Here is a 144,087-nt window from a genome sequence, read left to right on the forward strand (position 1 = left end):
GCTGTCTGAGCCCAAGGCTTTGCACAAGGAGGTGCAACCTTCTTTTTCATTATTACAAGAAAAGGCCACTACCTGACAGAAATCTTAAGCCTCAGAATGTCACTTTTCACAATTGTAATCTCTATATTTTCAGTAAAGATATTTTTACTGTTTCTGTTTTTCTCTTTTACCAAGAAAGTGAGATCTAAAAGTAAAGAAGGTGAGATTTGGCAGTATAAATCCTGAATTTGTTCAGCAGTGAATATTTTAAGACACCAGTCTCCAAAGCCTGTGTGATAGCAGACACTCAGGGATGCCACTCCTCCTATCAGACACAGCATCACCGACTTTCTGTAGTTGTTATCCCTTTTGTACAGAAAATCTGATTTGATATGTGTTGTTTTTCTGGCATTTTGCTTAGTGTTCACTAACACTGATCCAAAAGCTCTGTATTTCCAGGCCAAATTTGGTATTTCCTTTAGACAGTTTACATAATCTTAAGACCTATTTTGGTGTGTCATTATTTCCTATGATTGCAATATTCAAAGTCTATTTTCAGCAGCAAAATAACTGTGAGGAAATCTTCCTGCCATTTGTGTGGGACCACATTGGGACACAAATATGGTTTCACATAGGCTGAGTGGAGCAGGAATGGCTACATGGGAATGGATCCAGGGTGCTGAGGTCTGTGAAAGCCTTACAGCTAGCCCTGCCAAGGGAATGTTATGTCCATTCTGTATAATCACTGCAAATGGTTTTCAATTCTTCCTCCAAAAAACAGGAAGTAATGGAAGTAAAAGGCCATAAAGAATGTTTTCTTCATGCAGAAGGAGGCAGCCCATTGTCTCTATTTGAGAAAGAAGATGAAACAGAAAAACAAAATGCTAACTCATACGAATTCTGCAATGTAAGGATATACAAGAGCATAGTTTTCAATACAGTATTCAAAATCTGTTTTTCATGTCTGCATTTGAGCTGTAAGTCTGGTTTACTTTAATCTTTTTCACTTTACATAAAGCTGAAGAAGAAATCTCATAGTTAGGCCATGTTTCTGTTGAGAGTAAGCTACTTGGATCTTTCAGCATTGGGAAGGATCACTTTCCAGAGATGGATTTGCAGTGGATGCAAATGCACTCTGGGAGTGATAGCTGATAACAGTTCCTGTGTGCTAGCAGGAGAATGTTTTTTCACTCTCAACTTGCCATGCTATGACATACTTATGGGCAAGCTAAGGATATTTGATCTACTTCTAGAAATTGCTCCTCAGTATTTTTCAGTGGTATGCTTTACAGTGCAGTTGGGTACTGAATAGGATTACTCTTTTTAGTACTAAATATATTAAATAATGATCTGGATGGTAGTATGAATAGTATCCTTACTATATTCAGTAAGGATGCCAAGCCATAGGCAGGAGAGTGATGGGAACAGGATTAGACCTGAAAAACAAAAGCCCATCTGAAAAAAAAAAAAATCAGAACATTCAGAAAGAATGACCAGAAGTCTTGAAAACTGTTGTTAAAGCAAACATGAGAAAAAGGGGTAAATGCAGTTTTGTCTGAGAGGATTGAAATTTATCACAGCTTCTTAGATTAATTATCTTTGGATAAGTCAAAAAAATGCCCTATGGTGGGAATCCCAGAGCACTGAAGCAGTTTTCTGAGATCAAATATGAGGTTCCCTCAGTGATGCTTTCTATAGCTGATAGGTAAGTGCTCTGTATAAGGTAAATAATGGGCTGAAATTAAACTGAGAATTGTTCACTTACGCTTTTAAACAAAAAAGGGCAGTCTCATACATATATTTTTATCTGAAAGAACTAATGGAAATTAATTAATTTAATAGGGGCAATGAAAGCTTTTGTTGCCACAAAAATAAAGGTATGCAATATTCATGATTTAGATGAGAAAAAAAAGTATATTGCTTGCAAGATCAAAAGAAAATGGAAGGAAAAAAAGTGATTTCCAAGGATGTTATATAAAGTTCATTGTCCCTTTCCATCTCTTTCTCTTAAGTTCAGTTTTGTGACATGAAAATTCACCACTAAGCAATGACTCCCAGGAAAATATTCCTAAGAAGAACTTAGGAATAACTTGAACCCTGTTACTCCTCCTGGAATTAGATCATGTATAACTAACACAGTCAGAACTGCATTGCAAATCTCCTCAAACTGCTCGGACTACAAGAGACATGTCTTTTATTCTTCTTTCCTGTTTGCATATATAGTGGATTTTTTTGCATCTCTGAGTGACGTGGCCCATATACTCATGCCAACAAAAAATGGATCTGAATCATCCCTTCTCCTCTGAAATGTAGATTATGTGATTATCTCAGTTGCAGACCAGATCCTAGCTTTTACCTATGTTAACAGATTTCTGCTGCAATGTTTCTCTATGGTTTTAAGCTTTCAAGAATCCTATTGCCCCAAAATATAAATTTCCTAATATAAGCAGTGACACATCAAGGGAAAAGTGCCGAAGTGATGTAGTTCCATATATTCCACTTAATAAGTCAAGCTCATATTGAAAGAAACTGTGAAGGCTTACACTCACTTCTCTGCCCCTAACTGGCTACCACAGTTTATTTTTTCAGATGAAATAAGGCTTCGGAGCTGCTCTGAGACCATACAGTGACAGGAAGTATAGAAATTGTAGGAATTTAGTATTTGACTCTTTTCAGTACTATGAAGCTCTCAGAACTGGGACAGAGAACACAAAATCTCTCTAAAAGCCTGTCATAGAAAAATGTAACATCACCGGGCTGAAGCCTGAGGTCTGGGTACGTTGTTGGGATGTACACAGGGAGTCAGACAGGCAGGAAGGGACAGCATGATATCTCTCATCCAGCTCCTATTCAAAGAGCTGTCAGTGCTGATTGAATTTAAACCAGACCTTGCTGCTTAGGTCTAGAAAAGCATCAAGGTTAGAGATTTCACAGCCTCTCTGAGCAATTCATTGTAATCTTTAATTGTGCTGACAGTGACTCATTGTTCTCCCCCTTTGATAACGACCCTTATCTCTGGCACTGCCTTCCGACCCCCTTCTGACCCCAGGGAGCTGCTCCCTGTGCAGCCACTTCCACGGTTCTCTGGGGGCTCACTCGTGTTTGTCAGTTGAATAACTGTACAATTTCTTGTCTTGAAGCCCCCAAACGACACAATGGTCCAGATGTGGTCTGATGAAAGCCAGGTAAAGATGAGTAATGACTTCCTCAGGTTTGTCTTCATCCCTGCCATGATTCCTGTTTCCCTGCCAGTCAGTCCCCAGCACTATTTGGGGAGGGATTAGTCCATCCCATTGCAGTACTTTATAGCTATTCTTACTGAATTTCATTTTATTCCTTCAGCCAAATGCAGCCCCTCTGAATGGCAGCCCTACTCACAAGCACACTGTCACCATGCCCCAGCTGCTGGCATCCACAAACTTGATGGGGCTGCATCCAGTTTCTTTTAGTGCCCAATTTTATAGACAACAAAATGCACAATCTAAAGGCTCTAGCTAAACTAGAGGGATAACATATATTAATTTTCCTTTTACACTAAAAAATTAAAATTAAAAAAATTACTGCACAGTACCATCACTGTGAGCTTCCCAGAAGTATATTTTAGTTTATTTACTTGTGCCTCCTTTGAATGCTACCTGTTTGTGCATCTTCTCACGGAAAAATTATTTTAAATAATTAATCTTAAATGCCTCTATTTTCAAAGGATGCTTATTTAGTTTCCTGGTTCTTTTACACTAAAGGCTTTATTATCAGAGGGGCTGTTGCAACTAATGAGACCATACAGTACCATGCTCATTTTTCAACACAATCCCATTAGCACTTCAGTAAATTAAACTGCATTTTGAAGCAAAAATAACTGCAAAAAAGTTCAAAGAAGTTTAAACACAGAACATTGTAATGCATAATCAGGTAAAGTTACATATTATTATTGCCATGATAATTCTTAAACAATTGTGCTATTATTAAAGTTGATCATGTGATAATCATGATGAGGCAGCATTGTCTAGTTTGAAATAATGTGTGTGCTATCATTCCAGGGGCTTGGACTAAACTAAATATGAATGTGTATATTAATAACAAACCAAATTAAGAAAAATTAATTAAATCAAATACTATGAGAAAGCTTCATTTTGAATATTCCTCTACTTATTGTCAATGTCAGATACATAGAACCAGGTAGAAATTAATTAGGAGAAAATGAAGTGTCCTCTCTGACATAGCAGTGAATCCATAAGTGAATTGATACAGCAAGAGACCATTCAAAGGAGGCTTTCAAGTGCTTTTTCATTATTGGTTAGATGCTAACATATTCCTCTTTATTTAGAATAGTGTCTCAGGAGCTGTAAACCAAGATTTATTTTACTGAAACTTTTGATCTTTTTCCATTCAGCAAATATTGATTTAATCTTTCATGCTTCTCCCAAAGAACAAGCCAAGAAACTAATGGACTGCACACTTTGATCTTTGTCAGATGATGTCAACAGCAGTGAATGTCAGGGTGAATCCAGAAATAGAGGTTAACCTGCTGCTTTTCTGCCTGAAGGTTAGCAGTGGGCACCTACACCGTCATTTAAGCCAGAAGTCAAATAGAGATTAAATTGGTTGGGTTTTTAAGAGATACCACTTAACTAAGTTTTGTATTGTATCATAGCAATCCTGAGAAAAAAAATGAATCAGCTTTTTATGCCTCTGAGTTAGTAAGTTTGCATAATTACAAGAAGAACATTTCTTTATCGATGTGTTATTCACCGGGGCCTATGTTACAGGTTACAGGAATACAGAGAGCTGTGCTGAATAGTACACATTTAGAATCAAAACTGAAATTTCACAGACGTCCTCAGAGGAGATATAGGAAATCAAAAATGCAGAAATTTTAACTTGTTTTAAAGCTGATTATCCTACTGGCCATCTTGAAAGAAATGAGCTTACTCCACTGCACAGAGTTTGGCTTTGAAATACCCAGGAAGGGAAAGATGCACCTACCCCAGTGTTGTGCACTGTTGGGGTGTGCAAGGATTGCAGGCACAGGGTTCAGTGCACTCTTTGGCTTTGTGAGCATCATGTTCTACAATGTAAGAGCACTCTAACCTTCAGTTAACAAATGCTGCTCTTTGAACCTGCTCCACTCAGTTGCACTTCCCAGGTGCTCATCCCAGGCTGCTGCTGCTGCTGAACAGCAGGAATGGAATACATGGACAGGTTTTTCCCAGGGAGGTAAAATACTACTTAACAGCATTTAAAAGAGCCAACAGATGGGGAGACTGTTTCTCAAAATAATCCTCCCTAATGGACATTGCAGCGACAATCCTGCAGAAAGAAGGAGGAGAAAAAAATCTCTGCAGCATCTGTGAAAGGAAACCCTGGGAAAACAAATAAATTAGGCTCTTTTAAACAGGCAAATGACTGCCCGAAGTTATTTATGCACAACAGCATTTGCTTAGTTACTTCCTTCCATTTTGTTTATGGATGGTTTATCTGAAATTTCTGATGGGTTCTGTCAGATCACATTCCCAGCCCTGGTTCTTTTGCACTGTTTCAAAATATGGGCAGAAATTTGCTTAATCAGCTGAGGGATTCCTGGCATCAGGATCCCAAAGGTAATGCCAGCCAAGGTGATGCAATTTTTTTTCCACTTTTCCTTGTCCTTATCTCCAACATGGAAAGCAAAATGTTGAGAGAATTTTCCCTTTTCTTGCTTTCAATGCCATCCACATATGCAAATATATCTCCTCACTTCTGTTCTCCTTTTGGCAGTGAAAAAACTATTAATATGTAAAACTTCACAGAGTTCTAGTGCTTTTCTCAAACTTTTTTTAGTGTAACTAAAAAATATTTTCTCTATTTTATTTATTGATCTGGGCAGTGATTCTTATAGTCCTTTGTATGGTCTAGAGCCGATTCATACTCCTTTTGTTCTATGTTGTAACATCCATTAAAACTGCTTGCTAACATTTTGGTTCTGTTTTTATAACTCGATATTTTTCTCTTTTTTCACAAGTATTTTTCAAAAATCTTGCTATTTTTGGAATTTGCATATTCATTGTTTGATTGGTCTATTAAATTGTATGGAAATAAACATGGATTTTCCCTGTAGCAAAATGTCACAGAATGAGCTCCAGTGCTGCTAAAATCAGTTTAACTAGGGAAAAAAAAAAAAAAAAAAAAAGAGTGGGCTGGAAATAGGAATAAGAACAGATGGCCTATGTTAGCATTTTTAGATATTATATTACATAAAGTGGTAGGAGGGAAACTAAAAAGGTAAATACCAACCTTTTTAATAGTAGAAGTGTGCTGTTGATACTCTCTCTGTATTGTATGGATATGAAAACTGAAAACCACACTGCTAAATAGTACAAGTTTCAACATTAAACTGGTTAATTGGTTAAATTGGTATTGTAAGGATACCTACAAAAATTATGAGTATCCCTATGGTTTTTTTAAGACTTTTGCATTTCTTTGAAAGGAAACATTTATTGTTTTATGTGATCAGATCTGCACAGCTGATTTGCAAATTAAGTGCACAATAATATTCTTCAGAGACAGTGCCACAATGAGTCTTCAAAGGAGTGTCTGCAGTTTCTGGCTTGAAGCTGTCTACCACACTTCATGTGTGACTTCTCCAATGCCTGACTCTATTTAGGAGCTCAGTTACTACCCAAATTTTTGTAACATTGCCAAGAAACTTTCAGGTGAATGCTGGCAGCACTTCTTACTTGATTGTGTGAAAAGTGAAACAGAGTAGACTCATTTGCATATTTTATTTTTTTGCAGAGAAATGTTGTTCAACATACTGGCTGGGACAAGACAAAAGCTTTTTTTGTTATGTGTGTGAGTATGTGGAACCTGGATACCTCCTCAGGGGATTGTTAAACTGTCATATTAGAACACATGTTAGAACACAACAATATATATGTAAGATTAAAGAATATAGGTCATGTCTAAAAATGTAAAGGAGAGTCACAGAGATGCAATGTTTCTGAAAATGATCTGGAAGAGATTAATCATTCTATCATTGCTGAGATTTTGAAGCATTTAAACAACATGTTAGGATATGATCTTTGGAAGTGTGCAATGTAGATTTTAATTTATTTAGGTGTAAGAGGTCTTGAACCTGTAACAGAAATGAATTTTTAAAGCTGGAGTATTTTAATGTTAGGGAAGAAATCAGCCATATCTGAGATTTGTCAAAACACCCTTCCAAACTCACGTAGCAGTGTGATTACCCAGGATGAGACTGGAAGGAAGAGCAGGTCCAGCCTGGTCAGCATGGTCCAAACAGGCACTGGGAGCAAAAGCAGAACCAGAAGCATCAGGAATCTCCTGCTGACAGCATCTGAGCCCTATCCCAGTCACACAGGAGCAGAATGACTGCTGTCAAGAGTCAAAAACATAGGTGCCTCCACCCAAAATCAAAGCTCCTTCAAGGTCCTTGAATCCTTTTATGAGTCTGGCGAAATACACAGACAATATAATTAAGAACAAAAGACAAGGAAAGGGTAAAATTTAAAAATACTAGTTCTATGAGCATATACCTACCAGTGGTTGAACATTTTGTAAATCCTTTAAGGCTCAAAACACATTATAAGTTACATCTTTGCATGGTAAACTTAGTAGTGAAGTCAGATGTTCTTCACTCATTTATTATCTAAGAAACCTTATCTACTTATTAATTTAAGACATCCTGTTTCTCTATTCCTGTCTAAAGCAATTTTTAATACAAGTATTAAACACATTTCACTGAACCATTGAGTTTGGCCAAAATGCATGTTTCCAGTTAGATAACACCTGAATAGCTGGTCAGAATTTAGCCATAAACCTCTTTGTGACTGTACCTATTTCATATCAAAAATCAGATAGTGTCATTATATTCATGGCTTTGAACAAAGTAATGCTCTCCTACATTATAAAAAGTCATTTTCCTTTACCTTTTGATGTCTTTGCCTTTCCAAGAATTTGTCATTTGCAATGATAGTCAGAATATCATGGGAATCAAAGTTCTTCTGTGAGCAGCTCTGTTCATCTGTGCAATGAGAATGAATGCATAAATGACTTATTTATGTCATTTTACATTTTGTTTTTGAATTATGCTAATATCATGCTCTTATTACATATCTTCCAAGAAGTATTTTCAAACAGGTAATGGGTAATAAAATTACAGATTTTCTTAAGATAACTTTATTTTAATGAGTGCTGTGAAAGAGGCCCATCATTAACATTTCTTGCTGCCTGAAGAAATCATCTCTTCTTTTAGAAGCTTTGTCTATACCAGGAAAAAAAAAATTAGAATAATTTCTGTGTTTGCTTCCATTTATGCCACTTTTGTAAAGCATAGGCAAACATTGATAACAGCATATTTCCGATAAATCACAGACATAAAGGGGTTTATCTAGATTAAGTACATATATTCATATATATACTTAATATATATTATATATAACCAACATATATATTATAAGTATATATATTATATATAAACAATGTATATTCATTGGTTTATTTAGTAGATACATTAAGAACTAAAATTAAATAGATCATAAAATAAAGCTTTACTGTAGCAGGCTAAAGCCAGGGCCTTGCTTCAGCTGAACCTTGTGTTTCTAAGCCTTAGCACAATAAGACCAGGATATTTCAGATTTTCAAGCATTTTTTAGCTGTCTTTGACAGTATCCATAATCTTTCTTGTAGACTTTTCATTGGACTACTTCCCTACTCACTGAAAGAGTTCTTCTGGTAAATTCAGTGCAAGAGTGACACTTTCACCTGTGATTTTCTGGCCTTATACTGAATTATAGTTCTGCAATAAATTCTGATTTTCTCCCTAAAGCTTTTTCAGAATATTTTACTGTCTCAAGACCAGGCAAGAATCTGTAAAAATAGCCATCCAAATAAAATCCAACACACCATTAATGTTTGGGGGGATTTACATTGCATCAGAGGCATCATATGACGAAAGAAACACCTTAGGAAATTAACCTTTCAAAGCACGCCACTCACTACCTAAATTCAACCAAAGGTTTTTTATTCTTTACAGATTTTTGGAGAGCTTCTTTTTCTACACTCAGTCTCACTTTGTTAGACAATACTGTACTGTAGCATTTAAATATCTCTTATCAGTGATGTCTCAGAGTGATCAAATTTAATCAAATGCTAGAAAAATCCATGTACAAACCTGACTATAATAAATTGTTGTCGGAATTAAATGTATTTTCACACCTGGCCTGATTTATTAGTCGTGTGCCATATTTATTTTATTGTTGATATTGTTTTATAACACTAAGAGAAGTATATAATAATTAATATATATATTTTCCACTATTCTTTTATCTACATATGCTCCCCTCCTAGAAGGCCATAATAATGATAATGGCTTATTTACAAGGAGGTCAACTGTAATTTGTTGCAAAAGAATTCTTATTTAAGCTAGTAGTAGAGGAGAAAAACTGAAGTCAAGGGAAAATCAATATTTTTCCCATAGCAATTGAATAAAATAACACTATCTGTTAAATATAACTGGTTTTGATTTAAATGTCCCCATAAACATTTTCAGGCTCTGCTGAGCCTGCAGTGTATGTTAATCCTGTCAGAGGGAGGAAAACACTTGTGGAAATACAATAAACAAGCCTTAAGGCAAGGTGAGGAATCCACCATTATACTGTTGATCCAGCAGTGGGTCTGAGAAGAAAAAGAGCTTTAACTGGTCAGTTATCACCCACCATCGGAATTCTGTTAGTTATTGTAGGTGTATTTTTCTTTTCAAGAAGAGTGCTTCACTGCCATAGACCATTCATATCATGTTATTAAAATAATATTCAAAGTTCTTTTAGAAACTCTCTTATAGTTTAGGAACCATACACTCTATTCTTTAATTTTAGTTAAGTTTATTCCCTTTGATTGGATAGGCGTTGCAAGAAAACTGGTGAAATAAAGCTGGGCAAAAAGCATGCTATGAGGGCTTTCAGTACTGAGCATATTTGGTTCCTGTGGTTCTAGAAACTTTTAAAACTTTCTGCTGTGTGCAAATCCTTCACACAGCTGCTGTAGTCAGGAATCTCTCTTGTGCCAAATGAACTCCTTTCTTCTTTTCAGTCATGGTTAAAGGGTTTGTAACACGGTGACAACAAATATGCACAGATCTAGAGCTATTATTTCATGATCAGGCCAAATCAGCAAGAAAAGTGAGACTGATTTATTGAGTCTTGGCATATTGTTGGATATCAATGGGACAACACTGGTTACATTTTTCTTCTCTAGTTGCTTTGGACTTCCAACATGAATTTTAGTTTTATTTTCACGCTTGTATTTTTTATTTCTCTTGTAATAATTCAGGTTTGTTAGAAATAGCTTCTATTCCACTAATTTGAATAGTTATTTTCAATAATGAAAACAAGAGAGACATGAATTAACTACAAGGATTTTTCATTTTGGACAACTATAATGGAGCTTTGCAATAACACAATTTTTTTCCTATGATTACTTATCATTCTCACATGAACTCCATTAGCAATTACAATGCCAATGACTGATTCTTTGCAGGAGGGTAAGAATGGAAAGTTTCAAAACATTTCAAAGTACACTAAATCACAATTTAAAAACAATTAGTAATGTGAATAAATCTCTAATGTGAATAAACTTGTAATAAATAAGCTTTTTTGAGAATGGGAAATTTGCTACAGAAATTTTCATGACAAGTCATACTCTTCAAGAAAAAATATTCCTACCTATTGCTAGGATTTTAGGTATCAGAATACTTTATGAGCCAAATTTAAATCAATATTAACATGAAATATTCACATTGAGTACAAGGGAACATGTGTGTTGATATAAAGCATTCATCTGTTAAATAATTTACAGTACTTTTTTTTCCTGTTCATCTATCCTACTTTCACATTATGCTTACGGTTTTTTTAAACATCACTTTTTCACCAGCAATGAATGGAGAACTCCTTTGTATACAGGTTTTTTTATTAAAACTGCATAAAAAATGATTGTTTCAGTTCAGCTATCTAACAGAAAAGGAAATGTGAGTTAGTGCAAACCTTCATATAACCCAAAGGTTTCCTTTTTTTTTTTTTTTTTTAAATTACCCAACACTTGAAGCAATAGCAAGGCAACAATTCACAAATTGCCAAAAGCACAGGGAAGACCCTTCTTCTCTTTTCTTGGGGCAAAAAAAAAGTGGAAATAAAAATCTAAAAAAAAAAAAAAAAGAAGAGGATTTCAAGAATTTCAACCTATGACACCTCCAAAATCTTTCTGTCCAGCACATTGTGGGGTTATGTTACTGATTGTGGAATATTCTTTCAAATAAGGAAGAACAGATCTGCAGTGTTGCCATCAGGTTCTTTGTTTCTAATCCCCATTCTAAACTACATAAAACTAGAAAAATTAATATAACTTTATCTACCTCCTATGAAAGAATCTGGTAAATACCAGTTCATTAGTCAATAGAAACAAAGATACTGTACTTTTACATCAAAAGATGAAGGAGGTAATACACAAGTAGGGAGATAATTTGGGTTACCTCTTCTGCCACCAACTTTCTATGTCTCATTTCCCTTTCTGTAAAGGCAGTTAAAGATCACATGTGCTTCTTTAAACAAAGTATATTGTAAGATCTCAGAAAGAATATTCAGTTTGTGATATGCATGTGAACTACATGTGCCAGTTCTGTTTTCAATTGTGAGTCCTATTGCAATAGAGATAAATTAAACAGCAGGAAATTAAATCAGATTAGGCTCATAAATGCCACAGAAATCTTTGTTAACCATTTGAGTTTTCCTCCTGTGTGTAGGATCACACTGGCTCTCCCTTAAGCTCAAAACCAAGCTGGATCCTGTTAATAACACTATGACATCATGACAGGAGTTACTGTATGCAGGTTTGCCACTTATAATCAAATCACCATCTCCTCTGTCTGTTTGGTTGCATTATTAAGTGACACTTAAAAGTAATTTTGATGATTAAATGAGCTGCTCTTCACAACAAGCACATCATTTTCTTTTTTCCATGTAGATTTCAAATCAAGACATAATATTCTGCACTTGGCACATCCATGCCAGGTGTAAGAAAATTGGTCTGGAGTTTTACTTCCTTCTTTGCCTGCTAAAAGGATGTTTCCATCACTTGTAGTATGTGTTTCTCTGTGGTTTTATTTTGTAGGGAGGAATTATTCTGCTCAAATAGGCAATTCTGACAATAACTGTGAATAATTATTTTTACAATTCAGACCAGAAGAAAATGAAGGTGAATATGCTGAGAAAGTTGGTGATATTAGCTCCTTTTGGAGTTGTCAACCATCATTGTGATATCAGGTGGGTATCCATCATTGTGATATCAGGTGGGTATCCAAATTTTAAAAATTTTATTCTAAAAGCCTCATGTGAGCAAACAGTAGCATTATTCTTTTCACTCAGGTCTCAGACTCAGATGTTTCCCACACTAAATTAAATGCCATTCAGTGTAAGAAAAATCTATCTTGTTACTCCTCTTGTTCAATCTGATTGAAGATCTTAAGGAATCATCAGAGGCAATTGATATTATGTCACTTCTAATAAATCTTTATATTACTAATTTTAATTAAACACAAAATAGATGGTCTCTTAACCCTCTTAAAAACAGGCACATGTGAGAAATAGCAGCAACTCAGACTATGAAGGACATTTCAAGCACAAATTTATTTGTTTTCTTCTGATGCAAGAGAGTTGAATTTTACTCACTGCAAATAAACAGCTGCAGCTGCTACAATGATAAATTCTCTTTATTAATTTGACAGGTAAGATTTAATCATAGAAGGAAGGAAACCAGACATGTATTTTATTAGCAGAGAACAGCTTCATCTGTGACCACTTTATATTATTTGAGCACTATATTCTATGTTTTGTATGGCTTTATTTTGTTTTTTGCTGGAAAGCCTGGAGTTTCTGGTTTTATAAAAAGAAGTTATTTCAAGTTCTCAATTCAAATTCCTACTACAGAACCTCATACTGGAACACATGGAGGAAAATTCTGGTGTTGTTTGCTCTAGCAGGAGTTTGATGACATTTGTTGCCCCTTTCCTAGGAACATTTACAAAGGCAGTTGTGATCATGACAACAGAACTCCCAGCACCTGCAGCAGGAGGCCACAGAGTTTCCAACCCATCAGCTCCTGCATCCTCCAGGGAAGATGAGTGAGATGCTTTGCCGAAGCCCACCAGAACCTGGGCTAGCTCTTAACACTCTGGTAGCCACAGCAGGAGTGAGGAACAGCCGGGGACTGGGCTTTGCCCACAGCTGAACCTGAAGAGCTGCAAGCTCTACAGTGCACACTCTTACAGCCGCGGCAGGGACCAGGCAAAGGAGGAAGGAGGGGACTCTTTGTCTTGAGGTTCCGTGAGGACATTTACTCCAGGTGAAGGGGGTAAGGCAGAAGAGCCCTCAGCGCAAGGGGTTAAATACAGCTACAAACAGGGGGTGGAGACAGAAAATCAACCAACAGGGGGATGTCAAGGGTGGAGCAAGGGGATGACATCAACACTGTGGGACCTATCAGGATAGGGGGAGGAGAGGGAAAGGAAAAGACCTTTCACTTGGGCCAATGGCGTGTTGTGGATTAGGGGATTTCTAAGTGGGTGTTTCAATCAGGGATTGGCTCAGGGGGTGAGTGGCAGGGAACATTCTGGAAAAATGGGCAGGGTCACCTTGACAGGCAGGGAAGGGAGTAGAAGAAAGGGAGGATACAATTTAGGGAAAAACCAACTCAGGGAAAACATGGGGGGATAACAGAATGAACCATTTAACAACTTAGTGAAAAAAGACACGAGCCACAAGGATGCTCCCCTGTTGGTCTGTGCTCATACTGGAGGGTGGGTAAGCAAAGGGACCAGCAGGCTGTGAGTGGAGCAGTCCTAGCCCAGTGCGGCCAAGAGGAATTCCAGCTTTACCAAATCAAAGGCTTACACAAATTGCAGCGCTGCAGCCAGCCTGAGTATGAAGTGAAAAAATGTATGTCACGCTGTAAATACATAAAATTTGATGAATTTAAGAAAACAAGTGATGTATTGAATTTAGCAATGAGATTTTGCTTTTACATCACATAATCCTGAATTATGCATGTCTGCATATCTTCATTCCTGTTTATACATTTCAATTACAATATGTTTGTATTTCTGTTGCTTACTCAGCCTTTGTTGCTTTTTGCCTTAAAGTCTATTAAATTTTATTTTTATTCAACACAAGCTTTTGGAAAACTCCAAAAATTATGAAAGGAATTTCTAAAATGACAAGTACTGTCATACTCATCAAAGAAAATTTCTATCAATTCTAAGTGCTTTATTATGTCTGTGTCTTCAGAACTGACTAGTCAATATCTAATTTCATCAGTTCTTTTAAAAATTAGAGAAACATATACATATTAAAAATTCTGTTCTGTTGGCTGAAAACATAGTATTATTGTTCAAATGTCTGCAGCAGTCTGTTACTTGATTGTTCTTTTTGTAGCTCAATTTTAATTTTAGATTATGTTTAAAATTATCTGCTGTATTCTTGGTATCAACTGCCAAGCACATGATATTCTGGAAAGCTGAAACTGCTAAACTGCTTATGCATATTTTTTTTTTCTAAATGTTATACCTAATTTTAGCACTGTTAACATTGTCATCTTGCAATTATATAGGGGCATATACATCATGACCTGCAAATAATGTATCAGCAAAGGGTTTTCCCTCCTACAGGCTTCTATTCCAAATGCTTCATGAAATCAGAAGGTATGTAAAAGTTATTCTGAGCCACTAGCCCACCTACAGCATGTCACTGTGGATTGCTGAGAAGTACTATTTAAAAAATGAATTTAAGATGGTGGAGAAGATAGGAGCTGTTACATTTGTTGTGACGGAATTTGTATGATGTTCAGTTTTATATGTCAGTTAAAAGCAAAAGAAATCAGGAATGTCATATTTCAATCCACATCTTCCCCAAAGTAGTTTCATGAGTTATTACGTTGCCAGCTGCCAGATGGTCAGTGTCTTATCTTAGGGCTCAGATAATTTATCGATAATGACATTCATTCATTTCTATCAAATTTGTTTTTAGGAACAACTTATGGCTTTTCTGTCTTACTCATTTTCTTCCTATGGAGTGAGTGAGGAAATGAAGAAATTAAAGATGTCCTTCTTGCTTTGCCCTGTTTTCAGGCAGGAATTCACAGGGGTACTTTGACTCTGGACTGTGCAACTTGGAGACACAAATCTTACTGCGGAGTCCAGAAAGGACCCTATGGATCCAGAGAAAGAAATTAAGAGTGATAGCAAAACCGTGGGCAGAAAGGAGTAGAAAAGGAAAACAGGTGCAGTTCTGCAGATTTTGAAGACAGCCATGGTTAGCACTATATGGGAACCAAGTTTTCAATAACTATGGTTTCCAAATCCACATCACTTACAAAATTAAAAAATTACCTACTCATCAGAAGATAAATTTTCTAAGTTTGCTTTTCTTTCTCAGATTTTCTTTAAAATGATGGTTAGTTTGTGCTGTACACAAAATTATTTAAGTTTTCTAAGTATATCAGTTATGATAGAGAAAATCTCATACATGTCCTTCAAGCATCCAACTTCAGAGTCTGTGGCAGCGAAAAGGCTGGACTCTAAGCATGTCTTAGTGATACCTACACTCAAATAAGATATACTTGAAAGCGAGTGCAATTATAGGAACAGGAGCAGGAAGGGTGTTGGTTTAGGAGGAAATCTCGCCCATGGTGTTTACATTAAGAGTGACAGCAAAATTACAGAGTAACTTCAACATTCATAAATTTGGGTGGCTTCAGGGTAGTCAGCATAACAGACACAGTACCAGTGCTAGACTGTTTCCAGACATTAGAGTTCAAGGGATTCTTAAAACTACAGCAAACTTATTTTCTTCTGTAATTTTTTTAAGTAGGAAAAAAAAGGATTTACAATATAATGCATTTCATCAAATCTGCAAAGGTTAATAAAACTAGAAATCACTAATCTTATAGCAGAACAAGAGATATTTCAAGCCATCCATGGAAAGCCAATCACTTGTAAATGTCAGATGGGGCTGCAGCCCCAGCCCAATTACCACAAACTGTGTGCCTACAAAATTGTGCTGCTAAATCCCTGAAGTAACCTCATAAGTCTAATTTGCATTGGTTTCTATGATATTTTTCTTTTTTTTCCTTCTCTTTAGCAAAACTGTTTGGCTATTCTGTTTTCAACCACCATAAGGAATTCTCCAATGTGATTTTCCTTCCTAAGCATTATTTGATTTACTATCACGATGCTAAAGCTTAGCTGTTTTGCTCTTAAGCTTTTAATCACAAATTTAAAGAGAAAAGAATTTTAAAGAATTTCAGAGGAAGTTCTTATCCATTATTGCCCAACTGGACATTCATTCCTAAACAAAGACTTGCTATAAAACAGCATCCTGACCTGAACAGCCTCCATCTCTCAAGGCTGAGGGCCACTAGGCATTTGGATATACTCTGAGTGCCTCCATATGAAGTTGGAGGAGCAAAAGTCACAGTAGATTACAAACAGCAGAGAAAACAGAAAGAAGAGACATTTGAAAGAGTATTTAAAACATTTTTTCATGTGTCTTCAACCCCTTTGCTCCGGTACCAGTCTTTTATAGACTTTGGTCGTTCACCAGAGTGCCCACAGCTGAGCCCACTTTCACTGAGGACACAATAAACCATCTGCAGATGTGACCTCCTGAATGCAAGCTACTCCTTAGGAGAGAGTCTCTGCCTTTCCCACAAGTATTCCTATAAACCAAACCTCTACAATAATTAATTTTGAAATCCAGAGGCTGGATTTCAAAGGTATTTAGGAGTCTGAACATAAATATACATATAGTGCACTTTCCAAAGCACTTCCCCTCACCTGTGCATGGTTACTGGAGCCATCAGCAAATTCAAGGGCTGATGTGCAGCTGAATGCAGACAAGTGATACTAATGACCTTAGAAACAAAACTAGCTCATATTTATCTTATATTGACATTATTCAATGAGAAGGAGGGGGTAATACATTTGTGGTATTGTTATTATAGGCATTTCAAAGGACTCAGATGTAGAAGAGAGTACACTCAAAGAAGAAAGTTATGCCCAATGTATTTGTGTCCAGAATAAGATTTCTCTCTTCCATGTGATTGTCTCAGCAATCATAACTAAACTTAACTTGTCCCATACAATTCATGACTGGAACTAACCCTGCATTGAAATTGTAGAACACTGAAGAATAAATTTTCAAGACAAATTATTTTCTTCTAATAATACTTAATCATTTACCCCCCCCCAAAGTTCTGTATTGTTAAATGTTATTTATTAAATCAAATCCTTATCCATAAAAATATATTTCTTGTTTCCCATTCTTGTTGAACTTTTCCCTACCTTTGGATCATTTCCATGTTAAGTGGCAGATAAAAATATATTTCCCTGAAGTCTTTTCATTAAGTTCTGTGAATAATTACATCCAAAATATCCTAGAGGAGCACTTATGCAACTTGTCTTATAAATATGTAGTATTAAATTAATACTTTTAAATTTATGGTTATATATTATGATAATTATCTGGAAAATACAAGAAAAATTCCAAAGCATAAGCCAGTCACTGGAAAAAAAAAGATTCATCAGCAAGTGACCTTTAATATCTAGTGGTGATGGCCCCCAAAGGAAGTAAAACTTCAATTTAAAAGTTAAGGAAAAATGAATTAAAATTTAAAGAATTGTCTCATTCCATGCATGGCTTTATTCTACCAAGAACAACTTTTGCCAAAGGAATGAATGAATCAGGCAGATACAGGAATCAAAATAATCTTTTGGATGTCTATTATTTAATAGCATGGAATGTTCTCTCATCAAGGTCACCTCACTGTTGTGTATCGTTGCTAAAGGGGAGCATTAATCAAAATCACTGATGATGAATACTGCATCTTTAGATATTAATAAATGAACCTAAATGGTTGTTAGATTTTCCAGAATTCAATCACAGCTTTAAATTAAATATTACACTAAATACCCCAAACTGGCAGAGTTCTTTTCTAAGACCAGTATTAGAATACAAATTAAACAGAATGGTACATTAATACATCATTCCAAGCTGATTTTTTTAAAAACTCATTGTTCTTAATTCATTTGAATAACTTTATTTTAATATTTTCCCCTTCTATATGATAGACAGATCAGCATTATCAGTGTGCCCCATGAATCACATATCTAAACAATGGTATGTGCCTGTTGACCTTGAGCACAGTACTGTCACACAGGATGCGATATTGCTATGGAATACCCTACAATTTCCACTTATGCCCCCTGCCCTCAGAAAAATAATTTTAGAGACAGTGCATTTTTTCCCTCTTATCTTTTTCTATTAAATTCAGTGTTTCAGGATTCTTATTCTGGTTACTTGTAGTTTTCTACCAAAATATGAAACATTCCATGGAGCTCATCAAATTCAACCATTCCACTTTTCATTAGTTCTTGATTGTGCCAAGTAAGGATTTAATTTTCTAGAGCATAAGGAAGTTTCTTACCCTTGCTGCCACATGTGCAAGCCCAGCAAGAGTCCCAGGGAATGACAGCCCCACTGAAGCCAGTAACAGGCTCTAAGATAAATACACCACCACACTCGAATATTTAGAGGTTGTGTCTGTTCTAACAGTGTGTAGCATCTCTCTTTCATGCTGCTTCCCTCCAGTGTCACTGTGTAAATTCAGAGGAAGGGGCTGGCAGTCAGTTTGTTGCTTGAGGAGCCTGATCTCAACTACATTCTCTGCTATTGACTTACTGGTGACTGAAGGCAACACATCGACACCAAAACCCAATCTGTTGTCTAGCTCCTATTGATTTCAACAGATTAATAGACTACCTGATGATGATATCTCCATTAATATGGATTTACATTTTAAAAATCCCATTTTTCCTGTGACAGACAGTACATCCCATCCAAACACACAATTTATTCGAATTCTGGAGCCCCAGTGAATGTTGCAGGTAGTTACTTTCTCAGTTCTTTATTTTTTTTCCTCGTAACGTTACTACTTGGGACCTGGAGCCAAATCTTAATCTCAAATCCAAAGTAGTGCATAACAAAAGACAGGTTCTGCCTTAACAGGTGGATAACATGCTCTGAAATGCCTTTACTAGGCTTTAAGAGCTTGAAGTGCCTCCAATTTTTAGATTTCCTAAGTAACTTCTAGTGCATCACTTTGTTCATTGAGGTTATTATGCAATGATATAAAAATAGGATCTATTTCTTATTTCCCTTCCTCCCCTCTAAATAATGGCTCTAAATCAATCAGGTTCACCTTCCTCATTAATGTGGCTTATCTCTTATCCCTTGACTACTCAGCCTTCCTTTTTATTTTGTTAGCTGCTTTTTTTTTTTTTAATCCTGATAATACCATTTTAGTATTTTCCTTTTTCCCCCTCTTCCTCTTAATGAGAAAAAGAATTATTATTTACCCAGTGGAATCCTAAAGCAAGCAGTTAATAGAAACTGTCTGCAATTTAAAGACCATTACCAAAAGCTACATTTGCCTTCCTTGTACATCACCTCCCAAGTTCCAGCAAGAAGATCATGTGAGTGCAGTACAGCTGGGCAAGTTATTCAGGCAACAAGGACATTGCAGAGAGGCAGAAAAACTATGTAGGGTATGATGAAATTACATGTTCTGCAGGCTGGACTTGTCGCAGAGCATTGTGCAAATAATTCTTATTTCTGTTTCAAACCCTCCAGTTAAAGGAATACAATACCTCAAGATATTCAGGTAGAATATTTCACTCGTTTATTACTGTAGAGTGGGATTTTTAAAAAAGAACTCATGAGTAAACGCTGAAGCAATTAAAGTTAAGGAGATTTGCCAGTTCTGTCACAGCTGTACACAAGTCTTCAGAGCTTATCCATAGTCCAGGATTTCAAGTCTCAGCTATGTAAAATTTCCAAACTGTCACCCTTTACTACACCATTGTGTCGGACCTCTGGTATCTGTAGAATAGTGCTGGACCCATACTTAGGAATTAAAAAAAAAACATTTTCAACAACAAGGGCTGTGAAATTAGGGAAACAAAGGGGGGACTTGGCAGGAGGAAAAAGCAAGGTCAGTTGTCAGATAGAGCCTCGTTGTCCCCTCCATCCTTCCCCTGGTCACCTGGGCACTGTAACTGTCCTTGCAAATAAGAACATTTTCCTTATTGAACTGCAAATGTGGGATCTTGTCAATACACACTGAATGATGTGCTGTTGAATTCTGTACCAGCTGGCCCAGCTCAAGTCTTTTCCATACTCTCAGCTAGACGTCTCCTAGTGACTCAAAACTGGAAAGCCATTGTGCATTTCAAGGAATCCTGCAATGTCATCCAGAAGAAGGATGGACTCTGCAGTAAGATTTGTGTCTCCAAGTTGCACAGTGTCATGGAATTACACTTCCTAAAGCTTTGTGTTGCTGTCAGAGTCAAGCTTAGGATGAGGGAGATTCAAAATAATACAGGCAGGGTCAGCAAATTCCTACTGATCCATCACTGGTGTCTAAGGATAGTAGTGCAACTCAGCTGCATCTGATCTGATCCCATTTGTCTCCTTTAGGTTTATAAAGGACTATGTTTTGCCATCAGAACACTTAACAATCCTTTTGCAAAAGTATCTTAATGTCTGAAGAAGTCTATATTCATGTTCAAGAGTGAGATCAGCATTTTGCAACCTAATTCAAATAGACTTGCTCTAAGATTGTAACAAAAGGGATTGCTGGGAGATTTCAAGTTTTTGTCTGGTTTTAAGTGCTCTTTATTTATCTTTTCATATTTTTTTATAATGGGATTCAATTGGTCATAACAATTTCTTGAAAGATTAGTGGTTTCTCTTTTATTTTAGCTTAACTGGGCAATTGAATTTACCAACATTGTTTTTAAAGGAAAAAAAAAAAAAAGAGCTCTTAGGGTGTAAAAATATTTTTCAAGGGATTAGAGCTCTAACAGACTCACGAAAATTCGTTCTTGAGTTCTCATCTAATTGGACTAATGAAACCTTTCTACCAGATGCTGAGGTTGTCATATGGGATTTTTTCTTTTTAAGGAATGTGAAATCACTGAATATATGTTAATATTCTCTGTGAATATCCCTTTGGGTGAACAGATTTGGACGTTTTTTTTGAAAGCCTGGCCTGCCACTGCCGTTCCCATTTCATTTGCAATGTATGTCCCTTGGGCAATGTCCCTTCACTTCTACTTGAAGACAAACACTTCATAGAATAATCAGACAATTACTTCTTATAAATGTTTAGTATTAGTGAAATGTTTTGAAATAATTAGTTTGAAGGTTTCTATGTATTTCTCATGTACATGTCTGCTTATATAGGTGTTAAGTAGCTTATATAGGTGTTAAGTAGCTCGTACACACATTTACAAGAATAAATATTGATACTGTGAATGTTCACACAGGGACTGATGATGTATTTTACATCACTGTTTACTGTAAAAGAACAGCATAAAATGTTTAATGTCACAAAAGAAGGTCAAGTGAAAGCCTTTAATTAGATTTTTGCAGAAATTGGATGATCTGGCTTGGAATCAGTGTCATTCAGTAATAATTAAAGAGTGTGGAAAAATTAAGTCACTCGGTAAGGAGCAATTTGTCTTATAGTCAGCATTAGTAAGCATCCTACTAGTTTAGTAAAGGAATGTTGGAGAAAAATTTATATTTATTTCTAGCTTTTTGTATACTAAAAATGTATATGCTATTTGTCATTGTCCTATTTTCTTAACCTTTGATCTGCTGCCACTCATTTCCTTAATGTCTTTTTCACATTTCCCAGAACTTTTGCTATTTTATTTTCTAGCTTCATGCCAGATTTATGAAGGTTCTTATTTACAAGCACAGATGTTTCAACCCACCTCTAGAATGACAGTGTGACATGATTCCACCTGTTCAATGGAAAATCATGACATGTTTTTCTGACTTGTCCTCACACACAACTCTATCTCTTCTTTAGACAAAAACATACATGTTTTCCTTTGGCTGTCTCCTTTCTCAGAGACAGCAGCTCTTTGATTTGTCTCCTGTGCTTCACTGTTTTGCTCAGGCTTTTATCAAGGCATTTGCATCTGGGTTATGGTTATCTGTTTGATAGGCTTTCTTATCTATGCAATCAGTAAGGCTTTTCTCCAGTCTCTTCTTCTGGCCTCTAGCTGCTGTATTTTACAATACTGTTGGCCTAAACACTTTATGGAGTTATCCAGAATACCACTGAAAAGTAATTTGCCTCACAAATGTTCTTCTTTACCCTGTAATTTTATTGATGTGCCTTTCCTTCCCTCTTACATCAAACACAACCTATTTATCTCTGTTTTAATTTTACAGTCAACTTTTCCATAAGTAGTCAGTCAGAACCAAGAGATCAGTCATCAATTGTGATGCTAGCCTCTAATCTACATGTTCAAGCAAAAAGATGCCCCATTGGTTGTTGGGTGTGATCATATTTGCACAAGGTCTACTTCAGGCAGACCTTTCTGGGGATATCATGCCTCTAAGCTCAGATTTTTGTTTGCACGATGTTTCAAATTTTTTTATTGAATGGTCATGAAAGACTCATCTGTCATATATCCATTTTTAAATTTTACCAGAACAGCTCTGAGGTATGAAAACTTTTGTAAAGTAAACTGTCATGGCTAAATATTCTGAAGTTTTTTCAGAAAATGGTTTACAGGTATGGTTTTCTAAAAGACTGTGGCTACTGATGAGCTTGCAGGGTAATATTATCTCACTGTTAGTTTGCCTTCATTTCACACTCAGACCCCCTGAAATATAATGCATAATTATGTTAACTTTTTTTTATTTTATTACGTTTCAGAAGATTGTCTGTAAGCATCTCCACTTTGCTCTTTGAGACAGGAATTGTCCTAATATTTCCAATTAGTTGCTAAATTGTTTTACACTAAACCACTGTGGAGGTTCTCAGGATGCCATATTTTATCATTCTCTTTCGAAAACTTTTAATTGTTGAGCGGCAGCAGTGGATCACTGTCCTCTTCTTCTGGAGGGTTTTTGGTAAATCAAAGCACTGCTATACAAATGCCCCTCTGACTGGGGCTTTTATTCCATAGTACTTGACAATGGCACTCCATGAGCTATTTACCAGCAGAATCCCAGCCCTGATAGCAGAAATGACTGGGCTGTTCTTTAAGCTTGACTCACAGGATACAATCTCTCATTAGATTTCCCTTTGTGAAGAGTTTATTCAATTAATGAAAACAGTGTCTCTGAAAAATATCAAGCATAAAATTACTCTGGTTTTCAGAAGTCAAGGAGAAAAATAGCACCTAAGTAATTCCTTTTCCTCATAAATTGTCATATAAGAAATGATTTTCAGATAATTGAATTACATTAATATGTATGTCTAGCCAATATATTTGGAGTTTTTAAAGTGAATGGGACATTGGAAAGATAAAATTAACATTGTTTTTATTTACTTATATTAGGTAACAAAAACTTAGGGGGCAACTTCATAAAAATTTTGCTTTGAACCAACTGGAGCAAATTAATTCACTAGGAGAGTTAGAGTTTAAAACATTCTTTGTCTTGTTAGCCTAATATCTGTTGCCCTTTGGAAAGGATTTTGTTTTATTGTTTTTCAAACTTTGGTATGTATTCTGCAGGGTTGTTTATAGGTATTTGAGATAAACTATGAAAGCTCTAGCCTTTTAAATTAGACCTTCAGTATTGCAGACTTTGTTTTATACAAATTCCTTGAGGTAAATGTCACTTTCTCTTTAGTCTGCAGAAGATGAAGAAACATGTTTAAAATGTCTTTTTAAATGGTGTAAATATGGTGAAGGAAAAAAAAATCCCACAACTTTCTTACTATATACCCATATGTCCATCAGAAAAAAGAACAATGTAGTCAGAGACTGGGAGAAGCTGGTGACACAGATTTTGCCCTCCATCACATTCCTTTTTGAATTAAAGCATTGAAGTTTGTGAGATCTGTGGAGGTTTTGTATAATACAGCAGATGGCAGGAGCTGAAGAGGGTGAAAACTGCTGAGAGACACTTGATCTAATTTTTCCTTCCCTAGCTTAGCCTGTAGATCTTTCCCAGTAACTGTGTAAGACATCAGTTTGAGGTGGTGTGGAAGGGCTGCTGGCAAGAATAAAGGACAGTAGACCTTTCTGCATTGTACAGAGAGAAGGATTTTATGTATCCCAAGGTGATATGTTATGATGTCTAAGCCAATAACTTCTGAGAAGAAAATGTCTAGAGCATGTAGCTTTAGGTATTTGTCCATTCATCAGGTGGCAGTTCTTTCTTTATCACATTATACTTTTGTAATTTGGGAGAAATAAGAATAATATTAGAAGTCTTTTCTGTAGAATTATAACAAAGAAAGGTTGTGCAAATAAATCAGATATTACCAATGGGAACCCCTCACATTAAGGCTCCTGAAATGCTAAATCAAATTTAACTCTCAATTTTCCCCACTTATGTAGCATTCTACTAATTTAGCTGAAGTCAATATTTCAGTATTTATTATGTGGAAAGAGAATCCTGATCCTGAAACTGAAATGAAACTGTCTATTGCCTTAAAAATTTTATATGGTCTTGGATACAGTATCAGGGTTGATTAAAAAAGAAAAAAAAAGGGAGAGAAAAAGAAAAAGCTTGAGTAGTTAGAATTATATAATGCCTTGCAGAACTGACAAGTATTTATTTCACACTATTCTTCCTTACTCTTCATCCTTATTTTGGCAGACTTAGAATGTAAGCTTCTTCAAATGAGATACTTTGAAAAAACAAGCACTAGCTAAAACATCACCTTATTAAATATTTTCATCAGACAGAAAGGTTTATGACACACTGGATCTTACCTTTCTCCAAAAAGTACAATAAATGTTATTTTGCTGAAAAAGCTAATGGTTCATCTCTGTCAAGTGGAGTTACATAAAAAGAATCACCATGTCATTGAATGTAAGCACAACCAAAGCTGAAATTTTTATGAAAATTGCTGTTAAAATATTAAATCAAATTTACCTTTATGTTCCCTTGCATCTAGAGATTGTCTAGATTGGACTAAGGCAGAGGTTTACACTGCTCTGGTAATATATTTAATAGCATCTAAGCATGTGATTTGACATTTACATATCTCCTATCTCCCATCTTTTCTCCTTAGATTTACACACAGTTCTGCATCTGAAGCAACTTGCAGTAGGTGCTCAGCTGCTGAATATTTTGTAGGGGAAGGAGTGTTTCCTTCTTCAAGTGTCAGATTCTGTGTTATCAAATAAGTAGAAGCACACACCCAGGGTAGCAGTACACATTACTTAACAATTTAAGTCTGCTGAAGTCAGTAGTGCTGAAATCATCAGTTTTGGAACTGAATGTTGTCTCATCAACCCATCAATATGTAGAGATCCTGTGTTCTGCGGTTACTGTGTGCAGAAATCAGTTTGCACATTAGTTCCTTGTCTTTGTGTGGTAGGAGCTGGATGAATTCCATTTCATCTCCCAGAACACCTTCAGAATGTGGTCCATTGAGCTTTGCCAATTCAGTGCCATCAAGGAGTACGACAGAGTTAGCAAATATACCAGAAATTGGACCACACAGTGCTGTAGTGTTTGTTGCAGTACCAGAATGTCTTGCTACTTTCCTGTGAAGATATATTTTCACTGTTGTCATGCAAAGGGTGTTCTTTATGAGTGACTGTTTCTGTTCTTCGTGATTTAGCATTTATCTATGTTTCCAGAATATATATAAATGGATGCTATTATATATGTGATGCTGCTTGAAGGCTGATATGTTGTGGGAATGTCTAAAGGTGTGCATGTGCCCTGAAGCACAAAAATGTTAGTGCTGGGTTTTTGCTTTTTACTGGCCAGTCTGCTGTCTTCAGGTAATGTTAGTGAAAGTTGTATGGTTGAAGTCATAGTTCTTGCAGTGTATTTTGTATTTTAAACCTCAGTGTGTCCCTTCCTACTGGCTGATGATCAGTTTGGATGATACTAGATAAACCACAATCCCATCCAGGCCAGATACTGCAAGAGCTCCTCCTAATGGAGCTAACAGAAAGAGAACACAAAAATAAAAACAACAAAGCCGGGGCGGGGGGAGGAGTGTATGGAGTGGGGGGACAGGGGGGAGAAAAAAGAAAAAAGAGGAAAAAGAAATGTTGGAAAAAGAATACGGGAAAAATTTCCTGCATTTGCTGCTCTGTGTCTCCTAATTTGAATGGTCTCACCATGTCACTGAAAGGCTTTGGTACACCTTCGTCTGAGACAATGACATCTGGAATGTTTCAGAGCCAAGTACACATTTCTTCTAAAGATTGTTTTACAGTGAAATTCATACGTAGATACTGGGAAAAAAAATGTTCTAATACTCTTCAGTTGTGTTCCAAAGCTGGTGCATTTTTCTTTTGAGGGAGTGTCTCTGGAAACAGAGTGCCATACTAAGCCGATCACAAATGCATCCTCTCTCTGTCTGCATTAGCATGCAGGAACTTGTGTGCAAAGCTTCTCTTTTTGCAAAGTCGAATCTGTATGCAGGGAGCATTTACACAATGAAAAGACGGCTGGACTAAATCGAATATTTGGCTTATAATAAAGACTTCTAGATTCCAGTCATATAGATCCCAGTGCTTTTTCACTTCAGCTAAATGTGTGCCTCTACTCACTGGTCTGGGTAAGGAGGACAAAACAGAATCTTAATTTAAGATGACAAAATGTTCTCCACAAACATGGAGAAAGTGTTTTAATTCAAGCTGTCGCCAGTAAAAGAATGGGCTGGCTGGGTACAACAGCCTGGAGCTGGTTGATAGGGAGAGACTGTTGGGCTTCTATTCTATTTCTTTGTTTTATTTCTTTTTAACATAGAGCAGAGTCACCTTGAAACAAATTTAAAATAATCACATCTCGTTAAAATAAATAGTTATTGTAATCTAATGAATTATGATTAAGTGATTTTTACAAGCTGTTACTAAAGACTCATATTTGTACAAAAGTGTGGTAAGTTTTAGGGCCATTTGAATCAGTGGGACTACATTTGGCAAAGAAACAGATGGCAGTTATGGCAAAAGCAGTTTTCTATCACAATGTTACTGCTGGGCACTTCAATCACAGGTGTAAAATAAGAGCTCCCTGGTGACTGCTGTTTCACATCCAGCTGTGATAATCTCTGAGGGGCTATTTAACAGATGGACACCATCACAAGCCTGCTCATACCTGATGTCTTTCTGCTGAAAGCTGTCAAAAGAACCATGTATGGCTTTATATTGAGTTTCTCCACCCTTCAGAATCCTGTGATGTATATCATTATTTAGATAATCATTATCTAATTTGCATAGTGAGAAGAGTGCAAGGTAAAATGCAGGTTTAACACAAGCCAAATCTGTTCACTAACTTCTTCCATGAGTGTTTTTAGTTTCCTGGCCAAAATGGGTACATATGTTTGGTTCTTACATATTCCAGAAGGGTGGCTGTGATAAATAAAAATGGCATATGTTCCTAACGTCAGAGTTGAAGACAGCTGGTGATTTTGAGCTAAATCACAGTAGGCCCAATTCTATTTTCAGTGTTCTTTGAAATCCAAAGCACTGACTTGGCTAGAGCAGTGTATGAGGATCTCTAATGGTCTAATACTTAAATAAATAAAATAGAGGACAAGGTGAGAAGAGGACTAAATCCAGACCAGGCAGACTACAGCATTGCATCTGAACATGGCTGCTCAGCAGCTGTGTCTCTGAGAAGTGGTGGTAAAACATTCTTCACAATCTGAATCAGAAATTACTTAAAGGGTAGTCATGAAGCATCATTTTTCTGGCATTGAACAGGGTTGTATTACAACTAATATGCATTTCCTGGATGTTAATTCATACAAAATTTTAGGTCTTACAACTTGTTAGATCTCATACCTGCTGTCTATAAAGAGAAAGGCTCTTCATTCTTCAATCTCCATTCATGAAGAGAGGATCTTAGAGTAGAATTCATTTATTAATTATCTCAGTTTGAGAAATATATAATCTTCCTCTTTAGTAATTTTAGGAGAAGGCCACTTCCATCAGCCAGGGTACATTTGTGTCATTCTGTTTATACAGTCAATATGTTCAAGGTATCTAGATGATGAACTTAAATATTTACCTTTATTCAGGATAATTATGGTGCATAAATCATTCATTAAATAATTTTAAATGAGCAAATTTGCATAGCTTAAAAGTCAGTTCAACTAATTAGTCTGTTAAAATAATTTAAAAGAATGAATTAAACTAATGTTTGCTACAATTAACTTGTCCAATTCTAGTACTGAAAAGGGTCACTTCAATTCTAGAATGATGAAGTAGATGACTTATTTTGATTTCTAAACTAATCATATATAGTAGGACCTACTAATTACATACTTCCATCAATACTTAATTACTATGTGCTTCTCACTTGCCAGTTTATCATATGAACTTGGTATCTTCTACTGAGCAGCATGAAAATTTAGGGGGATTTTTTTTTTTTTTTTGTGATTTCCTGTTAGGATAGTTTACTTTATGCTATTCTGTTCTCTATTTGGGCAAAGGACCTTTTTCTAGTCTGCTCTTTTCACTTGTTTGTGTCTTTGTTCTCCCTTTGTCATGTTCCTCTTCATCAAACATTAATTATATCTCCCCATTTTCAAAACACTTGTGCAACTGATTCTTAGACCCTTGTAGCATAATTTTGGGGGAAAGTGTTTGATTTTCTGCAAATGTCACTCCAGAGTTTGCATTAAGAACCGCATAATCAAGAGAAAGCAGGTGATGACTGTTCCAACAACAGCTAACATTCTGGAAGTAAAATAAGATCCTTTCCAGTGCAACCTGTAGGTGATGGTGTCTTTTCTCAACTGGTGTCCTAATTGCAGAGGAGCTGACTTTAGGCTTTTCTGTTCTTTAAAGAATAGAATTCCACTGGAAAGGAGCTGAGACAAGCAAAATCTTTCAATTCCCACAAGCAGTGTCAAGACAAGGTGTGCTGCATAATAACTTCCTGCATGACAATAAACAACATTTAATGTATAAAAGTCACTGCTGTGCCATTTTATAAATAGTGGCTTGAATCAGGCTGGTCGTTGTCTCAGTTTTCAATACAGTAGAAATAAAGCTGCACATTTTGACTCAGAAGATCTTTGCCAAAGGATTCTGTGCAGTGTGGTTTCTACCAAATGCCTTCTTTTCCACATTTAATTTAGTAGAAATGTCTGCAATAATTAATAGAGGTGGGCTTGGTTTATAAAGGGCAGTGCAATTATACTGGTTTAGAAATATGAACAAAGATCAAATTATCTGATTGATTCTCAAAAAAATATAAGCTGATTAATGCAATTGCAAATTTCATTGCTATAAAAACACTTCTATTTAGTATGTGTGCTATTAGATTAACTAAACCAGTGAGCCTTTTAAAGACTCCAGGTCTGTGTTTACAACTCCTTTCATGAGTCTGCAGTTTATTATACACTCATATCATGTACATTAATTTGCACTATTTCATATAATTTTTGTTGTATTTCTTTCACTTTTGAAGATGACCCCTCCTGACACCCTGGCCCTGTTTAAAGAAGCCCTACTTCACCCAAAATTATCTAAAAGTGTGGTGCACAGGACAGAGATTTTACAGAACTGTCAGCTGAATATTTTTTTTCCTATCCCTAGCAGAACGTGCCAAAAATAGAGAAATGAAAGAATACGAGGAAGCTGCTGAAGTTGTTGCTTGAGACAGCCTGTCAGACTTCATGGTTTTGCTGCTGTTTTTTGTCCATAGTGTAAAAGGCAGCATAGTTTAAAGAGCAGTGAATGGTGATAAAGACACCACACACTGAATTGTCACTTGTCACTTGACAAGTGAGACCTGGACCTGAGACCTGTCCAAATATCTCAGTTTTTTGTTCATCTGTTGAGACACACCCGTTGCTCCTACTTATTTAGACAGTCTCAAGCTGGAACTCTTTAACCATGTGATTAGCTAGCAAGTAGTGTGTTATTTTAGTTTGCTTCAGTTTTTAGGAGTTAATTTATTCTCTAGATGTTTGTGATGTGCTTTCATAAGCATGACATGTCCCCATATTTCCATAGATATATCTCAGTTATCCCACAGCAGAAAGTCTCATGAACATTAAGATTTAAAAGATTGCCTTGTTTTTGTGATGGAAGTGTCTGTGCTGAGATTCAGTTTGGGCAGAGCTTGAGTGGGAGTCCCTAGACTTTCTTTTGCAGTGAGAAACTTGGAATGTCCAAAAAGGTGTGTAGGCTTCAAAAGAGAGATTTATGAATACTGAATAGCTCTTCTGGAAACTGAGAGTTTGGAGTAAGGCATGGCACCCACCTTTTTTGCACACACCCTCCCTTGTATATCCTTTAAATGTCTTCATAAGACTCACACTGCTAAATCAGTGGTTTTCTTGGTCAAAGCAATTCTGTCAGTCTCCTCTTAGGTCCCCAGGGAAATTCTAACCCCTTAATGGTAGGCCACGTGTCTGTTCTTTTCTTTCCATGGCACACTTTGAGCTTTTGAGGTCACAGAGCCTTTTTTTCTGAGTCTCGAGAGCTCAAACCAGCACCAAGCTGACTTAAAGCCAGTCCCACACCCATCCCACCATTTGGCTGGGAAGGAGATCATGTGTGCCAGTTTTCTCTAAACACAGCAGCAATTTGTAACTGAAGAACAAGTATGGCCGGCAAGATGCAGTGCCATGCATGATGATTAGGGCTACTCCATAGAAAAATTCAGTTTCATTGTTGTACTTAGACGTTGGGAAGAATTTTCTCAAAATATCTATGCACACTATTTTAAATAAAAGTGTTTTGTAGCAATGAAACTTGAAGAAAAACTATGAATTGAAAAGCAAGGTTATACATTAAGTACAACTTATATTAAAATATGAAATATAATTTTGAAATTAATTTTAATCATTTGTGACTTGACCTTGTTCTTGGGCTTTCCCAACACTTCTGTTCAGCACCACTGCCAGGGCAAACCTGTTTCCGAGCCCAGTTAGCAGCTCACATGTGATTTAGCAGATACTTCTGCTTGTAAAATAAATGCAGATATGATCAAATTTATTGATTTGATGATCAATATGATGATCAATATACCCCCCAATTTATATGATCAATATACCCCTTCTCAGACCAGCTTCCTTAGTTTTAGAAACAACATGTTTGCAAAAGAGCCAGGCATGCATACAGAAAAGTATATCTTGGAAATCTTTGGCAAGCTATAGCAATAGTTATTTCTGGAGTGCCACACTGTAAGATTCCTGGTTTAATCTAGGGAGTTTGGAGTATGTGATCAAAAAAGAATGGTATTTTAGAAGCTCATCTATTCTTTTGAAAAAGCAAAAACTTCCCCTTTTTGCCAAATTCTGCATTTTCATCAGGTTCTGCTTCCATTTCACTAAGCTAAGGAAAGTAAGCCAGTCTTATTTTAAAAATTAACTTCAAGACTGCATTCAGCAAAAGAAACTGCTGTCTTTTCAGCCAGTTTCAGATACTTCAAAGGGACAAAGTAGTGCAGCGGTGACTTTACTGTATGTCTGAAGGGGGTGATAGCTCCCAGCCCGTTAGTACAGGGGAGATGAGCTGTTGAGGGCCAGCTCTGCAGCAGCCGTGCTGAAGCCGTGGGCAGGCGCCCCACAGTCACACTGAGCGTGGGAGCAGGTGCTGTGTCTGTGCAGAGCACTGAAACAGTCATATGGAGGTGACTGTCACATCAGCTGAAACCCACAAAATCAGGATTAGTCACTGCTGTTTTTTTAGCACAGCTCACTCTTTTCTCAGTCCGTGAGACAACAGGTGTTTGTTGTTCGAGGCAAGCTATGCTCCTGCTGGATGCCAGAGAACAGAAAGTCCTGAGAATAATAATTTTTCACCGTGAGCAACTTGTCAACACTTCTCTAAATGGAGGAGCTCTAGTTCAGGTGTGTTCTGGCCTTTACCATTGCTCCCCTGAAGTATAGAAAGAGCACAGGCACTCAAATGTGGAAATATCAGTGAACTGATCTAAAGGGATCCTAAAGGTTTGTTCAGTCTCATGAGCAGGCAGAAGCATTTGGCATTTGATTTGGCACTTCAGTGGGGTTAGACACGTAATACTGAGATGGCAAAAATGCAGTCACTGTACCAAGATTTATATTTGGAAGAAGGTTTTGCCAAACAGAACAGGGAGACTTCTAAGAGAAACCATGTTGTTGCTTAGTTCTCACGAAGGCAAGTCCTTTTATCACACACGTCTATCATGTCTAAAATTTAGGATGAGAATATTAAAGTATATACCTGTCCCCAGAAAGTCTGATTTGTGATATAATTTAGGATGGTGCCAAATAGGGTTGTTGCTGGTTGCTTTTTCCTTTCAAATGGCAATAATTTCCCATTACAAGCTTGGGAAAGTATACATAAAAAGTAAAGGCTGGGTTTCTTTTTTTAACACTAGCAGCTGGCTGCCATTTGTTTGAGTGCTTGACTTGTTTCTTTAAAAATGTGATTTATTTGGAGGAGATTTTTCTGTGGCACATTGTTTCCCCTCAGGCTATCTCTGAGTCCATAGCACTGGAGATGGTGGTTAATGAAGACAGATGACGTTCCCAGCCCCCAGGCTACTGTTTTCATTTTTCAATACCAGCTTTTGCATCAAGGAATGAGCAGCAGTAGAGACATTCTCTGCCAACAGCAGGGTCTTTGTTTTGTTTCCCAAGGTTCTTTCTTAATGGGAATATAAAAATTGTGTTTCTATAATTATATGTTGTAGAAACTTTAAGGAACAGTATTAGTTGTAAATGCAATGTCGAAAACAACCAAAAGCAGCCAAACTAATGGGTGTTACTGTACCATTTGCTCCTCTCCTGTTCCATTCCTATCATTATTTGATACAGAGTGATGGAGTAGAGACAGGAGCGAGTCAATGAGTTTTGCTTCTTTGAAATCAGTAAAACTATACAAATGCAATTTTTTTCCTCTTGTGTTAATATTGGTAAAGTATTTTGTAATTTTTTTGAGGGAGGTTGACAATATTTGTGTTTGCACAGCAAACACCATGAGGCTTTGGGTGTTAAGTGAATGGCTGGAAGGTGGCTTGTGGATTAATACCCTTATGTGATTTTCATTATTTCAGTATTGGCCACTTAACTAGGTCATTTGGGTCCCTCACACAGTATCTATACCATTATTTAGTATCTCAGCTGAGCTCAGATGAAACTGTGGTAGAATTTATTTTAAAAGTACAGGAATTGTGGTTTTCTAAAAAATTACACAAACATGCTGAAGTGACTTGAGTTCTGCTTACTTTCTAACCTAACTGATTTAACCTCAGATACTTAAATATAGATGTTTCCCTTTAAATGGGGAAAATACAAAGAATTTATTTTAATAGCTGTTCATATATATGACTTTGTTTTCATGAGCGCATTTTTGTTAATATTTTGTAACTTTGATATTAACATTGCAGATTCTGCATTTTTTTTCTCCTATTAGGCTATTTAGTAAAATATTCATGAAAAGCAAACACAAAGTTGTCAGTTAATTAACTTAGAATATACATCTATATTCATTTATTTTCATTTGGCAAAGTTAAATTATGTAATTGTTTTATACAATGCAGGGTTTAAAAGATCAAGACTGAAAGATGGAACTCTGTATTCAAAAATAGTTATGCTTTCATTTTATTATGATTTTGTAGCTTTCTATCAGCTTCTCATTTTCTGAGACTTTCGCCGTGTTCTAATTGCATATAATTAGTTTACTGCTATAAGTAGAACACTTCAAGAAAAAAAATCTTAAGATGGTTAAAGTCTCCCAGAGAATAATCATATTTGCTGCCTTGAATCTAAGCACTTCAAAGTTAAAAATTCAAAGATATAAGAATCTTTGAAGAAAGACCATCTGAGAAATGTGGAGATCAGTCTACCTGTTTATACTTTCTTCCTAGTCCTATAGAGATACAGGAAATTCAGGGATAACATTACATATATGCATGTAATCATCTTTGAAGCTTGAAATCCTCTCAAAGTCAATGATAATTTGTAGCAGACTTCAATAGAATCACAATTTGATCTCGTTTATGAACTTTTTGTTGAAAAAAGGTCCATGAAATGGGGAGAGTAAGGGAAAGCCCACTCAATTTCCTGTGGGGGAATAAAAGCACCTAGCAGTATTTTATACTAAAGAAGATGAATTATTTAAATAATAATTTAAGCATTAGATAAAACCCAACATGGTTTGGAATCTTGGTTGCATTGGTCTTTCTGCAATGATGAATATCTACATTTGCTCAAAATGACTAAAACTGAAAAGGCATTTTGCTGGTGATGTCTATAAGCTGCTGAATTCCACAGGACTGCCATGCTGGATCTCTTCTCTAGTATGCAGTTCTTTAAAGGAACTGGTTAGGAACAAGAAGCTTCGTTCTGCTCTGTGTTTGCATTATCACAAGACAAAATCAGTTAAAAGAAAAGTTGCATTTTGGAAAAGGTCACATCTGGTTGGAGAATGGTAAAAGTAGCAAAAGCCAAAGTTGTCTTACAGGATTTTTCTCCACTCCTGAGAAGTTTCAATTTAGCAAGGTTACCTACTCAAGTGATTTATTAACCTTAGGCAAACACATTTTTTAAATAATTCTTTTCTTCTCTTCTTTTAGACCCCAACATCCCCCTCTCACATTTGGGGGATGGGGATGACACTTCACAGCTAAAATCAGGAAACCAGCGAGGCTTTTGTCATGTTGTCTGAAATCACTGGTATTAGGGATGGTTGTTTTAAATTTAGAAAATTATTTGCAAATGAAATAATTGGAAAATTAAAGCATTTATGAATCAAAATGTTAGGTAAATTGTCCTTAAGTGGTGTGCATGAATAAGCTTCCCATTTATAAGATGTAATGTTGTGCTTTTTGGAAGTTCCTTATCCTTCTCTCAGACTGTTTCCCACCATTTTCCAGTTCATCTATCCCCATCATGTGTTAACTCTTCTCTCATTCTCTTCTGTCCTTCAGAGAGTGTGGAGACAGTAATTGTGAGGTTCAACATGACCTTGCAAGCTGGTGTTCTTGAGCAAGCTGGAAAGGAGACAATGAGGTCCCTTCATCCTGAGTGGAGCTGACAGTAAATCATGTTTTGAAAAGTTCCTTTCATGGAAAAATGAGAGTCCAGATATATTAATTCAAGAGATAAGGCAGAATAAGGTCTTTAAGTCAATGAAACTTCTGCATTGGAATTTGCAGGGAACAGACAAGTATCAGCAGAGAGTAAAAAGCAGTTTGAAAAGGGTCTCTGGTTGCTCAGTTTTTTCTGATGGATTCTACTTCGGATTATTCTACTTTCCACATTAAACTCTTGAAAATACAAGCCAGGGGGTGGAGTTTGTTGCGGTAAGGGAGGGCCAGGAGGAGGAGACACCATGATGGACAAGAAAGGGTTGGTCAAGGGGTGAAAGGGATTCTGGGAAGGGAGCAAGGAATTAGGGGACGAAGAAGGACAAGTGGCAGGAACGACCATGTGGCGTCCACCATCTTGTATGCTTTGGGGTACATTTGGAGGGGTACTGGGATCAGGGAAATTAAACTGAATGGAGGGTTTCTGGGACAGGGCTGTACATCACAGGGACTTAGGGGGGATAGGAAAGGTCCTAAGCCGTCTGGCCAGGACTGCTCGGGTGGGGGTCCTGGAGATTCTGTGGGGAGCCAGGGAGACGTTGGCAACCCTGCGCCGAATGGCAGATTGCTCCCTTAAGAATCCCCGGTTGAGGATAGGAGGGGGAGGTAAAAGGACTAGGACAGGGAGAACTGGGGTGCGGTTTGCTCATGGATGGTTGTCCCTGCATTTCAAAGTCAGATTTCAAGACTTCTTTAATTTGCATGGCCAAATAAATAAATTTAGAAAGAGACAAGTCTACTGATTTCAACAACTCATTGCCAACTAACTCCCAGAAGGGCACTTCATGAATTTGCTTGTCCAAAATGTCAGGGAAATGCAGTGACAGTCACCTGACAAACCGCTTAACATCCTTTTTACAAAACTGCTTCCCCCCAACCACAAGGACACCCACAACTTGATGATAAAGCCTGTTTTGTGAAACCGACAGTCTAGCACCCATAGCGACTGAGATGTTAAAGTGGTTTCACTAAAACCACACTGCCCCAGGAAAAAGAGAAAAAGAAAGCAAACACCTGCAACTGGAAGCCTGCCAAACAAGGGTCCGAGCAGAAAAAGGCTATAAGAGTAGCAACAGGAGAAGTCTTGGCTCTCTTCCCAGAACCAAGTTATCAGAAAGGCAGGCAAAGCAAAATCCCCCACCCACAGGGAGAGAAAAGAGCAGAGGAGAGAAGACTCACTCACCAAATCCAGTGGCAGAAAACCAAAAGCTGGGACAGTGACTTCCACGAGGGACTGACCTCCGTGGTGCTGCAGAGGCTGCCAATCCCGTCCCTGGGAGCGCCACCCACCAGAACTGGGTCTGCTCCACACTGGGGTAGCTTGACGGCCAAAATACAGAGTCTGGACAGCTCCAAAGGAAAAATCCACAAAGGCAAATCTGACAGGATGTTCAGCCATCTCCTCCGCAAGGTCCAGCGATGGCCACGGGCCCCACGTTGGGCGCCAAGCTGCCACCGTGTCCACCCAAAGTCCACTTGGGTCAGCCCAGCCAGCGATGACACGGCTGGCAGCAGGGGACACTCCTATGTTCCAGCGGAATTTGGAGAGCGGCTCAGGGCCAAGCGCTCACACAGTTAGCCCTGGTTGGAGGAGAAGCTGGCCACGACCATGGAAGGAAAACAGGCTGACTCTATTCTGGGGCAAAGTCCAAGGTTTATTGAATCCTCTGAGGAGCTGAACCTTTAGCGGAGCAACCATATGAGAGCCTCAAGGGGCAGGGTGCAACAGTTTATAAACTGGGGAGGAGATAAGGGAGGGGATCACCCCATGACCAATGAGGGATTTTAGGGGAGTGGAATTTGGGGAGACAGATGGATACAATCCTCAGTGGGGAAGGTGGGGAGGAGGGATCCCTGGCCCTCACCCAATCACTAGACGCCCTTAGTGGAAGGTTCCAGATAGATGGGATGGGGAGTCGAGTGATGGACAAGGTACCAGGGAGGGGATATCGGAATGATTCAGCAGTTTTCTGCTGATTGACTCCAGGTGAGGAGGAGGGGATTGACATATAAGGAAAAGGGCAGTCAAGGGTAAAACCGTCGGGGAAAGTGGGGGGTACAGGAGCAAACCATTACGGAAATAACATAGGGTACAGAAACACAATACAACACTGCATGTCTATTTGATACTCAAATAAGTTTCATGTATTGGTTGAGGTTTCTTCCTTTTGGTCATTGACCTCCACCCACTCAGCCTCAGACCTTTCAGTCTCCCACTTCTGAGCCCGCCATGGTTTTGTGAGCCTTTCGTGAAACTTAATGTTCAGTGGGCACAATGCTGGCTCCCAGGTACATGAGCCTTAGTGAATTGCAAACTGAAGCATTGCATTTATTTCAATTCACTTATCAATGATAGCTTTGTTGCATGACATGCAGCTAAGTAAAAGTGGAAGGAAAGCAATTTCTTCTGAAGAGAAAAAATAGTGGCTAGAACAAAAATTGGTAAAAAAAGGGAAAAGGCCAAAAAAATACATCTAAGAGCATCTCCCAGAGAAGAGCAGGCCTTTCATTATGATAAAAGGGAAACTGAGGGTATTTCTTGATAACACTTCCAACTCCTCACCTTTTCACAAAAATACGGTGGCCTTGGAGGGGAGGCTGATGCTTTGTGTCCTCTTCCATCAAGCTGAGTTTCTTATTTTTCCTTATGGGTCCTGGCTTTTTAAATCATTCAAGGGGGTGTAATTCCTTTTGTTAAAGAAAAGTCTCACTGAAAATTTCTGTGTGTATTAGCAAAAAATTTTCTAAAACCAGCAGCAGCAAAAAAAATCTATGCATGCTTTCTGAACTATTTTCTGTGAATAAAACCTTGTTTTGGCAAAAGCTCTTTGAGCACCCTTGTTTTAGTTCAGTGAGTGAGATGTGGGAAGCTTTGCCTCAGCTGCACTTTCTTTTGAAATCTATAAACATTCTCAAAGTTTTGCCTTTTTGGCCTTGGGTTGACTTTGAGCTGAGTGCTGTAGCAGTTGCTCATGTTTCAAATGATGTACAAGTGCAAGTGTGCCCAAGCACAGAGTTCATGCTCTGAGGGCTTTCAGGTGAACACTCGTGACTTTGGGAGCAGCCTCTCACAGCTTCCTCTCATCTGCCACTGCAGTTCAGCAATTTCCTCACTCCCAGAAAGAAACATAAGCAATTAATCAAAGTTTACACTGAGATGCTTGATGAAGAGATCAATAATTTGTCTGGTTGCCTTAAGTAACAAGTTCAAAATAAACAGGGACATGGTGACATTGTTTAGGCTTGAGCAGAATATATGATGACAGATTATTTATGAATTGGATTGAAACAGCTCCTTTCTGTCGTCCCATTTTCCAATGGGGCAAAAGATAATTTTTTAAGTAGTTCTTATGACCATTAATGCAATGCAGCTTGTACTGAATTTTATCTCAGGGGAAACTGCACATTTTTGCAGGGAATCATGGATTGTTACCCACGAGGATCATTGAAATCCAGCTACTGGCCCTTCACAGGAAACCCCCAAGAATCCCACCATGAGACTGAGAGCAATGCCAAGCATGGAGGCTGTATAAATTTTATAAAGTTGTGTTATAACTGCACTGGCACTGTTACACCATTTGTTACCCTAGAGGAAGTTCTGTTTTTAGTGAAACCATAAATGCACGTGGCAAATGGAGAAAAAGGAAAGCTCACCAACACAGAATCACCTGAATTCTTTAGGTGAATGTTACAAAAGAGCAATAAGCATTTCATTAGATTTAGATAGCTAATAACACAATGTGTTAAATTTTAAAAGAATAGGGGAATGTCTCTGAGAAGTCCCTCTGGCTCAAGGGTTGTGGTAGATTATAAACTGAATAGGGTAACATGGTAGCCAGAAAAAAAGTAATGTATCATAATGTATTTTTCTCATGGTTACCAGATTGTACTCTCTTTATTTGTTGTTCCTGTTGGCAAGTATGGAGCAATAGAAACAAAACAAGGTGTCTGGGTATAAACATTGGGGTGTTTTGGGTGTCTGAAGTTAACTCTGAGGAAAGAGTATTGAAGCTTTAGGGCAAAGAAGCAGCAGACATCTGTAAAGTAACAGCTGTTGAAATGAAATTTTGTGGTAGGGGAGCTGTATTTCACCAAAAGATAAATATTTGTCTAGCAGGAAAGGAAAAAAAAAAAAAAAATTGCAGGTGGACACATCCAAATATGATTAGAATATTCTCATTGATTTAAGCTACATAACTAACAACATGTAAGATTTCTTTGTCTGTGGAAGGGAAGGTAGCAGTGTGAAGCCAGGTTGGCTTTTTTGCCTCCCTCTCTGCCCCTGTGCTATTAATAAATTGCCCAGTAGTTTGTCTAATATGAACACAAGATGTCTGGCAGCTGGTTTTTTGCCATCTCCTAGAAGAATCAAACAGACTGGAAACCTGAGTACCTGTTTTTAGGATGCCACATCCTCTTGTAGGGAGCAAAACAAACAAGTTTGATTAAACCCAGAAAAGCATTAGAGACAAAGAAGAAAAATATCGGAGAAGCAGCATTTATGTTTTGTGGTCATTTTGATACTGAGGCTTTGGTGAAAAAGGTGGAAGTCAAATATGTCTTCTGTCTCTAAACCATTTGTAGCTAATGTTCTTTGTCCATTTGTGTGTGTTAATCATTGCACCCAGTTGGTTAGTTGTTAGCAATGTTGAGTTTATTGAGAAAAATACCAGAAAGGAAGGAATCTGAAGCTAAAATACCCGAGAATTCAAGAAAACACTTGGAGTAAATTCTGTGGTCTTCCTGAATGTCAAAAGGCAGTGGGTGTTCTCTTTGACATGGCCCTTGTTGGGCACTAAAGGAGTTCATGCATACTGTTGCAGATCCTCAAACTCTAATGGCTCAAGGCACTGGGAAAGGTATGACCTTCCCCACCTTCCTGCCATGGGTACACTGAACCCTATGATATTTTTAGAGAGTACATGCACACTCTAAATGAGAGTTCTATGAGACATTCTAATTGATGACTTAATTTACATATCAGTCATTATTTATGCATTTGTTTTCAGAAATTGCAGCTAACAGCTTGATTGCAAATGCTAATACACAAGAACAAAGTGAGTTTCAAGAGGTTATGAACTTGTATTATAGACTGGTATCTCTCTGGTTCTCTACCAAGAGCACAGTGATGCTTTGGATGCTGATGCCCTGTTTGCTTTAAGTCCTGAATGAACAAGGGTTAGAGCATTGCTCAACAGACCCAGGTGTATCACTTCTCTTGATGATATGGAACAGAAGGCTTTAAATTATGGACCTGTTTCAATTCAAATGAAACCAAACTGAAAAATTTGCCAGCTTTTCTTAATTTATTATCTTGGTTTGAATGACAGGTGTCTGCTAAGGAAGGCAGGAGCCTCCCTTGGAATGGAAAATGTAACCTCCTCTTAAGAGAGAGAAAAAGAAAATCCAAAAGGAGAACTCCCAAAACCCCAACAGTGGTTTGGCATTTGTCCTGTGATTCTATGGGTTTTGTATTCCAGACACAGATGTGCAGCTTAAACATGCCGAATATGGGTAGTTTATCTAAAACAAGAGCTTTCACTGATCTGAAGCATTTTATGAAACTTCAGACTCGAAAATCACAGAAAGAAAACCATGGAAAAATCTCCAGATTTTTGTCTGTGGCTTCTATCCTCGTGATGGAGTACAGAATAAGCATGTATTATGCTACTGGAGCATTAAGTGTCTGAATAACTACACAATCTGTATTAACAATCTTTCTGTGATTATATAGATATAGCTAATTCATAAAAAGCCTCACATAAACAATGAACAGACATAAAATACTCCATTTGTTGTCTTGTGATTCTGAAAATAGTTGGACTCTATAGTTTAAATGCTTCTGAAATCTGAATGCAAAATGTGCTTCACATGTAAATATTTATCATGAAAGCTTATATTCTCACTCACTTATTTTCTCACTGTATCTTCTTTTTTTTTTTAAATGTCCTTCAATTCTGGATAATAAACTAACGTGATGAAACTCAGGAATGCTGGGAAAATGTAGCATACAGTCTCTTGATAACATGACCCATCTTACTTGGTGCTTGAACTTGGGTCTTAATTATAGAAAAATAAATTACTTATTTGCTAATCCACACAGTATACCCTAATTTGTTACTTTATCTCACAAAGAATAATTAAGTTCCATCTAAACATCTTATCAGTTAATCCTCTCCAGAAAATGAGCTCATTAAATTAGTGTAGAAGGGTATTTTGTGTCACAAATCCTTCTCCTGGTTGAATAAACAGAGCTTTATTTATGTTGCAAAGTAGGAACATTTTTAATGTCTTGGTGACATTTTAATTATGACCACTGATGCTACAATTAGGAGCACAATGAAATCAGCACAGTAAGACAAGGCCATTCCCAGACTGTATCTAGTTGTTACATTCCAGAATACTTCGTTTCTTTTCTTGGTCCACATGAGCATACATGCAAGAGGGGAAAAACAGAAGTAATTTTTAAGCAAAGAGAGTGGTAATTAGGACCATTGTTCTCAGTCTAAAATGATGTGATCTTATCTGTAATTATCACTTCATGGCTGCTTTTGTTTACTGTGAATACCAAGCTGGTTCTCTGGACTAGTCACTGATGGTTAAATTCAGTGCACAAAATTCCTAGAATATATCAATTTAAGCATTACTGTTCTAGTGAGACCCTTGCTGAAGGCAGGGAATGAGAGAAGGCGTGAAAATGGATTTGGTGATTTCCAGCTACGCTGATCCTTAAACAGAAGAGTGACTTTTTTTTTGTGTCAAGACCTGGTGAGAAAAACTAGTTTTCAAGTTAAGCTTTAAAAAGTCAGTAAGGCCACACTAGTATCTTTAGCCCACATGTGTATAGTACCTGGAACAACATAGTATTGCCCCTGCTTATGCTGTGGATAATGATAAAGGCAGGGAGAATGAATAATCTCAGGCATTAACTATGAGGCATTCAGGAGGAACAGGTGGCCATTCCTGCTAACTTCCCTTTGTTTAAATGAACAAAATATTATCAGAAGTCTGGCAGAGGAAGGCATTCTTAATTTTAGAAATGTTCATTTCCAGTAGTAAGTTCCCTTTCTATAGTTTGTAAAATTATACTAAATGTATGCTTGCTGCTTATTTGCATATACTAGTTTTCTTTGCATATGTTTGTTCATTAGTTTAAGCTATTGCGCAGATATTCATGAAGTGAGTTATTCTGTGTAGGTGAACTAATTTAATTTTTCATTCCTGGATGACTTCATTCATCTATAAACCTCACTAGATGTCTCTGCTATGGAAAAGCTGACTATGTCTTTAAATGGCTTTCTTTGAAATTAATAAAGAAACGTGCAGCAACAAAATCTCAATGAGCTAGCACTAGTCAGATTACTAACAAAATTCAATTTTCTATGACTTTTTCCTTTAGTCTCTTTGAATATCTACTATAAAGAATCCTGATAATGAACCAGTCTGACAGCTGTCAATCACAGGTTAATTGGAGTGTATCTGTGCAAGGAGCTTGGATTCGGTTATATGTTGAAGAAAATGCCTTAGAACTAACCTTGACTTCTTGTATCTTAAAGCCAAAATAAGGAAAGATGTGTTTCAGTTTTTGTGGTTTTGTTCTTTTGGGGTTTTGGAGTTTTTTAGGACCATGTCTGTTGTTTTCAGGATGTTTTTCTGTAAGGTAAGTAAGATCTGGAGGAAGAAAATTAGATAAAAGAGTGCTCCCAAGTACAGGTTTTTCTGTTATGAATAACAGTTAAGGGCAGAAATAACTGCTTTAAGGTGTCCTGCATTATAACTGTTCTGGAGCCATTGTGGGTTAACAAAATTTTCCAGGTCATTTATGATAATCCTTTTGTGATAGCAAGATTGTCTGGCAGAGTGATGGAACAAGTGAACTAAGATCACTTAAATCTATTTATAACAAGGCCTATAGCACTTTGATTATCATGGGGATTCAGGAGAGACTGATTTTGTATTTGAGTGGCGAGGTCTGTCGGGGATGGAGATTAATTTTATAAAGAGGTTATATGCAATCTCTCTCAAATCTTTGGATGATGGTTCCAGCAGAGCTGGAAAGCAAGCCTCCGATCTGTTGTCTCAGCATCTTTCAGTGTCTGAAAGGACATGGAAATAATCAGTGATTGGGATGGGGTGGATGAGGCAGAGGGGTGAGGGGGAAGAGTCTAAAATATAATTTTTATATCCTGATGGAGATATAGCATAGTGTGGAAGTGACACTGGGCAAAACTTGGAAGAACTGCTTCTGTTTCTGATACTGATCTGCTCTTATCTGTGTGTCTGGGTCCCTTATCAACCTTTCCTTCTCTTCCTTTGCTAATGGTCATTTCCTAGAGAGCTCTCATTTATATAAAAGTGCCTTTTTCAAGGAAGCCACAGTATTGTCTGGTACTCTGAGCTGTCTGTTGTGCTGACTGAAACTCATGGGGGGCCAAATAAGCATTTACAAATATCTATTTGAACTGGTCATCAATCAAGATGACACAGGGAGGACTCCCAGACTGGTCTGCCCATGTGCTCCTCATCAGTGTGTGCTGTGATGGAGAATTAGCCCTAGAGGCTTACACTTGACATGTCAGTAGGATTTGGAGATGAAGCAGATTAATTTCCTTACTTCAGACTGGGAATTTGGCTTTTCTGACAAATAATAATTCTACCTTTACAGAGGCTATCCCAGTAGGGCAATTAATTTGACTTTGCTGCATAATATTAATTGGTTTAGTCAACTTGCTTGATTACTGCTTCCTAATGAAACAGGTAGCATGTCATTTTATGTATAGTTGCTCAAACTACAGCACAGATTCCTTGTTCATACCACATATTTTAATCTCTCCTCTTCTACCAGAGACAGTTTTTAATTTTTAATTTATTAGAGTTTAAGAAATCTTTCAGATCTATATTAAGTCATATGATGTACATTAGTTGTGTTGCTCAGGCACTTCATCAGTTTTTTGTCTCAGTTTTCTCATCCAGAATAGAACAGGATTTCTGTATTTAACATCCTATTACTGTAGATGAAAAAAAAAAGTAAATACCAACACTAATTCTTTTTATTTATTTTCTATTTCAGTCTCTTTGGAGTTCTGATTCTAATTTGCATTTTCCTACTTCATGACTGCATTGTATTGGGTTGAAATTTGTAAATTTTCAACAGCAGCTCTCAAATCCCTGCCCTGGTTAGTTTTCAGCAGCAGAAACCTAGACCTCATGTCAGTAATTTTACTGACATTTGTTTTACTGACAATTTGTTTTTCTGTTTTATTTTCCCAGTTTGGGCTTGTAGGTTTTTATTTTATTGCTATGTAATAGGATCCTGCACTCATCTGCTATTTCTATCTGCTAAGCCCAGGAAGTAAAATGATACTATAATCCACTTCAAATCACATTATAACAATCCTTATTAATTGAGTCTTTGTCTTTAATCACCTCATAAGATTATGATGATGGAGTTTTGCTTAAAAACTGCCACCCACTGTCAATAGGGCCACTGGATCTCCCTGGAATCTTCTATTTCTACATAATTGAGCACATTACTTGATTAAAAACCTTTTTCATTTATCACAGCCTGATTCTGGCACTCACTTTTTTCCACACATGACTCAGCACCATACAACCTGCAAATTGTATCAATTTTTTCAAATATCTGTTTAATGTTAAGGTACAAAAAGCTCACAGATAAAACCCTCCTAATTGTCAACTCTGAATGCGTGTCTAGAGCTGGGTGATTCAAACTGATATCTCTAATTAGGGCTGAAATTTCTCATTGGATATTTTGGTCAGGTGGGAAATGATCATGGCAGTTATATGATTAAGGTGCAGGAATGTTTTTTGTCACCCTGATTTTTTAAGATTTTCTAAAACCTTCTGAGTTTACATTCTTGTAGAAAACTTTCTCACACAACTTTCTGTAAATAAACTGTTGGTTTGCATTCCTTCGTAGAGGCAGAGAAATTTGATGGACTGGTAGTTTGTCCAGTGTCGTTGGAGAGGTGGCACGTTCACCCTCCAATCCACTGGCACCTTTTGAGAACTATAAATGATTGGAGTTAGAAGAAATAAATTAGTCTCTTCCTCGTGACCATAGCTGTGGTGCATCATTTTTCCTTGTGTCTTTTGATGACAGTTTTTCTTGTTCTTTTCCTTTTGGATAGCTTTTCTCCAAATTAATCAGGAATTAAATCCCATTTTAATCATATTTATATTGGCTCAGTTACTACACTAGCAAAATTTTGTGATGTAGCTGGAGAGGATCCTAAGTCAATTCACTACTTAGGTCTTGCTTCCTTAACATGAATCAAAAATGTAGAAACACAAATTCAACTAAAGTACTGGGATGTGCATTGATATTCTCAAGCCTCATTACTGGTGGATGGAAGCTTATTCCCTCTTTTTTTTTTCTACTCTAGCTTCTTTGAATCTTCCTGTGTTGCACATAGGGCTGTTTTACTTCTTAATCCTTTCCAGCTGAATCTCTGAAATCCATCATCTGTAGTGCTTTTTTCTTCCTCTTTCTTTTTGTCTTTTGTACAGAATGCATTTTTTATATTATTCAGTATAAAATACAAGACAGACTGCAGATATGAGAATGTTTTATACAGCAGAATATACCTAACATTTATAATATCCTATATTAACTCATGGAAGTTGAGCAGGATTTTATTGGTCCACTAGCTATTTCATGTGAATCATTTGATAACACAATAATAGCATTGCTACATTTTCAACCTTGCATTTTAGTCATGGTATATAAACCTACATTTTTTTTCATAGCATCTTATATTGCCTATTAACTTAGAAATAAAATACCAACATCATTTCATCAAAATCTTTTTTAGAGCAAAAATATATTGCTCAAAAGAAAGTATACATGTTTCTTTTAGAGAAAAAAGCCTTATGGAGCACAGGCAGTAAAATTTTATGTTTTTTGTATTTACCAGGCTATTTTTTGTACTGATAGCTCAGACTTGCATGGATTGTACACAGTTTAGATGGAACAATTGGTCTTCCTAATTCAGGTTTCTCAAAGGGTACATTACTGATTCATTAAGAATAGACTATACGAAGGTTGATATTTTACCTGCTCATCAAGTATCATCTAATAAAAGTAAATTTTAGTATTTGTTTAACACTCACTAGGGTCAAACTAATCTCTCCATTCTTTGAGTCCAAATACATTTATCATACGGGGGAAAATTATATTAAAAAAAAAAAAAAACCCCAAAAGGGGGTTTGTATTCATGGAAAAAGATCAAGTTTGGTGATTCAGCATCTTACAGAGAGCAACAATACACTTTTGCTCCAGAAGCTAATTTTTTATCGCATACTAAGGCTGTGTTAGTTCAGGATAAGGTCTCAGAATGGACTGGAATGCAGCAACTACTTAGTTATTCCTTTCTGTCTTACTGTCTCCTTTGACTAGATTGGAAATGACTAAATGGGGATTTGTTTTAGTATTTAGGCCATATACAGTTGTTACAAGTCACAGCTCTGGGGCACTGCTGTCCCAGGACTACTGCTCTCTAGTTCTGACATAGGTTGCCTGCAGCCACAAAATCTTTCCACAAGCTTGTTGTGTTTCTTAATCCCACAGTCCCTTGTGGCATGAAACAATCTGTCATCTCACCTTTTTTTCTGAGTCTCTTTCCTATATCTTGCCCTAACAAGTCTTGGCAAAAGCAAGAGTGAAACAAAAGCATGTAATTGAAGGTTTAGCAAAATTGAGGGAATCTGCAAGGGAAGTCTAGCTCAAATGTTCCGTTGATACCACTGAGAACACAATATCTATTTATTATTTTAACAAGATCTGTTGAGAGTGACATTCAACACATTTCAGCCTGCAAGGGCCAAGACCTCAAATTGGTTTAGGCACACACATTTCAGCAGTTAACTGTGGTTAAGATATATCACGTGCTCAGTCATCACATTTGGCCACCTTAACTTTCCTAGCTCATGAGAACTCTGTCTAGGTACACACAGCTTGAAAAACAGCTTTGTAGAAAACTTCAAGAGTGTAAAGCAAATTATGCCCACACAATAAGAATTTGTGGAGAAAGGAGGAGAAAAAGCTGACAATTGAGTGAAGAGTTCTGCCTCTGTGTAGATACTGAAATATCCATTTAGAATCAGATTTCCAAATTATGTGCATCAATGTCATTCACACATTTGAGTAGCTCACCATCTATCTCCATGGGAAATTGGAACTAAATTTTGGGGGCTACTAAGATGGACATCACTCGTGAGGATTGCTCTGGCTCATTTGAAACCATGGGATATTTTATATATGGCTTTAAGTAAAAAAGAAAGCTTGAAGCGAGTGTCAAACCCCAAATTTTCCATTTGTTTTCACAAAGTTTAGGAGGAACTGTGGTTCTGAGTTTCTGTTCATCCTTCTCAGGAAATTATGCAGTGTGGTATTCTGTGCATGAATTCTGTTGTGTTGCAGATGTCTAGACATCAAACTTGAAGTGCAAGTTAACACTAAAGCTATGGCAGATAGGAGAACCAATTGAATTTGGGGAGAAAATTCATATTTATGTGTATAAATTAAAAATAATTTAATAACATTTTAATAATTTTATTAGAGGTTTAGAACTGTTTCATTAGGTTTGAGAGTTCATCCTCATAATACCACAATTTAAGCTCTAAATACACATATTTAAGACACAGTTATTTTTCCTCAATGACTTTGTGCCTTTGGCAGAGTCCCAGAGCTGATGCAAATTTCTCTAAGGTTCAGCAGGTTTTGCACTCTTTCTGTTATGTTAGCCATAGAAATTATTTTAAATTATTTTATAGAGATAAACACTCTACCATCCTCCCCTCCCTCCCCCTCAAGCAAACAGTAATTAGGAGCCACAAAAAAAGAATCTGATTTTTTTCTGACTTGCCCTAAGACTGTTTCATATTTATTGAACAGCAGTCTCACAGTGTTGTCCTTGGAAGATTCAAGAGCCATAAGGCAACTGGTTGTATTTAGTAATCTTCTGCATGAGTAGTTTTGCCTTTTGGGCTCCAGAATTGATTTTCCTCATCTTGGCATATTTTTACAGCTCTGCCCCTTGACCTCTGTTGCTCTGCACTGGCCAGCAGTGACACGAGTGGCAAAGGAAATGTAAGTCAGACTGTTGATTTCTGGAACATCAGATGTGACAACTGTAGAGTAGAACTGATGGGTAGAGTGAGTTAAGACAGTTCTTTTGAAGTGTATTACAGCTGGGAATCCGTCACCACAGAGAGACCATTCAAACTTAGGAAACTTTATGAGGAAACTCACTGCAAGAAAAGGAACATGCCTACCCTGCAACCACAAAACCCAAAAGATGTTGTTAAGACATTTTAGGCTTCTGCTAAGAATTCCATAAATTATGTGAAAACCATCTATCTCAAAAATCTTAATGTCTTTGATTTTTCAGTAGAAGCAGGCTGGGATGAAAAAGATCTCCACTAAATTTATTTCTGTTTAATTTAGAATTCTCTTTTAAGGCTGACTTAGCCACAAGGTGCTTGTATGCTATTACCTAGTATGAGCTAGAATTTTGGGTATTAGTAGCACATTCTAGTGCTGAGACTTCTAATGTATATGAACATTATTGCCATAACTGTGGTGAGGTTTTCAGATTTTCTTGCCTTTACCTAATTACCTGCCTCTTAGCTCTTTGTACTGTGGAAGGATGGATTGTAAGAGAATAGAGACAATACTAAAGGCAATCTCACCTCTGAGGAGTTGCAGCTGTGCTAATTAATAAGCGTAGGACCAGCCTTGCCCTTAATAGGTCACAGCTGTGTCCAATAAGATGGGTGTTATAAAAGAGTGGGTGAGCTGGTTGAGGGGAGAGTTGGAGTCAGTTGGTTGTGATGTGGGGAGTAAGGGGCAGGTGAGTGTACAAGGGACAGTGAGGGTTAGCATGTGCTGCTAGGGACAGGAAGGGTCAGGCAGTTGTGCAAGGGACAGGAAGAAGTCAGCCGGCTGTGCAGAAGAAAGAGAAAAGGAGTCAGTGCTGTGAGGAGCTGCCTGTGAGAACTCACAGAGAAGGTATGAAAGTTTTAGAGTAAGATAACAAACTGGTGATGACAGTTCCCATCCCCCCTCGACTGGTGCCAAGCACCAACTGACATTGTACAGCATCCACTGCTGAGAAGTCCCAGTTGCACACCACAGATCCTAGCTGCTGTTAGAGCTAATAGCAGTAATGCCAGCTGATACCTGACATTTTTTCTCAGCAGAATATAAAGGTTATTGAAGAATCTTGGGAGACCAAAGAGAGTAGATCTTTGCATGATTTTTTTTTTTTAATCTGGTGAGCTGGTGAGCTGCAAACAATTCTCTCTCTTAAACATTATCCTTGTTTAAAGAAGGAAACATGAGCATCTATAAACAGCTCAGCATTATTATTATCATTTCACATTACTGAAAAAGACTTGGTTACTTGAGTCCTTGGATGGTTAAACCATAGCTAAGCCTTTGGATTATATCACCCAAAATATAGTATTGTGACCATGGTGAATATTTTTCTCTTGACTGTGCAGAAGTGGACTGAAAGTTATGTTCAGATGAACAGCTTGCGAAATCTCAGACATCCTGAGTTATCAGTTATCACAGCTAACAGGTTGTGGTCTGGTCTGCCTGTTTTTTTGCCTGCAGAAGTCTGAGTTTCTTGGACAGAAAACTGTTGGCATACATCCACTGTTAATGGTTTCTTGGCCTTTCTGAAGCACTTTGGTTTAACTGTAGAAATAATTAAATAAATACATTTAAATAATTATTCAGAGATAAGGTATGGTGTTTCCTGTGAGAACCATGTGTCCCTCTTTGGAGCAAGGAGTGCCCAAGGATGACTTTTGTGTCTTTTTCAACCTTATTCAGTGGTGCCACAGTGTTCCCCCAGAGGGCACCTCAGAGACAGCCCCACCCCAAGGCTGAGGCTTTTCCCCAGAAATCTGTGGCAGGCACAATCTTGCTCTGTGTCAGGTCACTCCTGCAGGGAGACTCTTTGGGTCAGGGGCTGTCAGTGCGGTGGGCAGGGGAACGTGGTCCAGGTGGCTTGGGCATGCAGGCAGTGGCTCCTGCTGAAGCCCAGGAGTCATGGGTCATCAGCTGTGACATCATCTCCTCCTCCCTTCAAATAGATGCACATTTGCTGCTTGTCAGCCTCCTTTAGTCTATGTTAAACTGCTTCAAGTCTGACTTTACACCTTCCTTGCTTTCAGTTATTCTCTCTGGTATGGTTTCTGTGTGTTGTTTTCCTCTGTGTGCACTGATGAAAACAGAATGTCCATTCAAGCTATGCAAAATACACTCTGTAACAGGTCAAGTACCAGAGCTGACATCTCAGGCAAGTTCTTCTCTGTTCCTATATAGAAACTTATACTACTTATGGTAGTAGAAACAAGTTATAGTTTCCATCTGAGACTTGAATGTGATTTGTTGCAATTTTGTTTGCTCCGTGCTGATTTCTGTTCAAGATCCCTCACTGCACTGACCTTGATGTAAGCTTGTTTTCCTTTATTCTTGCATGCCGTCCAGCCACAGTTATGGTGTGAAAAGAAATTGGTTATTTGCTTTGCACTGACTGTGCTTTTAGATATTATCAGTTGTTTCATCTTTTAAATATATATTCCCAGCTATTAAGTGCTAGATATAATAAAACAAAATAATAGCTAATAATCTGTGAAGCTTGCTTGCAATACAGAGATATAATAGCTTGTCTGACATTTTTTAGAGACAATATTTACCTTTATCACTGGTAAGTGCCTCCTGAGACTCATTATTCATGTAATTCCCATTAAGAGGCAGTAGTAAAACAGCCTGTTGTCTTACAGCTCTTGTTGTTAAGTACATTATGTTTAGTAATAAATACGTCAGCTTTTGTTACATCAGAGAATTATTATTATTATTTCTTATCTCTAGACATTTATAAATATATGAATCATGTTTATTTATAACATGATTTCTTGCAGTAGCCAGATAAAACTGCTTTTCTCTAGGTTATATCTCTTGAAGCTTACTTATTCCTTTTGAACCTAAGGCCATAACAAAATTAATATTCTTGCTTTTTGTATTTTTCACTTTTCAGTCAACCAATGATGGTATTCAGGAAAAATGAAAATATGTGTTTGTATTAAAAGATAAATTCTGTCAGTTTGGTATAATGTAAAAATATCACAGAATTGACTTACTTGGATATCTAATTGTTATTCCTACTGCCACTATTAAGGCCCAGTATAGGAATATAACAAGTAACTTGTGTCTTAGATTTGTCTGATCAATGGCTCCATGCAGATCTATGAAAACCCTCAATATAAATTTCAAGCTCTGTTATATAATTAAGAAAATGTTTTGCAGCAATGTGACTACAACCTAGAATTCTTTGTCTCCTTAAAAGTCTTAAAACCCACGTTTCCCTTGCTTGCCACCTAAGTACTTATGGCATTGTTCGTGTAGCTGCAAGAGGAAGATTTTTAGCTGTGTGCTCTGGTAGAATTTAGACTCAGAAAAATTTGTTAGCAGAACTTGCTGCACAATCTAATGATGTTTTTTTGTGTTATAATTGCTTTTTAACCTCACCAGTATGACTTTAAAAGTCATTCTGTACATGGACAGAAATAATGAGGTTTTCAAACACATCAGGCACCTGTTTAAATCTGCTCATATCCACTTGAAAGCATTTTTGTTGTTTTATTAACTCATTTGCTAGGAGCAGACCAGGGGACTGAATGATGGATGGTTAGTTATCAACTACAGCTATGATAAGGACTTTCTGCTTTACCAGTTCTTTGTATTGTCCATAATGACCTTTCTCTTCTGTCTCAGTAGTCTTAAAATTATTCTTCTCTATACTGTTTGGGAGTTGCAAGCCAAAAATCTGTCTGTCCAAAACCTGTTAAATGGATACAGAGCTTTTGGCCCTGAAAACTTTGTTGGAAAAAAAAAAAGCCTGGGTTAGGATCAGAGATGAACATAAACATTGATATTCAGGAATTCAGTGACCAGAACACAGCTCCAATTTTAAGACAGCTGCTAGTGAAGTCATGGCTGGCATCCTCTGAACTGGAAAATACTTACCTTTTCTGCAAATCTGGCTATCTTTTGAGGGATAGATGACATGGTTGTAAAAGTTCTTGCAGGTGTGAACATTCTGACTTTGCAGCCATTAAACATTGTATCAGAGCATTCATTACTCTGATTTCACACTGTCCTTTAACTGTGGAACAGAAACATTGTTCCAGTTGCTTCATTAAAGTTTTCTTTGCCTTCCACAGAGAATGAGGGGTTGATCAGGAACAAGCTGGTAAAGGCCCTAATAGCTCAAAGCCACATTTTACTTGGTCTAAATTAGCAGAGTTCCTACAAATCAGGGCCGGTGAGGCAAGGTAGGGATGCGTGCACCAATGAAAACCAAACCTACCAAGCCCACATTTTTACATTAATCTGTGTATTATTTTGTCATGTCCATAAAGTGTAGCTGAGCATTGTGTGTAGCTACAAAAATACTTTATGTGCTCATGTTAAAGCTAATGTTTGTTGTAAAATTTCTATTTCTTGTCATATACATCACTACCTTGAAGAATGGTGTCCCTCACCTTTTCATGCCTGCCACAGGCAGGAGAAAGATTAGGCCAGAAGCTGAGGTTTGTGAGGTTTTGTACCAAAAAAAACCAAAGCAAAACCCTGTCTGAAATGCCTCCTGAATTATTAAAATTAACAATTCTATCAAGAAAAAGATATGAACTCTTATGTGATTGTTTAATTGAGGAATAGTAGTTTTCTTTCTTAAATTTATGTGCCTACAGCAGGTCCTAATAATTGGGAGTGGTTTTTAGTATTACCTCCACTATCTTTTTCTCAGATTCAAAAGGTGCATTCATTTGAAAGATTCTTGGCTAAAGTCCATTTTAGTGCTTTTATAACGTATTTCATAAAAAGATAATTTCATTTAGGAAAACGATCTTTCTATTGTAGTTTCACTATGTTTTATTTTTGGTTTTAGATAACTATAAAAGTCTTTCTTCTCTTAAATTTTCTGGAATTTTTCATGTCCTTGCAGTAAATTTGTTACATTAATAAATATTGCTACAATGGAGAGCCACCCTAGAAGCTTACAAACCACCTCTTTGAAGTGTAGTGAAGCTGCTATGGGCAGTAATGGAACAGGATCTCAAAGTATGAGAGGTCTTTAAGTAACTTTCATTAATTCTATGGCAGCTGAATAATTTTTTTTCCTGTGAGGCATTGCAGGGATCTGGTGCTAATCAGATGACACATGTAAAATCAGAGTGTAGCAAAGGTAGTGTGCTGGGGAGCCAACAGCAAATCACTGCTAAGCAAATGCAACATCTTGGGACTGGTTTAGATGCTTAGGCTTGTACCACTTGAGGCTGATCAAATACTGCATTATAAGGGCACTTGAAAAGAAATTCATAGTATCTGTTTGCATTCAAATGTCCTTGGCTGAAGGAGGAGTTCAGCAAACACATCTTTGCTCCCTTGACAGCACATTGAGAAAAGCTGTGCCCTGTGTTGGCTGATCTGCAGGTTTTTGAGGGGAGATACCTCTAGTCTTTGGGAGAGATGCCCATAACAGCTGTGCTGCAAGTGCAAAACCCTCTCAGACCATCTTCAAATGCCCTAAAGCAATTTAGTTAAATAAATTTATCAGTTATCAGCATCTGTGAAGTCATCCTGCCAGTTTGGATGAGCCTATGGTCAGAGAGAATGAGCCTATAGAAACCTGTCGTTTCAAGGCTTTTACCTCTCTTGTTGTGCTTGAAGTAGTTTGTAATCAGATGGAACCTGACAGCAACAGCTTGACAAGCTGATAATACACTTCACTTGCAAAATTCATGTGTTAGGACTGTAAACACATTTTTATTTAAGCTATGTCATGTTTATGCATAGCACAAGGATTTTTTCTTCAGTTGATCTGCTCTAGAAAGTCTGAGGAGATCTAGCATTTTTAGATTTTAAAGTATGACTGATATTTTTACAGCCCATAAGAAAAAGTTTGTTTTTGTCCAGTCACACTAATTTATTTGGACAGTCATTCAGATACAAAGCACAAGCTGAAAGAAGTTATCTTATTACTTGCTCCTTGAAGCATGTGTGCCCCATTTTCCAGACATTAGGGTGTTTCATAAGCTGTTATTATTTATCATATTGATGACAAATAGAAGAGGATAGAAAGAAAATCAGGTTTCTCAGATCTTAGAGTCCAAGAGAATTTAATTAGAAAAGTCATTGGTGGTGTAAAAAAGGTTCTTGATCACTAAGAAAGTCCTGCAGTAGCTTCTAGGGATGATTCAAAGAAAAATGAAGCGGCTTCTGTTAATGTAACATCAGAACAAACACAGAACTCTCATGTCAGGGTACCATGCTGGACTGACTGGTGGCTGTGAATCTGTCACCTGATGAGGCTGTTCTTCCACACTGAAACTGAATAGTATTATATTTTTTTTTCCTCTGAGTCAAATCTTGTTGCCTCTAGACATTTTGACTCATTTTTACTTGAGTAAAATTCTGCCTAAAAATGTCTGAGCAGTGACAAAGACGTGAGAATCCCCATGTATGCTCTGCATCTGGCATGTGAACATAGGAGGTGGGTGTTCAAACACTTACTTTACCATCCTCTTGCAGAAAAGCCAGTGTGGGTTTTCATAGGGATTCATCTCCGTGGACTCAATGGTAGGAGGCAAGGAGCAGGGATTCAGACTGCATTATCCTCATTCCAAATAGAGGAAAGCATAATAAATTAGTAGAATCTGTGTCCTTCCAGTCTTTCCTTCCATTTTGAAGATTCCTTCTGTAGGACTCATGTTTGAGACCTCTGTGACTATTGTTATATACAAATATACACTTGTATCGGCCTTTTGGATCCTCTACAGCTGTAGGTCTGTACATGTGTCTCCCTACAGAGGACCACAAACCTTGCTTTCCAGGATCATTTCCAAGAAAGTCTGAGGGCTGAATGCACTGGAATGACTTTTCCTCTCTCCTTTTTTCTGTTTGGGAAAGAAAGAGGAGTTGAAAACTAAAATTTCCAAGCTATACGTATGCTTGTTTGAAAGCTATCCCTACAAGTATTTTAATAAGTGAAAGATTTTATACAGCCTGAGGTTCTTTTCTAACAGTCTTCCTTAGATCTGTTTGTTTAGTTAACCAGTTAAATCTCTAGCTTAAATAGTCATACTTTTACTCTCAATCTCTGGTTTGTCTGCCATTTTATCTGGGAGGAAATGTGCTTTATTTTGTTGCTACCTTGTAGGAGTCAATGCTGTGGTACAAACCCTTAACAACTGTTCATCTGATGCAGTTAATTGCCTTTCTGGATATACATGGGACAGAGTGAACTATCTTTTCTGAATGTCAAATCAGATTTGCGAAACATTCCTGTTATATTTGTCCCTGGAAAACACTGGACGGAAAATCACATCTATTAAAACTGCAATCATTACCAAATCCAAGGAAACGAAGGTTTTGAATGAATAGCAGCTAATCAAGCAATGTGTCATAAAAGGCAGTAACTAAAGAAAACCAAAGTAAAACATTCACTTGCATTATTGAACATTTTTAGCTTTATTATTATAATAGAATTACAGTCTGACATAAAATAAAGAGCTTTTGCTAAACTCTGTAAAGCAATACATGCTTCTGCCATAAACAACCTCTATTAGATTTAGGTTTTATTGCCACATCACTGCACTGAGGTGCAATAAACATTCAATGTCATCTTTTTAAAATTATCTCAGGAGTAAACAGAAACTGTCCTCTATAAGAGTGTATCATTATTTTCAAGGAAGACTTACTATTATTACATGGTTTAGCAAAGCATTGTAAAAAAGCTACATAGAGAATACCTTGTCTTTGATAAACTGTGCAGTCAAGTTTATACAGTATAATACTATTGGCATAGACTAACTAAGAGGTGATATAATGCAATCATTGCATAGCAAAAAGCAGACTAGGTAAGTAATATTCACATCTAATGTGCAAAATGCAGACCAAAAGGTAGCTATGAATTGCTAGAAAGATAAAATGCCCTAAATGAACACACTAGTTTAACGCCAAAAATAACAAGATAAACAAGTACACAGAAGTTAAAGAGCCATAGTTTATTTTTTTCTATACATATATCTACACATGATACCAGAGATGAAACATCCCCTTTTAAATAAGATCCAATCAGATAACTTATCAAATTCAGACAGGACTAAATGTTAGACAATGAAGAATTATTTAAAAAAAATAAATCTCTAAATAAAACATTAAGTATTTCCTTTTTTAGATAGAGAATGTCAACTTTTTGATTTATTAAGAGTTTAGAAATCACTGCCTATTAAACTTGACTCTCAGTAGCTGTTTCTCTAGAGGCTCATGTAGCACTGTTTCAAAATCCATACAATAGCATAAATTACATTTTTTAATTGATTCTTGCAAATATCCACCATTCTTCCAGTCTCTTTGAAAAAACTTTATCTGAAAGTTTATTTCTAAGAGTTAGCAGTAATGATACTGACTGGAATTTTTTAAAGGGAGCACAATACCTGCAAAATGGACATCTTGTATTTAAAGCCCTTACATATTGTTCCTACAAATATATTGCTACAGTAAAAATGAAATGTAGTAAGTTTACTCAATAAAATCTATTTTCCTGTACATTCTTTTATGTATGACTTCTTTGTATTTAATGCTACATATATTACATCGCTTATTGTAACAGTTATGTTTCAGCAAATATAGCAGTAATATACAGATGAACTTCTGTCTTAACAAATATTTCATCATTTTTACCTACCAAATATAATCCCATACTTTAGTGTTTATGCATGACCTGAGCAGACCAGTCATTAATCTAATAGTATACATTGGATGACATTGTCAAATTGCAAGCTGCTGTACACTTAACCACTTTACAAATGGAATAAATTCCAAGCACTTTCTGCTTATTTATTTTTGTAAGCTTTCCAGTACCACTGATTTATTTTTTCCTTTAATTCAGGCTCTAAATATGTTTTGCTGAGCATTTAATAACATATTAAGAGCTAAGAGGTGAATCCTACACAATGTTTTAAGAACACAACTTTAAAAAAGTAAAAAAATGTACAATCTCATGCTGCATATTTACAGATATTCTTTAAATACTATATTTTATCTTTCTGCTATTCATAAATCTCCATCTAAAGCTTCTTTAATGTATCATTTTATAAAAGAATACATTCAACATATCTAGAGCTTGCAAAAATTGTGTGTTTGTTTTTTTGTTTTAACTCTCTAAAACATAGTGATGAGTAAAAGCTATCTTTAAAGCATCCAGGAATTGTTTGGATTACACAGGTGATAGTAGAAATTTGGGATCTGCACTTGGTTGTGCAACTGGTTTTAAATCTAGTCTAGTGACAACTTAATGCTTAGAACAAGCTTGCAGTAAGAGAGCAGATTAAAGCATTTGTTACCATTAGATCTTATGTGCTATACAGTGACAAACTGTACCTAGAGTGAGTAGATTTCCTTTCTCATTAAAGACTATTTAATAGTATAAGTCAGGTAGTTTGGAACATATAGAAGAGAAAAGGGATTAGGAAAATAACATATCTTATGGGATTCAGCAAATGGAAAGCTTTACATCCTTGAAAAGATTATAAACAGTGGCTGAAAAAATGATACAGTCGAGGGTGTGCATCAGGAATGTCATAAAGAATATCTCCCCCATCCCTACAATGTTCTGAATAAAAATATCTTTTTCATGTACATATATACTACCTTTTGGGGATATAAGTACTAAGCTTGCTACAAATGGTTTCTTTTTATTTTTTCCACCCTCCCATTACTCTACAACTCTTTTCCATTTCCAAAATCATATTCCAAATTATATAGTTTATAATGTTCTCTCGCTCACACTTTTTTTAAAATATACAGATATATTTTACCTTTTCCTAACTAAAGAAACCTTTATTTTCTTTAAGACAGAGGCAATGAAGCAAATGGGAATTACTGTATGTGAAAAAGGGAAGCAATTCCCAGAGCAAAAGACAAAACAGAACTATATGAATAAATGAGGTTATTGATGAGGAGTTTGAACCTTTAGCTGGGGCTCCCGGTTTAAGTAGGTAGCCCAGTAGACTAAGTTAAAGATTCCAAAAAGCAGTGGGAAGGCTATTCTCGATAGCCGATCAATTTTACTGACGCTGTTAAAAGTTTTCTTGGGCTCTGCAGGTTTTGTTTCTGGCTTCACTTCTTTGGGCTCAATTGTTGCACTTTTAGCAATGGTTGCCAGCCCAGGGTCCCTTGCAATATTAGGGGTGTAGCTCGTAGCTGCAGCTGTGTATGTGTTGTTTTTCTTGATGAGAGGATCCTTCACTTTCTTTGGCTGAAGAAAGAAGAAAATATTTCATTCTCAATACCTTCTCAACAGATGAAATTATGAAAAAATGCTGTAACATTTTGCAATTAATCGAATTCATAGCACAAAATGTAATAAGCTGTACGAGAGAAGTTACTTCTGGGTTTATAATGCATGCAAAATATTTAGGTGACAATAAAGACAAAATCATACATTTGTATTACTTGTATTAGATAAACCAAATTAGGTGATGGATAAAAATGAGACCTGATAGCTAGGCTCACTGGCAAAATCACCTTTAATGATAATCAGCAGTGACAAACCACTCATAGTTCAATATTCCCACAAACAACTGTTTCCCTTCATCAGGATAAAAACTTACGAGATGCCAAATTCTTAATGTAGCCTTTTCAACATTGTGACAAATATTGTGATATGAAGAGTTTATACATAATTTATACACAAAATTACACACTAAATTGTCATGTAACCATGCACTAACGGAGTGGTTTGTTCAATAAGATGCAAAGCTGTCAGTATTCTGCTCACTAATGGTTTACACCAGAGTCACATGACTTATGGATTAGGAACTTATGTTCTTGTTTGAATCTTAAAATTGGATCATAATGGCTGAAATGACATTCCATATGCAAAGGCTTCAATGTATGACTTTTTCATCCACCTACTTATATTGCTAAAGCAAGAATATATTGAATATCTTTCAGAGGAGGAGGACTTATTAAGCTTATTTAAACTTATTTTATCCCTAGGTCCTTATATTTTCTAGTATTCTCTTTTTGGTATCTAATTGTAGGACAAAAATTAAATTTTGATGTCTGGGCATACCAGTTAGAATTCAGCTGTCCAGTTTCTGGCAGACCAAACCTGTTCTTCAGCCACTGCCCAAGGATAAACACAGAAGGGAGATACAGTGGGTCATTAAGAAGGTGTAAGGATTCCTCCACTTGTGAGGGAAAAAACCCCAACAACAAAACATATAGTGAAAACCTAATGCAATCCCCTCTGACTGCCCCCCTGAACTGTTATGCTAGCTCAGTCTTGGGGAACGGCCGAGGAGCAGAGCTTCAGAAGCCAGGAGAGAGAGGCTCAGTTTCCATGTGTTTATTTTCAGGGGAGAAGGAGGAAAAAGAGACTGAACAATGGCGGAGTGGGTTTTTATCTAGGTTCTGGGGGGTTGGGGCCATCTGGCCTCTGGCCAATAGGTTCCCTCTAGGGTTTAAGGGTCATTCTGTGGGGGTCTGCTGCAGGGTGATACCATTCCTTGAAGAACTGCAACAAAAACCAATTCCAACAGCTTAGCAAAATCATCAGGCAGTATTTGCCACAAAAAGAAAAGGCAAATGTTCTCCATTTTATCCTCTTGGGACAGGGGGAAGGTAGAGTTGAAGAGAAAATATCAGTGGAATTTGATCTCTTATGTCATTTCCCAAGACGCCAAATACAATTCTCTGCTTTCAAGAAGCAGCTGTCCCAGGGAGGCAATACTTTTTATGTGGTCACAGTACTTTTAATGACACATCAGCTAGAGGTTAATGGCTACTTTGACCCCCTAATAATGGGGTTTTGATTAAAAACTTCTTGTTCGAGAGGTGAATATTTCAGGGAGTGGACAGACTCGTGCTGGACACATGGGAACAGGAAATGAAGCTGCAAAAGCCTGAGGGCAAGTGGGGAGAGGCTTGTGGAGGAACAGCTTTGGAGCCCCATGCTGGAAGGAAATGTAGGCTCAAATGTTAAAAGTATGCTGTTTAGTAAGGAAAAGGATTCACCTAATGACTCTGATGTAGAGGTTCTTTCATTCATGGCAATAAAATTCTTAGCTTCAGGCCAAGAAAAAGCTTCAAATTTTCGTAACAAACAGGTTAAAAAAAATATTCCAACAAAAAAAGGCATGTCAGGTTTTATTTTGTTTGTTTTGTTGTTTGTTTTTTTCTTTTTTGTTTTTTTGGTGTTTGTTTGTTTGGGGTTTTTTTGTTTTTGGCTGTCCATTTTTTTCCCCTCCCAGGAAGGGAGGCTGCTAACATGGTTGCTGAGTGTAAAGGCAATTCTCTTTGCTGCTCATTCAGATACTCTGGTGAGCAGCAATAAATCCAGCAGACAAAAAGCAGCTTCACTAAAGTCTCAGGGGAAACCCTTTCAATAGATTTAAATGTCACTAGAAATCTGATCCACAGAAAACCCTGACACCAGCCTGGGTCTTAATATTTCATGTCAAATTCAACTTCATGAACGAGCAATATGACAGCTAATTAGAGCTCTAAATTTGATTAAGCTGTGACGCTCTGATCATTGTGAGCTTGCCTTGCTCGCTTTTCCTCACTGCAGGAAACTCACAGGTACCAGCAAATGACACATAAAGCCCCTTACCTGCTAACGAGCACAAAGCCATAAATCTTCCAATGTCCTAAACAATGTTTGTGGTGGGTATTGTGTAGGGTTTTTTTTTTAATGTAATTTTCTTGGTAACAAATGAAACAGCTCGTTATAGTAACTACATTACAAGGGAGGATAAATTAGCAAGGCAATATTTAATATTTAAGGATACAGTTCTATAAATGCAGTTCATTTTTATAACAAATGTCATGAAAACACAAAAAGAATCAAAAAAATTATTTTCAGTGAAAATATCATCAATAACTGAAAACTCAACATTCAGTAGCAGTTGTGTAGCTCATTATTGTAAATTTCTTTTGATACTTCACTCATTTGTTCTACAATACTTTTGTAGTAGTTGCCATTGTATAAATGCCCTAATTTAGTTTGTAGGTTTTTTCACTGACTTACACAACTAATATACATAAATAATATATATGCATATAATCCTGAATTAAAAACATATCTTTGCATAACAGTGATTACATCTGCTCCTCCAATACCTGTTCTGTTGGATCTCTAGTCTGTGAATGTTCAGGATTACCAGCTGGGAAATTAAGCCAACTGAGTGAGTTTGCTCACAGGAGCAGCTGACATGGTAACTCATATGAAACAGGAAACTTCTCTTTCATCTCCTAAATGTCCTCAACAATTTCTTGATGCAGCTGTGGTTTATGGACCAGGTCTGATCCCAGACCAAAAGGAATCAGTGAGCGTTTTCTCTAGTGCATTCATGGAGGGACAGATCAGGACTGCACACTCCCAGAACAGCTCTCAATTCCTCCTTCTAAACAAACACATTTTTCCTATAGCTAAGAAAGGAAAAAAGAACTCCTGTGATGATTTATTTGGTCATGATGACAGAGCAGCCCTCCTGAGTTTCATGCTGGGAAGCACTATACCTTGGGAACTGTCAACTACTGCAGCCACAATTTTTTTTTCCTACATTTACACTGAGGCATCTGCACCTTCTCTTGTTCAAACAGAAAAAAAATGCCTTCTCTTATAATAATACGAATTAATCTTTGTTTCTGCTCAATTCCCAAAGTCAAAATCTCAGTAGAATATTTCATTATTAATAGCATTAAGTGTCACCCAGTATGTCAGAGGTAGTATTTAGGTATTAAATGTCTAAGTAATCATGGCATAGAAATGATGTACGTGGACACAGGAGTAAACTCTTCTGGAGTAATAACTGTTGTACATAACAAGAATTTTGAATATGCTAGACCTCCTCCCATAGAGTGAGCAGGCAGGGCAGAGTGTGATGTTTTGGGGTGGATATGGGGTGGTGTTACCTTTTCTGGAACGACGCTCTTGCCGTCCCACGCGTAGCCTCTCTTGGTGAAGTAGTTGACGGTGGCGAACTCGATGAGCGCCGAGAAGACGAAGGCGTAGCACACGGCTATGAACCAGTCCATGGCCGTGGCGTAGGCCACCTTGGGTAGCGAGTTCCTCGCGCTGATGCTCAGGGTGGTCATGGTCAGCACAGTCGTCACTCCTGCAAAGCAGAGTTTGTGTCTTCAGGCTATTTTTTGCGCTTCATGTCCCAGCTGCTATAGGTGGTAAAGTCTTTTCTACACCTCTGGTTCTTAAAAACCTCCCCACCTGAGTTCAGTTGCTAAATGAGAATATCAGGTTTCCACTTCTGTGGAATTTGCAGGATTTCCAAAACATTTTTTATGCTTTCATTCTTTGATGTTGTTATAATAGGATACTATTTTTAAAGTTGGAATGAACATATTATTTGTGAGCTACTTTACTCTTCCTGGTATTTGAAGGATTTTGTTGCTGTTCTGTATTCATGCCCTGCAAATTGTACTACAGAGGTAACAATTTAACATCTTTAGTTTTTTCTTGCAACAGTTGAGATACTTAGAAAACTAAAAAAACTTGTTTCAGCTTGTTTGGGATATTATACTTCAAAGATATATTCAAGGGCACCAAGCTTTATGTGTTACTTCATTGTTTTTGAATCGATGGTTTTACCGATTTCTGTCCCTTTATTCATTGACACCGTGAACATAGCAAAGATTTTATGTAAGAATGACAATGTAATTTGCATCTCTGATATCAGAGCTTCTCACTGCTGAACCTTTCCTCTCAGCTGGTCCCACAGAGCAAGCAGGATGGTATTGAATTCACTCTGCTTGCAGCTGCTTGGAAAAATGAATCTCCGAGTGCACGCAAAGCATTTGCATCAAATCACATGTCCACAAGTTACCTTGACAACTGCACTGTCATGTCTTGAATGTGTCTGGCGAGTTCATCTTCGCTGCACTGAGTGTTAGTAGAAATGAACAGTGCTCTAAAATAGGTCAATTAATGAACAACATATTTATGTGGTAGTGTGAAGAGCTTGAATTATTAGTGCCTAATGAGGAAGCAATTACTCTTTTTAGAGATGCAACCAAATGTGTTCTTTGACTTATTGCTAGTGACCTTATGTTTCTCTTTCATTGTAGCAAAAGAAAAATTTAAGAAATTTTATTTTCTGTGGCACTAAGTGGGCTAAAAGATCAATGTTGTGTTTCTGTGTGTATATGCATTCATACAAGATGTTCTGAAACTTTGTTCCACTGCCATTTTGAAATGAAAAAACTATCTTGATACTTAATGATGGAGCTCACCCAAGCATATTTACTAAATAACTGTCTTCTAAAAGGAAAACTGAGAAATTTGTGGGTTCTTGAGCCTGTGAAGATAGCATTTTGAAAATTGTGCAGTATTATATAATATCCATTGAGACTAGGAAATTCTGCTCTCCATCTAATGACAGTGAAGTACAGCACTTCAAACTGATGATCAGACATTTCTTTTTAAATGGTATGTGCAAAAAGAGGTAAAATTGTTACAATTTCAATGGATTTGACTATAAAACCTCCTAGTAAAGTAGTTCTCAGCAAAGCTGATGTTAAAAATTCAGAATTAATTTTAGTTGCTAATCTAAACAATATTGTGTAAATCAAATTTAATTATACTGTAGTCTAAACCACTGTTCTGTAAATGCACATCTGTATATCAACAGAAAGCCACTGCTTGGTTCATGAGGTCTAAGGCTATGCAAGTTGTGATTGATTTCCAGAGAAACTGAGAAACTAAAGCACAGCTGTGAAGGGTGCAAGAAAAGATCCATAAAAATAGCTCTTGTTCAACACGAGCTTCAGAGTCTGCATTTCTCAATAGTGACTCTCTGTCTTTGCCATGTTCAGAACAAATGAGTTAATTCTCTTTGGCAAAGCCAAAGGGCCCAAAGCATCCTGTCCTTGCAGTGCCCTGAGGCAGCAAATCGAGTGTCAAAGCCAGCTTGGCTGGGGATGCTTCCACCTCCTGCCAAAGGTGTTCAGCAGTCCCATCTGGATATCACCGAGGACTAGGTCACATAACAGAAATCTCAGGTTCTAGCTTTCCTAAATGAAAATTCATTGCATTTTTTTTCAAATATGTACTTGGGTTAATATCTCCAAAGAGTATGAAAGAATATAAGAGTTTTAAGATAAGCATTTGCAAGCACTGGTTAAACTCTAAGGACCAGCTGTATAAACTGGAGGGTCTTTTAGATTGCCTTCTCACTGCATTCTTTGAGTGCATGTATTCACTGCTGTAAGCACAATAAATTATTGCTGAGCTAACAGTAGCCTGTAATAGGGATTACGGGAAAAAATTAAAATAAGAATTTTTTAAGGGCCTAAAGATGTCAAATGACAGATTTAAAGCCACTGATTAAAGCCTTTTTGATAATCCCATGACCAATAATATTGCCATTGTTAGAGATGTTTTATTCATAATCTGATTGTTTTGGAATATTCAAATGGTAATGGGTGGCTTGAGGTATTTTCAGGTCTCTTTTTACAGTGAGTTCCAAATCAGTTTAAAAGCTTTGGACCTATATCTTCACAAGGAAATTTGTTAGCTCTTGTGTGCTGCTGCATGTCCAGGCTCACACTATTCTCCAATACCATGTTAGAATAAATACATTTACCGTAACATTTCTGAAACCCAATTGCCTGAAGATTGCCAGGAGGTTTATAGGTCTTGCTTACCAAATACAGTTCTTGCTGGAACAGATTCTCTGTTAAGCCAGAAGGACACCTGTGACAGTATCACTGTCATGATGCATGGCAGATAAGTCTGGATGACAAAGTAACCAATCTTCCTCTTCAAATGAAAATGCGTAGTCATAACAACATATTCCCCTAAAACCAAGAAAAAAAGAACATTAAAGCTTTTATAAATATACACATCAGAGGTCTTTGTAGGAAGTATTTTTCATTACATTCACCTGTATTATAACATAGAAGTCCTCAAATCAAAATGGGTCAGCTCTGAAGAAAACACTTAATAATCCTGGTGGGTTTTTCTAATTTTTCCTTAATAATACAAAACTAGACATTTCTGGGAAATGCTAATTAAATTTACATATTTTCTCTTCTGAGTAGTGAATGAAAGTCTGCATTAACTGGTGGCTGTTTAAAGCTCTTGTAGAAGGTCTTATTCCATTAGAAAATGCTAAGCCACCACAGCATAACCATGTAAACATAATCTAAAGACTAAATCAAGACAGCCTCCCAAAAATGTTTCTGTTGGGCCAAGCTTAAGATGTAATTGCTGATGTGACAGTGTTTGCATTACCACTGTCAGTGCTTTATGTACTCTGAAGTATCCCTCTTCTGCTAATTTAGGACCTTAGTAAATTATTATTCTCTCCTGAAATAAATGATTACTACAAGAATACCACACAATATTTTCATTAGCTTTTGGAGCAACAAAGTTGTATGAGCTGGGTACTCCAAATGCAATGAAAAGTAATTGTTTTTTTATATATAACTAAATATCTAATATTCTAATATATTTACATCATTCCATAAAACTTTCTCGCCAGCAGAGTAAATATTGCTCATTTTCACATCATTATATAAATAATTTTAAATAGATTTTGGCAAACAGTATATTCTCCAAAGACTGAAAACCTATTGTTTTTATTTTTAATATTTTTTTAGTAGACTGATTCTTCTTATTATGCAATGAACATCTTAGGAATGAAACAAGTAGACATATAACTGAGTGGAAACTTCTGTCTAGATTAGAGATGACATGTGAAATTACTGTACTTCTATTTTAAAATGTAGGCAGATGGAAGGAGAAAACTGCTCTTGTACAGGAAAAGCTTAAACTTGATTGAAAAACTGTGTCTAGACATTGACTGCTTATGCATAGAGCATGTCAAATGCCCATTTCTGTAATGCAGAGTCCAGAAGAACATTCATTTGAGCAATCTTGCTCAATTTCTAACCCCAAGGAAAGCTTGTTTAGAAGATATGACAATATTCTTTCAGTATAAAAGACAGCCGCAAAGGGGGAAAAGAGAATAAATTTTAAATTTAATGGTAAAGCAAAGGATATACAAGGAAATTTTTTATTTCAAAAATAGGAATGGCTGTAGTATAGTGGGAATTATTACTTAAATTTTGCTCACCTTTCTTTAACTTTCACTGAAACAAACTCTTTCTCCTCTGTAGCAGAGATTATGATCTTACAAAAGGTGCCAGTCTTGGCTAGGAGAGCCAATAATTTAATTTTATCTACTTAAAATATGACGTGGGAAACTATTTTAATGCAATCAGATATAGAATGAGCACAACGGTATGTCAGAATTAATTCACTGATTGTAGATGGCAAGCTAAGAATACAGAGTGAACACACCACTGTACTCTGAAGCTTTATTTAGCTGCCTAAATTATCAAAGTATTTTTAACCTCTGGAAAATGAGAACAAGATCCAAAGCATAAAGGCAATTAAAAAGACAGGGATTACTCTCATCTGTTAAGCACTGCAGCGGGTCTGAGCTGGGAGTCAGATAAAGGTAACGCTGGGAGGAGTGAATTGGGCAAAGCAGAGGCCTGCAATAATGCTCTGCACTTCAGTTATAAGGCACAGCCAGGTTCTGAAGTTTCCACAGTACCAATGGACTGCACTTATTGGGCAGTCACTCGCTAAAAGATAGTAGATGTTGGATAAGATTGATTGAACTGACTGCAGGACATGAAAGCACTCCAGTCCTTCACTGCATCTTTAGCTTTCCATATTTTCTGCCTTTCTTTAATTGAATAGCGTTGTCACATTTGTGACAGCTGCTGATCACTCCCATATGACTTCCCAATTCCTGTGATTCTATTTTGGAAGCATTGCAAAGTCGTAAAATTCCCTACAATCTAAAATTTCAAATAGCTCTTGAGTAAAATATTGCCTATTTTCACAGTGTCTGATTGCTAGGCTTTCACAAGTTGTAGCTTATAAATCTTATGTTCTCTTATCTTTTCTTATCCAAGGAAATTAGAAAGAAAGGTATTTCCTCTTAGCTAAATTGTAATTCCCAAACTCTTCTCCATATAACTGAGTTGTGCAGATAAATCTGGTTTTCCTTTTATTTATTCCAATGTTTAAATTAGTTTATATGTAATACACAATATGAAGTATTTAAAAGTCATAAAAAAAATTCTGCATATGTAGTAATTCTATTTTTGAATAACTGTCCATTCTGGAATATTACCAGAGGTCTGGAAGAGTTTGTACTTGTGTTCAGTGCTTCTGTAGGTGCAGTTTTTAATCAGCCCTTAATTCTACAATATTTTGCAATAAGTGAGTAAAATGAGCAGGTGGTATAAACTAACCAGTGCCCATAGAAAAAAAAATAGTTGATAATTCAGTAAAGTTACAGTAAAGCTATGTCTCAGTGTTCTGTAAATTATTTGTAAAAAAACAGATTTATCAGCACCTGAAATTAATGTGCACATCAAAGTTTGAGGTGGGGACTGAGTTTCTTCTTCATTTCTTCTTCTAGTAATGTAGGTAAAGAAGTAAGGCTTTCCTTGCCATTAATTTAAAACAAAGTATTTATCATTTACTAATAATGTCATGTAACTCAGTTAAAAAAATGCTTAAGAACAACATAATCTCTGCATATTTACAGAGATAAGGAAAAAAATAAGTATTTTGAATATAAATCCTGATGATTCTCAGTGTAAAGCAATGTTTTCAAGGTGGCAAAGTAATTCTATATAAATAGAAACCTGCACAAGCCCTTTAAGCATTTGTTAAGGTGCTTACAAAAAGGATAATTTTTAAATCTTTCTGAGTCAATATGAATCAGTGGCTGGAGAAAAGGTATTATTAACCACCACTGATCCTCACCTTTAGTATGGGAAAAGCAAAGCATTTTTCTTTCCAAAGCAAATAATGAAGACTTTTCCTTTGAGACATTGAATTTGCAAGCAGTAAATATGTTTCTTCCTCAACTCTGTATTCTTATCTATTGCAGCCTGAATTACTGCAACACTTATCAGGCAGTAATTAAAGAGGATTGTAAAGTTGCAAATACCAGAAGGATTCTGAAATTGAATTGTTTTTAGTTTTGGTAACTATTCCAGTTAGTTCTTTGTACTATTTTTCAGCATCTAGACGACAATATCTTCATCTCAGCATATTTCAGGTATTAACCATTCTGTATTTAACTTTATAGATACAATGGTAAAGAGTTTTCCTCAGGTAGAAAAAGGAGGCAGAATTCATATCTTTAAAATAGCGTGGGCAAAACAAATTGTTTGTTTATTCATGGAAATGCATGGAGAAATCTTAAACTTATGTTTCAGTTCTGTTTGAAAATGTCTTGTCTGCCCTTCTTAGCAATTTATAGCATGCTCCTCACATTGCTATCTAATTACCCTGAACCATGTTTAGCATTTCTATTTGGTTTAGTTATGCTCCCTCATGAGTCTTTTCTGATTATCCTGCTGCCCTTAGAGCACATGCAGCAGGCAGGGAGCAAAGGCAGCCCCACGGGCTGGCAAGGTCTCCCTGAGAGCACCAGGAGCTGAGATCCCTGCAGTTCCCCTCAAATCCTATTGACTTTCCAGCAAAGGGCAGCTGGGGTGAATTACTGGCTGCAGAAAAGCCAGTGGCATCATTTCCATCTGTGGGAAGGTCAAGAGTTCTCACCTTTTTACCTGCTTGTTGCACACCTCTGTGCTCAGCAATGGGAGGAGTTGTGTTGATGCTGTTCTCATGCAAAGTTCCTGTTATTGCCATCCCACTTACTTTTATATCAACTGAACAGAAGCTTCCAAGCAGTAACCTAGAAACTTGTCTGTGAGACCTTTTCATGGCTTAATAGACCAGATGAATAAATTTTAACAAGCTAAATAAAAAATTCAGACACAAATTCCAGTTCACCTTAAAGTGACTCACTTTCCCTTAAATGTTCATTGACTTATACAGCAACACATTAGGAAATTTATTTTATGCAGTTAGAAGTGTATTTCTCTGTAAATCACAATGTTGGGTGTACCCAGAGCAATACAACCACTTCCCCTAAAGCAGTGCTGCTTTTGGTCCTTTGACCAATCTGGTCAACAGAGCTCTTGTTCATGCCCAGTGCTCAGTTTCTTACTGCATTTAGATCATCCAAATTATTAGAAAATAAACTTTAAAACATTTGCATCTTGAAACAAGCACTGCAAAGTTAAAAAAACAAGGGGCTGTAGCGAGCTTCAAGGTTACATGTATGTCATACTAAAAATGTCAGATGTATTTCTGTATCTCATTAAATTTTTGGAGTTAAAGCTAGTGGCAGCAGTAAAAGAAATCATATTTGGATGTTACAGACGGTTTTGAGTTTGACAGTTTTTTTTTTTTTTTCATTCTCTAAATACTTCCTTGAGAAACTATGTACTTGCTTTTAGAGGCTTCACTGCCTCCAGAAATATGATCTTTGAGGATTCATATTGTTATGCTATTTTCATCAGCCTATATAGTAGCAAATAATATGAGAAGAACATGAGGAGTGCTTCTTTATTACATAAATTATTGCTTTTTCTGGCTAGATTTGATACTGTAGGAAACTTTTAGATTGTTCACATATCTTTACCACCAGTTGAAGTAGGAAAATAATCCTAGGATATATTATCTTTTCAGAGTAATGATACAGAGTCATGTTTTCCTAATCTGAAGTACATATATTATAATTTGCCCTTACTCTTATGTCTTTGTATTTTTTTAATCCTCCTCTGAATTACATCTTGACAGTTAAATATCATCCTTCCAAAATATTTATCACAGACCTGTACTGGACTGCACAATTCCAGAGTCCACAGTTTGTCCAAGCAGATCATACTGGTTCAGTCGAGAGCCATCTTCAGCCACAACCACTGACCTCGCTGGTTCCCGTGTCCACTCATACACAACCTCTGCTCTGGTATAAGCATCTGATTTAAAAGAAATACATTGCATTTAAGCTTTGCACTTTCTGTTGCCTTATGGCTTTGTCAGAACAATATTTTGAGCAGTAGTTTGAATATTTAGTTATCTTTAATTATCTGTGGAAACCCACAACTATCTTACTGGAATTTATCTATAGGAAGTACAATTGATTTTTACAAAATAGCTAAATATCTGCTGTAGGATTGGATTAAGGTTGGCTCTCTATGGCATTAATATATTTCTCTCTTATATATTTTCTGCCTGAGTAAAGAAGTGAGAGTGAGAAGTGGAATTTCACGAGCATGCAAGAACCCAAATGCTTTTTCTAACTTCCAACTATTATAAAGAAAGATGAGCCCCAAACTTTTCAATTTTCATAGTGTGATGTTGTCTGGGCCTCTGTAAGTCCTTCTCAGAGTGGCTTCAATGATCTTCTCATCCTCAGCCTGGCTACAGCTCCCATTTGGTCATGCCCCATCACACTGTCTTGCTTAAAATGGGGCTAGCAGACATTTCTGAGGCTGCCTAGGAGAAAGTGAGTTTAAGTCGCAGTCTATTTTTTGGTTTTTGCTTTGGTTATTTCTGAATAGTCCTCACACTCAAGACTTGAGTTTGGAACAAGGCAAAAGAAAAGTACTGTGGGCTCTCCCAGCCCAAGCAGTCTGGTGTGTTACAGAGAGAATTCAGCAGCATCTACACATGCCATTGATGGGCTTTGTGCTGTTATTTATGTTCTTTCCAGAATATTTTTAATCCTAATTCGGTAGTAAAATTCTGCTGTCATTTTGTGCTGTTTGGAATCTGGCAGCTCTCACTTGGAGCAGTTGGGTGGGAGTTAATTGACTACACAGAGGCAGCTCATGTAATTCTTTACACCTAAAAAGTACCCAAAGGCATGAATGGGCATGAATGTGTGGCCAGAATCTGCATCAAGCTTGCACCCAGCAAAGGCAGCTGGAGCTGGATGGGACATATTAGGGCATCCAAAATGACAGAAGGATTCTACCTGATGAATTTCCCTTTTTTCAGACTGGCAAGCAGGAAGGGAAAGGGAGGAATCTGATTCACTTAACCTTGTTTGTGAGTTAGCAATTTTACCTTATCAGTGTAAGAGATAACAGCTAGTAATTGAAGAGTTGGTTGGGTAGAATGTGCTGGTAAATTAATTGCATGGCATTTGATTCTGCATTATTGAAACTGAAGGGTGCTTTTATCTTTGGGCTTCATATTCCCTAAGCATTGTAACATATCAACATAGCTTGGAATTTGTTTTTGGAATCAATGGCAAAAGCAAATCTACATCTTAATAATTCTGACTTTAAAAATAATGTCCCCAGTAAACACAGAAATTGACTTGCTAATCTAGTCACATAAAGACAGTAATAAAATTAATTTTCAAGCATTTGTTCTGGAGTATGAGAATAGCTTGGAAGAGAGAGGAGTGCTTTACTGAGCTACTGAGAATGACTGGATTGGTTTAGAGGGAAGGGGGTGCACTGGGCAGTGCTAGAAATGAGCTGCCAGATTTGGTTCTCAATTCTGCTGCCCCCCTCAGCTTCCAACTCATGTTGCATAAGCAGCAATGCAGCCATCTGCTCCCATCACTGCTGGTTTCCAGAGTGGCCTCAGTTTTAAACTGACAATCAGATGTTTGTGGTAAGAGTTGAGGAGAGCATCTGCCTTTCTGATTTTGTTTTGCCATCATATGGCATTTTGTCGTTCCAGAATTTCTTTAGCATTTGTTACACTGAATTTACACTGGAATAACCTCTAGCTTAAGCTGCTCTTTGGCAAATCATTTTAGCCTTGGAGCTGGGTCAAACATTTATTGGTCCCTACAGTATGGGCAGAGTCCACAGGAGATATGCAGCTCCTTCATTGTGAAGCTTTTAGGAATCCAGCTCTAAGAAGTGATGAGTAACAGTGGAGGACATAAAAAACCTCTTATCCAATTTAATCTAAAACAAATGGAGCTAGGCAAACACTACCTTGGGGAGCTAAGTGTTAGATTGTAGTCTGCACTTTAAGCATGGATTTTGTGACAATTAAATTCATTTCCAGTAAATTTTCCAGTCCATTAAGATGATTATAATTAATTGCTTTAGTTTGACAAAAATGTCCCAAATGTATTTAAATATGATTCTCACTTAAAAAGTGGAAATTAATTATAAGATCTGTTCTTTTTTCATGTGTAACAGTGAGTCCCACTTTCCTAACTTGTTTGGGTCCAGCCATTTGTCCTGTTGGATATATTTCTATTTATATCAAGAAAGAAATATTGAGAGAAATATTCTATAACTTGATAATTATGGCATATGATCTGATGAGAAGGAAGGGAGAGATCCAGCTTTAAGGTCTGTTCTCAACAGTGAATTCTTCATGCAGTGCTTGCAGTAGAACCATGCTACAGAAGGAACTCCTCCACATGAGGATCTCAGATTAGGAGCTCACCTAAATTTAGTGAGGGAATGAAAATTTTCCTTGAAAACTCCTTGATTTAGTCTAATGATCTTTCCAAGCATTTATAGTTACTTGTTTTTTAGGACAGCTTTCATAGAACATTAGTGTTTAAACCAAAAAAAAAAAAAAAAGATAAAAACCTGTACAACATGACAGTCCACAGCTGTACTTTGAGCTTAGAATGTCAATTATTGCCTTTGAGTGGTGTAACAAATAGCCTTTCTATCAGAAATATCAGTGCTTTTTTGGTTCAATTAAGAAAATTAAGTATATTATGAAACTATTTTTTAAGGATAAAAAGATCCAATTTTGATACAAAAGATGCAGATACACTTGTATGTTTTTCTGCTGTCTTGTTCTTGCCTTCTGGTGTGGTTCTGGACTTTTATGCAAATCCACATTATCTATCCCTTTTATTTAATAATTTCTGCAAATCTTAGTCATTTAACTGAGGCAAAGTCCTCAGTAATCTGCAAAGCCGTGCACTGCGTGAACGAATACATTAACCTGGGACAGAGTGAGCCAGAAAGAACTTAGTGTAGGAAAAGAATGGGAAATATTGTTCATAGTAGGGAAGGTCTGGTGTTTGGGCCATGGTTCAGTGATGCACAGATGTGGTGATAGGTGTCTTGTCTTGTCTATAAAATTCAGTCTAGTAAATCAAATTTGTTCGGAAACTGTTCCTGGTTTAAATTGTCATTAGCAGGTTTTTTGCAGGATTAGCCATTTCCCTGCCTCGCAGTGCCAGCACCATGCCTGCAGGGACACTTTAGTGAGCACATCAAAAGAACTCCATCCTGCAGCCACTCCTGATCTCACTGGGATCTTGGGTGCACAGATCTCTTATTAATCAAGAACCCACTGCAGTATCTGTCCTGTTATAAACTGGAGTAAATCTTCCCCCCACTCCACTCTCTTTCACGAGATATTTGGAAAGATTTATTGTAAGTGCTCTCTAAGAAAACTGAACATTCAAGGAGCAAACTATTCTTGTCAGTTATACTCTAAGGTTGTATGAGCTTTTTGTGCTCTAAGCCTTATCTAGGAGATTAGCAGCTCTTTAAAGACAAAACATCAGCGCTGTCTCATGGCAAACATAGAAGCCCAAACACATTCAGCCCAAAGTAAATTATCACCCTGTCGGGTACCGTGTGAGGAATGAATTGGGTTTTCTGTTTGTTGACTTCTAAAATTGATCAAGCCACTAAGTAACCACTATCAGTGAAACGACCAATTTCTGTTAGGAAAAAAGTAGCCATTGAGGAAACAATTTGTACACTATTACATCTTCCATATATTTTAACTTCCTTGTTTGTGTTAAACAAACCTAGACTAAATTAGAGCGGCACTTTTTTTTTTTTTCTTTATGTTTTATTTCCAAAAATACTATGTTTAGTTAAGTGTCAGGCTGGTTGCTATTCACATTGAAGTTCTGGGGAAAATTCTCAACTTACCAAAAGCTTTCTCAGTGATTGCACTAATTTCAATTATCCTGATTTCAATTATATTTCCATTACTTTGTTCTGTATGTTCTCTCATCTAGGGCTGTGTATGCTGCAAGAGTAGGACTCTATTTGGAGATTTCTGAGATTTTTCACTTCCAAAAATGTTCCATGAGTGTATATGAGTATCTTCTAATCCTAGGAAAAATGTTGATCTAAACATACCAAGACTACAGTAGCAAAACCGTTTTCACCTAAACCAATTCAGTTATCCATACTGTGTATTGCTTTTCTTTAAGACTGATTTTGGGTTTTAACAAAACAAAGCAATTATACGATTAACAACATTTTCTATGTGACAAACTACTTTTTTAGATATTTAGAGCACTGTCATTTTCATCTTTGGTGAATGTCCAGACATCACATTGTAGGACATTTAAGAGACGTAAGCGAGGTCCATTATATTTGATATATTTATAAAGAATAAAGATACAACCCTGACAAAAACGTGACAAATACACAAGTTTAAAACCTTGAGGTTTTCTCAGTTGCAAAATACTCTTTTTAAGTGGCCTAAAAATGGGAGAAACCTCCATTTAAAATAAACTTACAGCTTCCAAATTTCAAGGGGCAAGCATGTGCATCCATAGGAAAGTCTTCTAAATGCATTGGACATTCTGCTCTCACAGTCAATCTATAATGGATTAATGAGCAAAAGGACACATTTATTCTAGTTTCATAGAAATAGCAAATAGACTTCTATTAAGACACATAGCATAAGTACAGCACAGCATCTCTTATGTGATTAATTAGTGGTTAAAACTGCATTGTCTGGCTGAGGGTGCAACTGCTCTGCCCCTCTGCCCTTCCTCACAGTCCATTGGAGGCAGGATCAGGCTTCTCATTTGGTGTGAGGATTAAAATCTATTAACAACTGCAATTGCTTCCTTGCTGCCATCATTAAATTGGCCCACTCTGGATGCTCAGACATTTGCTGAAATCATTTCATTGCTATCAGCCTGAGTGCAAACATGTTTCTCAATAAAAGAGGTTAAAAGAGCTAGAAACAGTCACATACCACACATCTGCAGAGAATGAAGTGTAATATTGAAGAGTAGGCTAAAAATTGCATTAAGGCACTTGCAAAGGTGAGGAAATAGGAATGGTTATGGTCAAAAGAAGAGACACATGTGAACAATGTGCTGCCAAGACAGTGTTCCTGTGGATTAAATCCCTAACAGCTGAGCATTTAGAAAGACAAGAAAAATTGACCTGGACTTGTGTAGCTACCAGCCAAGATGATTCTACTTCAGTCTAGCCAGTCTTGAAAGATGTTGCACAATAAATTGAAAATTCCAAATGCCTGGAAAACTTGTTTTCTCCAAACACTTGTACCAATTGTAAAAATATCTTTAATTTTTTTTAAAGAAAACACAGTGTTCACCTATGTACTAAGTTATCCATCTTGGCTTGGAGTCAACAGAGTCCCTTTATACCTTGTTTTGATTCCATGGGAGACATAAAGGGGGATGTACAGCTCTATAGAAACAACATACCTTTTTTTTCATATTTTAATTTGTAGGTTTTTAATCCAGAATGTTTGCATGACTGTATATCATCATTATTTCAAAAGGATTTATTTAACTCCTCTAACAACTGGACAGCTAAAGTTCAGTTATCCATGAAGAGAATAATATATTTCCAATGAATGCTGTCAGCACAGAAAAAAAAATTTCTCCTAAATTTCCGAATGCTTTAATCAATGGAAAAAGAAATGTCTGTTTTTATGCCGTCATGCTTTATAATCCCAAGCACAAGAAATATTAAGAATGGTTAATGAATTCTGTGTGCATCTGTTTGTTCTTAGAATCTGCTTTCTGTACGACCCAAAGATTAAAGACCCTTGAACACAATTTAGGAGTACAGATTATACTAAACTTTCAGGCTTTATTATACTTGCTGATGGAATCCTTGAAAGCAATGCCAAATTAAGATTCTCTTCAAACTGATGGATTCCTAATACTGTAAGAGCCTTTTTAAAATCAAGCATTAAGATGCATCCAGGGACCATAGAGGTAGCACAGCAGGAGAGGAAAAATAAACACTGCAAACAGTTCAGTTTGCCCATCATCCCAAGGCCCATTGTGAAAATAATAATTAAGCAGGAATCAAATTGTGCTCAAAAAAGTACCAGTTTCCTATCTGGAAAATATGCTTTCACAAGTTAAATTGTAAAACTAAATGAAGGATGTAATGTTTTAGGGCTCACCTCATTGTGTATAGCAACGTCCCATCCTCTGTGATTCGTAATAGTTTATTTGGCATTGTCATGTTATGAGCCACTGACTTCTTTCCATTGTGGAAAAAGGTATCAGGTGTCCAAATTTTGCTGGCCATTAAATTATTTAACCGAAGAACAGTCATAGGTCCTTTGAATTTTAATCTCTCATCTTTCCAGCTTTGGCGGAAAAATACATCTATAGTGTATTCCTACATCAATTCAGAAAAAAAGGGAAACACTTATGATGTCATATGTTGCAATATGGGAACTTGAAAAGTATGTTCTTACCATTCCCCAGAAGAAAGATGACTATTAATGAAATTTGTCATTATCAGAATGTTTATTTGCTGTATTACTTACAATGTACCTTAAGCTGGTTATTAAACAGTTACAGTACCATTACTGTGTTCAACACAATAAACATCAGGAAGTATTTCAAAAGTTGCCCATGAGTTAGATATAATACAATGGAAACAAAATAATTCACCCTTTTCCTGCTTGAACTGTAATTTGAAGCTGCAGATAGGTGGCCAGTATGTGTGGCACAGGAAATGTGCGTCAGAGTAAAATAAGCCTTGTGAGGCAGGGTCTTAATACAGCCTTCTGTTCTAAATGTCTCGTTAGCATAAACTTGTGATCAACCTGCAGAAAGTTCACAGTCCACTCAAATTCTGTGGTCTGATTGGTGAGATGTGGAATGGTTCATTGGGTGAAATGGTTGGGCTACAAAGAGGCCAAGCTGAGGGCGCCTTTGGGCCAAGAGTGACAGCCTGATTGCACAGGGACTGGGCCAGGGAGGGAGAGAACCAGTGCCTGACTCAGTGGGCATGGGGACAACCAAAATAACCAACATTCACTATAAAATGAAAGAAATATTTGTGATAAAGCAACAGGAACCAAGAGGGAAAGAGTGGAAAAAAAAGAAAGATATGCTGGAATACTATACATAAAGTATAGATGGACTGAAAATATGAAAAACTGTGACTGCAGCATAGTGCAGTGTTTTCCCAGGGAAAAATTCCATCCTCATGTGGATGTTCAGTTTGGGATCATCCTGCCCCTTCCATCTTTGATATTTTGATAAACATCAAAAGCAGTTATCCAAAAATGGTTCTGAGTTACTCTGAATGAGACTCTTTTGGCTGAGAAATGGAACCTGAGAAATGGATCTCTGCTGAGATTTCCTGCAAATGGAGATACGAAATCCTGGAACAGAGAGAACTCCTGTGTGTGAAGGCACACAGAGCTATAAGGAGTAGAGCCATCCTGACAAACTTGATAATAAAGAGAAACATTCTGGAAGGAGCATGCAAAATGTCTCCACAGCAAATTCCTTTAGATTTGTGTCTTTTCATTTTAACAACCAGCAACACTCCATACAACATAAGCACTTTTGAGCTGTTTATTCCTTGTGCAACTATTAGCAAGAAAGAATGGTGATTCTTACTGATGTACTGATGTGTGTTTTTCCCACTTTTAGGGTATGAAATGCCTGAATATTTTTTTTTTAACATGGAAATGTAATTACATGGATTGTTCTAATTTTGGGTTTGTTTGGTGGATTTTTAAATTTAATTTTAATTTATTTATATCTTAGACCTGTGAATAATTTGGGTGCATACTTAGTTGTATTTCCATTTCTTTAATCACTTGCTCAGTGAACTGTTGAAGGCTGAGTTTATTCAGCTTCAGTGAAAGCAGTTTGCACTTATAACCAATTATTTGCTTCAGAATTTTGCTGGGTCATGGCCTTAGGTTGAATTGTGACCAAATCCCGTCCCAGCTGTGCAACAGAGTAGGCAAGAAGGAGGTGTAGGAGACAGTATCCATCATTAAAATTTTGGATTTTCTCCATGTTTTACTAGCATCAAAGAAAATTTCCTCCTACACACATGGGAAAGGTAAAAGACATGCCCAGAAGGTGAGATCCTTTCAGTGTGCATGTAAGCCATTCCCTTTTTCTCCTTCAGCTGCAAAGGGGGTGAGTGGGAGGTGGTACAGGTTGAGGAAAGAGAGTCTGGCTTTTCACTTCATACAAACACAAGGTTCATTTGTTGGAAAAGGACAAGGAGTCAGAAAGATTTGATAAGGGTCCTGACAGCATAAGATAAAATTCAATTAAAAAGTAGCTGGCAGGTCATGCCTGGCACAGGCTCTTTCCCTATCCCAGGTCATCACACCATATAGAGTGAATTAATTTTGGCTGAGATATCTCAGCTTTTCAGCTTTCACTACCCACTTAAGCATGTACATTAATTCTCCTCAAATGAATCCTGACAGACAGCTGATCTTTTGGGCCGAGCCATCAGATACTCTGATTAGGGCTTTTTTCTACAGCAGAGGGGCATACAGAACCAGGGAGCAGAAGGATTTTCTCTAGACCATGTACAATAGCAGTGGCCTATGTACAGATAAATGAGTGAGGTGGAATTTGGAATAAATTGTCCACAGCAGAGACTCTTCATTCATTCCACAGTGTGCAGGTTAAAAACAGAAGATTCCTATCTGCACTTTGAATAAATTATATAGTGTTGAATATTTATAACACTTTGACTTAAATGTTCTCTAATTTACTCTTCTGATACTTCTCCCTGGAGATTGTTTATTCACAGGATAGACCACTCTATGGTCTACACGAGGTTCTGTACAGGAAGATAGTAAGATAGAAAAGATCATTCCAGAATAGCTAACTGTACAGAAAAACTAGGAATGAAGGTTTACTAGAAAAAAAAATCTGTCTTTATGAAAAAGTTAATTTTGAAATGCTTCTTATTCCAAAAAATATACATCAAAAATTTTCACAAAAATGACTGTATGAGAATAGCCAAATATGTTGTTCAGCTCCATCCACCATGTAAGCATGCCTAAAAACCTGCAAAGTTCTTCCAAAAAAGATGATATTATTTTAAAAAATGCTTTTCTCCCATTTAACTTTATTTACAAGCATAAGAACAAGCCAAGACAATCTCTTTATAGAATAACAGGTTATGTCTATGCTGCTCTTAGAAGAGAGTGGGTAGGAGCACCCTGACTTATCCATGGAAGTGCCTCCCTGGATCCTGCAAACAGATGGCTGAGGTGTGCTGGCAGCTCAGGGTGGCTGTGTTTTCCTAACACTCAGTGTGAGCTGGAGGAGCCCCTGGCCAGGCTCAGGCACAGACACAGCTCATCCTCCCCTTGCCTCGCACGGCCCCAGCCCAGGCTGCACATGGTGGGGCAGGGGAGCCCCAGCTGAGGGTGGCTGCTGCCAACCTGCCAGTGCACGGAGCACACTGCACTCAGTGTGCAGTGGAATTCATATCAACTCTGGGTTCTGGAAAACTCTTCCATTTTTCTTTCTGTCTCTGGTTTCACACCTAGTTCCTCAAGCAAAGGTTTAACATGAGTGGGCTGCACACACATTACTTTTTATGGGAGGTGAGTAGGAGTTTTACACTAAATACTTTTCTGTGAATTCTTTGGTTTTCAAAATATATGAACACCTGCCTCTGTGTTTCTTGGTCACACATTTTATTAAGAGGATGATGAATTCTTTCTCCTGTTTAACTGACTGAAAAACGGGAGCCAACATGGTATGGGTATCGGTGGCATTTGTAAATTTAACTGTACTTTTATAAGTACTGTTTTCCAAGAAATCAAAAAATGGTGTCTTTTCATAGAGTTCACTTAGAAAAACAAACTGTCTTGTAAAAGTTACTTTTTCTGGTTTTCCATTCCTTAACATTGTTTTGAGTAGTCAGAAACTTGTAATAACCTGGTGTTTAAGGCTTAGCTGCATTTTTAGTTCAAATTAAGCAGCTGACAATTTTGTAATCAGAAATGGAACTTGTTCCCTTTCCTCTACTTATTTTTTCAGTTTTTTTTTAATCTTTCTTTTGCTAAGTGTATTTAGCACAATGTAGCCAGCTACAAGTTTGAACTGCTTTCATTTCTTCATTTAGATCAACAAGGATGTTTCTAGCATTCGTCCTAACACAGCATCCAGCAGATACACGTGGCTGCAGACCAGGCTTTACCCTATTCAATAGCCATCTATTTGTGCAAACCTCATTTATATGGAAAATTTTAAGTACCTTATCCAAATTTCTACACAACTCTTGGTATCTCTTAAGACCAGGGCTCACAACATCTTCATTCAGTTTTCTGAACATCTCCATTCCCTGCAGTTATCTGGAAATTTGATTTTAATATTCATTCCATAAAGCAATGACAGTAATTCTCTCATTAATCTTCTCTTTTTAGCAGCCAAGATCTAGGAAAGTCACTTTCCATTGATCAGTAGCTTTTAATATAAAAATACAGGTTAGACTGTACAGATGTCACACCATAGGCACAAGTGTTAATTGCATTTTAAGATGATGATCTTTCTTGGCAAATGGGATCAGTGATGTGCCAGCAAGGACCTAAGCAATCACTCTCAGAAGAATATGGATCCAAACCCTAATGAATTTCATAATATATTATGTAGCAAATATAAAGTCTGTTAAAACACGTTATTAAAGTCACTGAGGCTTCTAATTTCCGGGCACTTTAAATGCAGTCACAGCAGCAGGAACAGTAGCACATAAAAGCTGATGGCATTTTCAAATCAAGGGCTTTAAGAAAGCCCAGCCTTAAAAGGGGTAAATAAGTTATTGCATAGATCTTTCATCCTCAAAATTAAAAAGACAAGAGAAAATGAGTACTGTAGAAATATAGGCCATCACTTACCATATCATGGTCTGAAACAGGCCCAAAACTGGTGACGAAGATGTCAGTCTTCACTTCAGTTACACGCTCTGATGAAGCAGGAAATTAGGACAGTGAGTGTCTATAAACAGCCTTCATTAGATCTTACCACTACCAATTCTCACAATAAATAGAGAAATTATTGGCTTTGATTAGCCATTCTGAAATTGTTCTGCAATACAATCCTGAGAATTTACTGTAGAAGTAATTTCACAGTCAATATTGTCAGCAATTTTTTTTTTTTTTTTTTACAGTTTTTCCACAGAACTTTTTGAGTGGAAACAGTTCCGCTGTTGTGGAAATCTTTTCATACTTTAACTGATAAATCTTCTTTTCTGACACTGTAACCAGTGCTGAATATTGTACACAGTATTCTAATATCTCATTGGGTACACAGTTTCTGGGCAAGCTAGAATAAGGTCTCTAATAATTAACCCTGGGCATGCAAGTTATGTATTTTGTATGGAGACCAAGAACACAGAAGAGAGAGAATTCATTATGGGGTATACAAACATGAATATACTTTATTGGTATGAGTTAGAAATGGCTGTATTACCCTTCACTTCAATAAACAAAAAGGAGGTAAAACTTTTCCAAATAAACATCAGCTAAGCTTCCCTTCTGGAATCATCTGTGTAAATGTTTTCAGAAAGTAAACCCTTCAGTCCTATAAGCCTAAATGATAGATTAGTACCAATAATACTTCAGAAATCTGTAACAAGTACATAACACAGATTATATACATGTGCTGCATCATAAAGCTGGACTCCTCCATGATTTCCAGGATGTCCATTTGCTCCATGGCACAATGACATTGGATATGTCAGAAAAAAACAGTGATTTTAGTGGTCACAAGTGCTGAGATGCCTCAACTGATGTTGATCTCGAGAAAGAGGTCAAACATCCGACTTTAGATGGACTGGCAAAAGACATTTGGAGAAACAGCCAAGCTGAACTTCTCCCCTTCCTCTCCTCTCCCTCTACAGACACACACAGGATCAGTCACTTCTGAGCACACTGGTATTTTCTAGGGCACACGTAGCAAAATATTCACCCAGGATGCCATATATCACAGTAACCCAGTTGAATTAAATATAGCTGCAGGGAGTAACACCACCTGGAGGCAGGAACCCCAGCAGTGTTGAATGCAGCTAACCCCATCAGCTTCCCAAAGTTATGGTGATGTAAGCCTGGACACATTTACTATTGTGCTCCACAAGCCAGCATAAGGGTTTTGGTAGAGGTTTCAAACATGGAACAAGTGATAACATTTCTGAAATAACTTTCAAAAATAAATAAATCGAGTAATCTGGAATATTAAAAGTAATCATAAAGAAAACACTGTAGTATATGTGTAGTAAGCAGACATGTAGCAGACAAAAATTTTCCTAAAACTAAGAAATGTTTATGTATTTAAATGTTATTTAAATATTGCAAAATAAGAAATGAAACCTCCCTAATTTAATACAACCATCTGACTTCAAAAGATTTTGGACTGTTTATATACAATTTGTTCCATCTGACATGAAAATTCAGACTGAAGGGAAGTAAAAAAGGACTCAGGATTAAGCAGCCAGTTACAATATACATTTCTGTACCTGTGCAAAAGTTCTAATGAAAATCAGTGCTCCACAATGCTCATAGAGGTCTTTCACTTTCATTCAAAAACAGTGTGCAACTTCTAAATATATAAAAATGGAAACAGTTTCCTATAAATATCTAGTATAGGTATGATAAAATATGTCCTTTTGTCAGACAGCAAAAATCAAAATGTAGTATTAGACTTGATTCTAATGTTGGTCTAGGAATGCAGTTGATGAAATATATTCTGTTAATAAATTAATGCAAAAATTAGGTGGTATCAAAAGTAATCTTCAGGACTCTTTAAAATTATCACATTTCCAATGTATTATTCAAAATCAAGGAAAGTAAAATACTATGATTTGGCTGAATTGCTTAATATTATTGTTATTCTTTATATTTGTGACTAAGAGGTGTACAAAATACAGTGACTATTGAGAAAAGCACTGGATGAGTGACATTTCCTCCTTAGGTGTTCAGTTGAATTAATATGTGACCTCAGAGTTATTTGCAAACTTTTCAATTGACTTAAAGAAATTTCAGTATTTTCTTGACATCTAATTGTCTCTGGACTTAAAGAAGTTCATGGTGAGAATTTGACTTTCTGGAACTGAAAGAGGCATATTATACTTCAGAAATTACTTGGCTTGGGAGGAAAGGATTCTGTCCTTCAGCCCATCACTGTCACAAAAGCTCAAGAGGCTGGGGTCATGTAGGAAACAGTGGGCAGAAAAAGGACGGTAAAACATTGCTGAATGGACTCCAGCTACCCAATCACCTTTCCTTAAGACTGAGAAACTGATACCATCCTGAAATCTATTAGCCTTTTACATACTGAAAAGTGAATCTCAAATGGCTTTTAAAGATCTTTCATCCTTGTTCCTCACCCCTCTTGTCCTCTTTCCTCTGAGGCACTTTGGGAGAGAGAAGATTCTAGAAGTTCTTCAAACACAAAAGGATGGTGAGTCCCTTAAGAGTCCCAGCTCTGAGCAAGGTTCTGTTTAATATAATTCAGCTGGCTTGCCTGCACAAACACAGAATATGCTCTTTGAATCATGTTTTGCTATTCTCAGTTCTGGCTTTGGGAGACATGTAGTCATGGAAGAGAGGCTGAGGCTTAAGGAAACCACTTGAGGACACAAAATGGAAACTTAAGACTTTTGCACTAAGAAGAAAGCTTTCCAAGGGAGTGAAAAAATAAACGATGCTTTTTATTTCTGTATAATGTTGAAAATAATTTAAGTGACACATAAATCACATGAAAATTATAAAATTCAGATTATGAACTCAGATGAGATTGTGTCATCTTCACACAGATTACACTTTTTCAGTGTACCTAATCCTCTCAAATGCAGATAAACCAATGTACAGACCACCAATTTTTTTTTTCTTTGGTGTGTACCTCACTTTCAAGACCAATGAAAAAGGGTGTATCAAAACAGAAAGATTACTTGCTCCAAAGCAGTAAGGAGGTTTTGAAATTTTTGTTTACTGTTTCACTAATTAGATGATTCAACTGTGCTTAGTTAAGTGCTTCAGAAGTTCTGAGTCACTCTTGAACAGGACATGTGTTTACTAATACAGTTGAGATATATATATTTAGAATCAAGGTTACCCATGTTCAATTTGCATCTTGATTACCATGGGAAGGCTTAAATTGTGCTTCAAATGCTCAGAATGCTTTTTTCAGGAACCACAAATCCTGAGCCGTATTCAAAACCTTCACAATATCCCTGAGAACTGGATAAAAGTCCTAGTCATTGACCAAAACAGGCTCAGGTCAGGAGCTAATTGGATTGCTGAAGAGAAATCCAGCAGCTCCAAAGATGCATAACTATGTCTCTTGACTATGACATCTATCTCATGAACCAGGAGTAAGTAATGTAGGGATATCTGTAGAACATGTAACAATTTCAGTAAAAAACCCTAAGGAAATTAATAATGACTTACTGGTTTGACTATAAGGCAATCACAGGGTCCAAGCAATTACTGAGCAGCAAAAAAAGCAGCTGAGCACCACACCCAGACACTGTGGAACACAGCTTTGGGAATTGATCCAGGTACAGCGATGAAAGCATAAGTCAACCTCAACTACTGTAATTTTACTGTTTACAAATACTGTGTTTTGCTAATGATGCTAGACTAGCATAAACTCAAAATTAGTAACAATAAATATTTTGATTTAAACTCCCAGGGATCTCATTATTGCTAGAATTGTGACTGGATTATAAATTGAGAACAAAATAAGAAATACAGAATTATTTTAACAGCAGGAAATAAGCCTATTTATCAGGAGAGACCATACATGAAAATATTTCCCTTTATGATCTGCCAGTATTTGAGCACAAGGTTTATTTGAATTGCACATTTTGGTGGATTAAGTTAATTCTATTTTTTGGTAATGCACTTGTTCTTCCCATATGTCTCATGTCTGTCTGTGCTATAATTATTAATATGGAGGAGACATTTCCCCTGGCTTTGAATGAAAGGAATTGTGATACCTGTACAGTGTATACTTAGAGTAATCAGCCCAGCTGTGTCCTGTGAGGAATTTTGATTGAAGAACCACAACAAATGCACTCATAGGAAATTTTTGCTGCTGCATTAGTAAGAGTAGAGACCAAAAGGGAGAAGAGTGAGCTGTCCTGTGATCAGCCACTGCAGTCTGTGCTGAGGTTACTGGGACCTGCACATGCCAATTAACTGCTCAAAGCTGCTCACATCCTACCTACCTCCCTATTCTTTTATTAAATCTATTTTCCCAGGATTTTCTAAGGCTTTTTACAATTGTCTTTACATTAATCTGGTGCCTACAGAGTGGAAAAAAAGACCAAAATCAGCCCCTTCAGTTTTACAAAGTTAAGTGCAACATCTGGTCCTTCTTTACTTAGAGAATAATGTGTAGGGGTGAGGTCTTTTCATTTAGAGTAGAATCATTTAAGTTTTTATTATGCATACAAACAAAACCCTTATTTTCCCTAAACTTTATATATATGTTAAAACTATATATGTTAACTATATATGTTAAAATCCATCAATTTCCATTGGGACCTCAATAACCAAGTGGAAATTTATATGTTTATTTATAAAAATCATGTTATATATAAACATATTTTATATGTTCTCATAAAACTGAAACTTAAAATCTAATTCACATAATATTGTGAGGTTCATTTCCCCATCCCTTCCAGTCTGTGGAAGTAATGAATTGCCTGAGATTGACTGATGTTCCACTTAAGGACCATCTCACTCAATTTTGATAAACATCACACAGGAGACATCAACAAATACCTTTTACTGACAGCATAAAATAAGTATAAATCTGTTCAATACTCAAGTTGATAATCTACTTGGGGTGATCTACTGGGCATTCAACCCAACAGTAAAACCAAATTTAATTCAGGAAGATTCTGGTCTGTCAAATCAAACCCATTGTTTGTTCTGTATTAATCTTTCTATTAATAAATCCCTCTCAAGGGGATAAGCCACTTTTACCTTTATTCTTATTTAAAAGGTCTCAGAGCTTGTGATATCCTCTAGTTTTAGGGAGATGAGATGAAAATGGTGAAAGTCTTAGAAAATCTGTAGTTGTCCCTGATTTCATGTTAATGAATCTCATCACTAAATACAACCTGGCCTAAGCAAGTCTTCCCTGTCTCCACTGTGGCACTTCAAACCTGCTGTGGTGGCAACCCAGGGATCATCTCTATGCTCCACATGAAGACAAAAGGAAATGGCATATCCATTTACCTGAGGAACTTATTTTTTCCACCCTTTTTCATTGCTTTTCATTTTTTTAAATCACACAGTAGATACAGTACATTACTAGGAAACATCACTAGACACTGAAGTGAATTTTGCTTCTTATTTCTGTTTGATCCTTTGGTTTTTTCAGGACTGTGTATTTGAATAGAGATCAGCATTTTTATTATTTAGGCCATTTTTGATCACCTCTAGTTCTAGGTAGTTTCCACAGAAAATTATGCCATTACCTCAATGACTTCCCTTGGGTTTTTTCCCTAATGTCTGACATGACTTTTTCAGCTTCAATATGTTACTCTCTGCAAATCCTCCTCCTTGCTTTTTGTAAATGATTATCCTCTCATAGAGTCAATAGGTGTCCTCTAGTATCATTCATAACATTTTTACATTCATTTTGTAAGTTCTATTTTCCATGCATAAATTACTAAATGTAACTATTTGTTCATGTTTATGGATGGGTACAACAGATGCTATTTCCAGCAGTGTCTGCCTAAGTGACTAAGCCCACATATGAAGGAGGCAAAACAAGTAAATAACATAATTTGTATCAATAATTATTGATAAGAAGTGCAAATGTGCTAATGCATAACATGGTGTTGCATGCTCTTTTAAAAAATAATCAGATTAATTTTATCAATGATGCCAGTTTTTGAATAACAAGCATACACAATCACTATAATTTTTCCCTGTGGGTTACCAGCTCCACTGTATAATATTCTGGTTAATGAGAAATAATTCTTTCTTTCCCCTTTGTGTAATGGCAAACTGCTCAGAGGTTCTCATTTAACTTCAGATATGGCCTTCTTGGTTTATCTGATGATAATTTCCATTCCCATACTCTTTATGGAGCATATATGACTTTTAGTTTTCCTTTTGAAGTAATACCTCAAAAGAAGATGCAAAAAAAGGCAAGGGCAGAGTTAATTGTAATCTAGTACTTATTCTGTGCATGCTCAAAGGGTGATTCAAAATTCAACACCTCTAAATTTTTCATTATCTTAATGCTCCACCTTTCCCATGAATACAAAGAATAGCTGCTACAGTGAATCTTTGTAATGAGATTTCTCCAGAAGGTTGTTCTTGGCTTCATGGTGCCTCATTGGCTGCACCAGGACACTTCTACCAAACAGTAAAACCGTTCACCACACTAACAGGGTGTTTTCAAACTTGGGATTGAAAAATATCATGGTGTTTATTTCAAAAAGGATGAATTTACTTCTATAAATAAGTAGAACCAAGATCAAGATCAAACCCCTTCTACAATTCATTACAATTTTTTAGTAACTAAAGATAGCTTTTCATTGCTGAATTCTTCATGCATACACATAATGGCAAGGAAGGAAAAACAAATAACCTTACTGAAGAAATTATCATCTACCTTTTATTCCATAGGTGAGAAAGAGAGAAATTGGTCTCTTTTCTGCTTCTGTTCATGCACACACCTCTGTTTCTGTGGGTGTAGAGATTTGAAAACCTGCACTACAGGAGGAGAGGTCGTACTGGATAACCAGAGTTTTCTGCAATGTGCCCTTTTCTGTAACACAAAGTAACTGCACCAGGCATTGTTTTACCTCAGCTGCTGCTACTCAGAAGGCATAGAAAGAGAATAGACAGTTCTGGATGATTGGAAGAGTGCTATAGTGCACTCTGTGATACACAGATGTACACTGTGCCTAACTGCATGAAATTTATCAATGTAACATATAAGGAGGGTTTCTGGCCTCTTAAATTTTCCAATAGCTAAATCACAGCTAAATGGAAGGAGTTATAGAGACAATTCTATATATCTAAAAATATTGTTACATTGGTAGATTTCTTAACTTTTGCTTCAGAGTGGATAAAAATTGTGTTCTGATCAAAATATTTAACAAGAAGCCATCACTGATATTGGGAAGAAAAATGAAACCACTGCTTTTCCATGCACTTTAAAATTTGCAGTATCAAGTCATGCTATGAGAGAAGGCTGGTGAACTTCCAACTCCAAAACTCATGCTATATTTTTTACATTGATTTAGATTTCTCACTGGATATTTTTATGCATGGAACACTTCAGAATACATTTCCCCATTATACTGAGAATCTAACTTAGCTGTCAAAATTGAGTCATCCTGAGGTTCTTCACTCAGATTTAGATACCTTAGGAAGAAGGTTTTGAAGATGTGAATTTCCAAATTCCTGAGCACACCCTTTCATATAAGTTGCTACCAGGACTGAAAACATCAGCCTAGGTATTTGTCCCTAGTTTTTGAAATCTATAACTTATATCTTTTCAATAATGCCTTATTCAATGGTAAAAAGACTATATCTCCTTCTTACTATAGTCGATTTCAAACATTAATTTACTGCTTACAATTTACTCAGATGTGGAATTTTTTTAAAAGCCATAGTACTCTTATTTCTAGTGTTCAAAGCTGACAAACACAAAAGAGAAATTTGCTGAACTGACACCATGAAAATACAGTATACTCTGCAGAAGGAAAATTATTAATTCAAGGTTCTTGGTTACAGGCAGGAACAGGTAACACAATTCAAAAAAAGGAAGGATGCAGAGATTATTTAAATTTCTCTAACCCTTAGTTAGAGAAACTACTCCAATCCTTCCTTCCCTCCACCCCATACTCCCCATCACTCGTTGCTTTCAAAAGCCATACTCATTGCCATTTAACTTTGTGAAGAGGTTAATTTCCTTTCTGTCAGGAGTAAGTTTGAACTGGACCACTGGACCAGATGATTCTTTCATGAGTACGCCTTTGAAGTCTGCATTCAGAAACATATATGTAAAGACACAGACATAAGAGTTGATACTGATATGCTTAGTTCTCTAAACTGCAATCCAGTGAGTGAGAGAAAATCTTTTCTCTGCATCTCCCTCTATTTTCCCTTCTAGTATCTGTTTAAATAAACCATTATATCCATAAAACTCATATAAGAAATCATCGTATGCTCAGATTTTTCTTGTAGACATGTACCAGACTCAGTTTACAGAGTTTCATTTATTTATTGCCTTCTGTGCTTTATTTACTGTGATAGAGTAGATGACTGAACTTTACAGTTCCATTAAACAAAGAATAAAGGAACATTTATCTACCCTAGGTCAAGGGTTCACAAGAAAGCAGGCAATAATACGGGTAGATAAAAGTAAAAAATGACTCTTATTTTGTTGTCTATTACTTGAAATTGCAGTCAAAGATTTATAGACCAAGACATTTTTAAATGTGTTAATTAATACATTTTAATCAGAATTTTATCTTTAGCCATTCCTCAAAATCAGTGAAGTCAATTTATTGAAGAGCTTGGCTCAATTCAAGAACAGTTGCAGGATGGTAGCTTCAAACCACAGAATAACCTTACACTTAATTACCTTCCATTTCATCCACAGGGGATGATACAAGAATTCTTAATGTAATACCCCCTTATACTGCAGTTCCTCTGAGAGTGAGTGTAGGAAAACAGTCTGAACTATATTTTGTGGGGTGGGTTGCTCAGTTTTATTTTATCTGAAGAGCCCAAAAGGAAAAAAGAGAAAGGATGTTTGAAAGAAGTAAAGCCAACCTTTCCATGCAGTGAAAAGAGCAGATTTGTGCTTGTCCATTTAGAATTTCCATGAGTGTGAACAGTAAGCTGTTAAGACCCAATTTTGGGACCATGTCACGGTAGAACAAATCAAAGAGTGAACACAGAGATGTTGATGAAGACCAAGTTTTTGTAACAATGTTTTTATAAAGACATAATTGCTATGTGGTTTTATGCCTTTCTCTGGATTCAGCACCAAGAGCAGAAGAAGACATTTTTATCAAACTGTGAAGAAAAACTGTTACAGAAACAAATCCTTACATATCTCAATAGGAAAAAAAAAATCTTAAAAACTTCTCTGAGACAATCTACTAGGATAGATTGATACTTTCACTTTTAAAAACACAAATCCTCATGAAAATAGTCATAGATATATGAGGCCTATTTAGGTCTCATTCATCAACTTGTCATTTGTCAGGCCACAGGTTGTATTTTTTTCTCTTCTATTCTTTATACATTCAAAGTTTTATTGTCCATTCAGAGGTCTTCTTGAATTGTGAACCATTTTCTTCTTCTTTTGGGTGTAAGTGTGAGAAAACCTAGTATGCAAAAGACAGGGAAGGCATGGCTTTTGGGAGAAAAAAAGAAGCTACATATCAGCATAACTTTATGTCTATACAAACAATTAAAACAAGTATATTATGGAAAAAATGATAATGTTTTAACTGACTTTTTATCTAGCATGTAACATTGAAAATCATAATACAACACACCTCCCAGTCCTGGTCTCAAGCGGTTGTCGTAGCCATCCAGAAGACGATCCAATATTCTGGTGAACACTGTGGTGTTGTCTTTGAGTTCATCTTGTGATGAGGTTTGTCCATAGCTGAAATACACAACAGTTAACACTGAAACACAGTAATCCACCAATAACCTTAGAAAACAGTAATTCCAAAATCCGTTCAATCTCGCTCGTACTGGTTTATGGTCACATAACCTCCTCTGAATAACAAGATTTTAGTGCTTTGTAGAGTTCTTGTACGTTTATATTTTCTCCTTCAATTGTAAGATTTAAAAATCATAAAAAATCAGTGCCCCTCCATAAATAGTGAGCAAATAGAATGCCAGTTCCTTAATGTTTCTCTCATTACTCCTTAATGTTTATAATGTGCTAATATGTGTTTTCCTCAGGAAAACGCTCATTTGTCAGCAAAAAGTAATGTGTTTAATTCATGATAGCTATAAATGGTTTGCATACAAAGAAAGATACAAATTTACAAAGTAATTTAGAACACTGAAAAGTACTGACAAAAATAGATATATCTTCTTTCTAAATACAGAAGTAGATTGAGTGCACATTTTTGTAGATTGAGATGTAATTTTGCTTTTATTTCTCATTTTCCTGTAGCGGTAAGATTTGGAGGAATATCTCCATCTCTGCCTTTCAAATATGTAGCAAAACCATCTGTTGATATGAAAATCTCTTGTGTCTGTAAACCTTCCCTTATAGATCCCTATATATATATCTCTAGCTCAGTCAAAGTTCCTGAAATTTTACTTGAAGAAGGATAAAATTAAAGCTCTTTGAACTCAGGTACCAAAATCTTACTTCCATCAATACAAATCAGAATGAAATCCTTAGGCTTAATGGTTTCTGTCTGCTGTAGATGACACCAGAATCAACCTTTTTCTTAAATCTGAGACCTTTACCTAATACCCTGTCACAGATGATTCCCTTAATCATAGATTACACTTGTTTTAAATCCTAACCCAGCAGCAGTTTTTCATTCATTGCTGGGAAGACTTCCATTACAAACACATGGAGTCATCAGTGATAAAAGCAAAAGTGCTGCTTTTCAAAACATCATTTTGTTGCACACATTACTACTGAACTGGAAAAACAGTGCAGCACCAAAAGCTTTCCTTCAGATCAGGTCTAGTGACAGAAGTGATTCTTCCACTGGCCAGCCTGTTTTCTGCCTGGGGTACGTGGCTCTAGGTGCCCTGCCAGCCCTTCCTGCCCTAACCACTAAAGACCCTCTCAGGAGGAATATGAGATACAAAATGATCAGGTTCTGTTAAAATACCTATGAAATGTTTTTTCTGTGAGCTGCATCAGACATCCTTTGTGTATCCCAGCCTTACATTCCAATTGGATCAAATACAAACAGAAGGAGGAAGGATATCCTGTACACAGGTACCCTGGAAATGCTTCCAAGTTTATTTTGCAGCACAGGTTTGAGTATTTAACACTATAAATTTAAATCAGTTTCAGGACTGACATCCACAGAAGTTTGAATAATTTTTGGTTTATTTCCATAGAGTAGGATGTTTTAATGCATAAAAATAATTATTTCTAATGAAAAGGCAAAATACCTAACAGTTTTTTTAAAAATAGTATTAATTTCTTCTAACTATATTGTACAACTTCATTTAATAAAAAAATAGGTTGATTTATATTTATTGATCATGCCTACAATTGAATTTTAAGTCACAGACAATATTTTTTATGCTTCCTCTATGTTGCCAAATAACAAGTTCTCCTGCTGTCTCTAGCAAGCATTTTATCTTTTAAAGGATCTTTCCTCGAACACCTTCTCCAGAATTTCAACACAGGACCTTTAGTGGATTAAATTTTATAACACTTATTGTCAGAAAAACAGCTGCTCTTCATACATATCTCAAGGATAGCAGAAGGTCATCAGTATTAAGGTGGGAAAAGGATATATAACTGCTTCAGAATTGTTAATGGTAAATAAATGAGCATGTTTGTGAGGAGGCATCAGGAAGATGGGCTGGAGGCAGTGCAGTTGTGCCCCGCTCCCATGTGGAAGTCCCATTTGTCAGTGCCCTCGCCTGTTCTTCCCACCATCTTAGCAAAGGTAGAAAGCACCGTGAGGTTTAACTGACAGAGGGGCACAACAGGAAGATTCTGAACATTTGTGCACATTTGGAGTGGACTGTAACTCCAGAGGGATGGTGACTTTTCTTTCAAAACACACATATTGAAATAGTCCTATTGCTGGCCTTTTTTGTGATTACAAGAGTGACGTGGAAAGACTGTCTGTATCACAGACACTTTATCTAATTTATCAGTTGGTTTTTTGTCATAAAGCACTAACAGCACTCCAGAGGGAAAGCGAGGCAACTGACAATGACAGAATGGCTTTAAACCCAGATCTACTTCATGTAAGGTGTGTACGATTTAAAGAAAAAATTACTGCATGCAATTGTGTTTTCACATTAAACCCCAGTCTCATAAAAAACTGTGCACGGACTCCATCTACAGGTCATTATATTCCTGACACATCATTGGATTTTTAAACTCTGGTCCAATGTGTTTTAATTCTCACATTAGGAATGCACATGCCCCCATTACAGCTGCAATAAATATATGTTCATAGATATATGTGCAAATACCTATAGAATAAATATGTTTTCACAAAATTCTCTAGCTAGGTCAGATGAAGCACTTCAGGAATGCTTCAAATCTTAATAAAAATAAAAGGCTTTTTCCTAAAAGATTTTTTGATAAAGCAGGTGTTATATGCATCATACACTCTTATATTATTTTTTTTAAGGAAATGCTTGTGCAGATGAACCTTTCCCATTACCACTCCACACAAATTTAAAATCAAGGCAGTCAGAAAATAAGTTCCTCTAGAACTGTGAATGCATAAGAAGACACTGTGGAGATCAAGGCACAAATAGATCTTTTAGAGATCACTATAGACAATAAAAATATTTTACTGCTTTCTGGTCATTAGGTAACACCATTGACAAGCACATTCATGTTTTTTATAATACAAAAATACATCTGAGAGTCTTCTTAAATGTCATCACTGACTTTTGAATTGCAGGCAGCACTTCAAGCATATTCCAAACTGCTTTATAGTCTTTAGTTAAGCTACTAGTTTTTTGATGAGGTGTTGTATGCTTACATATTTTTCTTAATACTAACATCATTTTAAGATTAAGATTTCAACAAATATTCTACAAATAGTGCAGAATGGTCTTTCAGACATAACTGTCATGGGCTTTGAGCTTACAAATGCTTCAAGCAAGCAGTCTCCCTTCAGCAGAAGAGTCTCCTTCAGATTTTCAATACAACTACTAAGTTAGCACACAGTCCTGACTGACAAAGAAGTTAAATTATGCTTCTGCTTCCAGGCACAATAAAGTTACTAAAAGCACTTAGATTAAAAATAGCCCTTTATTATACTTATTTCCCCTCTGAAGTAACTTGTATTTCTGAGTAGTCATTATATAAGAATAGAAAAAAATTGCACAGGTGTTTAAGAGGTAGATTATTTTCAATTTGTTTCAGAAAGCTTTTGCTTATTCTCTTCACCATATTGAACAAAAAAGTTTCGTGCAAACAAATTGTAGCTCTCTTTTAAACTTCACTTAGATTTAGGTGGGACTTGAACAGGGATTAACTTCCCCCAACACACTTAGTAGTAGTGCAGCCCATGCAGTATTTGTCTTATGCTGCTACATTAAATTAAATGTTCCTAAAATAAAAAATATCTCCCCACCTTCTTTCAGTCAGTGCATTGAGGAGGAGGCTCCAGGCCCAGAGGCAGTCACAAAGCACCAGGAGTCTCTTCATGGTGGACTCTGGAACTAGGAGGAAAATAACCATTAGCATCCCCCACATTAGAACAAGTATTAGGGAAAACAAACTGACACTGGAAGCTTCTGCAGAATAATTTGATGTCGGGCAATGACCTCACAGCAGTAGAGCTGATGCCATTCTAAATAAGGGTGCATGGCCTTGGCTGTTCTCCTGGTTACCTTTTACTTTTAGACCCACAGACCGAGGATGGGGTTTATTTTGTGGTAAGAGTGTATTCTTTATGCATTACTCTTGAACTTTAGCAAAAACAATTACAAGTAAAAGCTGCTGCCCCCAAACTCTGGGGCAATTCTTACTCAGTTTCCCCCTGGGCTGAAAATGTGTTAAGGAATCTCCAGTGCATTTCCAGATAACCAAGTGTGATTGCCTTTTTGTTTGACTTGAACCAGCCTGAGCCCTTCCAAACCTCTGGGAAGGTGTCAGTGTGTGGTAGTGTGACTGAGGAGAGTGGTGCTTTCCTCACAACCACTGCTTTGCTTTGATGTGATGGAAGCAACTTTCTTCTAGAGATACAACTATCCTCCTCTTCCCTGAAATACAGCATCAGAAAAGGACTAAAATGAGCAGATTCTAACTCTATGATCTGCTGCTACATAGGCACATTTTAGGGCTAAAGAGCACAATTCATAATGAAACCATGTGCTGACAACCTACACACTATCTCCTAAATCTCTACCAGTCTCTGAATGCTGCTAGGAAATGTTTTTGCATTAGCAGCCTTCTCCTCCTCTCCAAACATTTCCTGTACTCTCTCCAGACTTCACTGAGTTACTCTCAGTTTACCTTTGAGTAAGAAGTAACACAACTCACAAAGTTTCTTCTGCTTTCTAATAAACGATATAATAAAAAGTTAGCTGATATTTGTGGCATCAGTGCTGCAGATTCAACTAATTGCCCAGGAGAGGTTGCAGGTCCCTTTACACATCAATTCAAAGTGTGCTGGAATACAGTCGATTTTTAGGATTCATTACATAAATAAGGTTAACAAATACGAAGCCTGTGTTTTCCCCCAGCAGTGAATTGGAGGGGTTTTTACGTGCCTGAGAAAATGAAGCACTGTACATAGAAATGTTGATGTAGCTTTAAATAAAGCTCCCCCAATTCACTGCACACTCCCAGGGACAATTTAAATCAATAAAATACCGTTTCAAAGCGGTATGTAAGCAATGAGATATAATTAATGCGTTTATAGCCAAATGATCGGCAGATATGCATTGAATGGGGCTGAGCTAATCTCACTGGATAGGAAGGAACTGGCTGTGGCAGGAAAGTGTGGATAAAGATCTTCAGGGACGACCCTGCATCTTAACTTGCCCTGTAATCAGCCCCTTTACAAAGGGAAAGACAACATCTGTGGCTCCAAAAATCACCTTCTCTCGGTCCTGCCAACTTCTGCCTTTGCAAAAGGCTCCTTGCGATGAAGAACGGAAAGTGAATTATTCTGAACTATTTTGATCTGTTGAGCTCCACGCTCGCTCCCCTTCACAACACCACCCCCTGCTTCAATAAACCCATCCAGACACAATAAATCCCGAAGAAGGAAAGTTTCTTGCAGCTGGAGAAAGCAAATGTTAATTAAGGCTTTGAATGAACGTGCAAGCCCAGCAGCCCCCCGCCTCCCCTACCCGCACCGCCTGAGAAACCAGCGCCGGTTCTCCCATTCAAAATGGGAGCAAGAGCCACGCTTCTGGGAGCGTTTCAGCAGCGCCCACTGGAAAAAAAAAAATAAAAAAAAAAAGGGGGGGGGGCACGACTGAAAACAAATTCGGGGGTAAAAGGGGGGAATTTTGATGCATTTTGACTCACTGTGAGAGATTTGCTCCTCTCGGAGGCTTAAATCGAGACTTGTTTTCCTCCCGGCATTTCAACTTTGCATCCCCCGGCCCGGAGCATCCACCCCTCCCACCGCGCCCGCGGGAGGGAAAAACCCAGACCCAAAACCCTTTTGCGAGGGAGCGGCGGAAATCAGTCCGCGCTAAAAAATAAATAAATAAGATAATTGACAATGCCCATCGATCGCTGCGGATTTTCAAGCTGGAGGGATAGAGGAAAAAAGGAAATCACCCCGATCCGGCGGTACCTGCGGACAGAGAGGAGAGGAGAGGAGCCGCCCGCGCGCCTGGACGCGGTGCCCGCAGCCGGGAGCGCCCGGAGGGGTGCGGGCGTGTGTCCGTGTGTCCGCGTGTGTCCGTGTGTCCGCGTGTGCGCCCGTGTGTGCCCGTGTGCGCGGCCGGGGTGCGAGCCAGCAGCTGCCCTTACCGGAGCCCTCGGGCGCGGGTCCGCGGCGCCGCTGCCCGGCGCTGCCCTGCCGGGTGCCCGCCCGCCGGCGCGGAGGCTGCGCGGCTCCGGCTCCGCCGCTCACTCCGCCTCGGCCATCGCCGCCGCTGCTCCGTTCCTCCGGGCTCAGCACCCAAATTTCTCTTCCCAATATTCCGACCGCCGCTATACAACAAAAGCTTTCTCTTTACCAAGACAGTAGTAATACGTCCCAGGGTAAACCGGATGTGAAATAGGCTGTGACTTCATGCCAGAGAGATTTTATTTTAGAAAGGAAGGTGGTACCAAGCTCTCATCTAGAGACCAATCCGCCCATTTTTTATATGCAGCACAATTTAACTTCCAGTGCTCTCGCCCTAATCCCTTTCTCTCTGGCTGCAGACTCAAATCCTTCTACAATCTGCAGCATTATTATTACTGGGGGGGAGGCTGCGCGGCCGGGGGAGGCTGCGCTGAGCATCTTTAGACACTCACAGTTTACAAAACAGTCTATTTTAAGGCTCGTACATTAAAAATATAACCGGTCTGCGTTAGCGTTCAACCTTTGATCGAATATTTAGTCGCGGCATAAATATGAATGAAGGCTGCCCAGGGGTGTAGAGGATGCAGCACTACGCGGGTGTGCCTATAGATTGTACGTACCTATAGGGACCAGGCGGCAGACCACGGCTGTAAGCAGACGGGGAAAGAGATGCTGTGCAATACTAATTAAACGCAGGTAACACGCATTTTGGGCGAGCCCCGTAGGAGATCAGCCGCAGGAGCAGGCTCCTCTCCTCCACTTCCACACGCCTTTAGCCGGCAGGTACCACGTTCGCCCGGCGCGGTCCCGGGGCTCGGCCGAGGGCTGTGCTCGGGGGCTGCCAGCCCCTGCCCACTGTCCCGCTGTCCCTCGGGGCCCTCCGGGCATCGGAGCCGGGACATTCCCGGCCCCGGCAGAGCCCGCGGAGCGCCCGGCTCGGTCCCGCGGCGCGGGAGCTTCGGCCGCCCCGCGGACACGCGCGGTGGCCCTGCCCTGCCCTGCCCTGCCCTGCCCTGCCCTGCCCTGCCCCAGCCGCCGTGACCGGGGGGCACAGTCCTGCCCCACATTAGCATCACTCTAACCCCTATCCAGACCTCCTCCCCTCAGATGGGAACGAGCTGGGCGAGCCCGGCGGGCGCCGGCACTTGTGCGGAGAAACAAGGAGAAAGTTGGATGCATCAGGTCCGGGGAGGTGTCGGTGTGCGGGGGAACGCAGGCAGCGCTCACCTGCCCAGCACAGGTTATGGTGCCTTTAGCTCGAGGCGCCTTTCACCAGCTCCAAGCCTTCTGCAGAGGTATCAGACACTGCTGCCACGAGCACAGCGTGGTCAGCTGTCCTTGCTCTGGTTAATGTAAAGATAAAATGAAGTCCTTCATCAACAGTAGCTCTTCCTTATAAAGCACTACTGGCATCTGTGGGGTGAAAAAAAATTTCCTACGATCATATGCACCTACTGGATTTGAAATATCATCTTCTTTCCCTCTTCTCCTCTCAACGCCATCACTGATTCAGTTTCTCTCCCTTCCTATGATGCTGCTCCAAGGAAGATCAAAAGCCATATATCTTGTCTGAGTAACATGAACTGATATCTTATATTACAGTTAAGCTATCTGTTCCAAGCTTTACCTAGATTTTTAAATGAAATATTGCACATTCTGTCCATCCTCATGAAATGCATGATCTGTTTATAAGAGCACAAGAAGGTTTTGACTTGACCCAAGAAACCAATGACATTCATAGATAAGGCTGGCAATAACTTCCAAGGTGGCAGTCATTTTGGATAAGTGCCTGATATAACAGTCCAAACACTGCAATGATTTCCCTAAGCACAAGGAAAACTGAAATTTTGTTTATCAAAGTCCCCTGCTGCACCAAGTACCCAGTCATTATGATCAGCACTGAATAGCCACAGGTTATTTTAAAAGCTTACAATGAACTTTGTGCTTAGTTTCTTGGCATTTCCAGTGTAGTTCATCTCATTTTGATTCAAGGCTCTTAGCAGTGCACAGAAAAGTAGGGAACAGAAAAACCTACACACTTCCCAAGGAAATGATAAGTAGCAAATTTTTAAATCACTATTTCATAGACATAGTCTTATTGGCTAGAAGGATTTTTTTCAGATATGCAACATTTTCACCTTCATTTGGTCTTAGCTAACCCAATTTACTCTTTTTGTTCTTCCACTGAAGCACGAGAGAGCTTTGCTTAAGCAACAAGTAAACTGAGGTAAACTCAGCTGAGTTTACATAAACAACAGAATAGATTTTTATTGAAGTACATGGACATTTTGTGGCTGTAAAACCACTGTGATTCCTTCCCCTGTCAATAAGGCATTAATTGCACTCTTAGAATGACTTTAAACTATTTTTTCTAGATGAATTATATATATTTACAAAACTAATTAAATTTTCAACATAACTTTGATATTTTATTTTGTCCTTCATTTCTCATGGACAGAGAGGCTGTAAGTATATTTTCTCTTTGTTTGTTATAGGTAGCTGGAAAGATGGGCTGAAAGGGCTGAAAGGTGGGTGACTGAATGGACAGAGATTCATGTACCTCTGTGCACTAAAATCTGAGCAACTGGACAGCTGAAGCCGTTTCAGAGCCCATGAGACATAGCCTTGCATCCTGTAGTTTTCTTATTTTAATTAGTATAGAAACAATGGCAACTGGTTTTAGTTTACTAAAGTGTTAAGGGTTACACATGATGTTCTTTGCCTTTTTGCCTCAATGGACACAATTGCTGTGTGCCAAAGGATTATATGTTTTCCTGAGTTCTCACTGGGTGAAAATATTGACCTAAAATTGGAAGTTGCTCATTCTCTTTCTAATTCGCATCCGCTCAGAAAGTAGGACAAAACTATTTTTCCTCCATGGCTGAGATTCCTGTCCATCACTGCTCACATGTAACCCAGATTTTATCTTTCAAAAGCGGTTATCACAGTTATCATGTCATTTCATAGTAAACGCTAAAAATATTTGGATATAATCAGACAAATAGGCTGTTTTATGGGTTGTGTTATCAAAACAACTGCTCTAAAAAAAAAAAAAAGAAAATACAAATTGTTTTTACCAGCAAAAGTTCTCTTTTGAAGGAAAAAAGCTAAGTGTCTTGCAATTCTTACTTTTTCCCTTTTCCATCTGAATTCCACTGACCTAATCCAAGCACAACTAGGGGTAATGCATTTATCAAACAAGTCCATCTGTGGATTTCAGGCACCTAACTTAAGAGAATATCTTTGAAAATCTCAAGCTATATATAGGAATGTGCACAGTACCAGTGAGTCTTAGGGTCATATGATTTTATTCCTGAACAAATTGTTCAAATGAGAAAGGAAAGACGCCTTTGAACACACATCTCCAGGTAACTCAGTATTAGGTGATGTTCATCTCTGCAGTTTTACAGTCACATTTGGAAAAGGAAGATGTCAGGCAGATGTGTTTTTTTCAAGCCAGCTTTATGACTCCATAAAGTTTTCAAAAAGAGTTTATGTCTTTCATGTTCCCCAGGAATGTAGAACTATATCCTTTATAAACAATATTGTTAAATATAAGCAGTCAGCCAAAGCAAGCCTGGCACAGCTCTGTGCAATGCTTTGAACCCTGATGTTAGTGCAAGTGATTAGTAGCAAGTTAAACCAATTGAAGTTAACCAATTGAATCCTAATTTGGTAAAATGTATTTATTAAATGATGGATTAAAATTGACATAGAGAAAGATTTTCAGCATAGTTTGAACTATTTTTGCTTTTAAATTTCTAGTAAGCACTTTTTGAAGTCTGGCCTATTCCTTTGGTATATATTCATATACATATATATAGTATTTAAATAGGTCACCTGGAAAGAATATATTTTTTCAGTCTTCTGTTTTTTATCATATTTTTCTTTGTGTAGGCAAAACATACATATGTTTTATTTTAGTTTAGGAATACATAAAACAACTTAAATTCCACAGCAGAATGCTTTGACACAATGTGTCCTGAATAGCCAAGGGATTTGAATAAAGCAAATGAAACTCAGAGATTTACTGGCATACAGCAGATCAAATGAAGAATTAAAACAGAAAGACCATCTGCTCCAAAGCTTTGAGCTCTGTTATTTACAAGTCCTGCTTGTGTGATTAAATGGAAATATTTTGTAAAATATATGACTCCAATTTGATTTCTATTTTAATGTTTTTCAGTAATATATCAAAAGCACAGTTGTTAACCTTTTAGTAGACATTACAAAATTCAGTGGCTTAACTTTTTTTCCCCTTCAATTTATAGCCACAGTAAAGAAAATAGGACATATACTTGTCACTTAGTGGGGGATTTTTGTTTTGTTTTTGTAAAAGGCAAGTGATGATATATAAAAAAGTTCACTCTTTTTATGCCTCTTTCATTTTAAAAAAAGGTTTTATTCTTTGTCTTTTTCCTCTTCAAAAATTAGTAGATAGAGAAAAAAGAGTAGAAACCTTCAGGGCAATGCAACTGAGAATCTTCATGAAAAAAAGTTGCACTCTTCTCAAAGAGTCAGTCTCTCTTACAATGTCCATTAAAGACACATGACTGTTCTTTATAGAACTGTGTTGAAAATTGGAAGTAGCACTTCTTTGAACCCACTGTTTATTAAAAATGGAATAAAGAGATAAAATAGCTGATGCCCAGAAACTTAGAGTAGTTGATTATCTCTTGAATTTTAAAGTCTTTGAGTACAGTATTTCAAACAGAAAACCCAGTTACTGACAAGTTTCTCAGATTTTCTAATCCACAGAGGCAACAATTAACTATGTCTTACCATGCTGTTGCCAAACATCACCACAAAGTTTAATCTGTAAAGCCAAAAGTGGAGGATTCTTTCCTGAATAATAATAGGATTTCTTGTTTGATATCAGTAAAGAAGAATGAGAAATTAATCTATTTTCTAAAAAACCCATTGTGGAATTTACAAAAAAAAAAAAAAAAAAAAAAAAAAAAAAACCACCAAAAAGAACAAAGGTCTCAACTGGGAGCTTTTGGGGATTACCAGGAGACTTGTAAATCCAGTGGTGATCGTTGATGAGATCTTTGTCAGGAGGCTTTTTATCCAACAGCTGGATTTATCTGCAGTGGAATAGAAGCACCATGTGGGGTTATCTCCTACCCTCTCACTGCTGCTGCTGAGGTGAAGTCTTGACAAGAGATCTGCAGTCCCCTGGAGCTTTCATAGCACAAAATCAGCTGTCCTCAAGCAACAAGGCAGCTCTCCCCACTGGCATTGTGGTGTGTCAATCGTGGTGTGTCAATCCGTTGTACTTCAAAAATAAGCACAGAATTTTGTGGCTTACTGTGCTTCCTGCTCTGCAGATGAAAGAAAACATTTCTTTAGCACTCAGATCTTAGAATGATGACTTGCAGTTTGATATACTTAATGACAGTTCATGTTCCTGTGGACCAATGAACTCACCTGTATTTTCATAGTTTCTTAAGTAACAGTATTGATGATTTTTTCCCTAAAGTTAGATAAGACAAAAATCTATGAAAGGAGAAGTTCTAGATTACTCAAAATACTTGAATGCCTATACTTCTTTCCTTGAAAAAAATTATCAAACTATACAGTGTTTAGTGCATTAAGAAGCCCTTGATACTGATTATTTGAGGATAAGGAAAATTAGTGATTATGAATGGAATGGGAGTAAAATGAAATAAATATTTACAGAAATAAGAAACAATAAAATAAAATTTCAAAAGTAACAAAAATTCATTAAGAATTCATTAAGTTAAAAAATTCATGAAGTTTCATTAAAACTTCAGTTCACCTGTCCTTGCCTTAGATTGAACTAGAAGATGTAGAGTCAGAATATCTCAATCTATATTCAGATAAATGCTTAAAACATGTTTAAATCCATCCCTTTTCAGCCAAACATTTCAGAATTCACTTAAGGCAATGGGTCATAAATATTCTTGAACTTAAATGTGTCCCTCTAGGCTGAATTTTGCTGCCTTGCAAGCCAAATACCCTGCAGATTTCTCAGGTGACCTTAGACATTTACTTTCTCTCCCTGTTTCTGTGCCTTTATCTGGACTGAGAAGAGTGCAGCTTGTGAAGTTCAATTTGCCCAAATGCCTGTAGGTTTCAATGGGAGCAGTGCTAAGCTGGAACTTCCTGGCAAATACGAAGTCACAGAAGTTTGAGAAGCAGAGGTAAGGCACACATTGCCTTGTCAGGTGGATCCCTCCCCAGGTAGGGGCACATTGTTCAACTCACCCATTCCTCCTGCTCCTGCACCTTCCCCACTTCCTAGAGATGGTGACAAGTTGATTCCTAAGATGAATTTGTCTTCCAGTTGGGAGCACCACATGCTCCCTGACTGCTGGTGTCACTGCATGGAGCTCTGCTTGCACAACTGCAGTGCCCTCTCAGAGCTCCCCTGCGTGCACCTCCTGCTTTAGAGGTCCAAGGCTGCTGTAGAAACAGCCACATGAATATTGCAGTGATACTCACATTTTCAAACTTAATTTTTGCATGGCCTGCTTAGTGCTAAAAATCCAAGTGTAGTGAGCAATAGCAAATGGAGATGGGGAATACACTGGGGCAATCATTAACAAAGGGATGTAATTATATGATTTTTAGCTTAGCTTTTGCATTCATCTCTTTTATAGTCCTTGTCCAAAAGAAAAATCTTCTTCATTTTCCTCTTTTTTTAAAATTATTTATGTTTATCTTTATATGTACTGAAATTACATGGGCAAAACCTGTGTAATTTTCCCAGAACAGCTGTGCTGGGAAATTTAAGCTCCAGGTGTTAGTGGCAGGCATTTACAGGCAATAGAAGAACAGAGTATGGTAGATGGAAGCCTTTCTTCTGCCCAGAGCTCCTTGTTTCTACTCATTTGCCTTCTAAGATGGGTTTGTCCTGATTTATTTTCTCGTTTGTGTTGCTTGTTTTTTGCTGTTACAGATTAAATCACGATTTATATGTTTTGAATTTCCTTGCAGAGCCCCTGGTGTTAGAACTGAAATTTTGATGTTAGGTAGAGAGCTACTTGATGAACTTTTTTTTTTTTCTTGTTCATTGAACCATGCTGATTGAACTACAATTTCTATTCCAACTCTTTAACTAATAGAAAAATACATCACAGTTATATTTATATGGCAAGTTTTTTAACATCAAATCTGCATTTGCAGTAGTTTGCATGGATGCTTATATTATACTAGGAAATTATTGTTTTCATCCTGAAGCAGACAAAATAATCACTGGGCTATAGAATCAAGCCCCCAAACAGTTGAAAATCAATATTTTTGGACATTATTAATGAATGTAAATATTAGTTGGAATTGATACTGTTTTATAATCGAATTCTGCCCTTTATTCTAAGGGAGAGTTCTACCAATACAATTTCTGAAGGTCTCTGATAATCCAAGTGATATTTTTGAATGCAAGCAATTTTTTTTTACTGTTGAATAGGATCAACAGTGCTGTAGGTGTAAGGATTAGCTGCCCAGCACCTGTAACCAGCCCAGCCGAGCTGAGTTCAGCTGGGTTGTTACAGCTTGGTCTGGTCCCTGCCCACTACCTTGTTCAAGCAAACTGGGAACTGATGTAAGCAGGGAGGCCTGCTCAGGTAATATGTGAAATGAACTGAGTTCATATGAAGCCATATTCAGCATCCATAATCTTTACTTGCTGCTTTCATAAAAACTCTTAATATTTACCAAGTCTTTGCTGCAGGGGTATTGGTGTGCATTTTTACCTCCTTTGAGATTCCATGTTCCAGTATTAATTTGGTTTTAGTTTAGAACTTAAACTGTTGCTTATGAAAATTAGGAAATGTGTCTGCATAGAAACTGAGCATCCTAGGTCAGTATTGGTACCATAAAAAGGATTATTGAAGCTTTTGCCTTTTTGACTGCTGTCAAACGAGCAAAGCAATTTGAGGAATACTTGGGCTAACAGTTACTGGGAGGGAAGCCACTTTTTCACTTGTGTTCTGCTGTGGAGAAAAGAGGTCTGTATTTTTGAGAGTAACTTGCTGGCATGGTTATGGAACCATCCTCTCGATTGTCATGGTCTACTCTTAGCAAAGAGAATGAGACTGCACAGACTTTGGACAAAACAATGTTACTATTAGCAATATTTCAGAGACTGACAAAAAAGTTATCATTACTTTCTCACTTTGTGGTAAGGTAACCACTAAGGCAGTTGTTAATTTTCAAATAAACCTCTTTTGCAGGTTATTAAGGGCAGGGTTTATCTCACCTATCTTCAGCTTTGACTAATTAGATCCCTAAAAGCCTCATGTAGACACCATTTGTAACTGACAAAAAATTAGATGTACCCTCACAATACCAATAAATATTTAGCTAAAACTTAGTTGCATAAATGTAATAAATGTCTGTAAATTCAGACCTAGAAAATATTGCTTCTGTTTTGTAGCAGCTTTGGTGGGTTGTGCTTTTCACGCTTTTTAAATTTGTATCTTATCAATTGAGAGTTTGAGGACAAATATTCAATACAACAATATTTGGATACTGAGCAATATGTGATGCCATGATAATAGCCTCTGTTTTTTCAGGAAAAACCCCAAACCATATTGGTTTGGTAGGGGAACCAAACCATATTTTCATATGGGGGTCTCTTGTCAAGAGTGGAAATACCTTCCTCCTTGTGAACTAAAAGCAGTGTCATTCACTAACATATGTAATTCAAACAATAATTCAAGACACTGAAGTGTTTAAATTACTTAAGACTGAATCATACAACAATTTACATGTGACACTTGCCTCACCAAAATTCTGTGGCAAAACTTTCAGCTACTCTGTGGTGGTGTCATGAATTTCTCTGATCAGCTGGGGATGCCAATGGCCCTGTGACTGCAAACATGCTGGTATTTTCTTTAGTATGCAGAGTGGTTTGCTTTAGTAGCTAAAATATATCAAGGTATGCTTTGCCTTGGATGCTGAAGAAAGAGACTAGAGGTCATTTTCTGGAGACAGTGATACAAACTTATCAAGTGGGACCACAAAGCAGCAGGTGCCTGTAAATAAAACTGATCAGTGAACAGAAATGGAGTTACTCCGATCTCCTAATGCTTGATCCTTGGCAGACAGCAACCAGAAAGGGCTCAGCCTTGGACTACTCTACCCAGAAAGAAACAAAACAGAACAGAGAAACTAAGGAAGTGTCCTGAAGGCAAAAAGTTCACTATCACAAAATATCTGCTGTAAAATATAAGTTCTGTCAAAATGGCAAATTTTGTTGTAATTTAAGAGAATCAGCCAAAAGGTGCTTAAGGAAATAATTCTGCCTATAATTTATATTTTTCTACCAATTTTTTCTTCAAAGAAGAGATCATGTACTCTTCACACTTTTACCCCCATGGTTTTCCTGTGAACTTTTAGTTGTTTCATTTTTCATTGACCTTGAAATTAAATAACGCAGAAAAAAGTATCAATCACCCAAGCAACTTAGGGATTTTCCCCTAGTTTTGAAACATGTACTCCTCAAGCATAATTATTGCTACTGTCTAAAGATAAAACTCCTTTTACATTAATATATTGCTGTAGAAACATCCAGGGAGCAGGTAACAAATCGTTGGTCACATTTTTCCATTAGAGCTCAAAGGTTTTTATTTTCTAGTTAGCAGAGCAAGAATACACATATTTTAGAAGCTCTTACAATCTAAATGATGGAAAATAATTAAGATCAGAATATGCTTCAAAGATAGCCTTTTTAATCAATCCCTTATGTAAAAGAGGATTTATGTTAGTGTTTTGTTTGTATCTTGTGGCTTTTTGAAGCAAATACTGCTGTTCCTATTCCCTGCAGTTTGGCTCACATTAGGGAGGAGTCTTGGAACATGAAAATTCAAATCATTGCAAATTGAGCATAATCAGATGATGGTCTCCAGGTGTGTATCTGATATGGTCCAGTAGTAAAGCATGTTCAGCCTACAGGGCCAGACTAGAAGTAACCCCCTCAAAATTCATAAAGGCTGGGTGATGATCCACAGCATCAGCTGTTTTCTTTGGATACCTCCATTTAATGGCTTATGGGACACATCTATGCAAAGCCAGCCTGTGATATCTAGATATTCATAATAAATTTTATCTTACATTAATTCATTTTAGCTTTTGTCATGTGTTTGAGGCTGATGTTATAAATCTTAGACATGCCAATATCCATGTCCCCAACACTCGGAATTCTTTCAGGGGACAGATCTGCATATATCTGTTTATGGTTATGGCAGCCATGAGTTTCTCTATATTATTTATAATGTTGCCTCCCTGCTTCCAACGTCCTATGGAGTTCTGCCTTTGTCTTTTACTGTTTTGATGGGTTTTTCTTTCCTTCTCATCTCTGCAAGAATAGGCCTTGGCTGAGTAGAATAGCCAGTGTTTCCTGCATCATCAGATTTGCTTATTGTCCTGTAAAGGATTTTCAGTGGTGTCCTAGTACCAGTCCCATTTTCCTCCCCTGCTGTATGCTGGCATTTTTATATTTATTATTAGGAGAAATTTGGTCAATCATGCAGATTAATTGAGAAAGTACAGTTGAGCACTTTGGGCAAGACTCCTTTAATTTCTTGGGTTTTGATTTTTTTTAAATATCAAAAAGTACCTTTTACAAACTCAGACTGCCTGGAAAATTATTTAAACCAGCAAAGTGAAATACTCAGAATGATAGGCTCATCCTCTCCAGCAAGTCAAGGAATTTACAGCCATGTAACCCATCCTGCACCTCCCTCTCATTTCCCTTGAGAGAGACCTGCCAGTTCCCTCTGTCCCAGCAGGATTATGGAGAGCCTCATGTGGAGTCATGGGGAGTGACTGGAAGGAGCCAGGATCAATATCTCCAGTCATTATCATTGTGTCAGTAGGTAATGAGGATCTGGGTATATATTCAACAGCAGAATAAAGAAATTTAAATACAGCTTCAAGGGTATAGAGTATTATCAGGAACAAAATACAAAGCAATCTTTGAAAGCTAGGGAATTACCTAGCTTTTTCTCTATCAACATTTATGCACCTAATTAAAAATTATTTGATTTAGAATGCCATCCCCCTGTGAGCTGTTCCACCATGTTCTATTGAGGCTGGAGAAGTTTGGATTTCCTTATCTTTCATTGATCTCAATGGAAATATAAAGAAAATGAACAGCTTCAGCACCTCAAAATAAATATCTCTTTAGAACTGGTCAGCAAATGCTATGCAAATACCCATTCTTAAGCCTGTTAGCAGTGACACTGGATTCACCAAGACTGCTTACTGTATATTCCTGTGCCTTTTTATATGGTTTCACAACTCTAAGCCTCTTGCATTTATTTTGTGAGTTTTGGGTTATTCAAAATATACAAAATTAGAAAAAGCATGTAAACTAAATATAATTGCTTTTAAATCGTGAACAATACTGCTTTCAACAATGAAAGGGAAAAAAAAAATCTGTTTGGGAAAATATGAGCTAAAATTGGATTATAACTTAAAGTATTATTTACCCAAATAGATTTTTACTGTGTTGTAAAGAGAGACAGTTTTTATAATTAAGGTGAATGGATGTATTTATTTCAGTATGCCTAGTTAATACCTTCAGAGCAACTTTTTTGACAGAAAAGCTTTTTAAAGACCACTGCAATGAAGAATGGCTGACAATATGAGCAGCACAGAAGGGACCTCATTAGTTTTTTACAGGAGGAAGAAATTGGAAAGCTAAAGCTCTCAGAGGGCAAGAGTCAGCCAATGTAACGAGGAAATCCTTATCAGATTGTGTCTGTTCACCTACTATATAGCAACCACTGCAGTTAAAATTCAAGTGAGAGGTGTCTGAAGGTACTGTAGAGAAATGTGAAATATGTTTGTGAGATGTCCAATCCTCACAAAATTGTCTATTAAAGAATTCAATGTAAAAATGCAAAGATGCAGACAGAGCTGTCCCAATAATGAGTAAGAAGGAAATACTTTTTGACTATGAGATGTTCTTGTTTGAGGGGAATGATGACATCATGGTAAGAATTAAATATCAATATTAGATGCTATTATGTCACTCATACAGTAGGAATAATTTGGAAGGCTCTTTTCTGCTGTAGTTTGGAAGCTGTGCTTTACAGTAGGAGTGAAACTATAAAGCGATAGCAAGGATTCAGAACTGAACAGGCATTTCAGGTAATTCTACTCAATTTGTATTAAAATTTAGCAAGACAAAAAAAGGAAACAAACCACCACAGAACAAAATTTATGTTGAAGCTCTTTAAATTTGCTGGAAAATATGCTGGATTATTCTATTATTATAACCACATAAGAGAGTTTTTTCCAGTGAAGTGATAGGGACAGGCAATTCATAGAACTGCACAACAGGCAAGCTCCCTTCAACCTGTCTTAACACAGGTTTACTATTGTGGAGGAAGAAATATTAAAGCAATGAAAACTATAATCTTTAAAAGATCCCGAAGGGTGAGTTGTCATCCTTTCTCTCTCTGACCATCAAATATAGTATCTACATGTATTCTCTACTCCTTGATAATTCTGTCAGACTATTGTAGTGTAGAATAGTCCCATTCAAAAGGGGAGGTTTATGTCCTACCAGCACTGATAGACAGTTTTATTTAGTTTTAGTTTTCTTGCCTCACCACCAGGCAGCCTTGGTCCCAGTATGACCTGTGCAGAAGCATTTGTGTTTCAGCAAGGGAGCAGGACTTTATACCCCTGAGCTGGTCACAACAATTGCAAAAACAACCTGTGACATCTGAGAGTGTCCACGCATTGACATCTATGTTTCAAGTGTGCAGTCATGGGATATAAACCTGCGAAGTGAAGAAAATTTGGTGGTAAAAAGTATAGCAAGAAAAATAAAGAAAAGGCTTGCACAGAAAAGAATCAGCAGAGGTGTAGCACCACAATAGGAGAAGCAAGATGTGAAACACACTCCTGATGCAGCTACTGCTCCCTTGAAAATATGGGAGTACACATGTGCTTCTGAATTAAGCTGAGAATAAATCTAGCCAGGAAAACACCTTATGGATCTTGCTGTAACAAAATATGGAGAACTGAAAGTCAAAGCTATGAAACACTGTCAAATCTGTATTGGAAAAAAATATTGCAGCACTATTAATGGGTCTGGTCTTGAACTTTGCATCCATCATCTTTTTAAGCCAGAATATTTGTTAAATTCCTCCACAAAAATTGCTTTTTAAAAGAGCATTAACATTATGTAATTTTAATACATGCATTATATGCTCAATTCCTAGTCTTAATCTCCCAGCACCATTCTTCAGCTATTAATACATTTAGTTAAATAAGTTCTTATACAGGGCTAGAGATGTAGTGACTGTATGCCATGGATGAATTATGGAAGCAATTTAATATTCTAAACATTTATTTATATTGCAACATTTTTCATCAACTCAGAATTTGCAGTTGTTTGCTTAGAATAGAAACTACTCACAAATCAGGAAGTAAATCAAGGTTTCTGAAATTCAGTGTCAGTATATGATAATTGATGTTTAGCCATTACAAAGGATTAAGACCTTATTCTTGGCCTGGTTTTGATGGTGTAACTATAGTTGCACTTATATCTTATGCCCTAGGTTATTAAGGATCTCTCTAAATCAAAGCTTGGGGAGCTCAGTAAGTTTGATTTATCTTGGATGCTCATTAGGCAGAAAATGGGTATGGACTTGCTCTTAATGAATGCAGTTATAAGTGTCATTTCTGCCTCAGTCTTTTATGTGCATTTCCAAAGCCTTGAGTTGGTATTCAGAGGAATTAATATATTGACTTGCTGGGGATATTGGCACTTGTCTTGCTGCCACTTCAAAGTCCCTTTCAAAACTCTTCAGAAGATTAGCACCAGGCATGAGTAGACAGATAACTAACCTTCCCAGGAAAATGTCCGTGTCTTTTAGGAGCAGCTTTGCAGGTTTTGTGATTTTTTTTAAGACTATCAAGAGAAGTATAAAAACACTTGCACTCAAAATATCCTAAATTTCAGTGTCTCCAGGATTTCAAGTCATACCTCATAAACAAGAAAAGCTCCATCATTAAGTCAATCCTTACTTTTCCCAGCAAAATTATTATTCTGCATTTACACTTTACAAACACAACTTTTGACCAAACACCTCATAAAATAAATCAAAAAGGAAATACATGAGTTTATAGAACAAATTCTTTGTAATCTACATTCATTATTTTTAAAACAAGAAAAACATATTTAAAAGAATATCTTCTTTTTATTCTTCCTATCAGTACCAGGACACCTGCTGACATTCATGTCCAGTCAATAAAGTCAGTAGGCAGAACAAAGCACAGGAACTGAGAGAAAATGTGAAACTTCGTTTCTATTGCTTTCCCTTGCACAATCACATGTTTACACTAGCCAAACCTTTTTTTTTTTTTTGGTTTTTTTTGGGGTTTTTTTTGGTTTTTTTTGTTTTGTTTTTGCCATATTTTTTCGTGTGACTGCTCTATTTCCCCCAAGCTCAAGGAAAAAGACTCTTCACATACAACATGTGAGTATAAACTGCCCATACCAGTTTTTTTGTGTGTCAAGACATAAAACTGGTATGGATTGTCAAGCTAGTTCATGGTGTTATTTTTTATCTTCTCAATGAAAATTTATATTATGAAGATAATATGGAGGAGATTTCAATAAGCAGGGAATAATGTCAGCTTTCTTCCCTTGTTAAAATTTAAGGACCTCACTTAGTAATAAATTCAGTTTGCACTTCTAAGCTGGGCCTCTTTTGCCCTTGAAGTGTTTGCCTCAGTCCTCATCTCAACTCATGAATGTTTTGTTAACTTTTTTCCTCTCCTCTGCCCAGCTACTGCAGGGAAGGGTGAGCAAGCAGCTTTGCTGGGTGCCTGGAGTTGGGCCAGGGTCAAACCACAACATCTACAAACAGGATATTTTAGTAAATATGTGGGTTTCACTCTCTTAAAGGGTATTTTTCCATTTAATCTTGTTATGTTTCTGTGCTGTAAGGAGATGTTTATGTAAAAATTCATCATTAAATTTTAAATAGGGCTTATAATCTATAATGATATGTGCAAGATTTTTTATTTTGTTAATGGAACTTTAACAATAACAGAGAATCTCTGAGACATTTAAAGATTTAAAGATTTGCTCAGTCAAAAATATGCATTCACATTTTATTTCAGTTGTTATGTCTGACAGATATAAAAGGCTCTAACAGAGTCTAAATAAAGTAGCAATCTTGATAGTCTGTTTAAAGCATGCCCATAGGCTACTTTTGGTATTCAGTTTACACAATCACATACAGATCTGCTACAATTTCTACAGTATATTTAGCCAGTGTATGCAAGTATTCTTCACTGGAAGGTCTAAAAACACTTAAAAATTAAAGTCTTTTTTAAAGATGTCCCTTTGAATATGATAATCTTTTCCCAGCACCTTTGTTACCAATATCTTCTCCTCAAAATAAATTCAATTACATTACAATGCCCTCACACATAGTCTTGGAGGACTTCATATTTTAAGCAGGTTAAAAATAAATCAGCCAAATCTTTCTGCCTTTGATACCAGTGAACATTTTTCCTCTTGGTTTCAGCTGTGTTGATGACCTAATTGGTTGGAAAGTTTTCAAGACTTAGAGTTGTTTTATCAACAGCATCTCTGAGATAGGGCTGGTAAGCCCCAGCATTGCTGGAGGCATCTTCTGCCAGAACACTTAGGAGATCTGGACCTTATCTTTAGGCATTGGGCTTTTTGTTTGTTTGTGGGGGATGGATTTTTTTTTTAATATGATTTTTACCATATGCCCAGAAAATCCAGTTTCCCTGTGAATATGTCTAAGAAGGTCAGCAAAAGAACCCTTACATCTGAGTGCTGAAGAACATTATTAAAATACAGTGAAGTGTGACTAAGTATTTTCAGATTAATTCTCGTACCAGAGTAATGTTATTCAAAATAAAAGAAAAAGTCTTGGCGATATTAATGCCATTGGTCTAATCACACAACTAGAGGTGCTGAAATGCATATGGGTTTTTCAGGATGAGATGCAAATGACATAATAAATAGATTGAAATTGGGCTGTCTATAATTAAACCAAAACAGAAGTCTTTAAGTGCTTCCCAATTTTAGTCAATGGCCAGGTAGAAGTGTTCAATTTGGGTTCAAAATACTTATTGCTTGATTCTCTGATTATAGAGTAGGATAATTAGAGACTGATGAATGATTTATTAGTTCTCTTAAAATACATACCATCACTTCCATTTTAGCTTCTATTCCTGTTCACTTGCTGAGCTAAGTATAGATTTGAAGGTCTGAGGGCTTTGCCAGAGATTGTATTGTCTGTATTTATAACAATTTAAAAAAGATACCAGTCGGTATTTTAACAGGTATTCTTCATTAAGCTTGTATTCTTTTCCCTGCCAGTCTCATTCCTATTCTGTGCTCAGCATAATCAAGTCTGAGCACCTGTGAGTGGTGAAGTAGCAAACACCTACAGTGCCTCGGTGTTTCCACCTGCTCCTGCTGGAACTCCAGCTGTGCTGGCTGGGACAGCAAAGCAGGCCCTGGAGAGGGGCAAAGCCTTGCTCTGCTCCTGAGTGCCTTGGTGGCTGGGTTGGATTCAGTGCTGTGCAGTCAGCCTGGAGATGCCCCTCCTCTGGGCTTGTGAGAGCCACTCACTCACCTCCAGACTGAGCTGGGGCCAGGAGAGGGTCAGAAAGTGCAATCTTTCCTAACTCATCATCAGCACAGCCACACTCTCCTTTGGCCTTCAGCCCAAAGCATACAACTTAAAGTATGTAAATAGTCCCAGTTAATTCAGAGGACTTGACACTTAAGTATTTTACTGAACTGAAGCGCCTGCATGGATCTTTTGTCTTTGATTTTCTTTTGTTGTTTCTATTTATGTAATAGATATTCTTAATTTCTTAACTCCTCTATGCAGTGTCAAAGATAAATGGCAAATATAAAATTCATAGGGATTGTGTAAAGGATTGTAAATATTTCAAATTGTAGTTCAGATCCAACTGAATATAATCCATACTCTATGACAAAGTAAGAAATGGCTATTTCTGCTGGGATGAAATTTTAGTAGTTCAAATCCAGTTGTGTCATTTCATGACATTGGAGATTCTGTTGTACCATTGTGCATAAAAAAATGTATTTAGAATAGTCTTGGTCAGTATCTGCCCTTTGAAGTAGATGTGGACCTGGAGGATGCACGTGCACAAAATTGTTGGGGTTGGAAGGGACCTCTGGGGATTGTCCAGTGCAAGGGAGGGTCACCGAGAGCAGGTGACACAGGAACTCATCCAGGTGGGTTTTGAATCTCCAGAGATGTATGAAAATGTAGCAAAGTAAGTACATAAATGTTGGCCTCAGATGATATTTTTTGTTAATTGAAGGCAAACTGATATGAACATCTGATCTGTAGCCATGATTACTGAAAAATAAAAATAATTATTATACATTAATAGTAATAGCTGCAGGCCACAGCTGTATTTATCTTTGACAGGAAAGCCTTGGCTGCAGAACCTAATTGTGAAGTCTCTTCTTGGTGTAAGAAAACAGTACAACAACCTCTGATATGTTAGTCAGCAGTGGTTTTGAACCCATCCAGAAACTGTAGTTTGTATGGTGAAATCTGAAAGGATCTGGCAAATTATTTTGGCACTTGAAGATTCCTAATTAGGACATGAATACTAAACAGAGCCAATAAATTTCCTCTTACTATTTCTTCCAAGTAGAGAGTAACATCCAGCAGGAATACTGAAGCCGACTCTAATGCCATGTGTAGCCATTAGATCACCAATAGCCTCTGTCCTGACTTTGAAATGATGGCACAGAGCTGCTTCCCAGGCTGGGCTTTGCTGGCAGAGCCCAGAGCCCACTCACAGGGGTGCCTGGTCTGAGCTGGTGCCACAGCAGAGTGAGGGCACAGGGCAGGTGCCTCAGCCTGGAGCAACATCTCCTCCACAAACAGGCAGAGGGGTTGGCTGCAAGCTCACAGGAGTTAATGGAGAGGGTCTAAAAATGTCCTGACTCTGAATACATTGCACAGGGAGAGGAATAACAGGGAAACTATTTTGCTGAGATCCGCTTTATTTTAAGCATATTTTAAGGAGAAGGCAAAGCCACTTAGCAGACCAACTCGCACGGAGTGCCCTTGCTGGAAATGTTTCTGCTTTTCAGAAGGGGATGCTGTGCATGCTAATATGCTGGTGCAGAGCTCAGCTGGGGGAAATGGGTAAAGCAGAAGAGTAAAGACCTTGTAGGGTTATCCTCCTTCAGGAACAAGTCCTCTGAAAATACCTGCCCTTTGGGGCAGCCTGATACACTGTGAAAGAGAGATTTTCTCTCCAGAGGCCTCTTCCTAAGCTCCAGGGAAAAGTAATTTCTAGCAGGGATGATGAAGCAGTATCCAGTAAGGGATGTGCTGTGTTGGAGATGGGGAAATCAATCCTGTCTTGGGTTTGGTGGTGGGATTGCAAGGAAGGCTGGTAGAGCCCCGAGAGCCCTCTGGCAGCTGGTGCTTGTGTGCAGTGTCTGAGAGCTGGGCTGGAGGATCCGGGTGGAGCTGATGCCTGCTCACACCACACAGGGAATTTCTGTTTCTCTGTTAGGAAGGTATTTAAATTCACTTGGCAGTCTAAGCACATGAGTTCTTTCTGAAAAAGGTTTACTGCTGAAGGTTATGCTGTGCTTTTCATTAAGTCACAGAGTTGTAAGTGTTAGAGTTCTGGATAGTAAAACTACAAGTAATTTCTACTGACCATGGTCCACTAGAAACTGTTAACTGCATTCTTTTTAGGTAGGGATAGTTTATCAGTTCTGTTAAACTGTTCTGCAGACAGGAGAAAGTGTTGCAGGATCTTGATTTCTTTACTACATATCAAATACATTCTACCTCACCTATCTTTTTTTTATTTTATCTTATTTCTTATCTTATTAGAATGGGAGCACATTCTTTAATCATCCACCTCAGTTCTTAAGCATCTCTGTATGGAGTGAGAGAGAATAGAGAAAGCTGTGAATGGCATTGTGGCAAATATTATGCTATAGGCATTGTTTTAAGATGGAGGACATTTTGACAAGTAAGAATATATTTTTTACAGTGTTTATAATAAATTAATGTCATTCATTTCTGAATATATTGTTCCTGTACAGTGTCAGCCTACTCTCCTTTGCAATACATAAAGCGAGGGAAATGACAAATAATTTCCACATTAACCTCAGGAAAGCAAGTGTTGGTACTAAAATGCATTTCCATTTTCATTTTATTTGAGAGTTATGATTTTTTGTGAATAACATTTCTCCTTACTCCAAAAATATATTAAAGCAATAAGGAAAGTGGAATCTTGGATTGGAAAATTAGTCACCTCTAAGAATAAAACTTCCCTTTGAAAATGGGAATGTTAATTATTAATCACCTCCAGACACTGTGCCCCAGAGGTTCTGTGAGTTTTTCTTTATTTGATTATATACATTTTTGACTGATGAACCAATATTTTTATTCTTCTGAGTCATAAATTAAGGCACCTGCTGATTAAAGTGGAATTTATCAAGTGTAGGACAGCCTCTTGTGACAAAGCAGAGACTCTTTAAAGAGCAGAGAAATAACAGGAACTGTTGCATTTTAAAATGTTGAACACATAGTTCAGAGGAATTTTCTTCTGTCTCTCACACACACCTTTACTGAAGACTGAAAATTTCCCAGCAGAGTCAGATTTCCTTTTTTCACTTTCTCTGTTTTTGTTTAAAGAAACTGAAGATAAAGAGAAGTATTTTTTCACCCCATCCCAAGATGTTTAAGGGTCTCTTCATTTTCTATTTGATATTGTCCTGCCCTGCAAGCAACACCCTTTTTTTCCAGCTGAAAAGGACAGCGCCGATGTTTTTCATAGCTGCATTAAGCACCACAATGGGCTGTGCATGACCACAGGAGTTGTTTCCAGGTAACTAAAGCTTGTGCTGCAGGAATGTTGATGGAAGTGGATGTGCTCAGCTCCATCTTTGCTTTGCATGTCAAACTTCCTGGTTTATACCCCAAGTCTGGCTCATAATTTAAGCAGTAGGTTATCAAATACTGAAAACATTAAATGCACTGCTCTGTGGGCTTGTGCTTGTCTCTGAGAATTTTTCAGTAGGAATCCAATGAAGCAAATATAAAAGAAGTTTTACATGGTTTTGTTAATTTTTCTTTCTAGATTTTCACATATATTATGATTTTATCTTGAAATGAAAGCTTTCTTCAGGTCTGTACTTAATTCAGTAGCTGATCGCTGCCAAAAAATGTGCTTGTAAAAAGGGAAAAGATGTGAGATTGACCCTCTCCATTACCTGTGCCTTGAGTTTGTGAAATTCAGAGTGGTAGCATTATTGAGCTTTTCACGGTCAACTGGCCGGCCCTGTCATTGGCAGAAAGGATCTCTGTTAAGCGATGTGGGGAGGGATTTAGTTGTTACTCAATTTATAGCAGTTGTCAGGACCATATCAGTCAGGTTGGCTCAATAGGCTGTGGAAGCTGGAAAAGGTCTGACAATACTGTCCCAAACCTACCTTAAGGAGTTGAAAATCATAAGGAAAGGATTCTCACTAGAGACAGATTCATAGAAAATAGCTTTTAATGGGAGAATGTATTTACTCCCGTAGCTTAGGATTTTGGCATTTTATTGAGCTATGTGATTAAGGTCAGATAAATTGATCTGACTTCTACAGAAACAGGTAGGAATTGAGAGATGCAAAGTACCACAACTCTGTCAGTTAAATCAGCACAACAAGTGGTAGTGGTCAGTAATAAACATATTAGAAAAGTGGCTGTGGTTTGAATCACTCTTGTTCTGATTCTGTTCTGTCTTGCCTGGATTTATTGCATGCAGTGGCACAGAGAGGCACAGAAAGAAGTCGTATTTTTACTGCAGCAGGCCTTCATTTGCTTGGAATGTTAAATAATTTCAGAATAAACAGCAACTGAAATGACTGAAGTGAACAGAGTCCGCTAAAGAATTTTGCACTAATGATTTCTACAAAGGGAATTCAGCCTTGTTAAAAAGTATGTGAACAGTAAGAAGCAATTCTAAAGCCCTCTGATGTCAATTGAAGCCTTTCTATCTCAGAAACTCATATACGTTTGCTTTAGAAAAGCAGCTTCTCTACAGTAGAATGCTCACAGCAATTTTAAAAACAGCAAAGCAATTAGTTTCCTTAGGCTGGCATTGCTGAGGCTATGTAAAAAGACAAAATAGGAGGTATCTAAGCAATGGGTTGACATGAGGATGGAATAAGGGTCTTTTACGATGAAAAATCAACTTAAGTGTTCAAATCTCTCAATGAATCTTAGTGACCTACAGTCTAGAGGCAAAGTCATTACAATAACAGTAAATTTGCCATGTGATAATGATCTATATACTATTTTCAGTATCTTATTCACTTATAATAAGTTATAAGATAATGGTTCACTTTAATTTCTACAAGAAATGAAAAGTGAATAAATGTTTAAATAAATATAGCCTATTGCGCTGAAACCTTTATATGAAGTTTGGCTTATCTTTCCTCAATCTTTCCAGGGACTATATTATAACTTTAAACATATACTTGTAGTTTTTTCACTATTTTTATATTGTGTTTCTCGAAATAATCCTGAAGATAAAATTGGTTTTCCATAGCATGCAATAGATATTGTACATAAGGCCAGTACTTTAAATTCAATGGCCAAACTCATCTAGTTCTTTTTACCTGTCTTAAATGAGCATAGTTTTGCCCAGACAAGAAACAGGGACTAATTTTCTTTACTCTTAACTATTAACATGATTAATCCCTATTGTATAAAGGGACACAACGCAACTGGATATTCCTCCTTTTTTTTTTGCTTGGTGACCCATCCAATGAACCCATTAGTGAAAGACCCTATTTTGTGACTGACTGTGAAGCATGATGTACCTAAAATACACCAAAAGGCTTCAAAGAACTCTGCTTATTCCTGGGAGAAACAAATTATCAGAAATATGTTAATGACAAAGCTATAATAGAACAGACAATTCTTGAGATAGAGGGAAGTCTTCTACCTTGATATTAGGAATTAGCAGAACAAAGGAATCTGTCTGGTGATACTCATTTCAAAAACAGTTATTAAAATACTCATTTTTATCTGTCTGATAACTTCTTCCATATGTTATGGCTTCAGGTATGCACTAGACTGAGACTGAAGATGGAATGATAGGGAATTTTTCCTCACCTAATTTTAACTCCCTACCAAATAGGTACCTGCATCTGAGCTGCTCAACTAGACTTCCTCACCGACTCATTTCTAGGGTATAATTTTTGTCTGCTGGTTCAGACAGTTGCCCCACTGTGGGAGAAGTTGTACCCAGAACAAACCTGGTTCTCTTCTGTGTGCCTAAAGGATGAAATGGAGCTGCTTACAGCACATCTGACACAAGGTGCAATGAACCCTGCCCAAGAAAGGGTGTTCACCCCAAGTGTGGCACTGCAGCCCTCCTGCCACAGGAGCAAACGTTCTGGTGAATAGTCAGAGGAAGATTCTGTAATGCTCAGAGATGATGGCAATAGAACTTCTTTTAAAAAGGTTGTTGCCCAAGGCAAGCTTTTCTTAACATTTTGTCTCTTAGTTCAGTTCAGTGAGTAAATTCATTGGTTGTGACTTACAAAGAAGTTACTACAATAGATGTTACCCCATGCCCTCTCCCCCAGCTACCTATACAAAAGGCTTCTGTGCTGCTCATTGTCATGTCTCCCAAAGGCCCAACTTCCCCAGCTGACACAGAAGGTTAAGTGAGTGCCACATCTGCTGAGCCACAATGGCTTATGGCAGTGAGGGCAGGAGCAACTAAACTGTGAATTTGCTTCTGCTGCATGCTACTTAACACAATAATTGAAATCTACGTCTTTCTCTTCACAATAACAAATGTTAGGTGGGGTTTTTTTGCTGTTACGCCATTTTTAGTTGGAAAGTTTAGAAGATCCCAAGTGTTATGCTTTCCTCTTCCTTAATGTAAGATATTACATAATGTATTTGCCTGTCATGCCCTTGGAAGAGGACTCCTTGTTCATTGATTGTTTACACAAGACAGAAATGCACAAGTCTCTGACAATAAGAATCTGGTTAATCAGTGTGACATTTGCAGAAGTAATCACGGATTACAGAAGGGCATATAAAGATTGAGCTCATCTTCCCAGTTATACAATATCAGTGCACCCAGAAGAGCTACAGAACTAGAACTTGGGGAAATTTTCCAAGTAGCTCAACTTCTGTTCAGTTTTTGAAGATCTTTGTAAATTTGTTACTCTTCACCTCCTAGTTAACTTTGACAGGGTTCGCTTTTTTCCTAATATCTCCTTGCCTTAGTCATTTTAGTCATTCCTCTGGATGCAGCTTGGACTTGCCAGCTGAATGCTAGAGGTTTCCTCTAAGCTGATCAGTGTTGTAGCAATGTGCAAAATATAACCCCAGACCTGCAGTTCTCACATCTTCTCATGTGTTTGTGGTTCAGGAAGTGTCAATAGGTCACTGATGGTGATCTGCTCCGCCCCTCTATTCAAGTAGATAGAATGAGCAAAGGGATAATATTTGCCATATAAAATTTCTCAGGGAGCTGAGAAAAGTCTGTCTTTAAGTCATCCTTTTCCTAGGTCAAGGCAAGGTTGTTGAGATATGTAGCTCTAGAAACATGCTTATGTGTATGAGCTCAACATGTTAGTGGTTAAATTTCTTGTTCTAGACTGAACACAAAATCTCTGAGTAATTAATGCTCTTGTATTAACTTCATGGGGTTTTTGAAAGACAAGTTTTGACTGAGGATTGAACTATAGTTCTAACTCACCCAGAAATTCAAACACCGAATCCTTGCTTTGAAATTGGACTGAAATATGATTAGAACTCATCCCATATCTAATATCTACATCTAAATGGCAGTGGTAGCATAAGGTCAGTTCCCCCACTGGCACTCTTGGCAGAACAAGAGGGCTTATATACAGTGCTTTTACATAAATGCATAGTAGCAGATAATAGAAATTCAACACCTTCAAGAGATGACCTGAGAAAGATGATCAGTATTTCTTTATTACAGACTTGCATTGAGTGTTAGAAATGTGGGATTATTTTATTCCTACTTCCATTGTGCTGTTTTAACAGTTGATTCAGCCTAATTGTGACTTGAATTATGTGTGTGTACAGTGAATGCAAAATTGAACCAAACTTCACAAAGATGTTAATAGATATTATGCTAGATGGGAGTTCTGGTTTTTCCCATTTTTCCCTCAGGAGTCTGGCACTGTCAGTAGGCAGGAATAGTGTTTTCCCCTTTACAAAGGACTGAGCCCTCTGTGGTAACCAAAGGGTAGAGAAAATTTCATCTCTGTTTGACTGCTCTCTTGTGTAATTCTGTGAAGATTAGAAACTAAATTTTCTATGTATTATCAAGAAAATATTAAGATTTCATGGCTGAAGAGCAGTGAGGAAGGGCAAGTGATTGTGTTGATATAGCTGTCAAATTTCAGCAAATTGAAAGGTTAAGAACTTGGTGTCTTGCAGCAAAGATTTTTAAGAATCTGATATTCCAAATCTCTATCCAGCATCAATTGCAGCAGAAACTCTCTGAATAATTTGCATAGCAACTGTTGCTAAGAAAAAAACCTGCAGCCTAAACCAAATTTCTGATAAATTCAAATCCTATCAGCATTTCCAGCAGCTGGAGAAGACTAAATATACATAGTTCAAATGGCTGGCTTCCTCCAGCAATAGTATTTTTAGATGTTTCAAAGAAAAATAATGATTCAGAACACACAAATATTCTTGCTATATATAAGCTTGGGGGGAGGGGGAATGGCCATCTCAAGGCAGCAGAGCCTCTGGGTTTCAGATGTGTTATCTAACCATGGGCAGAATTCATGTCTGAAATCGGATGCACCTGTTCAAGCCAAGTGACAGATGCTCAGAGGAAGCTTCTGCTTCCCCCAGGCCCAAGCACCCTTCAAAGTGAGGTGAAATGGGTGTTTCACAAAGGCCTCTGAATCAAAATCTAAACTATCTCAAATTTGAAGAGCTTCCCTAAGTCACAGCAGGAGACAGTACAGAAGCTCAGTTTGGTCCCCACACACCACTTCTAGCTGAGTTCTGTTCACAAGTCCTTGATGCAGTAGTGTTCATCTCCCTAAAGGTTTCTTCTGGTGGAATGTTATTGGGAAAATGCACCTCTGTACCATCAGAAATGAAGGAATGAAAGGTCAAAGAAAAGTAAGTGGACTACTTCCCTTAGGAAAAGGGGAAAAACCCCACCCCGTAAATGGACGTGGTATGCCATGCACTGATAAAATCATATATGTTGACTCAAAGAAAAGACTAGAGTGATGTGACCTGTCAGCAACATTACTGAATGAGTACAGACCAAATAAATCTGAAATGATCATTATTTCAGCCAAAACCCTTAAGTCTTTGGCTTCTTCCTGTAACAAATGTATCCCAGACAAGATCTAGGAATACCTGTAGACAGGACTGGGTAAGGGGATGACTGGATTGCCCAGCAGAAGGAACTAAATATATGCATGGTAAAAATAAGGATGTTCATATTTTGTTCTCTAAAACAAACTCCTGTCAAGCAGACTCCTTCATCTGCTGCTAAAGGAAAGACACATTCTTTCACTGCTACCAGACTCAACTATGCTGTTTGCAGAAAACCATCAAAATAGAAAGAAATGACTGTAGGTTTGTTTGTTTGTTTTTTGGGTTTTTTTCTGAGAGAAAATAGTAATCTCTCCTTCTAAATGCATGAAATTATATTTCTGCATGAAGTTAAATCTACATATATGTCTGTATGTGTGACTGATTTTGCCAGTAACAGATTCATGTAGCCAAAACTTTTCAAATTATTTGTGTAGTTCTGTGGAATTTATGGTTTCAGTATTTCATTATTTTCTTCTAATGGAAAAAAAAAAAAAAAAAAAAAGAGCTGTTTTATTTATAAAGTTTCTGGACTCTGTTTAGAACATTACGAAGCCAAGCATGCTGGCCATACCTGCTAACCAAACACAAACTGCTTCAGGACTTATCTGCCCTTATGGCCCATCTAGTTTGTCCCATTTTCATGTGAAGTGGGCATAATGCTTTCAGTAGCACTGCAGGAAGCAGCAGCCAAGACTCCATTTTCAGGTCAGTGATAAAAGAGTATAACATTGCACTCTGCTCAAGGTATCTTTTCAACATGCACTCAATCAGAATGTGTTTTTCTCTGAAAGTAGCTGGGTCAGTAGTCTACAAGACCTCAGAGGCTTTATGAAGTATCCAAATCTTGAAAATTTACTAAGTGACCTTTCTGTAGTTTACCTTTAAATTCTGTAGTCCCTATTTAAATTGTCTTTGGGCTAAATTTGCTGTGTTCCTTCCTTTTCAGATTGAACTGTCTTCTTCCATTAAAAATCACAAAAAAGGCCTCACTGTTTTCTTTCAGATATTGCTGCAAAAGTCAGAAGCAGCGTGCGTTACAAGCCCCCTTTTCAGTACCACTATAAACACAGCAGCAGCTGAATGACATTTCCTGGGCTGGATCCAGTGGCCTGTGCTGGAGCTGCAGCACACAGCAGCCATGAAGCAGCTATGGCATGCCATGTCCATTTATGGGGGGGGGTTTCCCCTTTTCCTAAGGGAGGTAGTCCACTTTTCTTCGACCTTTCATTCCTTCATTTCTGATGGTACAGAGGTGCATTTTCCCAATAACATTCCACCAGAGGAAACCTTCAGGAAGAGGAACACTGTTTAGCTGCTGTCCCAGAGCATGGCAGGAACTGACACCTGGGTCCCTCCCAGCCACCCCCCCATCCCTTGTGCTGCACACAGCAGGCACAATGGAGATGGAGTCTCAAGTTCTCCTGAGATGATGGGGAAAGACCAGGGCTTTGAGATCTGCTGTCAATCACACCTCATATTGAGCTCAGATCCAGCCAGGGCTCTCCAGCACTGGTTTGCTCCTGCTGTGCACCCAGCAGTCCTCAAAGGCAGTGCTTGTGTGCTGGAAAGAGCTGGGCTTTGGATTTATCTCATTTGTTATATAAACTCAGACCTGCTGGCACATGATACAGACAATATTTTCTTCCAAAATTTCAGAACCGATCTCTATGCCCATAAAGAATAAAAGGGGGTTTTGCTTTTGAATGACAGCTCCATGTGCTACATGGACGTGATGATTCTGAGGCATTGTCAGTCTTAGGAAAATGAAGTAACTTAAGAATACTTGGTTTTCACTTTTCCCAGACAATTAGCACAAGATGGTCTCTAACATCAAGGTCAGAGGACTAGCCCATATTAGCCTAGGCTCTGTCTTTCCAAAGGGAAGGGGAGATCTCAGTCAAATAGGTTTGACACTTGCAGTTGGACAATGTCCAAACAGTCTAGAAAGCAGCAAAGGCAACAAGCACAGAGAAAGAACAGCACAGCAAAAAAAAGAAAAAGGAAAATAAGTACAAGGGAAAGAGAGAGAATGGTGCATGGCCCTGCAGCTCTGTCAGCAGACTGACAACAGCTAGGTCCCCTGTCCTCCCATTGTCAGAACCTCTGCTTTCTGAGAAGAGCTTTAGATTTCCCCTCCAATTGCTGTCCTCTGCATTTCTGAGTGAAATGCTCATCCCCTCCCCTGAAGACAGCTAATATTTGTTTTGCAGATGAAATGACTGTATATCTGGAACATCTGATGGGTTATAAGTTGGACATAGAAGTCTGATGTCAGAGATTTCTATACTCCCTTGGTGTCCTGCATGTCTCACCCATGTGTGAATCCTTCTGAAAAGGGATTGGACTAAGCCTGCCCTTGGGCCTGGGCTGTGTAGGCCTGCCAGGGACTCTGCATTCCCCTCCAATCCAAGGACTGGGAATGACCCACTTGGGTTTTGATTCCAGTTGTCCCTGATCTTGCAGTTCTGATAACCACAGAATCATACAGTGGCTTGTAACACTTTCATTAACAGCAGCATGCTAACGTACTGGAGCACATAAAAGCAAAAAAAAAAAAGTAGAAAAACAAGAACATTTTGGCCATCAGTTGGAATATTCTACATCTCTAAACTCTTGAAAAGAACAGACTGGTTTTTAAGCACCATTTTCCAGAAAACAAGAGTTGTTCTTGGGTTCTTTTTGAAGGAGCAGATAGGTCTGTATGAAAATAAGAGTCTAGCTGTTGACTGCCATTAGATAATATTTTGCCTGCCTTTGAGATGTTTATGTCCCTGTTTGAGGCAGTTTGGAATGTTTAACCTAAGCATAAAACTTTTTTTTTTTTATATTCCTTCTCAGTATGTTTTGAATGAATGCTTTCCAAAGAGCTAGTCTGAAAGCTGTGTTTTTAGGAAAAATAACTTGCATCCTGAATCTTCTGATGAGCTCCCAAGTACAAGTTCTATATGCATGTGCAATGGCATTATGAGTAGAACTGAAGGATTGATGAGATTTATGATACTTTCTGAAAATATTTCTGAAGCTTAGATTCCATTAATAACAAAGACTTTCTTACATGAAAATACCATTTACCTCAAATACTAAATGTGATTGCACATCTGCTGTCTCTTTCTTGGCTTTCCTATAGGAGGAGTAAAGTCTGTCCCCATCAGACGCGGGATGGGACCCAAGCTGAAGGAATCCATTTGGGAATGTTGGCAGCTGCTGCCATCCTTAGGAGCTGGGAGCAGCTCAGCTTTTTCTTGGCCACAGGCTCCTCTTTCACTCCCTCACTGGAGCAGTCCTGGGTCTGGTGGTCTCAAGTCAGCAATGAGGGTGGGCAGGCCAGAGTGGCAACTAAGGGCTACGGCTGTGAGCCAAGGTTATTTTTTTCGTTTCAGTTGTCTTTGTGGGTAATAAGACATTACCGCTTACTTGAGTGCTGAAGATTTTGTGCTGATGGATGAAATGTATTCCTGCCTTATTTCCTTCTGTTCATTCGTTAATGAATATAATAATAAAAAAATTCAGCTTTTTCTAAAGGAAATAATTTTATCCTGAACAATAGACATTCTTACAGAGAATGATAGCGTGTGTATTACCATAAAATACAGTGCAATATTAACAAGGAGGACTGACAATAGATTAATACTGGTCTCTTAGTATATGTTAACATTATTCTGGGTGTTTAAAGGGAAAAATCCTACCCTTTCTCTCATAATAAGGATTTCTTTTCTTTTATTACACCCATCTGGAAAAATTTTGGGGAAGCTGAAATATAACAAATAACCTATTAAGTTCTCAGCATGGCATTTCCTGGGTATTCAAAATGCCAGTGTTTGCTAAAAGGAATATTTTAATATTCTGCTATGCAAACAAGGTCATAATGTCATGCAAATTAACTTCCAGATTGGAGAGGTCTCCCATTCACTCATTCGTTATGCTCCATTTTCATGGATGCTGATGACATCAAAGCTTTTAGTTAAATCCAATGTTTTATTGCAATAGCTGTGCATTGAAATGATCAGTGGGGAATATATACCCTCCTAATCACATTGCTTACTGGCACATCAGCAAAATATATCTCTTAATATGAATTTGAAGGCTTATGCCTATTGAAATAAATGGTGAAACTTTTGTTGGCTTGATAGTTGTCAAGACATTTTCAATAGTAAATGTTAGGTTGAAATGTCTTCTGAGATGAAAAAATACAGTGTGGTTGTAATATTGAGCAATAAAGCAGAAAATGCCTTCAATAGTGAACTTTGTTAAAGCTGCAGGGAAAAGAATTGAATATTAAATAAATTATGGATGGCTTTTTTTCCCTTTTTTTATTTTCCTTATGCCATATATGATAGCAACTTTAGGGACAGGAGAATAGTAGCTGGTTTTGAGGGTTCTGTAGAGGCTTTGGTAAGGAGCTGTGTGATTTCTCCTTATCACCCTTTTGCCAGAAGTCATGAAAACCACGCTGCTGCAATGAAGAGTGAAACTTCATAATTTTGTGAGATGCCAGTGAGTTGTGTGAATCTGTGTAGGTCTCTTGTAAGTGAAGTGGAAAGTTGCCCAAAGAACAAATAAAAGACGGTGATAATTCTTAATTCTGTATAGAAATTTCTGCTTCAGAAAGTTATTTTAGACCATTCTTATTCATTACTACCTGAACACAGTGAACTTGGTGCATAGGGAGGTACTTTAAAAGATGAGTATACTTGTCTTGTTTCTCTGTTCCCTGATTTCTACCCTAGCCCTGCCTGCTTAAACACATTTGAATTCAGAAGAGGTACTGCTAATTGCTAAAAGAAATGTCATTAGAGCCCTTCTAATGAAAGAGCTTGTAACAGGTTAACTCTGGTTTAAATGTTTGAAGGATGTATGCACAAATTCACAAGTGTTACAGTTCAAGTTCTTTATCCAGATTAATTATTTCTGCTCTGTTTTTCCAAAGCCTGTGCTGACCACATACATTTCAATTCATTGGGAAATAATTATTCTTGTGGGAAAGCATCCCACAGTATTCCAACATCAAATTAAAAAGTAAAATCAGATTTATGTACTACACAGAAGCTGCTGTGTAATTAGTTTAAAAGATTATTTCAAGAAACACTCAAATGCTTTCAAAATATCAGATTACAATTCCTAAATTTTAGTGATCAAATGCAAATATTGAACAATTACATCCATGTAATTTTCTGCTTACACTATTAAAAACTTGGTAATTTAGATCATTCTCATTGAGAGGTGTTGGAAGTATTTGTGTAGAACTGGGCATCAAAGCTGCTAATTTCATTAGTGAAAAGGTTTCAAAATTACAGATTTGTTCCTTTGTTCCAAGTCTTAGCACTTGTTCTGAAATTCTGACTAGGACTGGACAATACCAGCTTTGGTAAAAAAAGCATTATGAAGAGTGTATTGTGCAGATCCAAATTGCTGCCTGCTTTCACCACAAAGAACAAGAACCATGTTGTAATGTTCAAAGAAATGGATCTTTGGAACAAATTCTTTGTCTGGTAACTTCATCATACAGCACCATTAGACAAAACCAAACAGTTTCTATTTCTTATGGTTTGCACAAACTGTCAGCTTTTGATTAAGAAATAAAATGTTCCTAGAAATTGTAATGGCCTAGTGTTCATCAAATGCTTTATTCTCTATACTAGATGCATGATGGCAATAAAAGTTTAAAGCAACTTCCTTTACAAAGTTAAAATGAATGTTTTTAACATCAAGGGAATCATTGTAATTATTGTACTGAGGACCCAGTGTCAGGATATGCATTTCTTTCAAGCTCCAACTATGAAAATCTTACAAAATTTGGAGGCTAGCAAAATGGCCTCTCATTTTTGTCTAGAATGGAGTTATGAAAGCAGAAGACTTTGTAACATCAAAAGAGGAAAAATATCAAGAATGCATAGAATTTAGCAAAAGTTATAGGTTTGTAAATAAGATTTAGTAAGTAAAAGAATGAAAATAAGTACTGCATTGATCATCTCTGGTTTTCACACCAAATTACTGCAAGACTTCTCTTTCCTCTTACTCACTGGTTGGTTTTTTTTGGTTTTTTTTTTTTTTTTTTTTTTTTTGGTGTTTTTTTTTTTTGTCACAGACTTTTGCAGGGACAGTTAGGGCATAAATATATCCATTTTAATGGAAACAGAAATTATCATTCATGAGACTCCTATCTCTGTGTGGTCAAAATTCTGGTGGGGAAAAAAAGCTTATAGAATGTTTATTCATGAATCTTTGGCATAGAAAGAATAAATTTTGAACACAGATGAAATAGTTTTAGAATATGGATGAAATAGGTTTAAAGTAGATTACACTGCTAATGAAGCTTTGGCTGGGAGCTGCTGCTTGTGCCATGGCAGACGGGCCCGTCCCCTCGTGGGTGCTGCAGCTGGGGGAGGTGGAGCTGGATCCTCTGTGCCACACAGGGACAGCCAGAGCATCCTCAAGGCACCAAGCCTTGCCAGGGCGTCAGGGGAGGGCAGGATGCTTGGGGAGGCACAGTTACACCCCTCCTGTCAGCTGACTCCAAGGTAGCACTCTGGGATCTCTTCATTGGTGACAAACCCTTGGTTATTTTGCAGGAGGGCGCTCCCAAAACTTCCTTTAGGTGCCTCATCTGCTCTGTGAATGAAATGCTTGATGCCAGACTGCCAACATCACAACCTGTTTGTATTGGTAGATGGTGAAGCGCCCTTCTTTCATTTCCAGCTCCAGCAAATTCCTTCCAGGTTTCTGCAAATTATCAAACTCATTCCAAGGAGATTGTGATGTCTAAAGCTTACCAGAGCTGCCAGTCACAGACTCTGAGAAGAGAAGGAGTTTGTAAAACTTCAGTGTGACAAACACAGCACACTGTGCAGCAAGTAACATGAGAGTCCTTGGCTCCCAAAGTTTCTCTACCAGTCTCTTTGCTCTTTAGTTTCTAAATCCTGCCCCCTTCTGATATCCTTGTCCTTCCAAAACTTAATCTAAGCAAGGCGTGTGATTCATTTTATAGTTAGAAGGCAAGAAATTTTTGACATTGAACCTATAATGTGTGTGCTGTGAATAGATGCCCAGCATGTATGCAGTTACATGGGAATTGTATTTAGTCAGCAATCCTCAGGGAAGGTTCCTACAGTTGTGAGCACCGGGAAAACAATCAGCAGCCCCTGGAACCTGCTGACAGGGCATTACTTCAGAGTGAGCTGGGCTGGGTGAGAGATGAAAAGGTTAAATGAAGGTGGAAAGGTCAGAGGAGTTGCACTGCAACTTGGTGCTCAGAGGAGTTGCACTGCAACTTGGTGCTCAGACCAGTATATTATTGCAAGCCAGCATGGAAGGATATATTTAACAGAGAGTTTAGCATATTATGACTAGTATGCTGACTTCTGGATAATGCAACTCAATTCCCCTTTCCCCAGGTCTTCTTTTATTATCTGAACGGAATCCTTAGCGTTACATCCAGAGAAATACTCTTTGCCTTTACTTAGAATTCCTGAGAGGGAAACATCTCTTGCCAGGCAATTTTCAACTCCTGCTGGAGCAGACCGAGTTGTTTATCTGCTTTTTACTTTTCAAATGGTTAATGATAATGAACTGTAATTGAGAGTTGCTTTGGGTTCATTAATATGCATGTTGTCATCCATTTATCTCCCTGTTTCCTTTGAAATCACCTTCTCAAGGGTTTGAAATGATGTTTAGTATTCATTTTTTCTTCCTGCCTTCCTGTTAATATTCACAGGTTTTTATTTTTGCCCTTTTATAGAACTGCATTCTTCTAATTCTTTTTCTGTTTAAGTTTCTGATTCTCTCTTTTTTTTTACTGTTTGTGTAGCCTCCTTGATTTCTAACCACTCTATTCTAGGTTTTTGAATGTATTTCCAGTATACAAATAAGAGTAGAAAAATCTTCCCAACCTAAAACATTCAGGTATAGCTTGCTTGTTATTAATAAATCTACTGTTGCTGTCTTAAGATACTACTGAAAAGAAGATGTCATTATTCTAACTTTTATTTTGTCTTGAGCAAAAACCAATTATGGAGTAAAAACATATTTGCGTGAGTGTTCTGGATTTTGGTTTTATTTTGTGTTTGAGCAAGAGTGCTTTGCTATTGCTGCATACAAATGAACTTCTGGAGACTCTTTCTTACCCATTCCTGGTGTCTCTCTGCTCCCCAGCCTGTTGGAAGCACAGGGTTTACACTGAATTATTCTGGTGTAGCTTGGACCTGCATGGCTCATCATATCCCTGGTTCTGTATGAATTAATGAGTCAGCACTCAGAATTTGGAAAACAGAACATTAGGTACTGCTGGAATGTTGTAGGGTGCAGGTTGCTCACACTGCCTCCTTTGTCATCTCACCCCCACGTCCTTGCCTGGTGCATCCTGAGAATCATCCCTTGGACCCACCCTGAGTTAATTTTTAAAGCTTCTTCATCTTCTCTACTTCCACGAATAGCAAATCTGCTTTCTGAAGCAATGCTCAAAGAAAAAGGGAAATGTGGGCTCAGCTCTGAAAGCCTCATTAGTGTGTTTCAATCTGAGTGATCCCACATGAAAGAGTAAGAGGACTGTATCATTAGTAAGAGAAACAAATTTTGTTCATGATCATTCACAGTTAAATGGAGAGCTGAAAATAATAACAGATGAAAACTAATATGAAATTGTGTTTATTCTAGTTCTATTCATTCTAATTTTAACCAGCCTTATGAGGGTACTTTTCAAACATCAGATTTGGAAAGATACTCCCATCTTTAAGAAAGCCAACAAAATATACATAAAGCAACAACAAAACAATCCAGAATATCTGTAACTATTTTTATGTTACATTGGTGCTTGTTTCCTGACAGAAGAGTTTAGCTCTATGGTTTTAATGACAGAACTTCATTGTCAGCTCTCCTCCCTTGGCAACACAACTCCAAACATCAACAGTGAGAGCTTGAAAACCTGCTTCTGAGAGCTTCTGACAAGCAAAGCTCCAAAGATGGATTTGACTGTACATTCCCCTGATTTAAATGAGGGGGGGGGAATTCAGAAATATTTAGTCCTTATTTAATGATTCCCACCTCACTTTTCTTAACAGGAATCCTTCCACTTTCTGTACATGTTTACATTGTTCAGGCTTCTGGCCTGCTACCTACCACCAGGATGCTGGCAGAGAGTTATTTACTTTCCTTTTGTGTTTTATTTGCCCAGGCTTCCATCCTAAAGGTTTTCCTTGAATTGAGAAACTGCTTTTAAAAGAAATATTTATTTAAAAGGGGTAAATTTAGGTAACTTATTACTGTGTGATACAGCATTTTATTCCATATGAGGGCTTTTGGGAATGACCAACTGAGAATTTTAGGATGGCACTCAGTGAGTCTGAAAGCAGTATGAAAATTCAGAAAGTTTGCTGAAGCTGCCTAAGCCTTTGTTGTCACACCTTCCTACTTTATATTTGTATGAATATTTCGGGGTCCAAAACTGCAATAAGGGGTTCCTAGTGCACTGTATTTGGGTGAAGAATATTTGTGCTGTGAGTACCAAAAGCAGCTGTTACAGGTTCTACTCTGAGTGCCTATCTGTGTACCTTGCAGTGTTGTCAGGCACAAGTCAAGTTGCTGAGCTGTGCAGAACACTTTGAAATGTCCATCCAGGTGTGTTTGTGGCCAGCGATGCCCACAGGGCTGCTCTGGCACACTTCTAATGAATAAATAAAGTTCCCTAGGTTCCTGGATTCATGAACCAGCTCTTCTCTGAAGTGCCTCAAATACAAATCATGCCCCTTCTGATTGCTGTGACTTATAAAGGAAACATGTATATGTACCATAGAAGCTAGCCTTTGGCTTCAAATACCTCCTCATGTAATTTCTTTGCTATTACACCACTGCTGAGTTTCTTTGCATCAAATTACTTGATGTCATAACTCTTGTCATTACTTTAGCATGAGGTTGAGAATTGTTTGACTCTTGTTTCTGGTATGTGATGCTGATTCCATGTGTGCCTTTGTAAGCAAAACTTCTAGTTGTGCCAATTTTGTCTGCTTTCCCAAGTGGAAAATAAGCAGGAGAGTGCAATTGCATAATTAGAAAATATACATTTGTCTCTTCTCCCACTGGTCAGAAGGCAGCTTTGCCACCCTGGCTCTTGCAGGTGGAAGAGCAGATGTTTCATAGCTGACATCCCTGCTGCCCCTCAGCCAGCTGGCAGGAGAGGGCCATCATTGCCTCCCACTTGAGTTCACAGATGTCCCGAGACATCTTTACGCAGAGGGGGATCAAACTGTGCCAAACCTGGCGTTGCTGCTCAGTCCAACGGGGGAGTTGTGTGTCTGTGAGCTTGTGTTGTTGTGCTGATAAAAAAGCTGAGAACTGTGTCTGGGAAGTCACATGGAATGTGTCAGAGACTCAAACAGGCAGAGATGTGGATTGTGATTCGTGGAATTCCCATGGAGACTCTTTTTGGCTCGCAGAACACTGAGAAGACAGTGTTAATGTCAGCTCTCATGTTCCTGCTGCCTAAGTGCTCCTTCTCAGCTTCCAGCAGCCTTGTGCAGGGCAATATTCCACAGGGATCCTCTCCCTGCTGTTAAACTACCTCAGTTAGACACCCTGTCCAGCTTCTGGGGTGGAGAGAAAAGGAGGAACAAAAAATTTATAAGAAATTTCAGAAGAAGAGAAGAGGAGCAAGTTTGGAAATATTTCATCCAGTACAGGGCAAAAAGCTTAACACAGCTAGCAAAATATGTCACCTCTATGCAAATTCAAATTAAAGCAGCCAGGTCATGTACATGAAATCTTGTTTTTGATAAGTAATTCCCACTTCTAGCAGTGCTGCTGTGAGGAGCTCTGCTGTGATCCCTTGGGGCAGGGGTGTGAGAGAGGCTTTGCTTTGGCTGAGGAGCTGGGCCATCTCCCACAGCAAATGCTGCACTGCTCCAAGATGACACTTCTGGAGTTCTTCATGCCTCCTAAAGGAAATCTGCATTTATGTGACTAGGAACAGAAAGGATTCTAAAAAAATATCCTTTCAACTATTACAGAGTGAAGGAATCCCAGAGCAAGTCATTCTCCTTTCTTTTTATCCACTCCCAAGCTACTAAGCACTGCAATGATGTTTATCTAATAACTCCATTCTCCTTGAGGCATATTTTCTATTAATAGTAATTATCTATGACTTATAATTTGTCTTGAATTCTCCTTACTAGTGAAGCACTTGAACTGATTATGTACTCCCACTATTAGAATAAAAAATGATGTGACTGCATTCTTAATAACAGCTGCATATAAGTGTGTGCATAAAAATATCATATCTTCTAAAAGTGAGAGGTGTTTCTACCCACAGTGAGGTGGATGAATGTTCACCAATTGCAGAATAAGTGGGATGAAGAGGCTCCTGACATTCTCTTTAAGATAAAATGTCTCCTGACATTGACTTGCATGATTTAGAATACTCAAATAATTCTTAGTGTATTTATATATTGTGGAAACTCAGAGAGCAATGATGGGTTGGTGCTAATTGGGAATTTTTGGTGAAATGTACATAAGAAGGCACAGACCCTGATTAGAAGAGTTTACAGTGTATGTACGGGAGACAGAAATCATTACTGTGAGGATTTCCCAGATGTGAATTCCAGAGAAGTCATTAACTTCTGAAGGTCATATGTGAGAATTTTGACTGGATCAGCAAAGAAATTGAAATGTCCTCAATATTGTTTAGTGCATTTACTGGAAACTTGACTCTCTAACTGGTGTCCTTTGAGATGAAAATTGGGTCCACACTGCTATACCTGAGTCTGGACTGTGGTTGAGAAAATTGTGTGTTAGCTTTTCACTTCTTTGAATGTTGGAGCAAATCCATGTATTGGATAGCTGAGAGCTATCCTTTGCTTCAAAACCAGAATTCAGCTTTTGCTGAATACACAAAAGAGGGTTGGAAAATTCCAGCTAAAAGAAGAACAAGTGGACTTTCCTTTTCTGGAGAATGTTTTATTTTGCAATGGTACAACCCTTGGAGTTCCTTGTATGGTTAGTGTGAGTCTATTGGTAATGATAAAATGTGCCACAGAAAAGGGAAGTTATGAATTCTTATTTCTGTCTTGACTCATCAGACCTTGGAAAATTGCACTGAGATCTGTAATTTTGAATGTCTTAGGTCATCTGAGATGTATACACAACCTTAACTTGTATTATTAAGAATTAGAATTTTCCAGGATGCTGACTGTCATTGAGCTGGTGACCCTGCCATCTTTGTTTTCTCATCAGTTAAAAAAAACTAAAGAACCCCAAAAAAACCCACAAACAAAAGACCAAACAAAACCTGCACCACATTTGCATTCACCTCACAAGAATGATGTAAAATTATGTAGTTTATCTTGAAAAGTCTTCTGAAAAAAATCTATTACTAAAAATAATTATGTTGTAAAACTGGACAAGACCAAAATAATGTGAACCTTTTGAAATGATGAGTCTAATTTTAAGCATTCTTTAAAGATATTAGGGAAAATTGTCAGGCACTTTGGACCCAAATCTTTCAGGTTTTATGTTCTGAAAGTCACTTGTTTCCAAAATGAATACTAATTTGCATTTCTTAATCCTATTTATAGACATAATCAATGCCTTTTTTCCAAAGGACGTTGCTTATTCTTATTCATTGCAGCTACAGGTGTGGCAGTGGTAGAAGAAAATTGTCAATATTTGGATGTGCTGACTGGGTGAGGGGTGAACAATGCAGGCCTATTTGAATATCAATAGGTGTAGAATTCCCATGGGCAGAGAATTCAGTAATGTTGAGCCCACCCAGCAAATTAAACAATAAACATGAATCTGCATTTAACTGTCTTGAACAGATGTTCATCAGCACAATGTGGTTTTTTTTCTTATTTTAATCAAGAAGCATAGAACAAACATCAGTTTATTGGCTTGGGGGGAAGCAGGAGGGGTATGTAAATCTGCACTAAGACTACAACCATTAAAAAGGTAGACCAAAAATCAGAGAACACATCCATTTCCTTTTGAAACAAGCAGCCAGTAAAATCTGAATTGTAAAACAAACAATTATGTTTTATTTTGTTATAGTAAATAATTCACAACTGAAGGTGAACAACTTCTATGACCAGTAGCTGCTGCCTTTGGTGTTACCTGTATTACAATGTGTTCAAATTACTTTTATATTTAATACATAATCTTGCATGGAATATTAAATTCAGCTTAATAGTCTCATCTTAAAAATGTTTAATACAAATGCAGGTTTTTAGAATTACATAATGAAAGCTGCATCAGGTGGAAGTAAATCAGAGAATGAGAGATTATAATAAATTAAAAGGAACTGAACAGCATGCAGAGTTTAGTTTTGAAAACTCTCAGAATTCTCTTTTGTGTGTTTGGAATCAAGACAGTGAGCTATACAGCCAGTGCCTTCTGACACTTCTATATGGAGTTCTCATGCTCCATGGAAATAAATGAAGGGGACTTGGCATTACTGAAGTCTATGGAAAATCCCCTATTTTAAGGGTACCTTGAAAGTGGACAATGTTACATTAAATGTAAAAATTTATTTATCAGCATATGAAATAAATTTGCTTCTTCTAAACCTTGAAAAATTTGGTGGTAAAGTCTCAGAAGTGCTGAGTGGAACCAGCAGAGTGGTGCTCTCCACTCAACCCTCAGGCTTTGCACGGCTTTGCTAGCAAGAGTAGTACTGAACACTTTTAATAAGGCCACAAAGTGAAAATTTCAGTGAAAGGTATGGTTATATATGAATTTCCATAATTATCTTCTCATATTAACAAGTACCTCTGTCAGTTTCTCTATTTAGCAAAATGAGTGAAGCCCCTGAGCTCTGTGTACAGTTTTCTGTTAATTAAAGCAGGGCTTTGATACCAGCTTTTAGCTGCTAGTAGGCAACTACACATTTTGCACAATTTTCAGGGAAGTAATGAGATGGAAATGTAAGACCAACAAGCCTAAAGCAGGAACACTGTTCCCTTCACAAAACCCTGTAAAGTTTAGTAACCTGAATTGCTTGAGAATTTTCCCAAATAGCATTTCTTTGGCTTGGAAATTTTGAATACGGGCTGACTGTATAGTCATACTGTATTTTGTACCCTCTTTTTTTGTCTCATTCCAAATAGCAGAACAATGCTGCCAGGGGGGGTCTTCATGGTTAGTTTAGGATTTTCACAGAGTTCATTGCCTGCTCCATTCCTGCAGTGGTAGGGAATGTCATCCTACAGAAACATTATATGAGATGGCAAAATAAGAAGTTATTCTCTAAGCCAGTGATTAGACTTCCATGAATTTGACCTGTTTGGGTTTGGTGGTTTTGATTTTTGTTGGATTTGTTTCTTCGTTTTCGTTTTGTGTATGTGATGATGCCCTTATCCTCCTCCCATTTTCAGCCTCTTTGGTCTTATACTCAAGCAAAACTTGAGAAATTAGTGTGAAAATACTCTATTTTTACTGTCCTTATGGCCCCAAACTGGGAGCAAAATGTGCCACTTGTCAGTTATGCTTAAAGGTGAAGAACTATAAATTAATAATAATAATGGCTGCAGGAAATTAATTTTTTGTCAGTTTATTAGCACTGGAGGGACGTTTCAGGTGTACCTAAACAGAAGCATGAAAAACACGTGTCCAACAAGCTTCACAATTTAAGTGACTTGGCTATACATATATCTACATTTGGAAAGTATCACCACAAAGGCTGTATAGCAATTTAACAGGTTTAAAAGGCAAAGAAGCTTCCTTTTTGTTATTAAATTAGACAGGTTTACTTGCCAGAACTGTTTTTACTTAGTAACGAGCTGTAGGTTTAAGCTGTCATGGTACTAATATTTTAACTAGGATAATAAACCCAACATGAAGAGCTGATAGCAGGTAGGTGAGCAGGTAGCTGACAGATGAGACACAAAACTGCATTCTCTACAATGACAAATACATCTAAAGGATCAAGCAGTTGGGTTAACAAATGGGCAAAATGGATGCCAAGTAGATAGAAACAAGATGGAAAAGACACTTTAAAGAAATGTTTCCATGGACCTTCCTCAGAGTGACATTTGCAGCCTGAGAGTTACTCAAGGCACTTTCTGAAGTGAACCACTTTGCTCTTAGCAGTAGAAAAATGACAACTCCATTTTAAAATTTCTCTAAATATTTCCAGAGAAAAAATACTGGTCATAAAGACACCAAGCAAAGTTAATGGGTGTTACTTAGTCCCAGTTTATCTCAATCTGATTTGATAGCAGACTGGGAGCTGAACTAGACTGAAAATCAGATGCTGACTTAGTGCTGAACTTTTGACTCATCAGTGCTTCATGATGTACTTGAATACATTTTTATATCCTGCATTACATAACATACAACCACAGCAATTAAACGAGATAGCCCTGGTATATTTAAAATTTACAAATATGTTTCTTACAATCTTGTAAGCAATCAGGTAGGGGGGTTTTTCAGTAAAAGATGTTAGGCATTTAAATTTTTTCTCAGTTTTGAAAAGCACCTCCCAGCTCTCTTCTCCTCTATCTGTTCACTACAGATTAGTCTACACTTTTTACATAAATAATATTTAGAGAAATAGTACCGGAGAGTTTAATTGCAATTGTTAACCCATCTGTTGCATAACAAGATGTTTTAGAGGCCTCTCAGTATATTTGCCTGTTACATTGTTCTGACTGGAGACATTTAAATTCTACATTTTCTGCATAATTACTTTGTCATGAGATTAATTAATCTGTGCATTCACTGGCACATACATACAACTCTTGCATTATTCTATTACTTAAGTGCACCATCTCAATAGGATATTGATCTGAAATACTGTCTGGGTTCCAGCAAACCCTGGCATTTCTGTTCATAAACCAGCATTATGGGCACTTAATTGCATACACTGAAACTCCAGATGAACATAAGTGTGTCTACAAGTAACATAAAATTCAATAAATTACAGGAACTTCACAAGCCTTTTAATCAAAACATTTAATAGTGAAAGGTAGAAATGAACTCTTGAAGAAACTATTATGGAAAAGTAGCTTTGAGTCATTTGTAAAATATTTTTAAGACAAAGTGACAGCATCAACTTGATATGAGTCTAGTACAAGGGTTTGTAACAGTGAATTAATATTGATTTACTATAAATATCTGTGTTTGGGTGCAGTCGTGAAGGGACTTTCACAGAGGGTTTTCTTTCTGTAAAGAGATATGCATTGGATGGGCACTTGTTTGGAATTCTGGGATTTGTAAGTGGCCCTGGCCTATTTCATGAAAACTTGAAATATCTCCTCTTTTAAGTTGCCTCTCTTTTATTTAGCACTTGCTTAAAGGACTGTAAGAGCATGAAAACTGAGGGGGTGTGGTGCCAAGGAAGAAAAGCTCAGTGGCAATATCAGAGGTGTCATTTCCTACAGTTTGTAGCAGCAGATAATTCATGTTTTAGCAGTTAATTTGTGATAGAGATTAAATATATGATTCTAATTTTTTTCTATATTTTACATGTCATAAAAAAATTAAGGGCTATGTCACTTTGCTCATGGAAAATAATGCTGTATTGAAATAAAAACACAGATAATCTGTCTTTTCCTAAGCCTTTCGCTCTAAGGTGGGCATAAACCACTGTTTATGTGACAAATATGTACTATTAAAACCATATTAATAGCCTTAGATGTGAATTGGCATTAAATTAGTAGTATGGTAATGAAAGGTCTGTTTAAGATCTCAAATGCTCTTAACTTGGCCTGTCCTAGTATATGTACCTTCATATTTTTGCAAAAACATATGTCTATAGTATTTAGAATAACATAGTGATTTGACTGAATTGTGTACCCAAAAAGGACCGTGGGATTTAGGGTGATCACTTGTCTGTCCTTAGCTATGTAGCTGGCATCATATTTTGGAATACTTTCTTTCTGTCTTTTAAATAGCTATCAGGAGATGTGCTAGTCTAGCTTCCTCATGGGAAGCCATTTATGAAAATCTAACCAGAGTACACTGTCCTTAAAATGAACATAGCACACTGGATTAAAAAATAATACACTCCCAAATTATTTGGTTTATAAAAATAAAAGGCCCACTAAAACTACTTAGTGGATATTATTTCACTATTTCTAGAGCTGGTTCAGAAGTAATAAATAAACAGTCATGAATAATGCATTCAGCAGTTGGCAAAAATGTCAGAAAGCAGTGATTTGTATTACTCGGCTACATGTATGAAGAATATAATGTGAAAAAAGAGATGAAGTAGTTGTACATAGCAAGTTTTGGGTTTTGGCATTATGAAAGTCTTCATATTTTGGAAGAAAATTCTTTAGTGCTGTTTTAGCTAATGAGAATGAGATTGTGGGAACCACAGAAATGAGGAAGGAATGCTGAGACTGACTGCCATGGCCTTGAGTGGATGATAGTAGGTGATGGGACAAGCCTTGTCATAAAAGCCACAGCAACACCTATTCCACACATTTAGTTACAGTCAATGAGTTACAATGGAGTTTGCTGTTCTTTTCATCATTTTTTATTGGAATGAAGTGGAAAACAAGCAAACAAAATCAAAAATTGCTGTGAACTTCAACAAGCAAGGAATCTGTGAACCAGTTGGTTTCACAGAATTGGAACATTCCTGGACACCTTCTAAGACAAAAAAAACTTATTTTGTCTTAGAAAACTAGCCAGCTAGTTTGATGACTGAAACAGCTGAGGCTGCTTGATTTCACAGTTCTGAGAGAATCTCAGTCCCAGCTTAGCCCAGCTAGCAGCAGCTCATCACCCATAATGAGGCATTTGGTCCCTGTCAGGGAGTGTCTGGAACAGCAGACCTTTGGCTGACTAAATCAGGCTATGACCATTCTCTGGAATTAGGTCATAACTCCTCACTGTTGTGCATGACTGTCCTCACCTCCTCCTCCTACCCACAGATTGAGCAGATTACGTTGCTGGCATGTTCGTGGTGCTTTGATCATTCACTTTGTGTCCTTTTGAAAGTCTCTTGACACTCTTGACTGTATTTTGACTCTCTATCTTGGCAAAGTCTGGGATGGCTGCCACGCTCCTCTCAGTCCATGTGGGCTCTTCCTCTGGAGGCCACTGCATCTTTACATGTGTTTTACTGCATTTTTACATGAATTTTTACATTTTTACATGGCTCTGCTGTGTGGGGATGGCATTGGGTGCTGAGAGTTCTGTCAATTTTCTTTGTTTCATCTTTAAATTTGCAGCAGAAACTGCTGTTTCAAATTAAAGTTACAACCCTCTGAATTGCTTCATACTGAAAGGCATACCATCCCAGGAATAGTATTCTGGATGTGTGTCCTGCATTTTATCACTACTTCTACTATGAAGTGACCCTTGTACCATCATTAGGAAAGTAGTAACTTCCTTGGATGTCACTTTTTTACTTTCCCAACTCTCTTGCCTCTGAGATAAATTATAGGTAAGCAAATTCTGATTAATTTCTGGTGATATTTTTTTTCAATGGAAAATTGGTCCCTTCAGCAAAAGGGACCAATGAAAATTTTTGTTCACTAGAGAATGTTTTCAGGATTTTTTTCAGTGAAAAATCATCCAGCATCTTTAGGGAAAATGTGGTGGGGATGGCGATACACTTTGGACCCAAACCTAAAAAACTTTAGCCAGAAGCATTAAAATGAACAAAAGAAACAATTTTGATAACTAATGTTTTGATTTTAATAACATCACAACTTATGTGAATGCTCTGATTTAATTTGTTCTGATCAAAATATCACAGGGAGGGAAGGCAGGCTCATTTCTCTGTCCAGTTCTACATTTAAGCTCTCTAGTTCAAGAACCACTTTTCCTGTGTGTTTGATCCTCAGCCTTTTTTTTTTTTTTCCTTTCCCCTGCTGTAGAATCCATCCAGCAGATCCAAACAGATTTGTCATGTGACTTCACAGAAATAAAAACATTACTCAGAATTCCTCCTAGACAGAAGGACCTGCATTTGTATTAAAAATGGCTTAAGAGGGAGTGACACATTTGTGGTCGCACTCCTGGCCACCACAGACTGACCTAACCTATCCAGTTTTCATTATACTGCCTAGAAAAGAATGCAGAATAAAATGAGATCTGACAGAGGAAAACTGTGCCCTGTTAATTTCCAAGGAAATTTTTTTACTGTCTCCAGAATGAAACTTTTTTCTTTGAAAGTGATGTCAAGCAAAGTTGTGCTGATGTGAGTGCTTTCTGCTTACCTTTGTTGATGCTAATTTTCATGTGACATTTTGGCTTCCATGGACAATGATGTGTCAGTGCAAGAAGACTTGGCAGCACGTGCTTGCAATGCATTTAAGTCCAAGGGTTATTACATTTCTGCTGCTCCAGTGATGTGAAGGAACTAGAAGGCTCCCTGTCCTTCAAGACCATAAACAAAAGGCTCTTTGCTCCTTGTTTTCTCTGCAATCATGCCAACACCTTTTTCATCTTCTCAGCTTTTGAGGAAATGTTAGTGTGGTCAATAAGGAATATATTTCAGATGCTAAATGTAAGTTTTAATTTGTCTGAAATTGTCCTTTTTGGAGACCATCACAAAGGACATTTATTTGAATAATCTTAATGACCAATCTCTCCTTTGCAGAAATATAAAATAACAAAGTCCAGTTTTGCCTTCTCATTTTAGTACTAAAATCAGAACAGTTTCCAACAGCTCTTTTCCCATTAGCAACTCCAGAAATTATTTTTTCTTTGCAAGGGTATCATGGGAGATGTTTTGACGTTGCTGCACCTTCAAATGGAACTTGCAGGGAGAAAAAGTCTTAGCTTGCACATCACTGACCTGGATATTTTCCTGGTGATTTCAGAACATTAAGGTGTTCACTTATAAAATTTGTGATTCCACAATCAGCCCACAAAGGAATGATACCTTGTGAGTGAATAAATTACTTTCCAATCTTAGAATAAAGGCAGGCTTTCTGAGTCACATGGATCTTAACTTCTAGTGCAGCTGGAATTATAAGATCACTTAGCTTTGTTTGTTCTTTATTGGTCCTGAGTAGAGCACATTTACCTAGTGGTTTTAATTTATTTCAAGCACACAATAATACTCCTGTGACTACTCTATAATGAGCTGTTAATGAACAGATCTCAAACATAAAAAGTGAATTTCTGCTGTAAATTTTCTGTATGCAGAAGAGAAGTACAAATAGGTCCACTCTATATAGAGTTTCTTATAAAGACTCTGTGGTTTTTCTGGCTTTTAAGTTCCTGCACCTATGAGAGTTTTTTCATTTGTTCACTGTTATAATCTCCTCATGCTGGCTTCATAGGGTACATAAACAATGGCTTGGGTTTTTTTGTTTTCACTATTTATAAGTACATAATGGGCATTCTTAATACAGCATTCTTAATGCATTTGCATTAATTCAAGTAATTACTGAAATTTGTAGGTCACCCTACTTTCTTTTAGCTGGTCTTTTTTAAGGGATCTCATTCTAAATTGATTTATGTTTTTTTTTTCTTTTGTAATAGTTGGTCTATATGATTTTAAGAAATGCAGTACTATTACAACTGAATAATCAAATAGGCTTAAAAGCTGGTACTTAAAACAGCTAATTATATATGTCACTAGTTATTTTCTTTCACTTTGGCCTTCCTCAATCTGCTTCACTAGAATTATTCCACTTTTATTTTGTTGGAAGTGACATCAGCATAAAGCCCTTAAAGTAGTAAGGGTAAAGCTCACAGCTTCATCATATTGATTTAAAAATCCACCTGACAAAAACTGTAGTTACTATTAAAACAATGAAGTCTGACTTATTTTTAGTTTTGAATACATTTGAGTTGCAAGCAGACATCTCATACCAAACAATTAATGTTGGATTTTATGTGAAGACTGTACCAGGTAAGAATAGTTTTTATTTGTTTAAAATGAAAGGTATGGGGTACGTGAAGCATAACAAGTTTTAGCGCACAAGGAATTTATAAATTAGTAAAACTTGAGAATGCACATTAATTACATTTATGGAAAAATCTTTAACTTTTTGTTCACACAAAGATGTTCCCACCTTATTTTTTTTAAATTTCAGTTCAGTGAATTTTGAGTTTTGGTTGAAGCAGTAGCTTATTTCTGATCATTTCTAGTCAGTCTCATCATCACTGTTCAATCTTTACAACAGACTTGTCTATGGAACAAACAAGTCATTAATTTAACATCCTCATGTTAAAACCTGTGACTTTATTGCTTATACCCCACTTTTTAATCTCACATCCATTCCCCATGTGTCAGTTGGGAACACCATGACTCCACCTAGTTTACATGAGGGCACAGAGTTTTCAGCCCTTAGAAAAGTCAACTTCTAACAGGTGATACTTTCTACCTTTTTTTTTTAATGTACAGGAATAGCAGAAATAAGTATTCCTTTATTACATTTATTTAGTTTTAAATTATAAAATATTTTTATCTGCTCTGTGAAAATGTTATTATAAACAAAGCAGGTATGAAGTGGGGAGAAAAACCTTTCCTTTAGTAGTTAAATATGTAACTATATATGGCCTGGAAGAGGTTTATTGGCTCCTTAAGACATGTAAAGAATTTAATACCTTTAAACTATTAGAAATTACTCTTACTTATGGATTTTAAAATAATCTAGTCATAACTGAGGCCAGATCCTGTTTTCATGAACTAATGACTCCTTTGAGAAGAAGCCAAGTGTGTTGCAAAGTCATTTAGTACAGATACATGCTACATGGTTTATGGGATTCCTCGATACCTTGTATTGTCCTGCTTATATAGAACTACATTAAATGCCTGGGTGTGGGTTTTTTCCCTAACTGTGATTGGAAGATCACATATAATTTGGTTTTGGGCAGGAGTAAGAATTTGTTTGGTTGGTTTTTTGTTTGTTTGTTTGTTTGTTTTTAAGGACTCACAATAAGTATGGAATTCTCTTTCCTACTTTGCAATTGTGGAGATGCTTTGCTTTCTTTGGATTCCTTCATTTCT

At 37.3% G+C, this 144,087-nt stretch overlaps 1 protein-coding gene and 1 long non-coding RNA gene across 4 annotated transcripts; one reads left to right on the forward strand and one right to left on the reverse strand.

Annotated features, from left to right (window-relative positions):
- The first annotated feature begins 12,325 nt into the window (after nt 1-12,325).
- LOC137482812 (uncharacterized) lies at nt 12,326-48,693 on the forward strand. Its single transcript, XR_011004224.1, has 3 exons — nt 12,326-12,751; nt 14,632-14,722; nt 48,167-48,693. It is a non-coding gene; the product is annotated as an uncharacterized lncRNA (long non-coding RNA).
- A 7,657-nt stretch (nt 48,694-56,350) lies between these two features.
- Nucleotides 56,351-97,076, reverse strand: GABRA1 (gamma-aminobutyric acid type A receptor subunit alpha1). 3 transcript variants are annotated; one of them, XM_068205654.1, is made up of 10 exons: nt 96,765-97,076; nt 94,405-94,492; nt 90,640-90,752; nt 80,993-81,060; nt 76,271-76,491; nt 74,613-74,695; nt 69,961-70,104; nt 64,888-65,040; nt 62,143-62,345; nt 56,351-58,477 (listed from the first exon to the last, which is right to left on the reverse strand). In XM_068205654.1, exons 2-10 carry the CDS (start codon nt 94,476-94,478, stop codon nt 58,169-58,171), a joined length of 1,368 nt encoding a protein of 455 aa, XP_068061755.1. In that variant the 5' UTR covers nt 94,479-94,492; nt 96,765-97,076; the 3' UTR covers nt 56,351-58,168. The 3 variants fall into 3 exon arrangements, with proteins under 3 accessions (XP_068061755.1, XP_068061756.1, XP_068061757.1); XM_068205655.1 differs by lacking the exon at nt 96,765-97,076 and adding an exon at nt 96,586-96,727; XM_068205656.1 differs by lacking the exon at nt 96,765-97,076 and adding an exon at nt 96,312-96,378.
- Between the last annotated feature and the right edge of the window lie 47,011 nt (nt 97,077-144,087).

The sequence above is a fragment of the Anomalospiza imberbis genome, chromosome 15, assembly GCF_031753505.1.
Source record: "Anomalospiza imberbis isolate Cuckoo-Finch-1a 21T00152 chromosome 15, ASM3175350v1, whole genome shotgun sequence".
Taxonomy (NCBI): Eukaryota; Metazoa; Chordata; class Aves; order Passeriformes; family Viduidae; genus Anomalospiza; species Anomalospiza imberbis.

What these genes read in the sequence shown, in the direction of transcription:
- GABRA1 (XM_068205654.1), bottom strand. Translation starts at nt 94,478, where the DNA reads ATGAAGAGACTCCTGGTGCTTTGTGACTGCCTCTGGGCCTGGAGCCTC. An exon ending in CTGTTTCAGACCATGATATG is followed by an intron (nt 76,492 to 80,992) that starts GTAAGTGATGGC and finishes GAATTGATGTAG; the next exon opens with GAATACACTATAGATGTATT. An exon ending in AATTGTGCAGTCCAGTACAG is followed by an intron (nt 65,041 to 69,960) that starts GTCTGTGATAAA and finishes TCTTGGTTTTAG; the next exon opens with GGGAATATGTTGTTATGACT.